This window comes from Vulpes vulpes, chromosome 3 (assembly GCF_048418805.1).
Source record: "Vulpes vulpes isolate BD-2025 chromosome 3, VulVul3, whole genome shotgun sequence".
Lineage (NCBI taxonomy): Eukaryota > Metazoa > Chordata > Mammalia > Carnivora > Canidae > Vulpes > Vulpes vulpes.
In genome coordinates, this window is record NC_132782.1 from 129,845,341 (window position 1) to 129,950,452 (window position 105,112).

The 105,112-nt window shown below is 37.4% G+C and overlaps 1 protein-coding gene across 4 annotated transcripts; it reads left to right on the top strand.

Annotated features, from left to right (window-relative positions):
- Positions 1–8,645: 8,645 nt before the first annotated feature.
- Positions 8,646–73,970, top strand: ARHGAP29 (Rho GTPase activating protein 29). 4 transcript variants are annotated; one of them, XM_072754573.1, is made up of 24 exons: positions 8,753–8,791; positions 14,012–14,248; positions 28,106–28,240; positions 29,858–29,982; positions 37,535–37,631; positions 37,992–38,064; positions 40,605–40,653; positions 41,160–41,297; positions 42,170–42,234; positions 42,864–42,974; positions 43,077–43,157; positions 43,345–43,533; positions 44,263–44,400; positions 56,696–56,853; positions 57,383–57,522; positions 57,799–57,903; positions 60,321–60,419; positions 61,463–61,602; positions 61,877–62,065; positions 62,324–62,461; positions 67,065–67,297; positions 68,742–69,072; positions 69,170–69,278; positions 71,546–73,970. In XM_072754573.1, the coding sequence occupies exons 6-24, from the start codon at positions 38,008–38,010 to the stop codon at positions 72,433–72,435; spliced, it is 3,360 nt and encodes a 1,119-aa protein (XP_072610674.1). In that variant the 5' UTR covers positions 8,753–8,791; positions 14,012–14,248; positions 28,106–28,240; positions 29,858–29,982; positions 37,535–37,631; positions 37,992–38,007; the 3' UTR covers positions 72,436–73,970. The 4 variants fall into 4 exon arrangements, with proteins under 4 accessions (XP_072610672.1, XP_072610673.1, XP_072610674.1 ...); XM_072754571.1 differs by lacking the exon at positions 29,858–29,982 and having other exon boundaries at positions 8,646–8,791; XM_025996529.2 differs by lacking the exons at positions 8,753–8,791; positions 29,858–29,982 and adding an exon at positions 9,233–9,590.
- The last annotated feature ends 31,142 nt before the right edge of the window (positions 73,971–105,112 follow it).

Sequence of the window (105,112 nt, forward strand, 5' to 3'; positions counted from 1 at the left end):
TGTGTCTTCTTTTGCAAAGTTTCTGTTGAAATATTTTATTCGTTAATTTACTGGGTTTGTTTTTTACTGAGTTGTAACAGTTCTTGATCTAATTTGGATACAATTCCTTTGTCAAATATTTTCTCCCAATTTGTGGCTAACCTTTTTTTTTTCTTTTTTTCTCTTCTTTTTCTTTCTTTCTTTCTTTCTTTCTTTCTTTCTTTCTCTCTCTCTCTCTCTCTCTCTCTCTCTCTTTCTTTCTTTCTTTAAGATTTTATTTATTCATGAGAGACACAGAGAGAGGCAGAGAAAGAAGCAGGCTCCCTGCAATGAGCCTGATGTGGGACTCTATCCCAGGACCCTGGGATCACAACCTGAGCCAAAGGCAGATAGATGCTCAACCACTGAGCCACCCAAGCATCCCTTGTCTTTCATTTCAAGTTGTTTTTCAAAGAGCAGGAGGTTTTTTTTTTTTGAGCAGGAGTTTTAAATTTTGATGAAGTCCAGTTTACCAATGTTTTCTTTTGTGGTTCTTGCTTTTTGTGTCTGTTTGAGAAATTGCTGCCTAGATTTTCTCCCATGTTTTCTTTAAAAGAGGAATTCTCAAACATTTTCCTAAAGGACTAGATTATAAATATTTTAGGCTTAAAGACGATGGCACCTCAACTATTCAGTTCTGCTGTTACAGCTTAAAAGCTGTTATTGACAATACATAAAGAATTAGGAATGGCTGTGTTCTTCCAACACTTTTATTTATAAAAACAGGCAGCTGCCCCCTCTGAATCCTGAATTTAAGAGGCTGATAGATTTAGGTTTTATGTTTAGGTCTGTGATACATACTGCGTTTAATTTAAGTTATGCTATGAAGTAAGGGTCCAGGAGCATTTGTTTCTCATATGGATATCAAGTTATTTCAGCAACATTTATTGAAAAGACTATCTTTTCCCCCATTGAATTACTTTGACACCCACCTCTTGAAAATCAATTAACTGTGTTATATGGTTTTGTTTCTGGACTCTTAATGTTGATGTGTGTCTCTATATCAATATCATGCTATTTTGATGACTGTAGCTCTGTAGTTAAGTCTTGAAATCAGGTAGTGTAAGTCCTCAAACTGGGTTCTTTTTCAAAATTGTTTTGGCTGTTCCAGTTCCTTTATGTATTCATATACATTTTAGACTCAATTTCTGCAAAAAAGCCAAGAGGTGTATTATTTAGGATTGCTTCAAACTATAGATCAATTTGAGAGAAATAAAAGTCTTATCTACTTTGAGTCTTCCAATCCATGAACTTGGTAGACTAGTTGATTTATTCAGTTCTTTAGTCTCTTGCATTAATGTTTTATAGTTTTAAATTTAGGATCTTGTATGTGTTTTATTAAAAAATCTTGTCTTTTGATGTTATTGTAAATGGTATTAGTCTAAAATTTTACTATCCAATTGTTTCTAGTATGTAGAAATAAAATTGAAGTATATTGACTTTATGTTCTGTGACCTTATAATACTCATTTATTTGTTATAGTAGCTTATTAGTAGGTTCCTTAGGATTTTCTAGGTACACAAACATGTCAACTTGGAATAAAAAGTATTTTACTTTTTCCTTTTTGATCTGAATGTGTTTTGTTTCTTTGTTTTGTTCTGTTGTACTGGCAGAGACCTTCAGTAACAATATTAATCCTTATCCTTTTTTTTTTAAAGATTTTATTTATTTATTCATGAGACACAGAGCGAGAGAGAGAGCGCGGCAGAGACACAAGCAGAGGGAGAAGCAGGCTCCATGCAGAGAGCCCATCATGGGACTCCATCCCTGGTCTCCAGGATCACGCTCTGGGCTGAAGGTGGCGCTAAACCGCTGAGCCACCCCGACTGCCCTATTAATCCTTATCTTAAGAGGAAAACATGGTCCTTCATCATGATATTAGCTATAGATTTTTTGTAGATGACTTTTAGCAGGTTGAAATTATTTTCTGGGCAGCCCGGGTGGCTCAGCGGTTTAGCGCCGCTTTCAGCCCAGGGCGTGATCCTGGAGACCCGAGATCGAGTCCCACATGGGCTCCCTGCATGGAACCTGCTTCTCCCTCTGCTTGTCTCTCTCTCTCTCTCTCTCTCTCTCTCTCTCTCACTTTCTCTCTGTCTCTCATGAATAAATAAAAAAATGAAATTATTTTCTATGCAGACTGCTTTAATCATGAATAGATTTTGAATTTTAGCAAATGGCTTTCCACTATTGAATATTAAAATAAACTTTCTTTCTTGGGACAAGTCCTTCTTGGTCATAGTGTATTATCCCTTTTTATATAATGTTGGATTTGACTTACTAATACTGTTAAGAAATTTGGCCTGAAGTTTTCTTATAATGTCTTTGATTTTGTTATCAGGGTAATGTTGAACTCATAGGATGAGTTGGGAAGTGTTCCTGTCTCCTGTATTTTCTGAGAGTTCTTGTAGGATTACTTTATCTGGTTCAATAGATTTCATCATTAAGTCCATCTGGGCCTGCAGTTTTCTTTGTAGACATTTTAAATTATGAGTTTAGTTTCTTTAATACATAGAAGACTATTTAGATTTTCTATTTCTTGTGTTAGGTTTAGTCATTTGTGTCTTTCTGGGAATTTTCCCATTTCACCTGAGTTGTTGAACTGGCAAAATTTTTGTAACTTTCCCATTACTCTTTTAATATCTGTAGAGTCTGTACTGATATTTCTCCTTTCATTCGTGATATTAGTAATTTGCATTTTTTCCCTTTACTTTTTAATCAGTCTAGCTATTTATCTTTTTAATTGCTCTTTTTAAAAAAATCAGCTTTTAGTTACACTGATTCTTCTCTGTTGTCTGTTTTCCATATCAATTTCTACTCTTACCATTAGTTCCTTCCCTTTACTGTGTGTTTGATTTCTGGCCACTTAAATTGAAAGCTTAGATCATTGATTTTCGAACTTTATAAAAGCATCTAAAACTGCATATTTATCTAACTACGGCTTTTGATGTGTAAGTCACACATTTTGAAATGCTGTGTTTTCATTTTTATTCAGTTCAAAATATTATTTAAAAGTATATTTTATAATTTCCAAATATTTGAGGATTTTCCAATTATTTTACTATTATTAATTCCAAATTTAAATTTGTTTGGGTCAGAGAACATACCCTATATGATTTCAACCCCCTCACATTTATTGGGACTTTTTGTATGGTCCATTTATATGGTCTTAGTAAATATTTTATGGGCATTTGAATATAATGTGTACTCTGCTATTGTTGGGTGGAGTTATCGTAAATGTCTATTAGGTCAAGTTGGTTGATAGTATCATTCAAATTTTCTATATTCTTACAGATTTTCTGTTATTTGTTCCATCAATTAATGAAAGAGGATGGTTGAAGTCTTAACTGTCATTGGGATTTGTCTATTTTTCCTCACATTTCTGTCCATTCCTGCCTCATATATTCTGGAGCTCTTTTTAGGTACAAACATTAGTTAGGATTATATCTTTATGAAGAATGACTCATTTACCATCATGATACTCTAGCCCTGGGAAAACTCCTTTTCTGATATAATAGAGTTACTTCTGCTTTCTTTTGATTTGTATGTGGATGATGGATCTTTTTCTGTTGTTTTGCTTTCAATCTATCTCAGTCTTTAGATTTCAAATCTATTTCTGATAGGCAGTATGTAGTTGAGTTTTATTTTCATATTCAATTTGATAATCTCTGCCTTTTTATAGGGGTGTTAGAGTATTTATAGTTAGTGTAATAATTGCTCTGATTGGGTTTAGGTCTATCATCTTGTTGTTTGTTTCTAATTTTTCTCATCTGTTTGGTTTTTTCTTCTTTTTATTCTTGTCCTGCTTTCTTTGGATTAACTCCTTAAAATTCCATTTTTGTCCTCTATTGGCTTCCTAAATGTATCTATGAAGATTTTAATATACATTTTAGCTTTCTTTTATTATTTTCTTCTTATTATTATACACCTTCAAATAATATTATGTTACTTTACAGATAATCTAAGGATCTTATTGTATAGTTTTATTTTCCTCCTTATTTGTGCTATTATCATACATTTTACTTCTGTATATGCTGTTAATGCCATGACACATTGTTGTTACTTTTGTTTTAAAAATGAATTTAAGGGATCCCTGGGTGGCGCAGCGGTTTAGCGCCTGCCTTTGGCCCAGGGCGCGATCCTGGAGACCCGGGATCGAATCCCACATCGGGCTCCCCGTGCATGGAGCCTGCCTCTCCCTCTGCCTACGTCTCTGCCTCTCTCTCTCTCTCTCTGTGTGTGTGTGACTATCATAAATAAAAATAAAAATTAAAAATAAATAAATAAAAATAAAAATGAATTTAAAAAAATGAATTTTTTAGGGCGCCTGGGTAGTTCAGTTGGTTAAGCATCAGCCTTTGCCTCAGGTCATGAGCCCCAGGTCCTGGGATTGAGCCACATCAGCTCCCTGCTCAGTGGAAAACCTGCTTCTCCTTCTCCTACTCCCTCTTCTTGTGGTCTTCTCTCACTCTTTCTGTGACAAAGAAATAAAATCTTTAAAAAACATAAATACGAATTTTTTAAATTTACAGAATGAGGCTTGTTTTAAAGTTTGGGGGGTGAATCTATACTATTAACACATGCCGTTTTGGGATCTCTTCTTCAGTGTTCATCAGGTCTTTCAACTCTGGCTGATGAAAACTCAGAAGTCTTCAAGCCCTGTGGGAACCCTGAGAACTGTTTAGTTACAGCTCCCTAGAAATTTTTTGTCCGTACTTGTGGGGTTTCACTCACACATGTGCAGCATTTAGCAAGAGAATAAAGAAATTGTCTGTGCAGGGCAGCCCGGGTGGCTCAGCCATTTAGTGCCACCTTCAGCTGAGGGCCTGATCCTGGAGACCCAGGATCGAGTCCCACATCAGGCTCCCTGCATGTAGCCTGTTTCTCCCTCTGCCTGTGTCTCTGCCTCTCTCTCTCTCTCTCTCTCTCTCTCTCTAGACACAGTCTTTTTTGAGTAAATAAATAAAATCTTAAAAAAAAAAGAAAAGACAAAAACAGAAATTGTCTGTGCAAATTACTGGAGCTCGTTTGCCTACCTCCTTCTTCTTTGGTACCCTGTGCTACAGATTCTAGCTGCCCCAGTCTGCTCTGCTTGTCTATTTCCTGTGCCATGGTCAAGAATATGCCTCCAGGCAGAGAGCTGGGGCTGTTGAGGGCCTACCTCATTTGTTTGCAATCCCATATCTTACGGATCATAGTTCTATGCTGTCCGTAGTCCAGTTCTGAAAAGAATATAGTAGGAGGGCAAGTCTGGTCTCATTTATTCCTCCTGTATTTGATGTATCTAAAAATTTAATCCTTTTTTGATCTAGAGATTTCTTTCCATCTTTTTCCTTGCAATTTATTTAAGAAATTGTGTTATTTGCTCTATTAAAAAACCCACAGTCTAGATTTTGCTGGGTGCGTCCTGTGATATAATCTAGCATGTTCCTCTGTTTTCTCTATTGCTTATAAATTACTATTTAGGCCTAGAGCAGAGTTTGTCAACCTTGACATTATTTCTCAAACTTGACACTATTTGGTCCTGATAATTCTGTTAGGAGTAGAGGTATAAGGGTTGGGGGGGGGGCGGTGGGTGCTCTCCTGTGCAAGTAAGATGTTTTAGAGGCATCCCTGTCCTCTACCCACTAGATGTCAGTACAACCCCCTCCCCAGTTGTGATAACCAAAAATGTCTCCAGACATTGTAAAATGTTTTTAGACTCATGTTCTGTTATGAAAAGTAGGCTACCTAAACTACAGAAACAATGTCAGGAATATGAAAACACCTACCTAGCAAAAATGATAATACTGACTAGTTAACACTGCAGAGAACACATGTAAAAGATCTTAACAATAGGCAAGTAGAGGCTTTATAGACTAGCTGACCCAAGAGCAACATTATAGAGAATGTGAGTTTCTGTTTCAGAAAGAAAAAATGATAGACATAATAATAATGTAAATTGGTAAAAACACAAGTAGCTTATTTTAAATTATATGTTGCTTTCATAAATGTTATTTTTTTCCTGCAATTCATCGAACATTTTAAGATGTTGGACTTCTACAATAGATATACAGATGGGTTTACTTTTTTTTTTTGTAGCACTTTAAAATTTAATTATAAGCCAAGAATTTTGAACTTATAGAAAGATATTATTTGTGTCATATAAGATTACTTAAAATGCAAGTTGGGAGAATTAATAAAATAAGCCTTTTAATTTTAAGGTGAACTGCCATTTTGGCAAATGTTTCCAAATATTATTATCCTCCTTACTAAGGAACGAGGGTGGAGAAGATGACAGATAATTGATCTATTTTTTTAAAGATGTAAAGGATTGGGATTGGGAGACTTCTCAAAATTTCCCTCCTAACCTTACTATTAACTGTCTAATATTCATTGAAGACCCACTGTCTGTCAGATTCTATGCACAGTCGTTACATTTTGAGATGATGTAGAGGTAGATCTGGTGGGAAGGGTCTTGAGGTTAAGCCAGAGCAGAGCTGAGGGGCAGACTTTCCTCCCGTGAGCTCCTTAGGGGTTGCCCTGCCCCTACCATCATTGGCCTCCAGAACCCTGTCCTCTTTCCCTGTTGGTCTCCTTCGGTTTAGTCATGAGCACTTTCCATGGTGAGTGTCCATGGTGTATCATTCTCCTCCAGTGGAGTTTGAAGATGTTAGGTGTCTTCAGCATTTCTAGTGCTTTTGAAATTGGTATGGTTATATTTAAGGTTGAATGGATATGTTTTTTAAAAATCAGGCCTACAAAAATAATGGTAGAGCCCAGTAATCAGGGAGCCTGGAGTTCTTGTATTTATCTTTTTCACATAACAACATAGGGGCCTGATTAGCTTCACTTCCTTAGAACTGTGAGTCGTGTCCCTCTTCTCTTTCTCTGTCACTGGGTAGTCTCTAGGTCTCTTTCTCTCTATCCTCCTCTTCTCTCTCTTCTCTTTATTCTGTCTCCATCTTTCTTTCTTTGCCTGCCCTTGTCTCTGCATCTTTGTCTTTTCTTCTCTGCCTTTCTCTCTTCTCCACAATTGTTTCTCACCTGCTCACACTTTTTTCTCTCTCCCTCTCCACTTTTTCTCTTCCTCCCTCCTGTGTGCTCCTTACTGTTTCTGTCACACCATTGCCTCCTCTCCACATATCCTTGCTCCCTAACTGGACCTTATTCAAGACATTGTCGGTGGCATCATGAGGAGGCACACAGTCCTCCGTATTAAGGGTCATGGTGGATAAGATAGCACGAAGCGAGTCATATCATTTAAGATAGACATAAGGGGATGTTTGAGGTTGCACGAGTACCTCGGATTGCTTCCCCACAGTCTTAGGATTTAGTCAGGGTTGCACTGCCCCAGTCCCCTTTTGGCCCGGAGGACTCCTGACCGCTCCTCTTACTAGTTTGTTTCCATGCAAGGCACCATCAGTTTCCGCGATGAGAATCCATGCTGCATTTTTCTTTTTAAGTACGCTTAGAAGGACAGTTTGGTTTTGATGTTTCCTGAGTATCTGCGACATGTCCTTAGTACGGTTGTATTTGGGGTTTGAAGGGGTAAATTTGTATGGATTGAATCTGAAAAATCCAGTGTGCAGCTAAAGGAACCAAGGAGCTGAGCGTTTCCATATTTATCTTTTCCAAGTAGCATCTGAGGGGCCACATTTGCTTTATGTAGCTAAGATTGTCTTTCCTGTAAAGGTTCAGAGATGTTCCCCTTCTCTTTGTCAATGGGTATTTTCTCCTTTTCTCACAACCAGTTGGTTCTATTATGCTTACTTTTTTTTTTTTTACATCGAAGTAGGTAGTCTCTCCCTCCTCTCTTTTATTTCTCATTCCCGTTTCCTCTGTCATCACCTTTTTCTGCATTCTTTGAGGTTTTACCTCCTCCTATGTCTGCACCCTCATTTTCTTTCTACTTTTCCTCCTCACACTCTCCCGTGTCTTTTTCTGCTTTCTCCCGTGGTGATAATTTTTCCGTCTCCACCACTACCCACAGTCACCTGCCCCATGTGCCCTCTGTTTCTCCATCAATTTTCTCCTGAATGTTCCAACACCGAGACAAAGGACACTGCCTGTTCCAGTGTGTTGTGATATAGAAGCTTTCGTGCTTTGGGCCCCTGATGCCTTCCTCAGTTATTCCATCTTTCTCCGACATCTTTCTCATTCTCAGTGAGTCCTGAGAGTGCAGTTTAAGGAAGTAATTTAGGCCTAAGTGGAAACTATTACCCTCTGCAGCGGGGAGTTGAGCCAGGCCTGTGTTACACTTTACCTGTGTGAGGTCTTGTTTTCGTCTTAAAGGCGTTGGAGAGGGAGGGACAGGTGGTCAAAGAGGTAACTTAAATGTACGTTGCTCATCCGAGAAACTCCTGCTAGCCAGATCTAGTCATCAGGTGACCTGTGCCTCAGGTGCGCTCCGCCTGTCGCGCCGCAAGCCGCACGGGGTGGCCCGCGCGTCCTGCAGGGCCGGGACCGCCCGCCCGCTGGGTGCCCTGACACCCCGCGCTCCGCGTGCCGGGGCCGGCCCCGCCCCCAGCCGAGGCGGGGCGCCGGAGCCCCGCCCCCAGGGCGCGCGGGCCAATGGGCTGGGCCGCGGGGGGCGGGGCGCGGCCGGGGGCGGGGCGAGCGGGCGGCGCGGCGGCGGCCGGAGCTGCTGGGGCGGCGGCGGCGGCGGCGGCGGCTCGGCCGGGCGTCCGCGGGCCGTGGGGGATGGGGGCGGCGCGCTGCAGCCCTCGGCGGGGGCGGCGGCGGCCGTGACTGCTGGGCGGGCGGCGGCGTCCGGGCGGCGGGATGGAGCGCGGCGGTGAGTGCGGGGCTCGGGGCGCGGGGCGCGGCCGGACGGTCGCGGTGCGGGGTGCGGGTGGCCCACGCGGCGGCCCCGAGCGGGGTCCTCGGGGCTGCGGGTCCTCCGGGAGCGGCGCGGCGCGGCGGGGGCGGCCCGGAGTAGACGCTGATTACATTTAAGGCCCAGGCGTAAGCGACCCTCCCTCCCTCCGCGCCTGCCCTAGGTCTGCCCGCATTGTAACTTCTTTCGCCCTCGCGGCAGCTCCTTGATCCTTCGACTTCCTTTTACGCGGGGCAAAGGGGTGACCCGCGGAGCAGGCAGCGGTGCCCGCGCGGGGGGACGCCGGCGGCTTGGTGCCCGCGCCTGCTCGTGGCCCCGACCCCGCGGCCACCTGTGCGCACGGCGGCCGGCCCCGGCGGGGCGGGGCTCCATCCCGGGACGACGAGCATTTGCCGCTGCACCGTTCGTGTCGCCTCCGGGTGCCGGCCTGAGCGCTCCGGAGTGCAGGTGCGCGCCTCGGCCTCGGCCTCGGCCGCGGAGGCGGACCCGATCCGTCGTGCAGGCGTTCGGGGCTGGACCCGCTTCATTTCCTCCCGACGGCGAGCTCGGGAGCGCCGGTGACCGCCGAGCCTCGGGTCTCCTCCACGTTAACCTTTCTCTGCCCATTCTCACGGAGGACTTGGAAGGGCAGGGCTGTCGCCCCGAAGGCGGGAGCGGAGCCGGTGCTTTCTCCAGCCGCGTCGGTGGCGGTGCCTGCGGCGGTCGCTGTCCCCGCGGCTGCTCTCGTCGGTCGCCGCGTTCGCCCCTGGGGACCCCGGTACGCGGACGCGGAGCGTGCTCTTGGGCGCTGGGTACTTTGGGCTGGTCCAGGAGAGCCCTGCCTGCCAGGAATGCTCGACATTCTGGAGGCGTGGGAGGTTGGGCAGCTTCCTCTTTTTTAAACGTGCTAGGCTCTAACTGCACAGGAATGAAGTGTATGTGCACTGCATGCCTTTCTTTAGAAATTAAAGTTATTTGCATATTGCTGATAAAACCTTTTGACATGCCCCTATGCTTTTTGTTTTTGTTTTTGTTTTGTTTTGTTTTGTTTGTAGGGAGAGCTTTACAAAAACGTGATCGAAAACCTTCAGGATGATTTTTCTTTTCTGATTTTTTAAAAGCATCTTTAAATAGATTCTGACCGAATCAGAAATTGTGCTGAAATAGCAGATTTCTGAAATATCTGACAATGTTTCCTGAGGTAGGAATAGTAAGAGGGGAACTATTAAGTAAATATTTGGGGGCACTTTCACACTCAATTAACCTGCTGCCTAAAATGAAAATACTTACACAGTGACTTGTTTTGGGGAGGATGAATGGGGCATGGGACATTTGATTAACACAGGCTACTCGGGTCTTGGAAAAGTCACGTTGCAGTGTACTAGGTTAGTGTTCACATTTCAAATGTGCGTATTATTTAGAATTTACAAGGTACAGAGAAAGTAGTGTTGCACAGTTATCTGTCCGCTACAAAGTTTTTTGCTAAGTGAATAAAACATGTTTTTAATGTTGGTGGTTTTGAGTTGGAAGAGATGCATGAGATTTAGGAGCGTTTCACAAATATTTTGCTCAATAGTCTGTTTGCACGGTTCAAACTTCACTTGGAAGCCATTTAGTAGGTTTCCACAGAGTCGGTTAAAGCTTCTGGAATTGTTTCCAGTGCTATATTTCTTCTCAAAATCTACAGGTATATTACGGTGAAGCCACATCTTGTTCATTACTTAAGTATATTAAAAAAATAATCTCCTACAATAAAGCACTGCCAGTAATAATGACAAACAGTTATTGAGTCTTCATGATGAACCAGGTACAGTGTTAAGTGCTTTCCATATTATTACCTCATTTAATTAAATTGCCGGTTGCAGTATGTTTAGTAACTACATTTTATTGAGGATATTCATTTTAGGACATGGGAAGTTAGTGTGGATGATCTTGGAAAGTGTACATCCTCCAAATTTTTTCACTGTCATGTTTAGTTTTATGAAAACTTGGATTCACTTTGCTATTTAAAATTTTTTTCAACTGTCAGATTTCCTTTTTTTAGTTTCCAATATGAAAAATAGTAAAGTACATATAACAAAATTAGTACGTTACTCACCATAATGCTGACAAGAGGCAGAGTATAACCCTTTTTAGCTCCTCCCTCCCCTCCCCCGTTTTGTTTGCTTATAGATTTTCTTAGTCTTGAGTAAAAAATGTTTAAGCATCTTTGAAACACTGTTTACAACTTTGGGTTACTAATTTGACATAAAGGAAGATGGTGAAGTAGGTGAATTGCTTAGGTGACTTATTTTATTTGAAACTTACAATATGTATCTTTAATAACCATCTTTTTACCAGTGACAGTGACTGATTATCTAATTTACGAAACTAAAAGCTGTCAAAATTAATCAGAGTGGCTTAAGTAAGCCACCAAAATGTTAAGGTAGGAATAGTTTTCTTAATTAGTGATTTGTTAAAGAGCTGCCCAAACATGGTACTTGAGTATTTTGTTTTTATTGTTGATGGGGAAACTTATTTATATACTAAAAAAAAAAAATTGTCCTGGGCTCATTTTGAAATTATCTACACATTTAAGGATTAATGTTAGACCGATTTGATACTACCTTAAATATAGAAATTATGTTCTCAGAAATGATATTAACAAGAGTATTGAATAAAGAAGCATTACAAGCTATTAAAGAGGTAGAGAAATCTTATAGTCAGAAATAGAGAAACAAGAATAGAAATCCAACTTTGATTCCAGTTTTATGTAATCCTGCCTTTATCAGGTGTATATGCGTGGTTTTTCTTTTTTGAAAGACACTGTTTTATAGACAGATTTTTTGAATAACTGTATATATTTTCCATTTAAAACACAGCAACAATCCAAAGTTGACCTTTTTTGTTTCTGTAAAAATTAATCACCACTTTACACATTTATAAACCTGGTGTTCATTCTGCAAATTCATTTATTCTGCAAATAGTTTCAAGTAGTTCTTCCCCCTGTACCAAGCACTGTGCTTGAGCAGAAAACACATGGTTAGCAGACTGACATGGCCTTGATTTCCTTGAGATGGTAATCTAGATAGGAAAACATGAATCATTGATTGAACTTTGGTAAGTGATGAAAAGTATAAGATGCTATGATGCATCTAACTGAAGATTCTCTTCTGGTTTGGTGATGGTAGTTAAAGAGGCAGAGGTGGTCCAGGAAGACTTCTATGAGGAAGTGATCTTTGAGCTGAGGTGAGAATAAGCAAAGAAAGGGGAAGGAGTAGTCCAGGCAAATGGAACTGTGTATAGACAGGACCCTGAGTCAAATAGTTATTTTCAAGTTGTAGGGCCATGGACCCATTATGAATATGAAACTCAATTTGATGGGCTGCAGCCAGAATTTTAAAAAATGGAATGGGATAGGATAGAAAACATCTGAGCACATCACCTGGTTCCCAAGCCGGAATCTGTTTTATGTTTTATACATTCCAACAAACACACCACACACAAACATAACATACTTAATGTGTGTACTGGCTCAGGATGCTAAATTATTTTCTACTGTGGGTCATGGTAAACAAATACTGTTGGAAAATGAGAAGGGAATGTGTGTGGCAGGAATGTTGAGAGTGTCAAGTAGTATTTATGACTCCAGATGACATTGCAGAAGTAGGTAGGAGCCAGATCTCATGTGCCTTATAGGTCGCAGTAGATTCTCACTTGTCCTTTGGAAGAGTTTTGAGCAGAGAAATGACATGCTAGAATTCATGTTTTGAATAGTGTACTCACTACATTTGGACTGGGACAAGAATGGATGTGAAGAGATCATTAGGAAACTAGTAACAATAGCTCAAACAAGAAATGATGATAATTCACTTGCCTGTGATATTACTGATAGAAGTAGATAGGCTAAAGATACTGCAGATTCTATAGAATTGGGTGAGGTATAGGAAAGAATAAATGATAAACTATCTTACACATGATCTAAAAGTGAATATTACATAAAACTTCCTACTGTAAATTTCACAGTTCTTAGTAATTCTACCTTTTTTGAAAGTATCAAAATGTTGAAGACAAAATATATTTGAAAAATGTTTTAACGATAATGCTTGAGCTAACTTAATTCTTCCAGTAATTTCCTTTCTGATTCAAAAACTGCAAACAGAATTAGGACTTCTCAATTCTGGGGAGGTAAAATGTGAAGATGAAACAGAAACTTAAGATTTTCTTGAGTTTCAACTATGTGTCAGGATTAAGTGTTTTACATGTGAGGTCTTTCAATGTTGTGTCCCCTTTTAATTCTCACACAGCCTGTAAGCAAAATTGTACAGGTTACGCATTTAGAAAATACTGAGCCAGAAGTCATGTATAAATCTTTCTCATTTCAAAAGATTGTGGTTTTACTATACCATCTCAAAATTATCAAAAATATTGCTCCGATATTCAGACGTTTATTTGTTCAACTAATCAGGATGTATCAGATTGGTGGGTACCCTTAGAACTTGTTTTCGAAAAAGAAATACTCTTGCTGAAACTTGATAATCTAGAATATATGTGTGTGTGTATGTATTATTATTGAGAACTAACTGTAATTGAACTTCTTTTATGTGTTCGACACTTCCATACTGTTGTCACTTTTAATGCTTTCAATAATCTCACGAGGTAGGTATTCCCGTTTTATAAGTGAGCATACCAAAATAAAGAGATGATTAACAGCTTGTCAGGACAGACATAGTAAATGATGGAGGGGATTTTGAAAACAGGTCTTTTCTTTTGTTACAGCTCATATTGCATCTTTATTTTTGAAGCTGATGTCATGGAAGTAGAGTGTGTTCTTCCGCCAAGTGACTTCAGAACAACTTTTACAATTAAAAAAATTCCGTACCCTAGGAGTTAAGAAGCTATTAAGAGAATGGATTTTGGCAACAAGGCAGATCTGGGTTTTAAGTACCAGTTCATCATTTTTTAGCTGAGAGTTTGGCAAATGATTTAACCTCCAAAGCTCAGGTTGTTTATTTGTGAAATGAAGGGAATAGTAATTTAGATATAAGAGTTGTCAAGATTACTAGCACTTAATAAATAAATTCGTAGTACAGTGTTTGTTGTTGTCCTTAATAGAATACTGAGGTGGGCTATGGGCTGTTTGTGGAAACCTCCTATAATGTTTCCCCGGTTGATGTGGTATTTGCGTTTCTCTCTTGTTTTTTCTCCCTTCCACTTAAGGATTTCCGTTTTTCTGACTGTTCTATGGAAGGATGATTGCTCACAAACAGAAAAAGACAAAGAAAAAACGCGTTTTGTCATCAGGCCAACTCTCTACTGATGTTACAACTCCTGAAATGGGGCTCAAGTCTATAAGTTCCAATTCCATTTTTGATCCGGATTACATCAAGGAGTTGGTGAATGATATCAGGAAGTTCTCACATATGTTACTATATTTGAAAGAAGCTATTCTTTCAGGTTTGTCAACTATTTTCTCTTAGCATTCTTATTAGATAGTTTACAAAATTTTAAATGCCAGCCTAGCTACAGATAAATGCATACACAGTGGTTGGAACAGGGTATACTGCTTTAGTTATTTTGTGACTTTCCCCCTCAAATGTTTGGTGTTATGGTGTAAACTATTTTATTATCAGTGATAGTGCAATACTTAATAGAAACGGTAAGTGTGAGGGAACAAGAATACAAAAAACAGAACTCAGTCTTTGGTTCTTTTAGGCCCATTTGACATGGGAGAATTTTAGATCGTTGGGATTTCAACCTTCTCATTAATGGTAACACAGTGCCTTGATTAGCCTTTAATAAGCAGACTAATGTTTATCATTTAACATTAATGGAATTTGGAAACTTCTGCCTCAATTCAGTTTTCCATATTGTTCTTAAAACCTAATCTAGAATCACTGCATTTGAGTGAATTTTTTTTTCTCAAAAATCATACTTAATTCGTTTTGCTGTGCTATAACCTATTCTTCAATTAAGGGATAATCTCTGTCTAGTTAGAAATGGATAATGGAGCACAAGACTCGATTCTTCTAAAGAGCTGCATACATCTTGATTCCCCAACTTGATCTTAGTCCCTGAGTCTTTTTTTTTTTTTTTTTAGATTTTATTTATTCATGAGAGAGACATAGAGAGAGAGAGAGGCAGAGACACAGGCAGAGGGAGAAGCAGGCTCCATGCAGGGAACCTGACACGGGACTCGATCCCAGAACTCCAGGATCATGCCCTGGGCCAAAGGCAGTGCTAAACCGCTGAGCCACCCAGGCTGCCCAGTCCCTGAGTCTTTTAACTTTTAATTTATATTAAATGTTTTATATTCAAATTTGATGGCAATGATAATAAAGATACAGCCCCCATTCTTTGTGATAAATAATTCATTCCTATATTCATAATGGTAGGTTTGGATGTAGAAAATGAATATTCCTATGACCTCCTTGGGCATCATAGACATAAGAGTTCAATCTTTATTTTCTATGTATATTAGATACATATTCATTTTCTGATCTGTCTTCTAGTAAAAAGACTAAAATCACATCTTGTACTGAATGCTGCTTTCAAGTGTTTATGTCTAACCTAGTTTTCAATTTGAAATGCTCAGAATAACTGGACTTGAATTGTAGCCTCAAATTTTTAGTATTTGAATTTTCCTTAAAGCAATCCTGATTTGTAACTATATATAATATTACTTTAAAAATAAGTTGCCTGTATTCCTGTTTATTTTAATAGCTTAATTTTAAAGTCTAATTATGGTTGATTAAACGGTAATAAAGTTTTCTTTTTATTGTGGAAAGGTATTCTAAATATATTAAGCATTCTACTGGGAATAAACTTCTTATCAAAATAACACCATCTGCTGTTTATTTTTAAAGAAGTCTAGTTTTAAATAAAGACTGTTCTTAACTGGGTTAATTGTTTTAAATTTATTTTTAAATTTACATATAGTAAACGTCATCCTTTTTGATATAAGTTCATTAACTGGGCTAATTTTGAAAGTGAAATTTAAAATGATACCTTGATTGAACAAATCATTTACCTCAATTTAGGGTAAAATCTGATTTTCTTTAATGTATCAATTTAAGTGCTCATTAATATAAATAAGATTTTTAGTTAGGATTTTTATTTGTTTTTATTTGTTTTCCTCAGGAGATTTATGTCATTTACAAATCCTGATCTTGCATATTTATCCTTTGTCTCACAGATTTAAAATGATAATAATTTAAAACAAGTTGGACACCTCTTTATCTTCAGTTTTTTCATGTGAATTTCAGTTTGTGAATAGATAATTCAGAGACTAGGAAAGAAGAGGATTGAAAGCTGATCCTAAGTGAGAAAAGAAAAAATATAAATAAGATGACAAAAGGAGACTACCCCTTGAGATAAAAGTATGCATTTGGAAATATAGTTTTTATGGAAATTTAATATTAAAAATTTATAAAGATATGCCCCTTTAAAAACATTTATTCATTTGAGAATAAGAGAACACACACCCGAGGTGGAGGGGGTAGGGGGTCAGAGGGAGTGGGTGAGAGAGTCTTAAGCTGACTCCCTGCTGAGCACAGAGCCCCATGCAGGGCTTGATCTCATGACCCTGGGATCATAACCTGAACCAAAATCAAGAATTAGACTCTTAACCAACTGAGCCACCCAGGTGCTTCAAGATATTCTTTTTATAAGAAAACCAGTGCTTCAAAACTTATATATTGCTAATAATAAAAAAGTTTGCCATTTATGGCTGGTAAATTCATTTTAAAAATGTAAAAACCATCTTTTGGATAACCAACTCTCATTCGTAAGCCATGACCAGAGAATTTTCATTATTTACCCTTGGATTGATTTTAATGTTTGGTTCTTCAGTCGGAGGTAAAAGTATATATATGTATGATATCTCAAATCTTGGATATTTTTTAAACTATTTTTTTAATTCTTTTTTTTCTTTTTAAGATTTTATTTATTTATTCATGAGAGACACACAGAGAGGCAGAGACATAGGCAGAGGGAGAAGCAGGCTCCATGCAGGGAGCCTGACGTGGGACTCGATTTCGGGTCTCCAGGATCACGTCCTGGGCCAAAGGCAGCGCTAAACTACTGAGCCACCCAGGCTGCCCACATATCTTGGATTTAACAATAATTTGTTTTCTGTCTTTGGATCATTATTATTAAAATCTGGAGGGTGGCTCCAGTGGCGCAGCAGCCCCGGGTGTGATCCTGGAGTCCCGGGATCAAGTCCCACGTTGGGCTTCCTGAAGGGAGCCTGCTTCTTCCTCTGCCTGTGTCTCTGCCTCTCTCTCTTTCTCTATGTCTCTATGAATAAATAAATAAAATCTTTAAAAAAATAAAAAATAAAATCTGGAAATATACTAATTTTGCACTGATAGAACCTTTTTTATTTGTTTTTCTTTAACAAGGGAATATGTATAAACATATAAATTAACCTCAATATAAGTAATAAGAATACTATATAATAATATGCTTGGGTTTAATTTTGATCATGAATTTCAGCTTGTTAGAGTATCAGACTATTCCTTAATAAAATTATAAGAATCACACAAGATAGAATCTTCAGGAAACCAGGTAAAAGGTTTAAAATTCTGTAATTATTTGAGATAGTATTGTTGTTATATGTTTCTATCAATTAGATGTAGGCTATACTTTTGTCTTCTGGGTTTTGAGAACTTTCCCTGCACATCTGGTATTCTTTACTCTTACCCTGGTCATAAACTGACCAGACAGAAAAGAGCTATTTCACTGTTTTTCTTTTGGAGTGAGGAAGCCTTGGCAGTGGCCTTGCCAGTATTGTATCTTTTGCTTCATTGAAAGGAAGGATGCCAGATTTTTGACATTGTTTAGTACCCTTTAATTCATGTCAGTTGGCTGTTATAAAGTGAAAAACTTAGCTTTTAGGAATTTAGAATGTAGGTATACAGTTAAATCACTTTTGGTATAATCTGAATACCTTTTTCTTTATATATGTTACCTGTCATGAGGCAGTGATGTGCAAAATCACTTAAATATTGCTTTAGTTTCAATCATACTTTTGAGGCTAGGTTTAGATAAATAGCTTAGTGATTGGTTTATAGCCACATTTTCATTTTCTTGAACTAGTTATAGAAATGATAGTTATATATGGTGCTTTGCATTTCACAGAGTACTTTTACATACAAATAGCATTTAATCACAGAGTTCCCACAAAGGTAACTTTTAGCTCCATTTCACAGATGAGTTGTATATATAACCTAGATTGTGTGATTTCATGAGCCCCTTATTGCTATATAGTGGTTTCATACGGAATCCAGAGGTTATAAATGCAGAATGATGTGTTCTTTACATGCTATCTCAACTGCTTCACATGGCAGGTACTTTAAAAAAATACTGCTCAGTGTTCATTATTTCATCAGCCAATTCCCTTTTTGATGGGGATTATCTAGACCTGCATTATTCAGTATGCTAATATCGAAATATGTGGCTATTTAAATTTAATTAAAATAAAAGTTCAGCTCTTCAGTTGTAGTACCCACATTTCAAGTGCTTATTAGCCATATGTGGCTAGTGGCTACCATTTTGGATAGTGAAGGTATAAATATTTACATCATTGCAGAAATTTCTGTTGGACAGAGCATTAAAAGAAACCTAGAAAAAGTTGTAACTGGAGCAAATTTAAGAAAATTTTACTTAGAAATAGGAACTTTGGGGTCTGCATGGAATCCCCTTAAATTGCCTTTAGAGTACAGAGCTTTCATGCCATTTTTTTATTTGAACCAGCAGATCAGTTTCCAGCCAGGTTATACAAATTGATAAAATCAGTAGTAATGGAGGCAGAAAGAGCTCTGAAAAGAAATCACATTATCTAGGTTCTAGGCCTTATTCTGCTACTGACTGGTTTTGGAATATGGCTTAAATCAGTTAATGATTTAAGAATGAGGCGTTATACCAGATACTACCAGTTTTATAATTCTGTGCTTCAAAATTCAATTGGAGTTGGAGATTCTACATTGTTCTGAATATCGAGAGTTCAGAGCTGGAGAAGACAGCCAAGTATTTGTTTTCCAACTATATATAATGCATTTTATTTTTTTTTTAAAGATTTATTTATTTTAGAATGAGAGAGAGAGAGCATGCATGTGACCAGGTGGGGGGTGCAGGGAGAGGACGAGAGAAAGAGACAATCTTAAGCAGACTCCTTGCTAAGTGCAGAGCCCCACAGGGGTTCAGTCATGACCTGAGCCAAAGTCCAGAGATGGACACTCAACTGACTGAGCCACCCAGGTGCCCCTTATATAATGCATTTTAGAGGACATCTGCATTCTACTAGTCTATAGGATTTTTTAAATGTAAGTTTTATGATAACTTTCTAAAACGTAGTATTTGTGAAAATTTTCCAAGTGAGTCTAATGTAAAGTTTATATTGCCATAGCTGTTGAGGAACTGATTAGAGAAAATAAGTGTCTACTAAAGAGCTCTGTGGTAACAGGTAAAGTAGGTATGTTTGTGTGGGCTCTTATTTACAAATAAAATGGAGAGTTTAATGTGGGACATTAGATGACTGAAAACTCATGCTTTGATAGCATAACTGATAGAGCTTGTTGATTCCCTGTCCACTTTTTATTTCCAAGAGGAGGTTACCCTGTAGTCTTGTATTAAGTAGCACATATGGAATTTGAAGTTTTAGATTTCTATCCAGTGTCATTAAGATGCATTAGGAATAATTACAGAGCCAAATTTTACATTTTATTTTAAAATGCTGAAGGCATTCTCTTATGGATATATATCTATGTTTAAATATAACACTAGCAGATTAACATATGTGCTATATGAATACCACCTCAGGTTTCTGGTTGTCTCCCTGAGGAATAAGATGTTCTTAATTCCAAAGAACAAATTCATAAGTATTCTTATAGTTCACACAATAATCTTAAATTCTGCAACATATCTCCTCACTTCAGGTAGAACACCATTCAAGGAGGCTTAACACTTGGGAATTTGAAAGGTTTGAGGCTTTTTAATTGGGCTAGAAAGAATAGAATAGTGCAAATTACTTAAGTTTTCTGGTCCTCAATGCTTGGAAGTATCCATTGCTGGTGTAAAATATATTTTAAGGAAAATTGGTAGTTTATCTAATACACTATTCTAAAACTGGATTTTAATAAAAGTCTACTGTTGTGACAGTAGTGCCTTGTTTTTGTTTTGTTCATTAAATAGGCTAGCAAGAAAGATAAAACTTTAGTATCAGTTTCAGATAAAGTTCTCTAATTTAAAAAAAAGCTTTCTGGGGCAGCCCGGGTGGCTCAGCGGTTTAGCGCCGCCTTCGGCCCAGGGCCTGATCCTGGAGACCCAGGATCAAGTCCCACATTGGGCTCTCTTCATGGGGCCTCCTTCTCCCTCTTTCCGTGTCTCTGCCTGTGTCTCTGCGCCTCTCTCCCTCCCCCCCCTCCTCTGTCTCTCATGAATAAATAAAAATCTTTAAAAAAAAAAAGTTTTCTGATTTGAGTGTATCCCTTTTATTTTGTGAAAACATAACTGAATTTTATAAGTGATAGCTTCTGATGAATTTGTCTAGGTTCTAAATTTGGCAGAACTATAGTCAGAAGAGGTATGTTAACTTTGTAAAGCACTTTTTGTTGAGTAGAAGAAGTTAAATAAAAAGTTTAATGCCATTAAATAGTATGTTCTATTGTGAGAGGGAAGTTCTGCATAAATCTTCAGTCTTAATTGAAATCCTGTCTTGTTGATTAACTCCGTTTTCCCCAGGTGAATATATAGGAGGATGTGCAAATTTATTTCAGACAAATTTCATTAGAGTTAATTTTACCATTGATGAATATTAATTAACTTTCATCCTCTATATTGTGCCAAAAATTTTGTGAAATATTAGAAACATTACGTTGCTAGTCTCAGATAGTCCTCCTGCTGTGTTCTTTTAGAAGTAAACCTCTCCAGAAGTGATTTCTAATGGATATCACTTAGGAGAAGTTCAGGTAAATGTTGATAGGTTATGACTTAGAAATGAATCTTTGAGGAATGAAGTATGAAATACAGGTAGCTCATTTATGACATGTATGCTAGTTCCTAGGAGACTGCTTTGTTCTTTTTACTTGTCTAGAATGGTTTACATAATTTAACACCATTTATAATAGTAATTGGCATATTTGATTAGAAGTTAAAGCCTGTTAAATCACAGACTGCACAGTACCTGTCATTAAGCTGTATCTTCTTTAATCATGTTAACATATAGTGATTAAAAGCACAAATTCTAGAGTGAGAACACCTAAGGTGGAATCCTCATTCTGGCACTTGCTAGGTTGTATATAGCCTTGAACAAGTTACTTATCTTTTCAGGGCCTCAGTTTCTACATCTGTTGGAAGGAGATAATACCTACATCCCTGGGATGTTGTGAAGATTAGAGTACATATATGTAAAGCTCTTAGAATAAGTGTTTTTAAAATGTCAGCTATTGTTATTTTTACAGTCCCCAAGTGGCTGGATAAAGAAAGCTGCGGTTCAGACTTTGCTCTTATCCTATAAATTCAGAAATCATTACAGCAAAAAAAAAAAAAAAAAAGGAGTTTCCTAGTGATAAGTTCTGAAACTTATTTTCCTCCTTGTTTTTGTTGCTTTCCCAAAGGGGTTAAGTTAAATTAACAAAACTCGTTTTAAAAATTATTGTCAGTTTTTTAAAATCAAGGAAAACACCATGGTTTTTTCATTTATTTACTTAAGCATTTCCATGAAGTGTTTTCATTATAAACACTGTGGTATTGTGTTAATGCATGAGAACCAAAAAGTGGAGCTGACTAATCTGTTTTCACTTGATAAGCTGAATGAAACAAAATAAATGGCACAAATGAGTGAAACAATAAATTAAAATTCAGATTACCATATTACAGGAATAGTAGATAAACAAACAAACATTGGGATACAGTAGTTTTACTCTTCTAGATAACAGTATTAAGCTTTTGGCTGAACATTATAATTGCATATGTAATACCTTTGTGGTATAAATTTCATTGCATTTACAATATGGACACTATAAAACTTAAAAATGATATTGTATTTAGTTATATGACTACTATAACTTGGTAAGTATAAAAATATCTTTATTAAATATATCCTTTATTAAAACTTTATTTCCAATTAATTTACTAATTTAGATTTTATGTATAAAATGAAATGGAAACTTAACTTTAATATCTCTTTTTCATTAGCCAAAATATTGTGGGACTTTGCTGTATGTGTACTTGTTGTTGAGTGTAATTCTGTGTAAGACAAATCTATTACCAAAAGTATTTAGTTTGGCTTACAGATTTACTAGAAATAATAGCTGTTTATATATAATAAGTCTGTAAAGCAGTTTTGCTAATTTATTTGATAATCACAACTACACAAAGTAGAGCAGGTGTTCTTACTAACTGTTCTACAAATGATAAATCTGAGATAAGAGAAACTAAGAGTTGTATATTTCAAGATCATTTCAAGGAAGTGGAGGATAAGCATTGGTACCCAAATTTCTTAATCTAAATCTATTCTTTTCTCTCTCTCTTTTTTAAGATTTTGTTTATTTGAGGGGCACCTGGGTGGCTCAGTGGTTGAGCATCTGCCTTTGACTTGGGCTGTGATCCCGGGATCCTGAGATCGAATCCTGCATCAGGCTCCCCATGAGGAGCCTGCTTCTCCCTCTGTGTCTCTGCCTCTCTGTGTCTCTCATGAATAAATAAATAAAATATTTTTTAAAAAGATTTATTTATTTGAGAGAGAGAGCACAAGGAGGAGGGAGGAGCAGGCTAGGCTCCCCACTAGCAGGGAGCCCGACATGGGGCTTCATCCCAGGAGCCTGGGATCATGACCTCAGCTGAAGGCAGATGCTTAACTGAGCTACGCTGACACCCCTTTTTTCTTTTCTTCTTCCTCTTTTTTTTTTTTTTTAGTAGGCTCCATGCCCAGTGGGGGGCTTGAACTCAGAACTCTGAAATCAAGAGTCACATGCTCTACCCAGTGAGCCAGCCAGGTGCTCCTAGATCTGTTTTCTATCACACCAGTCAGCCACTTACAGCTTTCTTCTGTATTAAGGAAGAACAGTTACTAACTCATTTGATTGCTGATTGCTGCTATTGTTCGGTAGAGTGGAGTGGGAAGATTATTTAGTATTGGTTAGAGAGCTGCTTAAACTCCTTTAACCTTTTTAAAAAGTTTAAGAGGCTTTCGCTTCATAAAAATAATTTGAAGTAGCTTCAGCCTATTATATTGGAAAAGAACATTTGGTAAACACGGAACATTTTCTTACCACTTATAAAACATAATTAAGGGCTTGCTAATTTATAAAGTACCATTTGAAGCAGTATCAGGATATACTGATGTTCTAGTAGTTGACTCATCTAACTCAGGAAAGTTTATGAATCTGTAATTAACATTTTTAAATTGGGAATTGGAATTATTAATAGGGTAATTTGATATACTTCTGAAATTCATTATTAAATAATTCAGTTACTGTTTTTTTACTATTTTTACTTGAGACAACTTCAATATCTGTTTATAAAGGCTTCTGTATAGGAAAAAAAGAATTTCCAGTTGATAAAACATTTATATTAACAGTTACTGGAATGTTTTGCAGTGTTTGTTTTTCTAAGAAGATTTTATTTATTGGAGAGTTGTTTTTTTTTTTAAAGATTTTATTTATTTGAGAGAGACCATGCACAAGTGGTGTGGGGGGGGGGGGCGTCAGAGGGAGAGGAAGAAGCAGGCTCCCCTCAGAGCAGAGAGCCCAGGCATGAGGCTCCATCTCAGGACCCCAAGATCATGATCTGAGTGGAAAGCAGACACTCAATTTACTAAGCCACCCAGGCACACTTTTCAGTGATTTTTAAGAATCCCATAGCAAGGAATCTCAAGACCTTTTACACTGTTAAAAATTATCAAGGATCTTGAAGGTTTTTGTTTATATGGGCTGTATCTGTTTACTATTTACTGTGTTAGAAATTAAAACTAAGAAAATTGAAAAACATATAGTTTTGAAATATATTTAACTGCACATATTTAATTTTCTTGAAAAGGCCAGAATTTATTACCTTGGTTTATTTAGGCACTTAAGCCATTAGTATTTTGTAGTCCCATCTTAATGCCCAGTACAGATTTTGAATATTGATGGTTGTTGGGCACTCAAAAAATCAAGCTCTTTCGACCTGAGACTTTAAAATAAGGCAAAGTGGCAGCCCAGGTGGCTCAGCGGTTTAGCGCAGCCTTCAGTCCAGGGCGTGATCCTGGGGACCCGGGATCGAGTCCACGTCAAGCACCCTGCATGGAGCCTGTTTCTCCCTCTGCCTGTGTCTCTGCCCCTCTCTCTCTCTCTCTCTGTCTCCCATGAATAAATAAATAAAATCTTAAAAAATAAAATAAGGCAAAGTATTATAGTATTCCCCAAGTGTATTAATATTTGTAGATTTTATTGTGAAACATCAGAATACAGAATAGAGATAACGGACTTTCTCTTTTTTAAGACTAATATAAGTTAGGTTTTAAAAATAGCATAAGTACAATTCTATGATATTAAGTAATCAGTCAACCTTGGTTTTATAAGTAGGCCAAAGGATTACCATTACCATTAACATTACCATTATTTTGTTTTATAAATATATATACACACACATGTATATATTAAACAATAGACTTTGTTTATGTTACTTTTTTACAGCTATTCAAGCTATATTAATTTCCAGAACTTCTTTTTTATTTCAAAGCTACTAGGTTCCATTTCAGACTTAACCTTTGTTATTAAACTATTTCTGCTAATGCATTAACTAAAATAGCTGTAAACATTTGTGAAGGGCTTACTATGTTTTGGCCACTGTTCCAATTGCATTTTATGTTTTAACTCATTGAATTTGACAATCCTATGAAGTAACTACTATTATCTTCCTTTTATAGGTAAGGAAATAGAGGCACACAGAGGTTAAGTAACTCACCCAAGGTTTATGAATCATGGAACTTAAATTCAAATTTAGGCAGTTTGATTTTAGAGATAATGCTTTAACCAACCACCAAGCTATATTGTCTCAACTAAGTAAACCTGAGCAAACTAACATCGACAATTCTAAAATAGATGATCTAGATAGTGATCATTTGAGATAATTCTTTAAACTCCATAGCACATTTTCTCTATGAATTAAAAAAATTATAAATGAATTTTTAAATTATAAAAGTAATACATATTTATGGACAAATTCCAAAAGTACATAAAATTTCTAATATCTCTTACCCATTTGTATTTCATTTTTTTATTTTTTTATTTTTATTTTATTTTTAAAGATTGTACTTATTTATTCATGGGAGACATAGAGAGAGAGGCAGAGACACAGGCAGAGGGAGAAGCAGGCTCCACGCAAAGAGCCCGATGTGGGACTTGAACCTGGGACTCTAGGATCACGCCCCGGCCTGAAGGCAGGTGCTAAACCACTGAGCCACCCAGGGATCCCCTAGACTTTATTTTTAGAACAGGTTTTGATTTACAGAGAAATTGAGAAGGTATTACAGAGAGTTCCCAATATTCTTATATACATTTTTAAGTTTTATTAACATCTTAAGATTACTATGGTACATGTGTTAATGAACCAATATTTGATAATAATGATACATTATTACTGATTAAAGCCCATAGTTTTTATATTTCCATAAATTGTTCCTAATGTCCCTTTTCTAGGATCCTATCATATTATATTTAATTCTCATGTCTCCTCGGGCCCTCTTTGCTTGTGATCATTTCTCAGACTTAGCTCATTTTTGATGACCCTGACAGTTTAAGGAGTACTGGTTAAGAATTTTGTAGGATGAATCTTGATTAGAATTTGTTTGATGTTTTTCTCATGATTAGATTGGGATATTGGGAGGAAAATAACAGATGTAAATGCCATTTTCATCATGAGTCCTATCAAGAATAATACTAGAAACATGATATGTCACTATTAATGTCGACCTTGATCACCTGTCTTAATAAAGTATACTTTAAAGTTACTCATTTTGTCCCCCTTTCTCTACTATACTCTTTGGAAGAAAGTCATTATATGTATGCTCCACCTCCTTGAGGACAGTATATCTCTGTAAATTATTTGGCATTCTTCTATACAAGAGATTTGTCTCTTTTCCTCCACTTACTAACTTATTCAGTCATTTATTTGTGTCAGTATGTAGTCATGCATATTTTCTTTATACTTTGAATTTTAATCTAGTACTACTTTATTTGTTCAAATTGTTCTAGCTTTAGCCATTTAGAGCTATTTAAGCTGGCTCCTGTGTACCCTTGACATACCTTATTCAGTACAAGGGTTAGTTTTTTCTTAGCTCTTACTTTCTGGCTCTTCTAGATGTGCCTAACTCATCCTGTATGTTTTCTGCCCCAGTCCTAGAATCATCCATTTCCCTGAGGGGCCTTGGTTCCTTTACTAGAGAATGATAGAAGAAACCAAACTCAGAGTGGTTACATGTGCTTGTTGCTACTGTGTGTCATTTCTTTTAGGCCCTTTCAGCAGATAGAGCAAAGAGATATATGTGTGTATACTAACCTGTGTAAATACAACATATCTGTAAATATTTCTATACGTAACCACCTGTGTCTGTATTAAGCTAAACATGAATTCTTACTGAAGTGTCCAACTGTAACCTACCACAATTATGAATCATTATAGCCTCCCCCTCCTGTTTATTTGTAAATTTCTACTCTAACAGTGAGATCCCTGGCTCCCACCATCCACCATCCATTTACAGTTTTCAATTCCAGTGAATACGTTCTAGCAACATCAGAATTGTTAACCTGAACCCTCATTGAAAACATTTTATCAACTAGAGTATAGTACTTTCATATAGCATTTCCTTTGCTTTTTAGTTTTATAGACTTCTCATTTCCAAGGTTGCTTCAGCCAGCATCTACTCTCCTATATTTCTGTTGTTAAAATTCTTTGGATGAATGAGTCACATTTTCTTCTGAAAGCACTTATATTCTCTCTGCTTCCATCACCCTCTAAACTGTTCTTTGCCTCTTCCTGGAGTACTCTTTGCCCTAATATACTCAGCTCCCCACCTTGCCTACACCTTTTTTTCCCCCACCTCTGGATAGTATGGTTAATGAACAGCATATTTGACAGATAATGGTAGAATTTTTCATCTTTGTCTTTTTATGCTAAAGACTTTTTCTTTCTAATGGTTATCTTTTCAACATTTCTGAAAAAAAATTAATTGTATAATTATAAGCTGACACTCTATTAAAAATTTTTTTAAAGATTTATTTATCTATTCATGAGACAGAGACTGAGAGAAAGAGAGGCAGAGACACACAGAGAGAGAAGCAGGCTCCCTGCAGGGAGCCCAATGCAGGACTCGATCCTGGATCCCAGGATCACGACCTGAGCCAAAGGCAGGTGCCCAACCACTGAGCCATCCAGAGGTCCCAAAAAAATGGTTTTTGTTTGTTTTTCAATCTATTGTGAGGGAGGCAGTGTAACATTAAGAGCATGGTTTCTAGAAATATATTCCCTTGAGTTCGAATTCTGGCCCCATAGTTTAGTAACTTGGTGAACTTAGGTGTGCCTCAATTTTCTCATCTGTATAATGGATATTTTAAATTTACCTCTCTAATAAGATTGATGTGAAAGTTAATAGAATATTATCTTTTAAGTGCTTTTAACAGTGCCTACCACATAGGAAGCATTTAACAAATGTTAACTATTATGAAACACTAATGCTATATGTAAGGTTACAGAAAGAAAAATAACATCAGAGTGTTGTATTTAAGGTAGTTGTCTTTTCGAGGACTACTAGTGGAGTTTTAAAGTCAAGGTGTTTATACTTTTTTATTTACCTAGGATGGTGATCCAGGAATATGCCTGTTGTGCTGGCAGGAGGAGTAGCACTCCTCTTTTCACTTGCTGCTTAGAGCTTTTTGGTTTGGATGATAAAGTATATAGCCACCTTATTTCCAGAGTTATAAAATCCCATATACTGGTATCTGACTAAAGTCGGTATAAATGAGTGGAGCAGCCTGGGAGTAGACAGGGAGGGACTGGAAAGGAAGGCACAATCTTGAAAGCATATTTAAACTGGGAAAACTGAAAAATATAGGGCTCAATTGACCGTAACTGTGAAATCCTTGCTGACTTTAAAATTATTATAGATTTTTTGAAGGCCGTATAAATAATTGCAATGGTGAAAATACAAGTGGACATATAGTAGGCAAAAATTGTGAGTCTACTGCTTCTTGAAGTGTGCTTCAAAATGGACTTACATAGTTTGCATTCCTGAAACTTAGTTGAGGAAACAAATACATTTTTTTTTCCTTTAAGACTGTTTTAAAGAAGTCATTCATATACGTCTGGACGAACTTCTTCGTGTTTTAAAATCTGTAATGAATAAACATCAGAACCTCAATTCTGTTGATCTTCATAATGCTGCAGAAATGCTTACTGCAAAAGTAAAAGGTAAGAAAGATGTATAAAAGTGGGTTGGTGTGGGGGAAAAGCATCTAAGTAATACTTGTTCTATAATGACTATCGTCCCACCTCCCCATATGGCATTGGTATATATCAATAGGAATTATGTATACTTTGATATGTTGATATTCCCACTAGATCACACCTGAAACTCTCTTCTTTTCAAAAATTAAAACTTCATCTGGCAGGACACAGTTTAAAAATAGTAACTGAAATAAACTAAACTGGCATTTAAAATTTTTGAGTTTTTTGAAAGAGTACACGCTCTTTTGAAGTAGGTTTTTAGTGTAAAAAATGTCTTTGTTTTGTGAGGACAGTTGGTGCTGGAAAATTGTCATTTGTAGTGACTCTGCTTAAAGAAGGGAGCCAAATAGAGAAAAAGACTTAAATCGAACTTTTTTTAATGTGAAAAAAAATGAAACTAAAATTACATATGGATATACACACATATATGTATATTACATGTACTAAAGTATCAAGAATTGGGAGTTGTCCTCTAATGAAGTAACTTGCCATCCAAAAGTATTTTATTAGAATCTGTTATTCCAGACTGCAGTGTATAAGGAGGATTGAGGGTGAAGGGAGTATTTGAGAAGAATGAGACAGGGAGTTCAGCCAGAGATCATTAGAAATAAGGGGCTGGGTGTGGGGTGACAGTCTGATCTAAGAAGCTGGAATGTGGTAGAGGTGGAACATAGTTGTTATAGAAGAGGGGTTGAATGTTGGTTTGATGAAACCTAGGACAGGTTAAATGTTGAGGATTAATGTGAAGTTTGGAGTTGAAGATGAGAACTTGAGAGCTGTTGGTATATATGTGGTAAGGAACAAGATGGCACCAACTCAGAGTATGCAGAGTAAATGTAGGTGGAGTATGAGATCCCAGGAACAGAGGAAAAATAGAGGAGACTGGGAAACACCTAAGAAATAGATGGTTTGAAGAAGATGTCATGAAATTTTAAAAGCTCAAGGTTCTAAGTTGTGATCGCCAATGTTAAATGTCGCTGATAAGTAATCGGAATTCAAGCACTGTAACTATAGAAGGTGACTCTCACACCATGGGTTGAATAAGGAAAGGAAAGGATTCTTTGGGGAGGGGAATTACCTATTCTGAGTCTCAAAGGTCAGGTGGGCATTTCCTGGTTTAGGGTAGGTTGGGGATTGTGATGCAGAGCACTTGTGTAAGAAATCTGGATGTGAAGAACATGATGGAATTGGAAAAAACTCCTATCTAGAGAAGGCAAAGGGCAAGTGTCAAGCGATGAGGCAGGGGGAGAAAATAGAGTTGTTAATAAAATAATGGTCCATACACCTGAGAACCACTTCCTCTGCTTTTTGACATAGACTTATTGTGTTTGTGTGGTTCTCTCTCTCTCTTTTTTTCCCCTGTATGTCAAATACTGAAAAACATGTAGATGGCTTTAAGTGGGAAAAATGGATAGTTCTGTTGTGATTTTTTAGAATGTGCTTAGTAACCAAATTTGTTTTTAAATAGACTGTTTATAAGTGCCATTTAACTTAACTTAGATAGGGAAATTTGCGTCTATAGATAGTAAAATTTCCATGCTTGGAAATAGCGACCACAGTTCATTCAATTGTTGTCAGTAGCTATTGTGTGCAGTCAGGATGTCCTGGGGAAGGAGTGTGCCTGTGTATAGTTGGTGTCCACATTCCAGAAACAGACTTGAAGAAAGTGGCCTCACAGCTGCCTTGGAGATCTTTTCTCCTTTGAGGTAAAGCTATCTTTTGAATATTATCTCCCACTGTGGCTGTCTTTACCTTTGGGATTACTGTTACGATTTTACTTTTGTGTTGGGTGAAACTTAAAAGATTACTTTGTTGTTCCTAAACTTACTCTGTTTCTGTGAAATTCCATGAAACTAGAAAATTTAAGAAATTTTCTTTTCCTTGGTGTAAGTTTATGTTTTTAAATAAAACCTTTCTTCCTTACTCTTAATGTCAAGGACATCTAAGTGAAGGGAGTTTAATAATAAAAAATATTCAGTGATCTGAAAAATTGAGGTCAAATTAGAGCTTATTTAGTTTTTTCTTCTAATGATAACTTAATTTTCAAACCCTGGAAAAGCAAGGTAGAGGTAGAAACCATTTTTGAATCTCTATTCTATGGCAATCTAGATGTTCACATAGGCTGTCTCTCTTAATATTTTCAGAAAACCTGTAAAAGTGCATTTTTATTTGTATTTTAAAGAGGGAAACTAAAGGAAAAAAGCTGTTATACTTTAGGATCAGAAAGCTGTCGGGAGTATGGAGATCATTTTGTGTCTTAAAGCCCTGTTTACATGTTAAAAAAAATGACATGACTTGCTTTGGACATCTTAACTGCTGATGCATTTGGCAAATATACCACAACATATAAAAAAAAAAAAACATATACAGAATGACTTTAGAGTCAGGGAGGTATAATCTTGTTTGTGCTACTACAGGTATGAATGCATAATGTCTGTCTACTTCCTATGCATAATAAATGCATTGGAATAAAATTGAAATCTTTGACTCTTCTAATTTTTACCTTGGAATTTACCTTTTGATAACTTTAAAAGAAAATTTGAAAGCTTTAAATTAAATTAAGAACTCTAAAAGAAAAAGCTTTTCCCCATTCATTCTAGTAGTGATTTGTATTTCCTGTGTCTCCTCCTGTTTCCACGCAGGAAGTTCAGTCTGACAAAATATTTGCAATATGGTAAGAGAGATACAGCTTACTTTTGAAGTAGATAAAAGACATCTTCAGCACTCAGTAATTTATTATGTACTTAAGTATTTGTGTTTTCACTATTTACAATTATTTTGGTCAATCTTATTTGTAATTTAATACAACCATTTATTGAGGCTTTTCATGATCTGTATTTTAACCTATATTTAAAAATTGACAAGAAAAACAAGCTTTAATTATGCATCTAAAATTGTAGAAGCCAAAAAAATAAATAAAATAAAATTGTAGAAGCCTCATGATGTCTTTCTGTTTTAAAGACTTAATTTTTTAATAGGCAATAGTTTGAAATGGTTTAGGATGCAAATGGCATAAAAGTGAAGTGTCTTTCCTAGCTCAGATGCTTTGTTACCCTTTACCTAGATAAGCAGCAACTATTACTGGTTTTTTGTGTATCTTTCTAGAGACATATTATGCATATATAAGCAACATATGTTCTTTTCTTTTTTTTACTCTCCTCTTTACACAAATTGGTAGCATTCTGCTCCTTGCTCATTGTTCTAACTTATGTTCTATACATAAAGGGTTCCTTAATTCTTTTGTTGTGAGTTCTATTTTTTTTCAAAGCTGCAAGGTTATCTGTTATGCTCATGTGCTATAATTTATTTAACCAGTTCACTAATGGATATTTGGATTATTTGTGTTTTTCTTTCTGTTACAAATAATGCTTCGTTGAATAGCCATGTTCATTTGTATTTATATCTTTTATATTGCTAAATACCCTCTGCAGTGGTTCTGTGGTTCTGATAGCAGCACTGAAAACGCTGATTTTACTGTATCTTTGCCAACAGAACTGGTTACCAAGCTTTGTTACCCAGTCTGATAGTAAAAATTGGCATCTCAGTGTAGATTGATTTGCATTTCCCTCATTTTGAGTGCAGTTGAGTATCTTTTCATATGTTTTAGAGACATTTGTACATTCTTTTATGTGAATTGTCCCTTTACACACTTTGTTTTTGATGGTCAGTCTTTTTTTTCTAGTACTGATTTGTAGAAACTCTGTGTAAGTGAAATTAACTCTTAATCTTCGATACAAGTTGTAAATTTTCTTTATCTTTTGATTTGCTTATGACATTTTATTTTTACATTTAAATTTATCAGTCTTTTGTATACTTCTTGGATTTTAGGTATTAAGAAGGACTTTCCCATTCTGAGATTAGAATGGAAATTAAAAAACATTCCATATTTATTAAAATTTCCATAGAATGGAAATTAGAAAACATTCTCTCCAGTGTGTTTTCATTTAATGTTTTTATGATGTCATTTATTAACTTTAAGTCCTTGATACGTTCTGGAATGTCTACATGTCTAACTTATTTATCAAATAATTCATCTTTTCCTCACTGATCTAAAATGCCATTTTTATCATAAATATGTTAAAATGTCATTTATATCTATTTTGGACCTTATTCTGTTCCATTGATTTGTTTAGTCATGTGCCAATACTACACTATCTTTATTGTAGTCGTATAGTATGTTTTAGTATCTGGTAGGGGTAGCTCTTTCTGTTACTCTTTTTGTTTAAGATTTTATTTTTCCCTCAGGACTTTTGAATTGGCTTATCTAGTTCCAAAAAAGTATCTATTGGTGTTTTGAGGATGATGAGTAAAATTTGTAAACTTAAATTTATAAATTAAAGAGAAGTTACATATTTAGCATTTCTGAGAATATAGTATGCATTTCATTTCCTCAGTTATTTTTGTGTTTCTTAGAAGCAACTTAAAGTTTTCATTTTGTAAGTCTTACTGCTTTTTGTTTGTTTTTTCCCCAAGGCCTGTAGTGAAAATTTGCCTACATTATATCTTTTAACTCTAGTTTGCAAACTGTGGGCCCTGATTTATGACATTACACTAGTAGATTGTGGAGAATAGAAAAGAAAAAACAGAATGCAACATTCTGATCTAAGGATGCCTTGAAACTTCATAGGTCTTAAATAACTAATAACTGTTATGTATATGGTATATTTGGTCATGATATATGTATTTCTTACTGAAGGTTGTGGTCAAAAAAGTTCGAAACTCACTAATAGATGGTATGTATGAAAGCTATTTGTGTGATTTCTTAAAGAGATACTAAAAGTGTGTTAGCGCTTATTGTTGTGACTTAATAGAGAGCCCAAGGGAGGTAATTCTTTAAACCTTGAGCAAAATTTTGATGCAATTTTGAAGAATGGCTAATAGGGAGAAGAGAGTGGAGACAGAGACACCAATTAGCAGGTTGATAAATAATCCAGACTACGGATAAAATGTGGCCTTTTGAACGAAATGGCAGTGGGAATAGAAAGGAAGAAAAAATATTTTAGAGGCATTTTGAAAGGAAAGATAATGAGCTAAGGAATGTATAGAAAAGAGTAAGTTTGCAGAACAGAGTAGAAGGGAGGGCGTGGGTTCAATTAGGACATTTTGAGGTTGTAATGAATAGATCGTGGGTGGGGAAGGAATATATCAAACAGACCGTTGGAAATGTGGATCTCTAGCTCAGAGGTTAGGACTGGACAGGTAGTTCAAGGATTCATTTCCTTCAAAGGCATGAAAGTGGGTAAGGTTCTGTGGGGTAATGTATAGAGAAGAAAGCCAAAGAGAACCCTAGGCTGGGTGGGAACAACTGCATAAAGTAAAATTGTCGATAGATACACAGCACATGAGCATGCATTCATGTCACTACCTATCAAGCACTGTACTCTAGGTGCCTTACATTTGTTTCCTCAATCGTTTCTTTCAATAATACGCCATTTTACAGATAAAGAAATTGCAGTGAGGTGATACTTCCAGAATAATACAGGAAGTGGTAGGAGGTTAGATTCGAACTCAGGTCTGAAACTCTGAAGCCCTACTTCTTCTAGTTACTGTAACTCATTGCTTCTAAGAGTGCAAAATACTTCAAGATGGAAGAAAGTGGTGAATATTTGTAGTGATAATATCAGACATTATTAAGCAAGTATTTACTGTATGCCAGACACTATTAAACTCTACATGGATTATCCCATTAATCCTCACAGCAAATTTTTCAGGTTAGTAACTATTATTCTGTCAACTTCTATTTTGCACTAAGGAAGCTGGTACATAGAGAGGTTTGTCCAAGGCTGCATATATATATTAAGTGGTAGAGCTGGAGTTGTAGAGTGCACAAGTAGGATGCAAACTTAGAAGAAAAAAGGCCTCCAAGTTTGACTAATAGGTTTTTGTTGGCAGTGTTGTTCGGTGGTTTTGAGTGAAAATAATAACTAACATTCATTGAGCATTTTCTTTGTAACAGGCTCTGTTCTAAGTTCATTCAGTTTTTATAACAGTTCTCAAAATACATATTATTGTCCCCACTTTATAAATGAGGAGACTGAGGCACAGAGCAGTTACATTAAGTTCCTAATAGGAGACAGAGTTAGGATTTAACCTAGACAGACTGGCTTTGGAACCCATCTGCTTAACCAGGCTAAGCAAACTATTTCTGGTGGGCCAAATCTGGCCTGCTGCCTATTTTTGTAAATAAAGTTTTATCAGAGCACAGCCAGTCTTATTCTTTATGTATCACCGTGTCATTCATTATGTATGGTTCCTTTTCGGCAGAGTTGAATAGTTGCAACATACCATGTGGTCTGAAAAGTCTAAAATATTTGCTATCTTACCCTTTTCACAAAGTTTTTCAACCTCTGATAACCATTAGACTGGATGAAATGCCAAATCCTGGTGAATTTAGTCATAACCTATTTGTAGAGGTTTGGCAATAAAAAAACAAAAACAAAAAAACTGTTAAATTGGATGATACCTTTAAGAAGAAATATGGTAAAATGAAAGTTTTTTTCACAAAGGAAAGATTTAAGTATATTAGCATAAGAAAAAATGTCAATTGAGTGGGAAATAATAAATCTATGGAGGGAAGTGGCATAGAGTTTGGAGAATGCAGGAGTGCGGGAAGAATTATTACTGGAAGGAAGCCAGAGACTTTTCTTTGAAACACTGAGCAGAAGCAAAAAAGAGAAAAGGTATTAGGAATATAGGGCTGTTTTGAATTGGGGGCAAGGGCAATAATAGTAATTTTCATTCGATGACTGTAACCTCATTTAAGTAAGGATGAAGAAGAAAGATGATTCAAATAATTGGTTTTTTGCTATCCCAATGACTACTTTTTAAATCTCCCAGTCATGTGTAGTGCTACGAAAGAAATATTTATAGGTAGAAAGAGTAAATAATTATAGAATTTGGGGTAGTGTGATAAGGTTTTTTTTTTTTTCTTTTAAAGTCTAACAGGTTAAGGTTAGAAAATATAAGTAGGCTTTACATTTTTTGCTGGTTATAAGTTGTTTTAACTAGACATTATAAATTACTATTTAAACTTTAGTTCCCAGTGAGATTTTTAAAACAGCTTTGTCGAGGTATAATTGGTGTACAATAAAGTACATCTATTTAAATGATACAGTTTCATCAATTTTGACATAAAAACCCTTGTGAAACTATTCCAATCCAGACAACCTGTGCTTCTTGGTACTCTCTCCTTTCTGCACCTGCCTGTGGCCCCCTTTCACCAATTTGGTATGTGGTGTTTTCATTTTCATTGTGTTCAAAAACACTTTCTAATTTCCCTTTTACTTCTTTAAACCATGGGTTATTTAGAAGTGTGTTATTTAGTTTCCTAGTATCTGGGGATTTTCCAGAGATCTTTCCATGATTTCTAATTTCATTCTCTCTAGTCACAAAACATATTTTGCCTGATTTGAATCCTTTTAAAATCAATTTGACTTGTTTTATAATATGGTCTATCTTGGCAAATATTCAGTGTATACTTGAAAAGACATGAGTCCTGCTATTACTGGATGGAGTGTTCTACAAATGTCCATCTGGTAGAGGAGGCTGATAGTATTGTTGAAGTCTTCCGTAATCTTACTGATTTCCTATCTACATGTTCTGTCAATTATTGAGAGAGGGTTATTGAAACTCTCATTGTGGTTCTATTAGGTTTTGCTTCGTGCATTTTGAAGTTGTTTATTAGGTGCATAAACGTATAGAATTGTTAGGTCCTCTTAATAAATTGACTCCATTCTTATAAAATGATTTTTATCTGTAGTAGTTTCTTTTGCTGGGAAATCTGCTCTGTGTGATGTTAGACAGTAAGCTGGGGTTGTTGTAGAACTTACCATGTTCATTTCTTACCTGTCAAGATTCTTGTCTTTTCTTGCCTTATAGCCAATGTCTTGAAATTTTTGTTAGATGTGTTTGTATGAGTTTCTTTTGGTTGTCTCAGGCAGAAGTGTAAACCTATTTTTCCATCTTGGCCAGAGCAGAAGTCCAAAAATAGTTTTAAAATTATTTATGGCGATTCTTAAAAGTTTTTCTTTTTGTTTATATCAGGGATACTTAGAAGAATTTGATGAAAGATGTTGCCCTTAGCCCCTCATATCTACAAAGACTTACCCATATAAAAGCTGGATTGTAATTTCATGAGGGTGGTTAGAGGCTTGAGGTTTCATTCCTCCTTGCTTAGGAATTCTTGATTTCCAGCAAGCATTTTCAACCCTAGATATACACTAAAATCACCTGGGAGAGCTTTTAAACAAATACATGTGCTCTCTGGACCTGTGAAATCTTCAATTTTTGGTGGTAGGATCCAGATTTTTGTTGTTAAAACTCCTTAGATAATTCTGCTGTGCACCCAAACTTCAAAACAGCTTGTTTTAAAGCAAAGAATGGCTTGCTCTTCACTTGGTCTCTCTACCTTAGATTCCTAGGGAGGATGGGATACAAGGAGCCATTTGTTCCTAAAACTCACTTTGTGGGTAGAAAGGGTTACTTGAAAAAAATGGCCAATTCCACCTTCAGATTTTGTCTTGGTAAATTGTATCTGGGCTTTTCACAAAGGCACATAGAGAAGAAGTCACAATAAAAAAACTTTTTCAGTTATGCTTCACAATTTGCTTTAGCAAAATGCAAAATGTTAGAATATCTCTACGGCAAACGAGAGACCACAATATAAATCAATCAACATGGACCTCAGAGCCCAAAAGCCTGTAAGAAATAAGGCTATAAATAAATAGGAATTTAAATGTTCTAAGGCATTGGGTGTTTATGTGATATGCTTTGTATATAGGATTTTGCTATGTCAAATGTATGTATGACTTCAGTTATTGGTAATGCATAGTGAAAAATATAGCTCATTTGACTAAAGTGAGCCACAGTGCATTCAACTATTTTAGCAAATGCTATAAAGCAATAAGCAAGAAAAAATTGCACAGAGTGCTCTTAATGAGAGGTCTGATGTAACATGGACTCTGTGACTCTGAGGCGGATTGATTTCACATTGCGTCACTTTTTAGATGTGTCAAGTTATGTAATGCATGGAGTAGTAAGTTTGGAATGCCGGCCACTTTATGCAAGCTGATTCTTTTGTATGATTTCTTTAATAAAGAACTTGAACATCTTTTTCATTTTGCGTATTAGGCTTTTCAATTGCTTAATCCTCTAATGCTTCTATAAGTAAGGGTGAAGTTTTAAGAGATTAAATGACTTCGTATAAACCTAGTTTAAAATATTTTCTTCTCATTTATTGTAACCAACTTTTCCCTGTAGCTGTGAACTTCACAGAAGTTAATGAAGAAAACAAAAACGATCTCTTCAGAGAAGTGTTTTCTTCCATTGAGACCTTGGCCTTTACCTTTGGAAATATGTAAGTAGAGGACTGTCATTTAAAGAAATTTGGGCCTGGGTATCTCAGACCATGTCACATAATTCAGTAGATACTTTCTATAGAAAGTAAAGTACTAATCAATATAAAATATCATAACACTGGAAAAAATATGTTCATTATTGTTAGTAAATTTAGTAGCATTTGTATAGCTGTTCCGAAGCAACATCCATTTGCAGGTGACTATGTGGTTTATGTGAACAGATTCCTAGGAATTTATTTCTAAGGTTCTTCTTTTTAAGAATTTATTCTAGATGACATATTGAATGTCAAGCCTGTGACAGAGCAATGTAATGACTTGTCTTTTTATTTATTTCTTTTTTTTTAAACTTCCCTGGATAGCCTGACAAACTTCCTTATGGGAGATGTAGGCAATGATTCATTATTGCGATTGCCTGTTTCTCGGGAAAGTAAGGTAGGCCAAGTTTGTGTGAAAGTAGATACTTTAATATTTTTAACATTTCAATAATTTCCTGATCTTAATCTCAGATCTTTGATAGATTTTGAGTTGAGTGAGAAAAATAGATCAGTTCATTTTAAGTATAATTTATGGTCAATTTCTGGAGCTAAAATTTAATTATACTAAGTGGAGCATTCATTTTAAAACAATATATCTGATAGTTTTATGGTGTCTTATGTAATGAATCTATATGTCATATGGTCCAAAATTTTAGTAAGTAATTCTTAACAATTTCTCTCTCCTGATATTGTCACAGTTCTTAAAAACTGGTAGAAACTTAGAAAAATAACTCAAGAAGTAAAGAAGGAAGGTGTTAATCTTTTCACACATCCTATAGTTTGTTACCATGAAACACATATTAATAGACTGTGGGTCTTAATTCTCCCTAAGAACAGTATGTCAGAGGATTGCAGTTCCAATTCCCAATGTACTATTTTTTTTAAGATTTTATTTATTTATTTAAGAGAGCACCAGCGGTAGGCAGAGAGGGGCAGAGGGAGGAGAAGCAGACTCCCCACTGAGCAGGGAGCCCAACCAAACAGATCTCTATCCCAGGACCCTGGGATTATGACCTGAGCCGATGGTGGTTGCTTAACCGATTGAGCCACACAGATACCGCCCCCCCCCCCCCCCGCAATTCCCAATTTAAAGAAAAATTGCTATGAAATAATAGAACATGAAGAATATTTGTAGATATTGTTTTAGAGATTTATAGTAGTAATATTTTTAGACTAAAAATTTTTCACAAAATGCAAGGTATTTTTAAAAATTGCAATGGGGACCTATGTCAGTTATTTCTTTTTAAGGATATTCAGATCCAGAGGGACTTCAGCAAATACTTGGAAATATGCCAAGTGTTTGTGTTATTTCAAAATAATATAAAAACTGCAGGTCTTTCTTAAAGTGATACAAAATATGAATGACTAATTGAGGCCTTTGTTTTATGTACTATAATATTAAGACAATTGACTCTTTCTAAAGTCATCCATCAATGAATCAAGGATAGTATATAAACCATATCAGAATAATGAAGAATTTTAAGATCCTTAAATATTTTGCTATCATTTATATTTATCCAATTTTATCTTTCAAACATATTACTAATTCAGAAGCTATAACATTATGTCTGTGTGACAAGGCTCTGAAGAATTAAAATTTTAGGTGTGAATCATATTTCCTGTTCCTGTTGGCTCTATTATGTACACGTATTACACTAGGTCTTTTTTTTGCCTTTTTTTTTTTTTTAAGATTTTATTTATTTGAGAGAGAGACATGACAAGAGAGAGGACAAGCAGTGGGAAGAAGGAGAAGCAGGCTCCCTGCTGCACAGGGATCCTGACTTGGGGCTTGATCTCAGGACTCTGGGATCATGACCTGAGCCGAAGGCAGACACTTAATTGATTAGCCACCCAGGTGTCCCTTCTCTAATTCTTAATAGGAAAATACTTTTTCCTTTTTCTCTTTTGCACCTTATTTTCCTTTTTGCAGTTTTTAATTAACCATAGAGATTGAGCTTTAAAAGTCCATGATGATATAATACTAAAAATAAAATTACTTGGATGAAGAATTTTGAAAAATACTTTAAATAATAGTTGCCATTTGTTTAATAGTGTTTGTTATATACCATGCCCTGCACTAAGTCTATATCATTTCCTTAAAATAGCCTTGTCAAAGTGTTCTTATCCCCATTTTACAGAAGGGCAAACCAAAGTTAAGTAAGTGTAAATATATAGCCTAGTGTCATACAGCTGCTGAGTGATAGAGCTGGACTTCAAACCCAGGTCTCTTTGATCCTTTTGCATTGAATCCCTGCATAGTCTGTATTGCCCAACCAAATAGATCAAATTTGTTTAAGATCTCATAATTTTGGTAAATATGTTTTCCTGCACTATCCAGTAAGGTAGCCATTTGCCACATGTAGCTCTTTAAATTTAAATTAATTAAAATAAATAAAATTGAAAATATACTTCTCATTTACATGAGCCACTTTTCATATGCTCATATAGCCACATGTAACCTTACTGGACAGTGATACAGAACATTTCCATCATCATAGAGAGTTCTGCACTAAGTTGTCCGCTAGACCTTCAGAGAAATGCTTGTCATATAAAATGATGAAAGATGGCTTGGAGAAACAGATCCTTGTCTTCAGTTTAAGTGATAACCTATTTAGATTGTTTCTATAACTTCCTGACTAATATTTTCGAAATCTGCAGAATTTAAAGTTTTGAATGGATTTATTAATGTTAACTAATGCTGTTAGTAAACAATGAGGTTATTTATTCTTGGATCTTGAGAACTGTAGTTGTAAAAAGATATGTAATTTTTATAAGATGTAGCATCTAAACAGATTTCTTAGGCCCTTTGAGTTCTAAATACTTGAAATTCTTTAACAGGAATTATGTCACAGTAACAAATTAGAGTGAAAAATTTCTGAAGTAAAGCTCTGTTATCTTCTGCTCTAATCTAAAATTTGTTTTCTTCCATGTTGTAAGTCTTTTGAAAATGTTTCTGTGGAATCAGTGGACTCATCCAATGAAAAAGGTAATGTTGAGGTACTTTCAATCTTACTCAAATTTTTTTAGTTCTTTTTCTTTCTTTCTTTCTCCCCTTCCTTCCTTCCTTCCTTCTTTCCTTCCTTCCTTCCTTCCTACCACTGTCCAATCCCCTGCGGTTACTTTCAATACATGTTTTGGATTATTTAATCTCTTCTTGTTCAGTAACCTAAAGTATTCATTTTTAACACAAAATGATGCATAAAATTTTACATGAAAACTTAAGGAAGAAAACCTGCTAAAGTAGATAGATAATATAGAGACTGATCAACAGTTATATAGAATTTGTAACTTGATGAATAATAGAAGTACATATTAAGGTAAAAAATATAATTTGAAACCATTTTAAGTTTAAACTCTGACCTTTAATTCTAAATTTGTCACTTGTATTTTTTTAAAAACAGTTTTCACTGAAGAACATCTTAGGATTTAAATGCTTCTTTGTTCAGAGTTACGTGCTGATACTTAATATATACTTGATATTTTTATTTTCAGGAAATTTTTCTCCTATAGAACTAGACAGTGTGCTATTGAAGAACACTGATTCTGTAGAATTGGCTTTGTCTTATGCTAAAACATGGTCAAAATATACCAAGAACATAGTTTCATGGGTTGAAAAGAAGCTTAACTTGGGTGAGTTGCCCTTTGGTGCATCTGATTAACTTTGGAGTGTAAGAACTAAATTGTTTGCAATTCATTTTCTGCAGACGCTAACTAATATGATTCCAGATTAGTAGCTGCTTCATTAGTAGTGAATAAAATAATTGTCCGTATTCTCTTTTTGAAAGACTCATCTTGCAGTACATGTATTTATTGAACATTACTGTGGGCCAACCACTTGATCTGGGAACATAAAGACAAGTAGTACACTGTCTTTGCCTTTAAGGAAGTCATACTCCAGTGAGCGAAAAGAAATGCAATCAGATAATATAGTTAAAAGAAATACAAGCAACAATAGGTATATGAGCACAGGCATGGAAACATCATAATAGCTAGTGTTTTCCCAGTGTTTTACAGTTGACAGAATACTTTCACATCTTATACTTTATTTAATCCTTACCAAAACACTGGTAGGAGGCAAGAAAAGAATTATTCCCATTTTACAGCTCAGGCAAACAAGACAGGTGGTTTGCTTAAGGTCAGATGGCAGTTTTGCCTAGGATTATATAGCACTAATTGGAAGAGTATAGGATTTACCCAAAGCCTGTGCTCTTTCTACCATATTTGCCTTTAATAGGGAATGCCCATCAGAATCCCTGAATAGCCTTGTAAGAGGGCAATACACAGGCGGAGGTCCCATCTCCAAGAGAAGTGAGACCAAGCAAGTGTATTTTGAAAGTTTCCTAGTTGGTTTTGATGAGCACTTCTGGTTAAGAATCACGGTATCATATGATGCAGACTAGTATACGTGCTCACTCTTTCATTTGGGAATTACAAATAAGTTTAGGTTATAGAGAAGTAAAAGAAGTAAATTTATCTTCTAATGCTTTCTTTGATCTTTTCAGAATTGGAGTCCACTAGAAACATTGTCAAATTGGCAGAGGCAACTAGAAGTAACATTGGAATGCAGGTAAGTGTTCAGTGACCTCCTAGGGTATTGGACCAAGAGGTTACCCGGATGAACTCCTGATAGTGCCTTGCAAAGTCAGAAATTTGTATAATTAGGGCAGCCCCAGTGGTACAGCGGTTTAGCACCGCCTGCAGCCCGGGGTGTGATCCTGGAGACCAGGGATCCTGTCCCACATCGGGCTCCCTGCATGGAGTCTGCTTCTCCCTCTGTCTGTGGCTTTGCCTCTGTCTCTCTCTCTCTTTGTGTCTCTATGAATAAATAAATAAAAATCTTTAAAAAAAAAGAAAGAAATTTGTATAATTAATATAGGAAGGAAGTGAAATGCGAAACTGTTGGCTCAGCAAAGTAAAAGCCTTTTAAACTCACATGTAGACCCATTATGAAAAAAAAAACTAGGAAATCACAGTTTGATACAAATGTTGATTGTTTTGTTAGCCACTAGTTTCGCTACCTAGTTTTATAATTAATATTCTTCAGGTTTTTCTTATATAGTCATATTTATGACTAGTCATTTTTCTGCAGAAAATATCTAAACTTAAAATTTCTCCTTCTGAAGAATAGTTGGGGGTTATCTAGAACTCTTAGTGCTATTTCTATTGGAAGGTTTACCTTTCAATTTTAAATTCTAGGAGTTTATGCCATTGCAGTCTCTATTTACCAATGCTCTTCTTAATGATATAAAGAACAGTCACCTTTTACAACAAACAATTGCAGCTCTCCAAGCCAACAAATTTGTGCAGGTAAAAATTTATATGTATAATACACTTCTTTTTAACATAGCATACCTTTATAAAACAGCTTTTTTTATTCCTTTCTTTCTTGTTTTAAAATGCCTTTGACAGCCTCTACTTGGGAGGAAAAATGAAATGGAAAAGCAAAGGAAAGAAATAAAAGAACTTTGGAAACAGGAACAAAATAAAATGGTTAGTATTACAATGGAGTTTCTTCTATCTACTCAAGAACATCTGCAGTATATAAGCATCTACCCTGGAAGATGCATACCTTACTCTGTAATTTTTCTAAAATTCTGTCTTAACTGTCTTATTGAATATACTAAAGATACTTGCACAGTAGGGTTTGTTTCTTATTCTGTATTTTTGTCTTGTATAGCTTGAAACAGAGACTGCTCTCAAAAAGGCAAAATTGTTATGCATGCAACGTCAAGATGAGTATGAAAAAGCAAAATCTTCCATGTTTCGTGCAGAAGAGGAGCATCTGTGCTCAAGTGGTGGATTAGTAAAAAATCTCAACAAGCAGCTAGAGAAAAAGAGAAGGTTGGAAGAGGAGGCTCTTCAAAAAGTAATCATCTTTGTTGTTATTTGCAAGTTGAATTAGCAATAATCTGCTAAGGCTTCAGTTCTCAAATGTTAGCATGGGTCAGGATTGCCTGGAAGACTTCTTAAAACAGAAAGAGTGTCTGATTCAGTGGCTCTAGGATTGGCCCCAAAACTTGCATTTCTAACAGGTTTCCAGGTAATGCTGCTGCTGTAGGTGGTGGGGAGCCACACTTTGAGAACCAGTATGATTTTTGCTTATCTTTTAAATCTTTGGGTTTGTCTCTGAAAAAGTATCTTAGAGAAGGCAGTAGTTCAGTATTTTTTACTTCATTGTTCAGTAAGTACACCTTTTAAGCAACTGTGTGTGTATGTGTACTGATTCTGGTACCTGATAGCAAAGCTAGGCTGGAGCTTTATGTTGCTTATGAAACATAATTTGATAAACTTTGTAAGATTATATAGAAAATGGTAAACATAAATCAAAAAGCCTCTTAAATAGAAGTAGATACTTATTTTGGAGACAGTATCCTAATTATAAGTCCTCCTTGACTATCCATTAAAGTCAAGTGCCCTTGGTTCCTGACCAGAACAGGTTGTTATCTTTAGAAATATCCTATTTAAAAGAGACTTATTTCAGAATTTTTATGCAAAACGACTCTTCAGTTATTTATATTGAGTTTTATAATAAGTATTGTTTTAAAATATAAATTCTAGTGATCAGTGTTATTTTTTTTCTGGGGTATCCTTAAAGGTAGAAGAAGCAAATGAACTCTACAAAGTTTGTGTGACAAATGTTGAAGAGAGACGCAATGATCTAGAAAATACGAAAAGAGAAATTTTAACACAACTCCAGAAACTCGTTTTTCAGTGTGATCTTACCCTTAAAGCTGTAAGTATTTTTTTCAGTATTTTGATGGCCAGAGGCAAAAAAGTGTCTAAATGTCTGCAGAAGGGAGAGGGATGTTTGATGAATCATGATTTTTAAAGGATTTAATTTCTGAGATTAATGAAACATTTAGAGATAGAAAATTAACTTTCAGCTTTTAATAGTGGTAAATGGTTTGAGTTAACATTTTTAATCTGGTTCACCACCCCGTGGATTGGTGATTTGTCCAATTAAAATTGAAGCACAAGAGTTTGAAACTAACTGCCTCTAAGCCACTGTATTTCTTGGCTTGGTTGACAAAATGAATTTGACATTGAAATTTCTATCAGCACTATGACATCTGTTCTTCAAATTTTGAGTAAGCTAAATATTAAAATTGAACCCAGTGATTTATTTGGAAAAAAAAAGCATCCTGGCTTCAAGTATTTTCATACACCTCTTTAAAATGACTTTTATGAAAAGCTTATATATAAAATGCCTTTATTTGGTGTACATTTCACAAGTTTTAACACATGTATAAGTATGTTACCGCCACCATTGCAGTGGGGATTCAGAAGAATGCTGGCACTCCAGAAAATTTTGCTTATGCTGCCCCTTTGTAGTCAGACTCTCTGTCCACCCTTGTCCCCTGGCAAGTATTGATATGTTATCCAACTTTACAGCTTGGTCTTTCCCAGAGTGTCATATAAGTTGGATCCTATAGTATATAACTTGGAGACTGGATTCTTCTACTCAGCCTAATGTCTTTGATGTTTATCAGTGTTATGCCTGTATCAGTAGTTCTTTGCTTTTTATTGCTGAATAGTATTCCATCATGTGGAGGTACCACAGTGTTTATCCATTCATCAGTTGGATATTTCTGTTGTTTCCAGTTTAGGGTGATTGTGAATATAGAGCTGCTATGAATATTTGTCTGTAGGTTTTTGTGTGAACATGTTTTCATATTTCTAGGGTAAGCACTTAGTGAGATTACTGGATATTATGGTAACGTCTATTTAACTTCATGAGAAATTGCTGAATTGTTTTCCAGAATAGCTATAACATTTTCATTCTAACCAGTAGTGTATGAGAGTTCCAATTGTTCTGCATCTTTGACAATACTTGTCAGTTGTAGTTTTTATATTTTAACTGTCCTAATATGTGTGTAGTGGTAGTTGTTTTGGGTTTTTGGAATAACTAATGATATTGAGCACCTTTTCAAGAACTTATTTGCAGTCTCTATTTTGCCGATTTTTAAAAATTGAGTTGTTTGTTTTCTTATTATTGAGCTTGCATATTTTGTCTTCCAGTCTGGAACTTATCTTTATTCTTTTCACAGTTTGTTTCAGGGAACAAGAAGTTATAATTTTAATAGAGTCTCATAGTTTCTTCTTTATGTGCCATGCTTTTCACATTATATCTAAGAAAGTTTCGGGGTCACAGAGACTTCTCTCCTATTTCTACTAAAAATTTTGTAGTTTGACATTGATATATGATCTATTTTGGCTTAATTTTTATATAAAGTGTGAAGTATAGGTTGAGGTTCATTTTTTTTGCATATAGATATTGTATTAAAATTATGCCCATGGGATTTTAATTTATGGAAGTGACTGAATGCTGACATGGAGAGGTCAGTGTTATTGAAAGATGAATTTCTTCCTTACATTTCCCAAGAGAGAGGGACATGCTATGCCACAAAGGACCACAGAAATACCAGGTTTGGTGAAGCAGAGGCAGGAGTGAGGGGAAAGCTGAGTACAGAGCCTTTATTGGGGCTTCCTAAGGAAAGGCAAGTTATGTCAGGATAAATGGTATAGGATTGGCTAGTTTGAATAATTCCTGTAGGTTTTGGGGTATAGGGATGGTTTCTAGTTGCTTGGTACCTGGCCTGGGATGATTCAGAGCAGGAGAGAATTAATGAGAGAATTAATTATTGAGGTTGTTTGGGTTGCATAAGAAAGACATTCCCCCAACCCCCCAACCCCACCCCCCTCCCCTGGGCTAAGATTGGTTAGCCATGGGAGGAGCAGACTCTCCCCAGCCAGCAAGCTTTTTAAGATGTCAAAACATTATAAAATATGGAAAATAAAACACATTAACTTAAGTGTCCACTTGTTCCAGTACCATTTGTTGAAAACATTGTGCCATCTTCATTTATTTGTCTTTGCATCATTGTTAAAAATCAATTGACCATATTTTTATAGGTCAATTTCTAGATTCTCTATTTTGTTCCATGGATATATGTGCCTGTCATTTGGCCCAAACTCTACTATGTTCATTACTATTATTTTATAGCAAGTCTTAAAATCAGGTAGTGTGAATCTTCATTCTTTTTCAGAATTGTTTTGAGTATTTAAGATCCTTCGCCCATAAAAACATTGGAATCAGCTTGTCTGTATCTACAAACAAATCCTGCTAACATTTTATTTGGAATTGGGTTAAATGCTAGCTCAGATGGGAAGAATAGACTACATGTGTAGCATCTTAACCATATAGAAAGAGTTGTTCAATCCATGAAGATAGTCTCTCCATTTATTTAGTACATGATATTTTTTTAATCAGCATTTTTAACACTTTCACTTGTTTTATTAGATTTAAACCTATATATGTATGTATTTGGGTGGCTACTGTAAATGTAACTGATAAATCAATAGATAAATAGATACCACATATAATTTATGTGTAAATATCTAGGCACACACATTTCTTTAATTTCAAATTTCAGTTATTCATTGTTAATATTCAGAAATGCAAGTAATTTTTGTATGTCGATCTTGTATCTTGCAAACTTGCTAAAGCTAAATAGTTATAGATTTTTTTTTATAGAATCATTGGGGTTTTCTACATAGAAAATCATGTTATCTACAAATAGGGATGGTTTTATTTCTTCTTTTCCAATCTGTATTCCATTTATTTCTTTTTCTTTCTGCATTGGCTAGGGCTTCCAGTTGATCATTGAATAGGATTGGGTGAAAGAAGATATCCTCATCCTATTCTGGACTTTAAGGGCAAAGCACTTAGTCTTTCTACATTAAGTATGATGGTAACTATAGGTTTTTTGATGATGATGACCTTTGTCGGATAAGGACTTTCCCCTTTTTCTAGTTTGCTGAGAGTTTTATGATGAAGATGTTGGATTTTTTTTTTCACTGCTGAAAATTTTAGGGTTGTTTGCTATTGCAGCATAACCCAGCAAAACTGTCTGCTATAGTATATATTGAATATATATGTGTATATATTCTATATTCCTTTATATGTACCTTTACATACTATATACTATATCATGTACACCTAAATATGATACAGGAACATTTTAGGACAAATAATATATAAGTACAATTTATAGGACTTAAGATGTAATTTTTGTTAATTAAATTGTTATAAGCATTTATAATTGTGTCTTTGCTTTTAAAAAGATGTTAGATTTTATCAGATGATTTTTTTGCATCATTTGCTGCAATAATATAGTTTTTCTTTTGTAGTCTTTAGTAGTCTATTAATATGATGGATTACATTGATATTTGAGTGCTGATCTAGTCTTACATTCCTGGATAGGCTGCTTTTGGTTGGGATGCATTGTTCCTTTTATATATTGCTGGATTCAATTTGCTAATATTTTGTTGAGTATTTTTTTCTTCTCTTTTAATGAAAGACATTGGTGTGTTATATTTTTTTTTTCTTATGCTGCCTTTATCTAGTTTAGTATCGGTAATTCTGGCCTTATAAAATGAGTAGAGAAGTGTTCCTTCCTATCAGTTTTCTGGAAGAGATTGTGTAAAATTGGTATTATTTCTTCATTTTGGTGGCATTCCCTGGTGAAAGTATCTGGATTTGGAATTTTCATTTTTGGAAGATTTTTTACTGTGTATTTAATTTCCTTTGATAATAGGCCTATTTAAGTTAATTATTTCTTTTTGGGTGAATTTTGGTAGTTAGTGGCTTTCGTGAAATCAGTCCCTTTCATCTCAGTTGCCTTATTTATGTGCACAGCATTGTTCATAGTACTTCTTTATTCTTTCAGTGCTTCAGTAGCCTGAGTGATATCCTCTCTTTGATTCCTGTTCCTGGTAATTTTTACCTTCTCTCTTTCTCTGGTCTGGCTAGGGGGTTTATCAATTTTTTTCACCTTTTCAAAACACTAGCTTTTACTTTCCTTGGTATCTCTATTTTTTTAAAAAAATTATTTATTTATGCTTCCTTTGGGTTTATTTTGCTTTTCTTTTTAGTTGCTTAGATTGTTCATTGAGACCTCCCTGCTTTTTACATATAAATATTTAATTATTTAGTTTTCTCTGTAAGCACTGCTTATCTACATCCCACAAATGTTGAATTTTATAATTTTTGTGTGTGTGCAATACAAAATATTTCCTAATTTTCCTTGGAACTTCATCTTTGATCTATGGATAATGTAGAAGCTGATTGTCTAATTTCAAAGTATTTGAGGATTTTCTGGATATATTCCTTATACTGATTTCTAGTTTAACTCTGTTATGATGTGAGAAATATTTTGTATCATTTCAATTTTCTCAAACTTGTTATGGTTTATTTTAAGGTCCATGCATATATTTCTAAAAATGTGTATTCTGCTATTGTTGGCTCGAGTATTTTGCAAATGTCAGTTGGTTATTGTTGGTTTATGGTCCTGTTTATTTCTTTGATATCCTTGATGATTTACTTTTTACCTCTATCAATTACAGAGAAAGGAGGATTTTTTAAAGTTTTTATTTAAATTCCAGTTAGTTAACATACAGTGTAGTAGTAGTTTCAGGTGTACAATATAGTGACTCAACACTTCCATACATCACCCAGTGCTCATTCCAAGTGCATTCCTTAATCCCATTCACCTATTTAACCCACCCCCCTACCTACCTCCTCTCTGGTAACCATCAGTTTATTCAGAGAAAGGAATTTTGAAGTCTTTAACATATTGTATATTTTGAGGTCTCTCAGTTTTTGCTTTATAAATTTTGAAACTCAGCTGCTTATGCATTAATGATTATTACATATTCTTAGTGAATTAATCCTTTTATCTTTATGAAAGTGTCTCTTTTTATCCTTGTAATTATTATTACTTTTTAGTCTTTATTTAATACTGATATAGTTATTTCAGTTTTCTTTTGATTATTTTTACCATGGTATGGTATAATCTTTTTCCATTCTTCTTTGAGCTTTATCACTGTATTTAAAGTGAATTTCTGATATAGCATGTAGTTCAGTCTTGATTTAAAAAAAAAAAGTCTGTTATGATAATCCCTATCTTTTAAGTGAAATATTTAGACAGTTTATATTTCATGCAAATATATGTTCAGATTTAGGCCTTCTTTTCTTTTTTTTCTGTTTGTACCTTTTGTTTTCCTTCATTTGTTTCCCTTTTGCTCTCCTTTATTGGATTAGTTGGTAATTTTTTAGAATTACAACTAATTTATATTACAGATTTAATAAAATCTACTTTTATTTATGTGTTAGAGTTATATTTTAATTTATCTAAAATACTTATTTGCATTTTATTATATACATTTTAATTTATTGGATTCTTGACTATATCTCTTTACAGTTGTGTGTTTTGTTTTATTTTTGATGGTTGCACTAGGGCTATATTTATAAGAACTTTTCACTGTTCTACGTAGAACTAGTATTTAACCACCTCAAATGGAATGTAGAAACCACATCGTCCCACCATATAAGTTCCTTTTACTTGCTTTGGGTTGTAGTTGATATGTGTGTGTTACATCTATATACTTTGAAAACCTCACCAGACATTATTAAAATTTTTGCTTTCCAAAGTCATGTATTTTAGAGAAGGGAAGTCATCTTTTTTATTTACCCAAATATTTACCATTTCTGTTAGTACTTTTTCATTCCATGAGGTTCTTTCCCTTTGGTATCATTTCTCTCTATTCTAAAGACCTTCCTTTAGCATTTCTGTGATAGTGGGTCTTCTGGTGATGAATTCTGTCTTTCATCTGGGAATGTCTTTATTTCATCTTCATTCCTGAAGGACATTTTCATTGGATATAGAATTTAGTTCTTTCCTTTCAACACTTTAAAAATGTCCTTCCACTGCTTCTGGTCTCTGTGTTTCTAATAAGCAGTCCATAGTCACTTGAATTATTTCTTCCTCTATGTGAAATGTGTTGGGAGCTTTTTGTTTTGTTTTTTGCTTGCAAGGTTTTTTTCTTTCTCATTGATTTTCAACATTTTGGTTACAGTTTATTTTGGGTGTGAATTTTGTTGAATGTATTTTGTTTGGGGTTTCCTAAGCTGCTTGAAACTGCAGGTTTGACACTTAATATTTGGGAAGTTATCAGCTATTGTTTCTTCAAAAATTTTTTTAAAGATTCTATTTATTTATTCATGAGAGACACCGAGAGAGAGGCAGAGACATAGGCCGAGGGAGAAGCAGGTTCCATACAGGGAGCATGATATGGGACTCAATCCCAGGACTCTGGGATCACATCCTGAACCAAAGGCAGACGCTCAACCACTGAGCCACCCAGGCATCCCCTTCGAATTTTTTTTTTTTTTATAGAACCCTCTCCTGTTCCTCTAAGACTCCAGTGACTCAAATTTTAGACCTTTGTTATTATCCTACAGATCTGGGGATAGTCTTTTTTTTTCCCCTAATCTCTTCTCTTAATTGTTGTTCTATTTATCTGTCTTCAAGTTCACTGACTCTCTCTTTTGTTAACCTCTATTTTCCTATACAGTCAAAAAAGTAAAAATTTTTATTTCGGATATTATATTTTTCAAAGTAGTAAATTTTTCTTTTGTTTCTTTTTAATATCTTCCATTTCTCTGCTGAGACTCAGTCTTCCCATGTTTTAAGATTATTTGCCCCTGTGTATTTAAACCAGCTTAATAGCTACTTTACAGTCTATCTGATTATCCAAATAGGTAAGTCATTTTAAGATTAGTGTCTGTTTATTGTCTTTTCTCTTGCAAGTTGATGAAATTTCTTGGTTCTTTATGTAACAAGTAATTTTGGGTGATATTCTGGACTTTTCAGTATTACCTTATGTAACTCAGGATCTTCTTTCTAACTGATATTGAATGCTGATTTTTAAAATTTTTAGCAGGCATTTATTTGTTCTAGTTAGTATCACTCTATAGGTCACATCTTCTAGCTCTGAAAATTAGTCAAACTACTCTGCTGCTATCGTGGGCCAACTAGAGAACAAATAAAGACAAAAAACAACAGGGATTTCAGACACCTCTCTCCTCAAATCACAGTTTATCTGTCATAGGGAAAAATTCCCCTCAAAGTCTTAGATGTCTATTCACCTGCTACTGCCATCAGTGCCACAGCTGCCATGTCTTAGTTCATTGGGGTACAAGAGAAAACAAACATACAAAAGAACCAGAGGGTTTCCCCCCGACTCTTTCAGTCAAATGTCTTTGAATAGGAGTTCAGTGTTGGCTGGGAAACAGAATAGTAAAAGAAATAACAGGAAGCATACTACTGGATTGCCATACCTTGATTTGTTGTTTCTTTCCACAATCGGCCTGCTACCATTTACCTTTCAGAGTTCTCAGATAATTGAGAATTCAGTGGGAAACTGAGAGGAGTGAGCCTATTCCATTGGAATCAGAAACTCTCTCCATAAAACGTTCCTGAATATTTAAAATTGAATCTCATTCATTTACCAAATTCTGATTAATATGTGATTAATTTGTAGAGTCAATTTTAGTAGAAGGACTTAAATTAATAATTTATTATTGGGGAATTATAAAACCCCAAGATTCAGAATTACATTATGAGTCACTTAGGCCAACTTTTATATCTGACAAGTCCTTTTCACCTCAGGCAATAGGTAATGATAGCTAAGATTGAGTATGTACCTGCTGGTGTGTTAAGTTCTTTGCCTACATTAACTCATCTAATTCTCACACAGTCCCATTAGATAAATATAACTTTTTAGCTCCATCTTACTGTTAAAGAAACCAAAGTTTAGAAAACCTTTCTTCTCAAAATGTGGTCCTTGGGTCAGTCACATTCTCATTACATTGGGAGCCTATGAGGAATGCAGAATCATGGTTTTCAACTCAGACTTTTGGAATCGGAATCTGCATTTTGAACAAAAATTCCCCACAAGATTCATTTGCACATTAACTTTTTTTGAAGCATTTGCTTAGAGAAGTTACAAATAACTTGATCAGTGTCATCCAGCATGGTAAAGCTAGGATTGAACTCAGTTGAATGACTTTAGAACCTGTGCTCTTAAATACTATGCTGTCTTGCTGAATGATTATTTAGCCGAGGTATGACAACTCCAAAATTAATATAATTTTTATATTGAGCTAAGAAAAATTTGTTTTCTTATGGACCTTTCAAGTTATACCTTACTCATATAATCCCCTTTATACAAAATAACACTTTAAATACTTAAAGATTATTGTTATCTGCCTTTCCTGGATTTTTTTTCCAGACTAAACATTTCTAAATTTGATTCTTTTTTTAAATAACGTGGTTTTAAGCTCTCTTACAAGGTATAATCTTGTTTGTTTACATATCTCTTAAAAAATGCTGCTGTTTGGTGATCCAATAATTATGATTTCCTTTAGTATGATGTGATATAAATAAGAATTACTTAATTTTGTATACAATATATAAGAATTTATTAATGTCCACTTTGTAAATAAAAGAAATGTAAGACAGATACCTGCTCTCAAGGAGTTTAGCATATATTTAAGAAGAGAGAATTAGCACATCTGAAAAATTGGAGAGCAATACTTACCAGTGTATGAAGTAGATTTTGAGGTTAAAGTCCCTCAAACTTGGACAAACCCCTAAACTTAGGAAAATCTCTACAGCATGTAATGTATAGAGACAATTAATAGAGGTGTTCTGTGTATATATTTGTGAATAAACTTATTAGCTAGAGTTCTTTTGAACCAATTAATCAATTTTAATTGTTCTGTCTAGCATTTATTCACATGCAAATCCAAGCAGATACCAAATCCAGTGCTCAGTTATTGAATATGGATAGTATTTTCTAGGTAAAAACCATGACTTTCTCAGATAAATGCTGTTTGGTGATCCAGTAATTATGATTTCCTTTAGTATGATGTGATATAAATAAGAATTACTTAATTTTGTATATAATATATAAGTATTTATTAATGCCCACTTTGTAAATAAAAGAAATGTAAGACAGATATCTGCTCTCAAGGAGATTTTTTTTTTTTTAAGATTTTATTTATTTATTTGAGAGAGACGGTTAACCACGAGCAATGGGGAGGGGCAGAGAGAGAGGGAGAAGCAGACTTCCCACTGAGAAGGGAACGTAATGTAGGGCTTGATGCAGGGCTTGATCCAAGACCCTGGGATCATGACCTGAGCCAAAGGCAAATGCTTAACTCACTGAGCCACCCAGGTGCCCCTCTTTATGTTTTCATCTCCTTCAAAGCAGAACTTGGGTTTTTGGAACTTATTTTTAAACACCATCTCAAATTCTTTTTTAAAAAATTTTATTTTCACTCTAGGACATATCACATATGTGATTGCAGAGAAAAAATTATTTGAGATAGATTCTAGACACTCAGGGTCGCTCATTATCTTAGGAAAGATACACAAATCACATTTATGTCCTAGCAAAATTGTAAGTTATATCATGGACATCAAAGATTACTTCTGAATATCTAAAATTGTCTTGAATTATGAAGCATTAAAGAGTATGGGATAAAGATCATAATTACATTACCAAGAGGAAGAAGAAATGACCAGACCAGTCACTAAAGACCTAACCAAATCAATGGGGCTTTGAAGAATAGGAAGAATTAGAGCAAGAGTTTTGTTTTGTTTTAAAATATATTCAAGAAAAATTTATCTTTAAAAAAATACAGGATAGAGGGGCACCTGGGTGGCTTAATCAGTTAAGCATCTGCCTTGGCTCAGGACATGATCCGAGGGTCCTGGGATCCAGCCCCACATTAGATTCCCTGCTCAGTGGGGAGTCTGCTTCTCCCTCTCCCCTTGCCTGCCACTCCCCCTGCTTCTGCTCTCTCTTCTCTGTCAAATAAGTAAAGTCTTAAAAAAAAAAAAAAGGATAGAGAATTACACTGAACAAAATTTATTTTACATTATTGCTAATTTATATGAAAGGAATTTTTCCCATTATTTGAAATTAAGGAAAATTCTATTGAACAGCTGTCATAAATATTTGCACTAATCCATGTGCCCGTGGAGTAACTAAAAATTTGCTGTACGTGCTGAAAGCCGGGCATAGAGTTGGAAGTCCTGTGTGCTTGCATGAGCAGTTGCAGAAAATGAACAGAATTACAGTATGACCTTGGCTAATCACATTTCTGTTACTGTTCATTTGGTCATTTCCCCTTTACAAGGCACCTAGGTCACTGTGCTAAATAGAGGACCTAAAAGAAAAGTCTAATTTTCCAACTCCGGGAGCAGATTCAAGCACAAAAAAAATCTAGAAGTGTGATGATTTTTGAGATACCTGTGAACCACCCCAGTTAAGATGCTCAGCAAGTCCTGCATAATCTACCCCCATGGGGGGCTCACTCATTAGCATTTCTGTTAGATAAGTGAGAAGGCTGAGTAATTTAGGGAAAACAGATTTTAAAATTGGACTATCCATATATATTATTGTTTAAGTCTTTATTATTAATAAATGCAGAAACATTCAGCAGATGAATTGATTATGCTAGTATATTCATTTGGCTTCTTAAATTATTGGTGTTTTTAAGTAGATACATAGAGCTTTATTAAAAGGTATAAAAATGTACAGTTACCTTTTAGGATAATGAGAGTAAGTTCAGTTTACCATTAGCTGGTGAATTTTCTCATCATAACCAGTTGCAGGACTTAAACTTTACCATCCACAGTTTGAACTTCCTTTGTTCCTTGAGAGAGTTAGACCACAAGCTATTCTACTATGTGCACTTTTCAATACTATTTATGCTGAGTTTTAGTTATCCTTGGGGAATGCCTGTCTACTTGGAAAGGATTTAGAGGCTAATCAGAAGTTCAGCATTATCATCTGGTATTCCAAGAGAGATCAAGAGGAAACATGGCAGTTTTGAAATAATATTAAGCCAATTGAAATTTGGCATTTAATCACATTCCTCACCTCACAAGCCAGAGTGACATTTAAAAAAACAAATCAGATTATGTGATAGCTCTTAACACCATTTAAAACCCTCTGCTGGCTTCCCATTGTACTTAAATCCAGACTTCTTACAGACTCCTCACGGTAGTTTAGTTGACTGTTTCTTTCTGGCATCCTCTCAAACTAAAGTTTCATCTCTTCAGATGTGCTTCAGCTGTATTGACCTTTCAAGCGTCTCTTGAGCATGGCAAGCTTTCTCCCTCACTTTTGCTCTGAGGTCTCTGCACTGCCTCTCCCTTTTGCCTGGATTGCACTTCTCTCTGAAACTTCGCATTGGCTCTTTCTTCTGTCAGGGCTGAGTTCAGATGGTGTCACCTTAGGGAGGCTTCACTGACCTACCATATCAAAAGTGCAAATGTATACCAGGTCACAGTCCAGAACTTGACATAAATAAATATTATAGTATTTACAGAAGTTTTCAATACCAGAAATTATCTTATTTACAAAATTTATTTTCCCTCTCTCTGACACCACCTTCAGCAGAACATAAACTCTATGAGGACCTAGGATACCCAAAGCCTAGGTCTTTAGGAACACTAAATTAGTTCATTCATATGTGGCTCTCAGATTGGGTTTGGCATGTTGAAGGTACTTGTCAGCTGCTATTGTTATTGTTACTACCAGTAGTAGGAATAATAGTATATCTAGGCATTTGTAGAAACTCAGTGGGATAATATATTTTGGATAGATTCAAGATAATGCCTAATTATCAAAGTTGAGTACCATAGGATACATTATAAAGCATTTTTACTTCCATAGGATTGAAAAAAATAAAAGTCAAAATAATTGTGCTCTATTTGAAGCTTTTTCCTTTATGTTTTTCCCTTAGGAGTTTAGACCATTGTGGTCAGACCATCAGAGTACAGAGGTGGGGATCCTCAAAAACACATCTGTCTCCTAAAATGATGAACCAGTAGGGACATGGGGATGTATTTTTGAACTTTTCAGTTTAAAGCCAGTTTGGCTGGCAATAATTACTCCTAGATATTGGATTATAACTGTTTTGGGGTTTTTTTGCTTCCTGCTTCACACCATGAGCAGAGTCAGGCAATGTAGTATGCTCTCAATGACATTCAGTGTTACATGCTTCACAGTATGGCCTTTTCCCTGGTGCTAGTACTTGAAATAAATGTATATTTATATAGCATTCCATATAGCATAAGTTATTTTACGTTTTGTTTCTGTGATCATAGGTAACGGTTAACCTCTTCCAGATGCAACACCTACAGGCAGCCTCCCTTGCAGACAATTTACAATCTCTCTGTGATAGCGCTAAACTCTATGACCCAGGCCAAGAGTACAGTGAGTTTGTCAAGGCCACAAATTCAACAGAAGAAGAAAAAGTTGATGGGTAAGAATTAATGAAATTATTTCAAAAGATAAAACCTTTATTGCTAAGTTCCTATTTGGGATTAGGTGGTATCTTTTCTAACATTGGCAGAATTTACTTTAAAACTTTCTAAATTTTTTTTATATTCAGATGTAACTCACTTAAGAGTAAAGCTTTTCATCTCGACACAGAGCTCAGTTCTTTGAGATTTAAAAATCCTTTGAGAATGGCAAATCACGGTCATATCTGTTTTGAGTGACCACAGATTTAACGTGCATTTACCATAGTGGTTATATTGGAAAAATTTAATCATGACATGACTTATTGGCCACGCTTTTGCTACTCTTTTCCATGTTTCGGCTATAATAAGTTCAAATGATTAATAAATTTGTTCGCATCTCCTTTAAGAACTTGAACAATATAATAAAGTTTATTCTTAATATTTAATTACTCTGCTCATTAAAGTAACAGATTTTTCTGTAAAATCGAGTAAATAGGCTGATTATCAGTCATTCTTCTAAATGATGAGTTTTATTTGGGTTTTTCTTAGGAATGTAAATAAACAATTAACAAATAGTCCCCACACTTCTGGATACAGACCTACCGACTCGTTAGAGGACGTAGTGCGCCTTCCTGACAGTTCTAGTAAGATTGAAGAGGACAGATGCTCCAATAGTGCTGATGTAACAGGTAGATTTTCACCCTAAAGAGAGCACTAATTCATGAAAGATCAAATTGTTTAAATGTGATTATTAAATGAGTTGCTGCTCTGGAATTTAAAAATCAGGCCTTGAAGTCTAACCTCATGAGGCCTTATTCACAGTTGTAACCACTATGCCTATCTTAAAATCGATTGTTGATCACTGTTCAAGAAATTTGACTTGTCTCATTCCATGTAATGTCAGTACTTCGCCTCATGAAATCCGTCTGTAGCCAAGTTTGACTTTAAATATTCTTTTCTTAAAGGTCCTTCTTTTATAAGGTCATGGACATTTGGGATGTTTAGTGACTCTGAGAGCACTGGAGGAAGCAGTGAATCTAGATCTCTGGATTCTGAATCTATAAGTCCAGGTACATAAGCATTTAAGTCTAGCAGAGAACATTCAATGAAATATTCCTTTTTGGGGATATATTTTAACTACCTTATTTTTTTTTAGTGAACTGTCTCCTAGAGAGGAGTATGTACATATACACATGCAGTTTAAAGAAAAATAATAAGATAAACCCTCAAATATTTACCACCCAGCCTATAAGAAGTAAATATTATCAGTATATTCAAAGACCCTGTGACCCCCTTGAAAGCCTTGCCCTGCTGCCCACCAGAACAAAGCCATCATCCTGAATTTTGTTAGTCATTCTCTAGCTATTTGAAATGTTTTACTACCTATATCTACTTGAGCTTTGCCCTCTTTGGAATGTTACGCAGATGGAATCATACTATTAACTTTTTTTTTAGATCCATAGTGATGTGAACAGCTGTCTTTATATGTCTGTATTTTATACTATATTCTATATAGTATTCCATTCTGTAAACATAAGTATATGTTTGAGATTGTTTCATTGTTAATTGCTGTGGTGAACAAAACAGTTAATACCAACTTTGTGCCTGTGATTACTTAGTTTTCACAAATGTACCGTAAAAGGTATTTTGATAAAGAGAGTCCCATGCTCCTTAGAGAGGCAGGATAGATGTGTTGAACTTTCCCTTAGTGGCTTCAAAAAGGATAACTTGCTGTAGGTAATACAGCTAGCAGGAAGAGAAGGTAGCATTTGAACCCAACATTACTACCTAAAACCCATGGGATTCTTCCTTAGAGATTCCTTCCCCCTCATTCTTCTACCAAAGACTGTTTCAGTCTTGTTCTTCCTGGCCCTTTTTCTAGGATCCTTGGCACTGTGGATATACGTTATAAGATTAAACTTACCTCAAAAGTCCAAGGCATTTTTTAGTAATGTTCTACATATTATAGAAATTTTATTTGTATAAAGTTTTTTGAGATTTAAAGTTAGAAATAACTTCAATGCAGCATTAGGATTTATAGGTTTATTTTGTGTCCTCCTTTAAAACTAGCTCTGTGCAAGCAACACCCTGAAGATGTGAACCTAAATACTTAACCATTTGTAAAAACAAGATGGTTATAACTGTCCCCAGAAATTAAGATCCATTCTAGAGCAAGGCCTAAATTATTTGGAATCCCATAAAACTTCATGTGATAAAGACAAAAATTTGAAGACTATTCACATGATAAATGGTGAAGACTTAGCCTGGGAACGAGGACATTTGGGGACGTGACAGTCATCCTCACATACTGGACTGGGGCGGGATCAAAGTGCCAGTGCTCATCTGCTCCTTCAGGGAGAAGTGTGACCAAAGGCTGGGATTCCTAGGCAGCCAGGTTGCTGCTCAGAAATACAAGGAAGCCATTTTACAGTCAGAATAGTTCTTTTTTTTTTTTTTAATTTTTAATTTTATTTATTTATGATAGTCATACAGAGAGAAAGAGAGAGAGGCAGAGACACAGGCAGAGGGAGAAGCAGGCTCCATGCGCCGGGAGCCTGATGTGGGATTCGATCCCGGGTCTCCAGGATCGCGCCCTGGGCCAAAGGCAGGCGCCAAACCGCTGCGCCACCCAGGGATCCCTAGTCAGAATAGTTCTAAATGGAACATGGGACTCCATGATTTCTCAGTCACTGAGAACACGTCCAAAGCAAAAACTAGATGACCACCTGCCTCTTCAGCATATTTTGAAGAGGAATCTTTTTTGGGGGGAAAGAGATCAGTTTAAATCATCTGTGAAAACCTTTTCTAGCTCTTTGCCCTCAGCTCATTAAGGCCTTGAGGTAAGTGAAATCTTCCACCTAGATAGGTATGGCCCTGTTTGTACTATCAGCAGGGAGCCAATAAACCTAGTCTGACCTCTCTGATGCCCACCCAGCGTCCTTTGCTGACAGAGCTTGTGTCCTGTGTGCTCAGCTCCCTGCCAGAGATCTTTATTCTCGGTTCCCATTCTCCCATCTTCCTGGTAACGTGAATGTGTTGTTGCTATTGCTGTCTTCATAGATTTTTGTATATTATTTTTGTATACATTTCTTTGTGACTCAATTCAGCAGGCATTTAATGACAATACCATTGTGCCAGTCACTTTGTTAGATATTAGATATAAGACATGAATAGAAAATACTCCCTGTTCTTATACAGCATATAAATCTCTAACACTACTATCAGAAGTTGGCAGTGAGGTCTCATTGGAATGTATGATTCTTCAGTTTTAAATTTATTTGGAAAAGTCAGGTTTAGTTATATTCTCTTTTGTTCCTAATAATAAGTATCAGAATTCCCTATATCCAAAGTCTGAGCATGGAAGTGGCTTTTTGTATCATAGCCAACAAAACAATATGACTTGTGTTACTCAAAAAACATTGTCATTATCCATTTCTTAAATTCTACACTAAGTGGTCAGGTGATGGTATTCACAATTTTCTTTTAGGAGACTTTCATCGAAAACTTCCACGAACTCCATCCAGTGGAACCATGTCTTCTGCAGATGATCTAGATGAAAGAGAACCACCTTCCCCTTCAGAAGCTGGTATTGCTCTCATCTGATTCAAGTTCCCACTACACCCTTTCAGTCAGCAACACCGCATGACATTAGAAAAATAATATAAAGAATTACTTTGCTGTGTATTAAAGAAAAGACATGATAATGACTTTAATATATACCAAAAAATCATGTACAAGTATGGGTTGACAAGACAATAGTGAAATGTTACAAATAAAAATGAAAGAATAAGTAGCAGAACTACACTACTTTACTGTATTTTATATATTAGCATGGTGCAAAAATAGGCTAGTTATTTTGATCTTTTATAAACCTAGTACAGTGACTTATCTGTTAAAAGGGTTGTAATGCATGAGAAACTGAAGAAGTCTCTTTAAAAGAAATAGTATAAGAATTTAGGCAAGAAAAGTAAATAAATATGTTCTTGAAGACAAGGAAAGTTACAGATGTTGACAGATATAAAAGAGAAATCAAGTTACCTTAATGACTTGAGTTAGACTCATATAAATTAGTTTCGTACATTTAAGAACTCCTTATGCCTGTTTGGGTGTTATGTATTAGAATAATCTGGAACATGTGACCTCTGGTAGAATATTGATATAGAACTAGCCAGTATTATCTATAATTTTGTAATGAATTCAGAAAATAAGAGTAGCTTTATCTTTAATGCAAATAATAGTGACACACTGGTCTCATACAGCTAGTGTCCTTTGAAGCTTTTGTAAGGGCACTCTCTAAAAATGTAATGCCACCTTTGTAACACTCAGGCACTATAAAGAATATATTAATAACAGTGTAGATTTGCTGAGATCAAAAACATTATACCATGCTATTTTAGAAGTATCTTACTGGTTTGATGGTGATTTTTACTCCATAGCTCAAATGTTTGATAAATGTGTACTTTGTAAAAGATCTATAAATTGGATGCCTATTTTGATGTTACAGACTCTAATAGCTTTCTGTAACATATTAGTGATTACAAAGTCTAAAGATTTTTCAGAATTTAGCGTCATGTGTTATAATTGTTATGTCATCTTAAAATTCTTATACTAATTTATTTCTGTTGCAAGGACCCAATTCCCTTGGAACATTTAAGAAAACATTGATGTCAAAAGCAGCTCTCACTCACAAGTTTCGAAAATTGAGGTCTCCGACAAAATGTAGGGATTGTGAAGGCATTGTAGTATTCCAAGGTGTCGAATGTGAAGAGGTAAGACCTTTCTGGAATTACATTAACTCCTTCATGCTTTTTGCTTTATATTTTTTATTACTAATTTTATTGATTAGGCTCTCTTACAAATATATTTTTAATAAACTGAACCACAGTGTAATTTTATATTTCATTTCTCTATTGAGTGTATTTCAGACACAAGTAATACCCTTTTAAAACCACTTTTGTTCTGTTACCAGTCTACCTATAGTTTGCTCAGTTGTTCATAGTTTTAAAGTGAGTAAACCATTTTTTAACTGTCATTTTTTTATAGTGTCTCCTTGTTTGTCACCGAAAGTGTTTGGAAAATTTAGTCATCATTTGTGGTCATCAGAAACTTCCGGGGAAAATACACTTATTTGGAGCAGAATTCACACAAGTTGCGAAAAAGGAACCAGATGGCATCCCGTTTATACTCAAAATATGTGCCTCAGAGATTGAAAATAGAGCTTTGTGTCTACAGGTACATTTTAACTCTTAAAATTAAGTTTAAAAATACAAATGCCTGTGTGATTTGTTCTAATGATGAGACAATGCTCTAAGTTTTTAATAAGTAACTGAATTTATTCAGATTTTTTAAAATATTACCTCATTTGGCCCTAGTTTTTTCCTAAATTATTAACAAAAATTGAAGTAGATACATCAGGTATATGTAGATGTCTGCGTTTAGCCATTTGTACTAAAGGAGAATTTTGCCAAATTTTTCCATTTTCTTCTCAAGGGAATTTATCGTGTATGTGGAAACAAAATAAAAACTGAAAAGCTGTGTCAAGCCTTGGAAAACGGAATGCACTTGGTAGACATTTCAGAATTTAGTTCACATGACATCTGTGATGTCTTGAAATTATACCTTCGACAGGTAAAGTTTTTACCCTTGTTACATACCATTAAATAGAAAAGAGCAAAAAATACGATCTGTATTTTGCTGATAACATTTGCTACAGATATATTTTCATTGACATAGACCACATCAGTATATCTCTAATTGTTTTTGCAGATCAAAGAGTATATGAAATACGTGTACAGTTTAAATAGCAATAATAATAAAAACACTCATTTCCCACACATAGCTTAAGAAAGTAGAACATTCCATTACTTTATTGTAGGCTCCCATGTGCCCTTCTCCAATTAGAGCTCTCAACTCCACCCCAGTGATCTTTTTTTTTTTTTTTAAGATTTTATTTATTCATGAGAGACACACACACAGAGAGAGGCAGAGACACAGGCAGAGGGAGAAGCAGGCTCCATGCAGGGAGCCTGAGGTGGGACTCGATCCCAGATCTCCAGGATCATGCCCTGGGCCAAAGGCGGCACTAAACCGCTGAGCCACCTAGGCTGTCCCCGGTGATCTTTTCTAACCATGTTGATACCTCCTTCTCTTTTCTTAATAGTTTTAATACCTGTTGTATGTTCCTAAACAATGTATCGTTAAGTTTTAGGTGAGAGGAAAGCATCAATCTAGCTATGTACGAAAAGGCCATTATTCACACCATTAGTGAAGGATTCAGTAAATTGAACAGCGTCTGAGTCATAGTCCAGTTTTACCTTCAGTGATATTCAAATACAGCTATTGTGGGAGGTCAGTGGGTAAGATCATGGTAAGATCATGAATGCATCCTGGGATCATGAATTTTGGGGCATCCTACAAGGCTTTTGTGTAAGCTGGGTACTGGAAATTCAGCGGAATATGATCAGGAGTGGGCTGCTCTGTATTTTCTCTTTCTGTATGTGCTGTTGTACCTGGGACTTTAAAGGAGTAGATCCAAAAAAACCCACTGCTGTGGGGTGAAGCAGTAATCAGCCCTAGTGGTTTCAGGCAACAGCTCCTGGGTGGGTTGCAGGAACAGTCAGAACATTGCCCTGCTGAACCAAATACAGAAAATATCTGGGTCAAACCCAGCTGCATTCTGTCTTTGGGTTAAAATGAAGAGACAGTCACAGAGAGCAGAGCATTAATGATCCTCAACATGTCCATCTCTGGAGTTCTGTTCAGCATCTGGATCCTTTTTAATATTGTGAATAGCTGTCATCCTGGGCTCTCCCTTCCCCACTGTCTTTTTTCTTCTGAGGAAACACCTGTCTTCTGTGTCATGTCTTCCCATCTGTGGTTTATGTTCCTGTTTTGGTTGTGACCATCCTTGAGCAAGGTGGAGTAAGAGTAAATTTATTTATCTGTAAATGTCTTTATTCTACTCTTCAATGGGATGGAGGAGTGTGGCTACTGTGGAAGGTTATGGTATTGTAGGCTGGAAATTATTTATCTTGAGAATTTTGAAGGCATTTTTTTACTATTCTCTTTGAAGTGTGAATTCTTTCCCATTTCTGACTCTTTGTGTGATGATGCCTATTGTTTGCTCTCTGAAAGCTTAAAGAATCTTTTTTTTCTCAAGAACCCCATTGTTTTAAAATTTCACAGTGTATGTGTTGATGTGGGTGTATTCTCATCTGTCATTTCAGGTACTCCACAAGCACTGTCCTCCTTGGCCTTCTGTTAGAGCTTTTATTTTGTTGCTCATTTCCTCCTCTCTACTTTCTCTGTATTTTCTTTCTGGAAATGTGTGTACTGGGGAGCTTGTACTGGTTCTCTAGTTCCCTCATCTTTTGTCTATTACTCATTTTGTTTTGTTTTCTTTTAATGGTTTTCTAAGAGATTTCCTCAGTTGGTGTTGTTTTATTTTGTTTTTGTAAGTAGGCTCCATGCCCAGCATGGGGCTCAACATGGGATTCAAACCCCACATCTGCAAGATCATGACCTAAGCTGAAACCAAGAGTCGGACACTTAACTGACCGAGCCACCCAGGCGCCCTGAGATTTCCTTAGTTTTATCTTCTGCATGTACCGTAATCTATTTCCATTTCTGAGATATTTCAATTTCCAAGAATTTGGTTCTCTGTTCCTATTACAGCATCCTTTTTTAATGAATGTAATATCCTATATATCTGAGATATTCATCACTTTTTTCTAAGCAAAGAATCCTTTTAGCTTCTTACACTTTTCAATAGGAATATGTGAGCCCTATATATAATGTTAAATTCTCCAGGAGCCACATAAAAAGAAACAGGTGACATTAATATTTAACATACTGAAATATCATCTGAATATCTAGTCTATATTTTTAAATTATTAGTGGGATATTTTTGTTTTTGTGTTTTGGTTTTGTTTGAAAGGAGGTTTTGAAATCTGGTGTGTATTTTTCATTTAGAGCACATGTCAGTTTGAAATGGCCACATTTCAAGTGCTCAGTAGCCATATGTGACCAGTGACTTACCATATTGTCAGCACAGCTCTAGACTTTCAATTGGTTTTGTTTCCATTTATTTTTATTTCAGTGTTTCATGGTTGTCTGCATAAAATGAAAGAGTTGGGAATTGAAATCTCTTTGGAAGCTTTTGAATACATGAAGGTTTTAAAGATTTTGAGCTTTAGTGTGATCTCAGAGGGCTATTTGGGAAACACCTGCTGTCTGTATCTCTAGGTCTCTGCTCTGAGGCTTGGCAGATACCCAGAGAATGATCTTTCCCTGCCTATAGGTGTGATGCCAGAACTCTGTGAGCCACATTGGGTAAGAAGGCTCCAGGATCTGTGACTAAGCATGCATACAGTGACTAAATTCCTATTTTTTAGGTAGTTGCCCACCTGTTTGTGTTTGACATTACCCATCCAGAGGCCCTCTCTCTTACATGGTGCAGAGAAGAAATCCCCACACTTCTAGGGAAGAAGTTGCTCAGAAGCATGAAATGGAGATGGGGTCTGGAGATCTAATACTTTTTTTTTTTTTTAATTTATAATAGTCACACACAGAGAGAGAGAGAGAGAGGCAGAGACACAGGCAGAGGGAGAAGCAGGCTCCATGCACCGGGAGCCCGATGTGGGACTCGATCCCGGGTCTCCAGGATCACGCCCTGGGCCAAAGGCAGGCGTCAAACCCTGCGCCACCCAGGGATCCCAATCTAATACTTCTTAAATAGCCCCCAGTCCTCCAGGATCAGAGTACCTAGTGCTAACAGTCCCTGGGTCTCCTATAGATTGTGTTGGTTCTCATCTTGGAATTTCAGCTTTCTCTGAACTACTAAATTGTTATTTATTTATCTGCTCTTCAGCAGTAAAATGTTGCTTTTATCACCATTCCTACTCTCCTAGTCTGGTAGGCTTAACTGTGTGTTTCAGTGTGGTTGCCAAAGGGAAGAGACTAGGTACAAATGTTGGATCCTCCATGTTAGCCCAGGAAACTTGTTTCTTTACAGGATTTTCACATTTTGCAGAATTCTTAGCTGAGAAATGGAGACAAAGTACCTCTGAATGTTAATCTCACAGTGAATCATTCTTTGTCTCTTCTAGGCAGTCAGGGAGAGGAAATAAATGGGGTCCAATACTATTCCATCTCAAGAATACTAGGAGACAGGGCAGCCTGGGGTGGCTCAGCAGTTTAACGCCACCTCTGGCCCAGGGCGTGATCCTGGAGACCCGGGATCGAATCCCATGTCAGGCTTCTGGGATGGAGCCTGCTTCTTCCTCTGCCTGTGTCTCTGCCTCTCTCTCTCTCTCTCTCTCTGTGTCTCAGGAATAAATAAATAAAATCTGTAATAAAAAAAATACAGGAGACAAACACTTTAGTGTGGGGAGCCATGCTCAGTTCTTATAGTACTAGAGAGTGGCCTTCATTTTACTCATATATGGGAAATCTGAAGCCTCAAGAGGTTGGGTGAACTCCTTCAGATCCCAGAGTTAGTAGAGGCAGAAATTAATCTCAAGGCTTCCCTTCTCTGAAACTGGAGAAGTGGGCGCCTACCTCACTATAGATAATACAGGATACCAGCTAGCCAGGGTTCCGCTGTTTCCATTCAGAGTGGAAACATTGAAATCACTGAAGGCAGTAGAGAGATCAAGGTGGCATTGCCCTTGGTAAGAGAGGAACTTTTTCTTTAACATACTTATGGCAATTCGAGTTGTATTTAAAAATTAGATAAGTGTTGACAGTGTCTCTCTTATAAGTTATATTGTCTTATGCTAATCTTTACTCTGGCCAAAGTAAAACACAGGCACCCTATAGTATTTTGTTCTCTGCCTACCCCATACCAGTAAAATTCAGAATAGAAGTTTTTTCTGATTAATATGACTGGGCTTGTTTTAATAAAACAGTTGAAGATCATACTAACTTTGTGGCAGTCATGAATGTAATTGGTATAGGATATAGGGCAGGGTTTTAAAATCCCATCATGCAGTCTTAAATTTTAAAACATTTTATCATTTACCTAATTTTTAATATAGATATAATTTGGTGATGATGTCAGATTCACTTTATAGATCACATCAGTATCAAATATATGTACATTTCTAAATGTGGATTGACCTTAAGTCTTGTTAATCTGAAGAGACATGGTAAATCCATCAGCTATGCATTAAATTATTAACAGGGGAAAAATGGACAGATTGATATTCCTAATGTGATTTTATTTCTTTAGCTTCCAGAGCCATTCATTTTATTCCGCTTGTACAAGGAATTTATAGACCTTGCAAAAGAGATCCAACATGTAAATGAAGAACAGGAGTCAAAAAAGGATAACCCTGAGGACAAAAAATGGCCGAGTACATGTATAGAAATAAACAGAATTCTTATAAAAAGCAAAGACCTTCTAAGACAACTGCCAGTATCAAATTTTAATAGTCTTCATTACCTCATAGTTCATCTTAAGCGGTAAGAATTTTAAATAAGCATTCATTAGTGGATGGATAATTGTTTTTTTTGTTTTGCTTTTTTGATGTTTTTAAATTGTGATAAAATACACATAATATAAATTTATCATCTTACCCATTTTTTAAATTATTTTTTAAAGATTTATTTAAAGAGTGGGTGGGGGAGGAGCAGAGGGAGAGAGAATTCCCAAGCAGACTCCGTGCTGAGCATGGGGCCCGATACGGAGTTTAGTCCCACAACCCTGAGATCATGACAGAGCCAAAACCAAGAGTTGGATACTTAACCAACTGCACCTCCCAGGCGCTCCCATTTAACCACTTTTAAGTGTACAGTTCAGTAGTATTAAGTACATTGATATTGTCATATTTTAAAATGAATGTTTTATTTCTAATATGTGTTAGGGAAAAGGAGACCTTGAATATTATACTCTCGCAGCTAACATCTTCCCTTCAGATGCCTCTTCTGTGCCATGCTCTGGCTGGGGAAATAAGGATGCAAATGTAAGGTTTTGGTCACCTATGGTGCTTGTCAGCTTGAGGGTGGACCTGCAGACAAGTGCAGTGCAGCATCGTACCTCTTCTACCAGAGCCAGCCTGACATGCAGAGGAAGATGAGGGGTTGGAGGGATCATGAATCAGGGAAGGTAGCCTGAGCCAGATCCGGAGAACTAGCTGGTGGCTTGGTGACAATGTGCAAAAGAGCATTCCAGGTAGAGGGTAACAGACACAGAGACATGAGATAATTTTGCTTTGGGGAAGTATAGGTAGTTTGGGTAGGCTAGGACATAGCAAGCAGTAGCTTGAAGTGAGCTCAGCAGAAGTTTGATAAGGAAGGTCATACATACCTGCCAGAGGAGTTGACTGTCTTCCTTCTGTACCCACTAAAGAATTTTGAGCCAGGAATTTAACATGTTTAGATTTGCTTGTTACATCTTTCTGGCAGCAATATGGAGAATGGGTTGGAGGGGCTCCTTTACTGCAATTCAGAACTTCTTAGGTAGTCATAGAAATAAAAGGGGTGGAGAGCTTGAAATAAGGCCAGAGCATTGGGAGTGGCAATCGAGCAGAAAGATCTTTAGGAGGCAGAATCAGCTTGACTTGAAGACTAGCTGTGGCAATGAGAGAGAAATCGACAATGATGTTTCAGTTTCCAGCATAAGTACCTGGAAGGATGTGCTATATGTACTAAGATAGGAGCAGCTCCTTGTTTTTTGCTTCTGTTTTTCTGCTGATGAAACTTTAGTAGTTCCTTCTATTTACTTAAATTGTATCCTAATACTGTGAAACCCAATTCATTATGTGGTCAATATCTAATCAAACAAATATATCCTTTCTCTAGACTTCTACAACCCATTTTTCCTCCACCCTTCCCAACCCATAGTAAACTACCACCAAGGAAATCTGATAGGCAAATCTCATATGGCTTTATGTTTTCTACTTTCCAGAGTTGTAGATCACGCAGAAGAAAACAAAATGAACTCCAAAAACTTGGGGGTGATATTTGGACCAAGTCTCATTAGGCCAAGGCCCACAACAGCTCCTGTCACCATCTCCTCTCTTGCTGAATACTCAAACCAAGCACGGTTGGTAGAGTTCCTCATCACTTACTCACAGAAGATCTTCGATGGGTCCCTGCAGCCACAAGATGTAGTCGTGTGTAGTACAGGTGGTGTGGCACCTCACGTTGATCAGGGGTGTCTTCCAAAGCCCCTATTATCACCAGAAGAAAGAGACCCAGAACATCCTACAAAGTCACTATTTTTCTCTTCAAAAGAAGTGAGTTTTGACCTTTGTAATGTTTGTTAGTGAGCTAAAAATCTTCAAATTGAGGTGTTTTACTTCTTCAAACTTAAAAATTCTCCTCTATCAACAGGATATGCATACTGTGGATAGTGAAACCAAAATTTTTGAGCCAGCTACATCATTTGAGGAATCAGAACGAAAGCAAAATATATTAGAAAAATGTGATACATGTCTCATTGGTAAGTGGCCATGTAAAATACATGTTTGCTGACTTAAAACTGTGCCGGTAAACCTTACCTAAAAGTTAAAATGAGTGAAGTTGAGAGAAACCAGAGAGAGAAGCTTCATTAGTAAATGGATGTTTACTGGCCATTAAAAACTTGCTGTTTACTGTACCTTACATTTATGAATGTCATTCTTTACAATAATTTTTCTTATAAAAAGACACCTTGGAATTCATAGGTATTTTTGTTGTCTTTCTGAAAAAAACTCTTTTTCATTTTTGCCATCAATTAAAGTCAAGGCAAAAATGTGTTCAGCAGTATGAATTATCATACAGTCTGTTACTATGAATCATTGTATTGACCTAACTGCTCATAACAAGTCAACTAGGCTCCTAAAATTAAAAAAATTTAGACTCCTAAAACTCCTAACACTTTTTTTCAGATGCTTTTTACCTGTCACCTTTCACACATTAAGCACAAATATGTCTGTTTTAGCTTCTTGACTGTATTTTATTCACTGTATGATAATTTTAGTTGAAATGATTAGTAGCTATCATGCTGGCAAAAAGGTTTCCATTTGTTACTAATGCTACATATCATTAGAGCTAAATTCCAATTTTTAAAAATGTCATGATATATATTAAGTTTGATGTGTAGTCCTATATCAGTGGTCATAACCTGACAGGATCTAAAAAGTAAGGGAGCCAGCATTCATGTAACCATCTACTTGCTCAGTGCTAAGCACTGTGTTTTTTTTTTTCATTTATCTGATTTGATCTTCATAAGAGTTCTGTGCTATAACGTCAGTAGTATCAGCCCCATTCTACTCATAGCTGAATACTCTTGACAGCAGTCAAATAATGTCAAACGCCATTCCCCTAATACATTGTTCAGTCAGTATTTGAAGTTATAGTTGTGCTCATTTCACTATCTCATGATCTAGGTAAGGCTTCCAATTGGGAAGAGTAATTATAATAAGTGTCATTTTTTTGAGAGCCTCTTATATACCAGATAATTGTGAGCACTTTCCATGGTTAGACCATTTAGGCCACACATCATCCAGAAACAGCTGGGATGTTTTTTGACAGATGCACAGTGACATTGCCTCACCCAGTGCAAAAGTGGTAGAACTGAGCTACACCCAGCGATCGGGCTTCCGATCTGCACTCTTGCCCATTCCACTAGGAGTGTGACCCTCGGAACCTTAGGGATGTGCTTTGGTTGGGGGCTGTCGCCCGACCACAACTAGTCAGTTCCATAGAGTGGTCCACATGTGCAGGGGACAGACCTGGGAAAGCTAACCCAGAGAGCGTCGCCCTGGAAGCCCAGGGGAGAGAGGCCCATGGGGTCAGGTGAGGAAGAAATTCAGAGGAAATGAAGACTGACAGGTGGTTCTGATGGCCTCCTATCTGCAGACCTCTGCCCAAAGCTGTGGGACAGGGACCCGGCAACAGGGAGAAGGACTGCATACTGTGCTCAGGGCAGCTCAAGTTCCAAACCAGGATGGGGCTGAGGCACACACATGTTGGATGTTTTCCAGCAGGAGAGGGGAGCCTGAGCAGAGAGCTAGCATTTTCCAGAAACGAGATTTTTTTTAGGGGAGACACTGCGCAAAGGGACAAGGTTTGAAGGAGCTCAGGGTTCTAGCTTCAGAAAGCCTGGACCATGGGTCCAGGCTTGAGAGGAAAGAGAAGAAAGGAAGCCTGGGAGTCGACAATCCATGGGGAGAATGGTGTTCTTTACTGAAAACAGAACCATTCATCCTGGATTGGACAGGATGAACGTTACAGCATGTTTATTAGTTGATCAGATAAGAAGGCATCTAAGGCATTTAATAGGATATGTTCTCACTGTGGGTTGAACGTAACTGAAAATAGCAGATGGACTGAGTTGGCAAGAGCTTTGGGACTGAGGGCATACCTGCATTTGGTTGGTGTGTAAATTGGTGTAGCTTTTCTGAGGTTGATTTACCAATACCTACTGAAATTGTGACACTCCTTTCACCTCACACATACTTGTTTACACGCAGCACATTTTTTTTTTGAAAAGTTATTTCAGCAAATTTTTTCTTACCAACCTGCAGTGGATTTTGTAGCTGTTTATTATATTGATTTAAATAAATATAAAATTCTAACATTTTTATTTCAAGTGCACCTTTAGTACTTTATGAGCATTTAACTTCTCTGCATAGATAACTGAGAATAACTTGGAAGAATATATAAGACTCTTGTTAGCCACATGCTATGAAGTTGGATTTTTAAATAAATCTTTTCCTTTTTTAGACAGCAAAGTGGGTTTGCTTGCAGACCAAGAACCTGAATCAGTATCACAAAAGATGGAAGATGTCTATAAAACTTCTAAGCTACTCACTCTGAAATCAGATAGGGAAACAAACAGTGTTGAGAGGCACGTTCCAAGGACCAAGGTTAGGCCTGCAAGTTTGCCTGTAGATAGACTACTACTTCTCGCAAGCCCTCCAAATGAGAGAAATGTCAGAAATATGGGAAACGTAAATTCAGACAAGTTTTGCAGGAATCCTGCCTTTGAAGGAGTTAATAGGAAAGATACTCCTACTATTGTCTATTCTAAATTGGATGCCTTTGACCAGCAAACTCTACAAAAACCGCGGGAGAAACAGTTTGAACAAAACGGCCTCAGTGCAAAGACCATAGTAACTGGGCCCAACGCACTCCAGGAAAGAGGAGGAACCACGAGCATCAGGATTGGTGGGGACCACCCAGCCAGTTTCCCGCAGCCCAGTAAGCCATACTCAGAACCAGCCAGGGCAGCGAGACAGGTGTCCGAGAGACGGTCCTCTGACTCCTGCCCTCCCGCTCCTGTCAGAGCACCCAGAACACTGCAGCCCCAGCACTGGACAACATTTTACAAACCGCGTGCTCCCGCGGGGGGTGTGCGAGGGGATGAGGAGAAGCCCACAGCGCCCTCCCCAGCACCACCCCCTGGCCCAGCCCCCGCCCCCCAGGGACACCTGCTAAAAACAGGTCCTGACTCTGAAACTGCGCCCGCTGCCTCCACGCAGCCCACCGGGAAGCCGAAAGAGCACGCTGAGCAGCGGGACTTGCCCGACGTGCCTCCGGCGTGTCAGAGACCAAGGCTAAAACGAATGCAACAGTTTGAAGACCTTGAAGATGAAATCCCACAGTTTGTGTAGGGTTGTCAGAATCCAGCTTTTCTTCGTTGTTGCTTTGTTTCATGGTGTTGTGTTTGTTTCGTGAAAGAAACTTCTGACAGGGCCCCTTCTGTATAGTATTGCCACATCATGGGTTTTGCTTTTTGTCGTCGTATCATGTTCTACTGTGTTGGTTATATTGAATGGTAGAGTGTTTTGCTAGGGCCCCATCTGTGCCTCACTGGAATTCTCTGTATTTTTAAAGTTGTGAATAAATAGGTGGACTCATGTTTTTTAAAGTTTAGTTGATTTTTCCCATAAAGTGGTCCATTTAAATGCATCCCTAATATATGATATAGTTCTCAACTAGTAGGTGCAGTTGGGGAAAATCAGCTTTATTTTTTGAAGTGAAACTACATTGCTTATTTATAAAAGGACTATTTCTGAATGCAAGTGCCTGAAAGATCTTTGTCTGGTATGATTGATTGTTTTGTTCACACAATTTTACAGTGCGTCTTTCACCATTTCTATGGTATATATGTAACCTTTTATTTTTCAGTTGGCAGTTTTAATACTTACATAATGACCAAAAGGCTTGCAAGTCTCTATTTAATTTCATTTTAATTAATTGCCAGATTTTCTATGTGGTAGTCCATTAAGACTTGTACAAAGAAAGTGCACTTAAACTTTTCTAAATTACATAGTTTATGTCGTATTTGGCTCTAGATGGTTTTATAACACATTCAATATTTTTTTCACCTCTTGGCTTTGTTCTACATAAACTACTGTTGTTCAACAGTTCTGAACCTTTGGGTATTTTATATAATGATCCAAAAATGTTTTAAGATTCAAGTGCATTTCCTCTTCATATTGTCTGGGTTTTTTTTTTTTTAAACCACTCCTTTGGTATGAAATGTTTTCACTTTTAAGTAATTTTATGTACTTTTTCTACCTGGATTTTTAACCATTGACAATGTATGTTTCATCCAAATCATGCAAAGATTTATTTAAGTTGATTCTAAGGGTATAGTTCGATAAGCATCATTGTTTGGAATTTGAGAGAAGATGTAGATGATTGGATGGATATATTTCATTTATAAAAGTCCCAGTTTTTAGAACTAGTGCAGTTCTGTGATTTTCTGGGTTTCATCATTTTGCCTAAAATAGGATATAAAAGGGACAGAAAAATTAAAATAGCCTCTTTTTCTATGTGTGAATTCTATTTGTAGTAAATACTTTTATATGACCATGTTATACTTGATAAAAATATATATTATATATATAATAACCTGTTAAATTATTTCAAGTTCTTGTGGCTTCTCTGAGATTATTGCCTCTTAGAGTATGAGACTTTGAGACTGGCTAGTGGTAACACTTGGGCTCATACATCCCTTGACTATAACATGGAATGCATTTTGTGGGAAGTTGCTATATAGCTGTATATGACATTAGGACTGGGGAGAAAAGAGTAACTCCTTTGTGCTAGAGCTTTAAGTCTTTATTGTACTGAATATAAAAGGATTGTATTACTATGAAAACCTAAAAGGAAAATAAGACCCAACATTTCTTGAACCCTCTCTTGGTGCCATGAACTCTGCTAAATTCCTACATAAATGATTTCATTTCAAGTTCACAGCAGCCTGTAATACGTAGGTAAGTATTTTACTATTCCTGTGTTACAGATAAGGAAACCAAGGCTTAGTTATGATGTGGTTTGCTTCCACAGGTTTAACAGTTGGAGTCAAGTCTCAAACACAGGGCTTTTGGATTTCAATGAGTAGTATTCTTAATGCCTGTGTTATTACTAGGTAATATCAGGTAATTAACAATAGAAAATTCACCTTTAAATATCTTATTGTGGCAAAATATGTGTAACATAAAATTTACCATTTTAACCATTCTTAGGTGTCCAGTAGCATTAAGTACACTCTCAAATTGTTCTGCAACCATGACCAGAACTTTGTCATCATCCCATACTGAAACTTTGAAAATGTACTTTTAAACTCCTTCAATTTTCTTTTAATGTATTGAGAAAACTGAGGCGAATCTATCATATGATCAGTTGGCTCTCTGTTTCCCCTCACTGTTAAACCTCACAAATGAGAATTCCACTTGGTCCTTTCTGTCTTTAGGGCTCTCAGGCATCTCATCCAGCTTAATCCATCAGTCTGTAGGTGCTTTCTAGTTCCCAGGGGGCATTGATCAAGTAACTCCTGGGCAGATGTTGCTATTTCTGGAGTACCCATGGCATACACTGTGCCCTGCTCTATCTACTTAGTAACATGGTGGCAATTCTTCCTAGGAAATTGTTTTATGACACATGGAAAGAATATGAGTTAAGGGAAAGGGCAGTAGTGGGGAGCACTCTTAGAGCTGCCAGAAAGGTTTGTGGGAAGCATCTTGTTCAAGTTAGCAAGAAGTCATTTGTGAAGAGTTGATCATGACTTTCTTTGATAGGCTTGTTTGACATGCTGAGGACTTAATCTATGAATATTTAGAATTACTTTTAGTGCACTTCAGGCAATGCATTTCTTTTGATATAGAGATGAAGAAGAGACGATCCCTGTGAAGGACTTGTCCAGAGATTTCAGAAGCTAATGAAGTCATACCTCCCTTCCTTGGGTGATTTAATTTAAAGATGATACTATAGTTACATTAGGCCCAGCTAACCTTGTATTATTACTTACAGTATTTGTACAACTATAAAAATCTCTTTAAATGGCAACCATGTATATTTTTATGGCAAGTTATTGTCAATATAATTCTCTGGGTTTTTCTTTCCTAGAGGCAGGAAATTGTTTTGATGTGATTATATATGTAGACAATTCAGTAATATCTGGAGCTTAGGAAAGTTGCCACATTCACAATATGCAAAAGTTGTATTCCTATATATCATCATTGATGATATATAGGAAAATAAAAGTTTTTAGAAAGATCTCAATATTAGACTATCAATATTAGGCAATTTTAGACTATATCAAGAAGTATTTAAGGAGATTTTGGAAAAAAATGAATGTTCTATGAAAAGTATGGATTGGAAGGCTCAATATTGTAAAGATCTTCATTTACCTTCCATTTTTTTTTTCAATTTAGTGTAGTCTTATCCAATATTGAACCAGTTTTGAACCATTTGAAAGTAAATTGCAGACATGATTCCCTGTTACCCCTAAAAATACTTTAATGATATTTCCTTAAAACAAAGAACCACTCCTACATAACCACAGTCGTCACAGTGTGACGATAAAAACCAGGAGATTAGCATTGACGTGGGACATCTAATCCACAGAGAGCATTCAGATTTGCTGATTGCCCCAGTACTTTTCTCTGCTCCAGCATCACTATGCAAGATCAAAAGTTTTCTTCTTTGATCTGGAACACTTTTTCAGTCTTTTCTTTCATGACCTTGATTTTTTTAAGACTGTAGGGCAGGTACTTGTAGCATGTCCCTCAGGGTTTATCTAATGATTAAATAAAATGATTAGAGTTCCTTCTGATTAGTTTCAGGATATATATTTTTGTCAGGAATGATGTTCTATTCTCACTGTATCATACCTAGAGATACACAATGTCACATTGTCCCATTCCTGGTGATATTAACATTGATCACTTGGTTAGGATAGTATCAGTTTTCACTATTTTAAAATTAATAAAAACTTTGTGAGGAGAGTCTTTGAGACTATATAAATGTTGTATTTCTCATCAAATTGTCACCATTTAACTTTGAGTCCATTGACACCTGTTACCTGAATCAGTTATCACTATTCTGGTTGCCAAATGGTGAGTTCATCATTGCTAATGCTTTGGTTGATACTCTGTGAAGAAGAGCAGTCCCTTCATTCATTTGTTGATTCATTTATGTCAGTGTGGACTAATGGATTCCTACTATATTCAGTAAGTTGTAAAATATGTCTGTCATGTATTTTGATATTGAACTTTTCCCACATTTGGTCTATGGGAGTCTCTATTCAAGCTTGCTTCTATGTCCTTTTGATATTTTGAGCTCTTCCTTATTTTTTGGCATAACGTATCCCAAACTTACCTTGTACTTTTCCCAAGGATCCTTAGCTCCTTTAAATGGAAAATAGTATATGGAAACCAACATGAGAAGTGCTCATTGCTACTGAAAAGTCATTGATTGACTTGAATAAGTCATTGAATAAAGCCTTATTGGTGGGCAGATCAAAGAAATACATGTCTGGGGACACCTGGGTGGCTCAGATGGTTAAGCATCTGTCTTTAGCTCAGGTCATGATCCCAGGGTCCTGGGATCAACCCCCACATCAGACTCACTGCTCCATGGGGAGTCTGCTTCTCCCTCTGCCCCTCCTTGTTCAAGCTTGCTCTCTGATCCCTACCTCTCTCTCTCAAATAAAATCTTTAAAAATATATATATATGTGGGCAGCCCGGTGGCTCAGCGGTTTGGCGCCACCTTCGACCCAGGGTGTGATCTCGGAGACACAGGATAGAGTCCCGTGTCGGGCTCCCTGCAAGGACCCTGCTTCTCCCTCTGCCAGTATCTCTGCCTCTATGTCTCTCATGCATAAATCAATAAAATCTTTAAAAAAAATACATATGTGTACACACACATACATACAGCTATATGTATTTCTGTATATACATATGTGTTGGAAACTTTGGGTTCATATTGATACCTTCAATCTTAATTTAATACTTCAGGGTTTAATTTAGTATTTCCCTTTACATATTTGTAATTCCTTTCTCTCATAGTGAGAAATCTGGCTCCCATAACTCTAAATATATTATTTGCTTACTCTCTCTATATTCCAACTTCCTGATAATGCCAGCAGCTGCATTGGCCCACCTAGCTCCAAATATGTCAAATAAGTCCACCACTGCACTGCGCTGACAACACTACTCCCTAATATGCCAGTTGAAACCCTAGCCTCAGCCACAACAAGGACCAGGCCAGCTGCACTTTGACCCTAGTGATGTCAGTCCTGACCCCACCATTCGATCCTGGGCCCTGGTCATCTGACTGAATCCTCCAACCCAACCAGAAAGGAGGGAAGGGACATTCATGATCTTTCGATAATGAGCAACTATTAAATATTTGTTTATTAAATTCACTAGGAAAAGTTTGCAAATGAATGGTAATACATATTTGTCAGAAATGTTTAAACATAAATGAATATATTTATTAAACTTGTAGAAAGTTGTAAATTATTTTAATGTCTCGTTTTTGTCTCAGCTCTAATACAAGTAATTTTTAGACATTAATGCTTCCTGTAATAACTAAACCATATTACATGTTTTTTTTAATGTCTTTACAATCAGTTTAATTACCCTAACATACTTCTCAGAGAACAGAGTGGACGAGATTGTTTTGTCCATGTTTTTGAGTTACAAATGTGAATAGACCAGGGGGCCTTTTCATTGTCTAGGGAGTGCTGACCAGTAAGTGAATGTGGCCCTGGGATAAAACTCAGGACGTGGGTCAAGTATGGTAAGATCTTATTTACATTAGAAGCGCAGAGCCTGGCGTATTGTAATTGCTTCCTGCTAAATTAATGATCTGTATCTCATTTCATTTTACACCAGAAATTTGCTTTTTTGAGATCCACTTCCAATGAATGAAAAACTTCTCTGCATCCAGCTATTTTCTTCAAAGTTCTAAGAGTTCATCTATTGAGTTGCCAGTGAAATCAGACTGCGCTGTGATCCAGTACAGGACAAAGCAGTGAACCTATGAATCTCCACCTACGAGTGCAGATACATATTTAACTCAGATTCACTGGCAGTTTTAATGATTTTTTTGTTTTAAATTGGATCATAGGGGCCCTGGGATGGTTAAGTATCTACCTTTGGCTCAGGTCGTGATCTCAGGGTCTTGGGATCGAGCCTGCTTCTCCCTCTCTGCTGCTCCCACTGTTCATGCTTTCTCTCTGATAAAATCTAAAATAAATAGGATCATAAATGGAGAAGTGTTCAAATATATGTGTATTATTTAAAGGATGACTATAAAATGAACTCTCGTTAACCCCTAACCCATCACAGAATGTTAAGGAGCCACCAGAGCACACCTCTCTAATCACATGACTGCCTCTCCCCCTTCTCCAACACACACACCCTGGTGTAATCTCTGTCTTGAATTTTTTTTCTTTTAAGGTTTTCTTTTCAAGTATTTTATTTATTTATTAGCAAGCACAAGCAGGGAAAGGGGCAGAGGGACAAGCAGACTCCTAGCTGAGCAGGGAGCCCAAGAGAGGGCTTAATCCCTGGTCCCCAAGATCATGACCTGGGAGGAAGTCTCGTGTTTTACTGAATGAGCCCCCCAGGCACCGCTCTCTTGAATTGTATATTCATCATTTCCTGGCTCTTAAAAAATTTGCTGTCTGTATTATTTAATTTTGACTGTCTCTTTAACCTTTTATAAGTGGCATCGTTGATTCCTTTGTGGCTTGCTTCTTACATTCATCATCTTTTTAAGATTAATCCATGTAAATGTAGCTGCAAACATATTTTTCCTTTTTTTTAACTACTATAAAATATCCCTGCAATAAATTGCCAAGATGAGTATTCCTAACTGCCTTTTTCAGATAAGCAAATAGACTTCAAAGAGATTAAATGACTTACTGTATGTTACAGAGCTAATAAGAAAGGGTGCTAAGACTTGAACCCAGGTATTTTTATTATAAGTTCTGTCATTTCTAAATTATTTTATTTTCATTTTTTAGGCCAGAGGCTGTGATAAATAATATATTTTCAGGCTATAGTTTTTCTTACTAGTTGCTAGGATACTGAAGTTCTGGGTTATATTCCAACTCTAAGGTCATTCTTAGTGTATGTGTGCATTAAACTTTATTCATTTCATTAAAACCATTGCGACTAACATTGCTAAGGTTTTTCTGGGTTGCAGTGAGTTTTGTAGTTTAAACTTTGCTGATAATGAGAGCATAATAGAGCAGTTGATGGAATAAACAATTCTACCCCCCCCCCCCCCCCCCACACACACACACACACACTCAATTCCAAAAGAATAGCTTGGAAAACCGTGCTGTAATGGAGAACTATTGAGGAATCTAAGCATATGTAGACTATGGTTTGCGTGAGATCTCCCAGCTTGGTAATCAGGGAGAGTCAGCAATCCAGGTGAGAAATAGGCCCTAAATCAAGCCGCTGACCTAATTCTGATTTATTTTTAGGCACATAATTGACAGGGATTAGTGACCCATTGTGATGTGGAGTTGGTGAAGGTTGAGGGTGGAGTTGGCAGGGTAGAGAAAGTGATGCTTCACCTGGAAGCCAGGGACATAATAGTTCTTTTCAGATAGAAGTGAAAACAAAGGGTTGAAGTTAAAAACATTTTACTTGCTCTGTTAGGCAGAATGAGGTCCCATGACTGAGAGTAAAACAAGCAGATTTTGTTTCAGTACTCTCTAAGGAAACCATTTATGATTAAAACTGTTTATAAATGGAATGCATGATCTTGTGATTCGGTGAATTCCTCAAACTGGGAAAGTGTTTAAAGCAGAAACTAGCCTCCTACAAGGATTGTTATTATTAAGGGAGAAAGTTGGGCTAGATGGTCTGTAAAGTCTTCAAGCTCTGATCATAATTCTATGACCTTGAATTTAAAGTGAAGGAGATGTTTCTGGGTGCTGCAAATCCTGAAATCACTGCATTAAGCAATTCTAGTATTTTCATTTTGCCACTGTTACCAATGTAAGCAAGGAAACATTTCCTCATTAGAGACATCATTAAAGACCTCTTTAAAGTTCCGGTGGTGGGGGGGAGGTCAACCCAAAGTTCTATGTAGAGTAAAAATACCCTCTTATAAATATAAATTAAAAATGGAGGTAGTTTTGACAAAAACAGAATCAGTTACTAGTAGGACTGCATTAATCGAACTTCTGTAGAGAGGTCTTTAGTCAGAAGGAAAGAGATCCCAAATAGAAACAAATGGAAAGAATGAAGACCTTTACAAAAAGTGAATATAAATCAATATTGATTGTCACAAAACAATACTAGTAATGTGAAGTTTAAAATTTATGCAGAGGGGCACCTGGCTGGCTCAGTTGGTTAAGCGGCTGCTTTGGCTCAGGTCACATCCCAAGAGCTCCCTCTCGGCCGGGAGTCTGCTTCTCCCTCTGCTCCCCCCACCCCCACTTGTGTTCTCTCTCTCTCTCTCTCTCTCTCGTAAAATCTTAAAAAGAAAAAATTCATGTAGCATTAGAATACATGATAACAATAGTGGAAAAGGTGAAAAATACGGAATTACAAAGTTCTAGTATTATCAAGGAAGGGGTAAATACAATAATTTGTATTAAATGTAACCCAGATATGTGTTGTAATATCAAAAAGAGTAAAAGGAGAACAAAATGAAAGAGTTGGGTAATCCAAAAGAAGATAGGATAGAATTAAAAGAGGTAAATGAGACAATGGGTCAAATAGAAAACAAGTGGTAGGATGGTAGATACCAAATCACCGAAGTCAGTGACTACATTAAATGAAAATGGATCAACTGCTTCAAGTAATAAGCTAACGTCCGACTGGGAAAGCGAACAAAGCCCATGTACACCTGATCTGCAAGAAGCACATCCGAAGTACAGGTGCACAGAAAGTAAAAGGATGGCAAAAGATAAAACAGGCAACTGCTAATGAAAAAACTGGCATAGCTAGACTAATGTCAGGTGAAACCAACCGAAGTCAGGAAGCATTACTGAAGATGAAGGGTATTCTGAGATGGCAAGTCACTTTACAAAGATTTCACAATTATGATAACATTGTCTCAAATGTATGAGGTAAAACTAGACAAAAGGGAAAAGGACAATCCACAGTCCTTAAGGGTTGCTTTAACATACCTCTGAACAGACGAAAGTAGTAAAAATATGGATCTGTGGGATACAGTTAACAAATTCGACCTAGCTGATATGAATACCATCAACAATGACAATTCATATTTCACGTGAGCCCGTATTTAAAATTTACCAAAACTGACAATAAGCAGACCATAAAGAAGGCCCCAAAACATTTCAGAGGATGGAAATAATTCAAAATATGCACTGACTTCAGAGAAATCATGCTAGAAATCAGTAACAACAGATCACTAGAAAAATCCTCAAATGCCTTCAAATTAAACAGAGCACACTTCTAAACAATCCATGGTTGAAGAAGAAATAGGCATTGGAAAACATTGTGCCATATTAGAAATGGGCTGACGCAATGCTCAAAGGGAAATGTACAGCCCTGACTACATTTACTATAGGAGTTGAAAGGTTGAAATCATTTACACTTCATTTCGAGAAGCAAGAAGAGTAAAACAATGTAGAAAGAAGGAAACAATGAAGTTTAGAAATCAGAGAAATAGAAAACGAAGCTAAAGAAAAACAATAAAGCTAAATGCTGGTTCTCTGAAAAGTTTAAGAAAATTGACTTACCTCCAGTAAGACAGCAATAAAAAAAGTAACACCAGGAATGAAAAATATAGTATCATTGGAGACTCTACAAATAGTGAAAAGATGTGAGGATAAACACTTAACATCAATTCGAAAATTTGAATAAGGACAAATTCCTCAAAAAATTAAACTGACAAAATAAATGGAAAATCTGAAGAGTTACTTCTGTGAGTAGAAGTTGAATCAATTGCTAAAAGCCCTTCCACAAAGAAAATATAGAACTTTCCAGTAAATTCTTTCAAACAGTTAAGGAAGAAATTACCTCAATTTTACACAAATGCTTCCAGTAAATTAAAAAATAAAATACTGCTAAACTAAGTCCACCCTAACCTTGATACCAAAAACCTGACAAGAACATCACAATATATAGGAAGGGGATTTTCAATATATACAAAAGATAACGCATCACTACAAAGTGAGGCTAATTCTCCATTTATGCAAATATGATTTGACATTTGAGAAATCAATGTAATTTGCCATGTTAATTTTTATAAAAGGATAAAAATAGTTATCTCAATAGATGCACATTGGAAAAAATTTGAGGAATGCCTGGGTGACTCGGTTGGTTGAGTGTCCGACTCTTATTTTCGGCTCAGGTCATAATCTCAGAGTTGTGAGATCGAGCCCCACGCGGGGCTCCGCACTGGGCTGTAGCCTGCTTAGGATTTTCCCTCTGCTCCCCCCCCACCCCGTTCTCTTTTTCTCATCAATCAATCCATCCATCCCTTGAATTTAAACTTAGAAAAATCTTAATATGCAGCACTGGGTTTATAGGCTGATTGTCAGCAACTGCTTTGAGTTCTGTTGTAAACCTAGTGCTGCTTGAGGTCTTTTTTTTTTTTTTTTTTTTTGGACTATCACAATTGATGATTATCAATGTGGGCTGAGACAAGCTGAGGGGGTGAGTGGGGACAAGGTTGGGAAATTCTTCTGGATTTTCTCTCTGGAATCGTGGGCCTAAATATTTAACTGAATATTTATAATTAGCTTCGTAAAAAACAAAATGGCTCTAGCTATCACCAGAAATTAGGGCCCATTCTAGAGTAAGCCCTAAATTATTTAGGATTCTGCAAAGACTTCATGTGATAGAGACAAAAATCTAGCCTGAGGAGTTGTGTGGGTTGTGTTAGTTGCAAATTCTTTTGGTTACTCGTTGAATAAGTCCTTTCTTTCCTCACTACTTCCCTTTGTTTAAGCTAAATTTAATTTCAAAGGGAATTTTTTAAAGCCTATAATCTTTTTTAGGGTAAGCTATTATCTGAAAAGGCTAAATAATGTGCACAGAGCTGTTCAGGGTTTCCCCAATGTTAGCCATTGAAGTCATCACTGCCCAGATAATACCAGAAGTATGGTATGTAATAATTAAATGTATAGTTTTAAAACATTTCAGACCTAACACCTCTTGGCAGTGGGGGTGGAACACTTGGGATGCACTAGAAGATCTGGGGAGGCCTGGCCTGGGAACGAGAAAACTTGGAGACGTGACAGTCATCCTCACATACTGGACTCGGGCGGGATCAAAGTGCCAGTGCTCATCTGCTCCTTCAGGGACAAGTGTGACCAAAGGCTGGGATTCCTAGGCAGCCAGGTTGCTGCTCAGAAATACAAGGAAGCCACTTTACAGTCAGAATAGTTCTAAATGGAACAATGGAACATGGGACCCCATGATTTCTCAGTCACTGAGAACATGTCCAAAGCAAAAACTAGATGACCACCTGCCTCTTCAGCATATTTTGAAGAGGAATCTTTTTTGGGGAAAGATATCATTTTTTTAATTATTATTATTTTTAGAGATTTTATTTATGTCATGAGAGACACACACAGAGAGAGAGGCAGAGACCCAGGCAGAGGGAGAAGCAGGCTCCATGCGGGGAGCCCGGCGTGGGACTCAATCCAGGGTCTCCAGGATCACACCCTGGGCCAAAGGCAGGCACTAAACCGCTCAGCCACATCCCAGAAAGATGTCATTTTAAATCATCTGTAAAAGGATGCCTGGGAGCTCAGTGGTTGATCATCTGCCTTTGGCTCAGGTCATGATCCCGGGGTCCCACATCAGGTTTCCCACAGGGAGTGTGCTTTTCCCTCTGTCTGTGTCTCTGCCTCATTCTGTGTGTCTCTCATGAATGAATAAGTAAAATATTTTTTTAAAAAATAAATCATCTGTGAAAACCTTTTCTAAGTCTCAGCCCTCAGCTCATTAAGGCCTTGAGGTAAGTGGAATCTTCCACCTAGATAGGTTTGGCTCTGCTTGTACTACCAGCAGGGAGCCAATAAACCTCATTCCCTAGTCTGGCCTCTCTGATGCCCACCCAGCGTCCTTTGCCCACAGAGCTTGTGTCCTGTGCGCTCAGCTCCCTGCCAGAGATCTTTATTCCCGGTTCCCGTTCTCCCATCTTCTTGGTAACGTGAATGTGATGTTGCTGTTGCTGTCTTCATAGATTTTTGTATATTTTACTTTATTTTTAGAATTTCATAATGTACATCAGGTATCTCTGTAAAAGGTATTCCACTTTTCAAAGGAGTTTCCTCTTGCCCTTGTCTTTTTATTTTCCTCAGAGCAATAAACAGTAATTACTACTCTCATAAGTAAGCTTCTACATTGTATTGGACAGTAATTAAATCTTTATGTCTCAAGGCTTATCATCTCCCCAAAACCCACTTTCCTTTCACTGCAGTTTCACTGCACTGCTTCACAGTAACATTGTACTCTGCCCAAATTCAGAGTCTGAACAAAAGCTAGAGGCCCAAGGATTTGGGGGTACTGATTTAATAGCAGCGTCTACTGGCATAAACCTTTTTTTTTTAATTCATAACTGCAATAATAGAAATGAAAGCTACTTTAACGAAAAAGGAACTCAGGAATGAGATCATTAAATATAACTAAACACATTTTAGATATAAATATCATGTACTTCCTGATTAGTACCAGGTACATAGCTATCTACCCCAAACTCTGGTCTCAGAAAAAAGGTCAGAGACCATTACAACCAAGGTGCTTCATGTTATCAGGTCCATTTTTAGAACAGTGAGACCCTTTTGAACAATCACTTGAGTTTTTTTTTTTAAGATTTTATTTATTTATGAGAGACACAGAGAGAGGCAGAGACACAGGCAGAGGGAGAAGCAGGCTCCCTGTGGGGACCCTGATGAAGGACTTGATCCCAGGACCCTGGAATCATGCCCTGAGCCAAAGGCAGACGCTCAACCACTGAGCCACCCAGGTGCCCCTCACTTGAGTCTCTTACCAGAGATTTCTCTGTTGGTCCTTTTGTCGGTAATCCATTTATATCGGCACCCCCATAGTCTACTTTGCCTTTGTTTTTATCATGGGATTTTTGAAGAGCTTTTCTAGGCCACATACGACTAACAAAGGGGAAGATCAGAGGCCGTAAGTACCACTCCAGGAATATTTCCTAGATCAAGAGCAGAATTGGAATGACAAAGCAAGAAATGTACACCATCCTCCCATGCTTGAGTTCCTGAACCACACCCAGGTGGAAATGTCCACACTTCTGGAGGGAAGGTGGTTTTTGTCTATTTTAGACAACTTTAGGTTCCATTGTATACACTTCTTTGTAACTCAATTCAACAATTTACCATGTGCCATCCTCTATGCCAGATAATACAGACAAAACAGAAGTTAAAAAATACTTCCTGTCCTTGTGGAGCTTACAACCTAATACCATCAGAAGCCGGCTGGCCCTCAGGGAGTTCTATTTTTACATTTGGAAAAGCGAAATCTAATTAAATACCATTTCCCTGCCCCCCAGGAATGATAGAGGAATTTTCCCGTATACAAAGTTTGAGAATAGAAGCAAATGTTTATCTTGAAACTAAAATAGTATGACTTGTATTTTTCCAAAAAGCAGATAATTTGAACAATAGCCAGTTTGTTGAATGTATACAAAAGGCATCATAATTACTTAACTACAGCCCAATGGTGTGGACAAATATGGGTTAACAGTCTATTAATCAATTGTTACAAGTATTAGAATGGCCAGTAATACTAATTTATCTAATATGTACTGGCACAGCACGAAAATAACAGACTGGAAATTGTGCCATGAATCAACGCCAACTCACGTATGTGTTGTGTAAAGTGAAAATTCTTAAGATCTTCTGGTTCCATAGTTAAGTACATTGGTCTAACTGCTCAAAATGGGTCAAACTAGACTTCTGAAATTTATAGGGTTTTTTTTTTCCCCTAAATGTTTTTGGCCGTGGTCTGTCTAGCTCATTATGTACACACACATATATTTTTCTATTTCTTTTAAATGTACCATGTTATTCACTCTTCTTCTCTGTATGATAATTTTTTTTAGTTGCAGGAATTCATAGATACGATGGAAATGTCTCCACTGTTAACCGCAGTTTTATACAGTAGTACAGTAGTAAAGCTAAATTCTAATATATATTTGAAAGTAGAACCCTATATGTTAAGTTTGATCTGCTTATTTTCTACTGATAGTATCAATAATCACAGAGGCTAGAAAGGATGACAAAAAACAGCAACTTTCCACTTGCTTTATCCTGGGCATTGCATTAGGCACTTAATTCTGTTTATTTTAGTTCATATAACAACTCTGTGATATGAAAAAGATGGAATTAGCTTCATTAAGCACACAATCCAGCAGGCCAAGATCCGAATCATAATATGCCCCATATCATGCCCCTAGTAAATTGTTCAGTCAAGATTTGAACCCCACTGCTTCCTATATCTGTGCTTATTTCACTGTCCTATTATTTGCGCCTTCCAATCATGTATAGTAATTTTTTTTTCTTAGAAAACAGATATTTATTTCTCCTTTGTGACCGGCAAATCCAAGATCAAGGGTCAGCAGATTTGATGCCTAGTGAGAATCCTCTTCCTGGTTTCCAATCGGATGTTTTATTGATGTACTTTCACACGATGGAAAGAGAAATGTCATTTTTTGAGAGCCTCTTATATACCAGATAACTGTGAGCACTTTCCATGGTTAGACCATTTAGGCCACACATCATCCAGAAACAGCTGGGATGTTTTTTGACAGATGCACAGTGACATTGCCTCACCCAGTGCAAAAGTGGTAGAACTGAGCTACACCCAGCGATCGGGCTTCCGATCTGCACTCTTGCCCATTCCACTAGGAGTGTGACCCTCGGAACCTTAGGGATGTGCTTTGGTTGGGGGCTGTCGCCCGACCACAACTAGTCAGTTCCATAGAGTGGTCCACATGTGCAGGGGACAGACCTGGGAAAGCTAACCCAGAGAGCGTTGCCCTGGAAGCCCAGGGGAGAGAGGCCCATGGGGTCAGGTGAGGAAGAAGTTCAGAGGAAATGAAGACTGACAGGTGGTTCTGATGGCCTCCTGTCTGCAGACCTCTGCCCAAAGCTGTGGGACAGGGACCCGGCAACAGGGAGAAGGACTGCATGCTGTGCTCAGGGCAGCTCAAGTTCCAAGCCAGGACAGGGCCAGGCACAGGCATGTTGGATGTTTTCCAGCAGGAGAGGGGAGCCTGAGCAGAGGGCTAGCATTTTCCAGGAACCAGATTTTTTTTAGGGGAGACACTGCGCAAAGGGACAAGGTTAGAAGGAGCTCAGGATTCTAGTTTGAGAGGAAAGAGAAGAAAGAAGCCCAGGAGTCGACAATCCATGGGGAGAATGGTGTTTTTTACTTAAAACAGAACCATTCATCCTGGATTGGACAGGATGAACGTTACAGCACGTTTATTGGTTGATCAGATAAGAAGGCATCTAAGGCATTTAATAGGATATGTTCTCACTGTGGGTTGAACGTAACTGAAAATAGCAGGTGGAGTGAGTTGGCGAGAGCCTTGGGACTGAGGGCATACCTGCATTTGGTTGGTGTGTAAATTGGTGTAGCTTTTCTGAGGTTCATTTATCAATATCTGCCTATTGAAATCATGACAGCTCTTTGACTCAACAATTTCACTCCTGTGAATTTTATCTTATGGAAATACTTGCTGAAATTTTCATAAAAGTAATTTCACAGAAATAGGTTTTTTAAAAAAAAAAAAACTAAATGTGTTTTTAAAAAAGAACCAAAACAAAAATTAGTGTGTTTTGTAGTTGTTTATATTATTTTATATTCACTCATATTATAACTTTACCATTTCATTCAAAGTGTACTTTTAATCTTTTAATACAGTTTTAGGGATAGGTATTTCTGTTGCGTAGGTAACAGTTTTTAACTAAAGCACAAAAGAGTATTCACTAATTCCTTAGACTGAGAATAACTTGTTTTTAAAAATTATATAGTTTCTCCATTGTTCTGAGAGTGACTCCATCTGTCAACTCGGGGTTTTTTTCTTCGTCCAGGGCTACCCAATTTTGGTTTTAATATTTAGGGGAAACTTTGTCTTTTCTTTTCTTTTCTTTTCTTCTTTTCTTTTCTTTTCTTTTCTTCTTTCTTTTTTTCTTTTCTTTATGACATTATATACTTTTTCTTTTCTTTATGACATTATATACGTGCTTGCAGATCAGGAATTCAAAACATCATTCCTCCCTCAAGATGAAAAATGTCTGAGAAACTCCTGATCAACTTCTTCTCAAATCTAATTAGTCCTGTACTTCTGCCTGTAGATAGAGTACTTCTCGCAAGGCCTTTTTAATGAAAAAATGGCAGAAACCAGAAATGTAAATTAAGACCAGTTTTGCAAGTGTTCTTCTAAAGAATCTGGAATATCACCATTTTGCCCACAGTGAAACCATCTGAGGGAGCATAAGTAATTTCATTTTATCCATTTTATCACAATGTGAACTCAGGCCAGTCTGACTTTTAAGGCTGTCATAGTTCCGCTCTCGCATAATATAGTGTACACTACAATAAATGTTGACCATAATGAATAGCTAAAATAAATTGAGAATTTATTAGGTCAGGAACTATTCTATAGTACTTTGCCTCTACCTCACAACAAGCTTTAGTGAGCTCTCAGTTGATTTATGAGGTTATACACCTCTGAACTCTGTCAAATGTGGCTATTAATTAAATGCTCTTCAAGTTGGGTTTGTAAAAAATTAATTGACATTCATTCCTTTTTTTCAGAAAACAGGGGATCCCTGGGTGGTGAGGATCCCTGGGTGGCTCAGTGGTTTAGTGCCTGCCTTTGTCCCAGGGAGTGGTCCTGGAGACCCGGGATCGAGTCCCACATCGAGTCCCACATCGGGCTCCCTGCATGGAGCCTGCTTCTCCCTCTGCCTGTGTCTCTGCCTCTCTCTCTCTCTCTCTCTCTCTCTTATGAATAAATAAATAAAATCTTAAAAAAAAAGAAAAGAAAACAGTTTTCTGGCCTTGGACCAAGATGTTCTGTAAAAAAAAAAAATCAGTAAACATCTAATCTTGCTCAACTTCAAATTCTTGAATTGCTTTCAGAGCACTGAGAACATTGCAGTCAAAACATGCAATGACATTCTATATGCCTCTTGAGTGACATCATTACATTTTTTGTTTTGAAACTTATAAATACAACATGCTGATTTAAAATCTTTTTAATTCCATTGATTATTTTGCTGCCATAAAATTCTCTCTCTCTCTTTTTTAAAGATTTTATTTATTTGATAGAAAGACAGCTACATAGAGAGTGAGAGAGAGCATGAGTGAGGAGGAGAGGGAGAAGCAGACTCACCACTGAGCAATTTTTTAATCTATTTTAATCTGCTCTCTTTTAATCCATTTTCAATACAGTACAGCTGTCAAATTGATAAGTACAATCAGTAAGAAGCAGTTTTACATTCTAGAGTATAACTAAGTGCATATTTATATAAATAATGTTTCTGACTACAGTGGTTTAAAAAAAAATCCCCAATATAAATTATGTACTTGTAAAAAGAGATGACAGGATTTTTTTTAACAATTGTTCCCTGTTGAACATAAGCTTCTATCCTCCAAATGACAGTTGACAGCTTCACTTTCAAATATTTTCTGTAATAGCTAGCAACTGTATTTATATATTTTTATACCAGAATTATAATACTTACCAATGTCGGTCATCTAGATTGAATAAAGAAGATGGACCTAAGCCTGTTTCTGAATCATGTGGTTTAGTTATTATCATTAGTTGGATTTTAAATATGTTAGTAGTTTGTCTTTTGGCACTTGGTCTTTGGCATATGTAAATTTTAAATTTCCAATCAAATTCATTGCTCACAACTTAAATATTTTACATAATGGTGAAAAAAGTTCAGAACTGATTAAAAAACCAAACTGCACATATGACAAAGCAAAAATATTGGGAGAGGAATGAACTCCTAATGTTTTCAAGCCATCAAATCTTATTCTGAGTAGTGTGACTTCTTTGAACCTCACAATTCAAAGACCAGATTAACTGTATTTTTTTTTATTGTCAAGGGACAAAAGCTGTCAACAACTGAAATATGGGCATAAAAACAATTACAATACAGTGTTAAGCTTTTTCACAATTATATAAAACATTTAGAACTTTTTATATCAATTGTATATAGTATATATAATTATCTATCTTCATATGTGAACAGCATGTGTTCACAGCAATGTGACAACACATTGTGTTGTCACACAATGTGTAACAGCACACAAATTGTTAACTAGTACAGAGATCAGATTAAGCTTGCTTCTGAATAGTTGAGAAAGTCATGTTATTTAGATATGATATATGGTTTACAGCAGGGCAGCAAGCTATGGCCCACAGACCATATCTGGTCTGCCACCTGTTTTTATAAATAAGACTTTATTAGAACACAGTCATGCCATTCAGTTACATAGTGTCTGTGGCTGCAATGTCAGAGTTGAGTAGTTAGGACAGAGACCTTATAGCCTGCAAAGCCTAAAATACTTCCTATCTGTCCCTTTACAGAAAACAGTTTGCTGACCCCTGAATGTGATGAATGAGTCAGACTGTGAGTTGAATATTTCAGTTGCTATTCCTGAAAGTGTCATTTTTACCTATAGGTATTGTCTCTTCTGGCTTTTGACTAATATGTCTATAAGATAACCAAGACAGCCTAAATGTCCACATTTGTCCTTTCATATCATATTTATCTGTAGTAAATATTTTTATGACCTTGTTATAGCCATACACATGTATATTAATTATATATAGATATATAACTTTTGCAACCTATTCCAAGGAGTTGCAGCTCCTCTGAAATCATGGTCTCTTAGGTTTTTTTCAAGTCCATGAGCCATATAGTTGGTTTTCATCATTTCAAATCACCCTTCCTTTGGCTGTGAGATTAAATGAATTTCATATTACAGTTCTAAATGGCATTAAGAACTAAAGGGAGATGAATAGCCCACCCTCTGCTCTGGAGTTTTTATTTTAGTCCTCACTGTGTGAAAAATATGTCATATAACTTAAATCTAAATAGAAAAATCACAGTAGCTAATGTGTACTGAGCCTCCATTATGTGCTCTATACATTCTCTCATTTTATCCATATATGCATAAGAAACGGGTTGGCGTGCTAGCCCTGTTTTACAAAAGAGGAAACTAAGGCTTAGTTAAGACACTTGCCCAAGATCACACAACCAATAATTGACATGTCAGGACTCACACATAGAATTGTCAGATTACAAAGTTGGGGCTCTTAATCTCACTATTAAATAATAGGTGTGAGTATTTTTGTTCTTTCATATACCTTCACATCTTTTAACCTGTTAATATAACCACGCCAGAGAATATAATGGAATTACCCAGTAAATTGACAACTTTGCTTCCTCTCACTGGCAAAAGTAAATGGGAAATCATTCCTTGCCGTCATTCCTTCCTTCTTGCCTGGTCTCCCTGTCCATTCCCAACTCTATAATCTGAGACAAGTAGGGAAGTCCTGACTTCGGGGTCCCTAGCATCTCCTCCTATTTGTGATCTTCAGCCTGTTGACACTCGCCAGCTTCTGAAGGCCAATGAACAAAAAGAGATGCTGCTTTTTCCATTGTGGGGCTCACTAGCTGGAAGGCAACTTCTTACAACTGGGCAGGGAGATCTGTGTGATGGAAGAGGCCCTAGGGCTGAACGTAAAGGCCGCTGACCACCAGCAGTCCTTGTGGCTAGTGGACCACGCAGGGGCATGAAAGCCAGTACCTGCATGGTTGGGGAGTTCGAGGTAAGCTGACTTCAGGACTTGAAGACTCTATTACAAGTGGGAGGGGCTTTTTTTAAAATTTTTTTTAAAATTTATTTATGATAGTCATACAGAGAGAGAGAGAGAGGCAGAGACACAGGCAGAGGGAGAAGCAGGCTCCATGCACCGGGAGCCCGACGTGGGATTCGATCCTGGGTCTCCAGGATCACGCCCTGGGCCAAAGGCAGGCGCCAAACCGCTGCGCCACCCAGGGATCCTGGGAGGGGCTTTAAAGAGATTCCTTATAGTGCACATTTGGATAATGAAAATTAAAAAAAAAGAAAAAGAAAATTTAGAGATACCGAGATGGATGTAGAGTGTTACCTGTAATGAATTTTCAATCTAGAGACCTCCAAGGCAGACAGAATAAGACCTTCTCTTCCTTAGCTCATCCACTTGAAAAATGGTACTATGGCTTCCTTAGACCCAGCCGGTAGACTGCCTCTTAGGTTTGTGAACACTGGAGTTTATTTCAGGAAGGTTTAGATGGGCCTGTAATATAAAATCTATTCACATAATTGTATTTGGGGATGGAGTGGGGTGGCAACCTAAATGTCTGCATCGTACTTAATGGACAAACACCGCCAAAGGTATCCCGATATAAACATAATGAGAATACCTGTCACTATTACTATTTACCATGGAACATTGTACTAGAAATATTGGCTAATACAATTAAGCAAGAGAAAGAGGTAAAAAATACAGCAAGGATGAGATAAAACGATCACTATTTGTAGATGAAAGATGACTGTAAATCTAAAACCTCAAAGAGAATCACCAACAAAGTACAAAGAATAAGTGAATCCAGTAAGACGATCAAGTATAGGGAAAGGACCTAAGTTAACTAGTAGCACCTAACTGTCTTGAAATAGTGTCACTGACCCACCTACTGATAATTGTCTCTGGTAAGGGGTAGCCACACAGTGGATTGTTTTGTTTAGATTTTCTGATTTGAAAACAAAAGGTTTATCCTCCCAACTCTGAAAATTCTCTTCAAATCCAGGTCCTCAACTCACCCAACAGAATCTTCCTGAACCAATACAGAGAATAAGGTAAGCTAATTAAACATTTTTCCTACGCAGCTGAATAAAAAACAAAACAAAACAACCTGAATGGAACTTTTGGCATGTTTATCATCTGACAGCCACCTCTGTTCCTAACCCTAGAATAGTGGTGGTCCCACCGGAGACTTGTCCACTTATGTGAATTGGGTCTTTTGAGCATTTTCGAAGAAACTTTCCAGGCAAAGTTGTGTAGCTATTTCAGTACTCATTGTGCATATGTCTCCTGTAATAATACTTAAAATCAGATGACGCTGACCCAGTTAGAGCTAAGGATTAAAGAAATCTGCTTAGAATTGAATTGAGTCCACTAGAGCAAGTGCCAAGAGAAATGCATTCCGCAGGATGCCCTTCAGAGAACCTCTCGCTAGCCAGGCTGCAAGGCTTTGATTTCTCTTCACTTGCTATACGACTGCCTGGATTTCATTTAAACATGGATGTAATATGTGTTTATCCATGTTCATAGCATATTTGTTTTAGTCTTTTGTTTTTTCCTGGACAACATACTTAGTCTTGTGCAGAACTCAGTTATTTGTAGCTCTACCTTACAATAAAAATTAAAGGCCACGAAAATTATGTTTTAAAATTTTATTTATTCATGAGAGACACACAGAGAGAGGCAGAGACACAGACAGAGGGAGAAGCAGGCTCCCTGTGGGGAACCTGATGTGGAACTCGATCCCAAGACCCTGGGATCACAACCTCAACCAAAGGCAGATGCTCAACCCCTGAGCCACCCAGGTGTCCCTTAATACAAATTGTACATACTCTAGAAACTTCCTTTGTGTGATTTTTATTTTTTTTATTTTAAATATTTTATTTATTTATTCATGAGAGACAGAGAGTGAGGCAGAGACATAGGCAGAGGGAGAAGCAGGCTCCCTGTGGGGAGCCTGATGTTGGGATTTGATCCTAGGACCCCAGGATCATGACTTGAGCTGAAGTCAGATCCATTGAGCCACCAGGCATCCCTGTGTGATTTTATATAATTTCCAAAAGATAAGAACTTTGAACAAGTTAAAGCATTGCCTTTTAAACTAGAACCAGTGTTTTATTATAAGCATTTAATTTGAAGTTCCAAAAAAACCAACAGCAGGGTCTGTTGCTCTTCCCATCAACCAGATGCAATAGAATCTGCCCAGAAATATGTCTGTACTTTCCCTAACTCTGCCAATTTTGCATTTATCTTTCTATCTACACATTTGTTTCTCTGTTGGATTTGATGGTATCTGTCCACTATTATGTTTTGTCTATAACATGTTCTTAATACATGTCCCCGCCAGATATATTTATATCAGTATCATCTATTGTAGATTAAAAATTCTCCAAAGGTAGAATTTTTAGCACCATTGTCTTGAGCCCTGGCTCTGCATTAAATGCACCCGGGGCGCTCTGTGCATTCAAACGTGGATGTTGCCCCGAAGGTTCTGATTCAATAGATGTGGGGTGGGCCCATTCCGCAATATTCTGAAGAGGCTTTACCAGTAATTCTGATGCACCGTTGAGAGGCCCTCTTTTTAATATATCTAATTCTACCCAAAGTAGCCAGCATACAGGCCTGGCACATAGGCAGCCCTCGAAAACTGGTTCTGTAATTGGCAAACCGGTTTGAGATGGAGCCTCACTTGAGGGGTCATTGGCAGTCCCTGCTCAAGTCCAGCGCTTCAAAGGAAATAGAATGCTGACAAAGCCACAGCTGCACTTGCTTCACCTGTGTCACCTGAGCCCACCAGATTATTGATTTAACCCGGAGAGGCACAACCTCTTTTGTAATTAAAAAATTTTTGGGGGGTGCCTGGCTGGGTCTGTCCATGGAGCATGTGATCTCAGGGTTGTGAGTTTGAGTCCTGCGTTGGGTGTAGAGATTACTTAAAAAAATCTTAAAAAAATTTTGGGGGGTGTAGCTCAGTCGGTTAAGCGACTGCCTTCAGCTCATGTCATGATCCCAGGATCCTGGGATTGAGCCTACCTTGTGCTCCCCACTCAGTGGGGAGTCTGCTTCTCCCTCTCCCTCTGCTGCTCCCCCTGCTTGTGTTCTCTCTCTCTCTGTCAAATAAATAAATAAAATCTTAAAAAAAAATTTTTTTTTAACTAAAAGATTCTGGCTGCCAACAATCTAAGATTACAGAAAGAATAGGCCTCTGTTGCCATAAAACAATCTTTATATTTATGAATTCTTTTCCTTGACTTAAAATGGATAAATAACCATCCATTCCAATAAGAAGTTCACATATAAGATTCCAGATTTGAGTTATATGATTCAGTAAATTAAACTTCCCAGGGATTGGGGCACCTGGATGGCACCATTGCTTAAGTGTCTGACTCTTGATTTTGGCTCAGGTTGTGATCTCAGGGTCATGAGATGAGAGGCCTGTCTGGCTCTGTGTTCAGTTGGCTTCAGAGTGTCTCTCCCTCTGCCCCTCCCCCCAACTCATATGCTCATTCTCTCTCTCTCTATTCTCTCTCCCTCCCTCTCTCTCTCTCTCTCTCTCCTTCTGTCTCTCCAATAAATGATCTTTTTAAAAAGTCCCCAAAGATTTACTGGTGATGTAATGGAAGTCGGTGTTATATTTTCTTGGTATAAATCAGTCCCACCCTTGGTGGCTCCTACAAGGGCAATTCGTTTGTAGCAATCCTAGAGCTATGAGAATTACCTGGATTTAGACGACAGGGCCCAAGGGCCAACCCTGGTCCCCCAGTGGAAGAATGGGCTGTCTTTCTGATCTCCGTGGTGCTTCACAAATGCTAGGTGCATCAGAATCACCTGGGAAGCTTGTTAAACCCACAGACTTCTAGACCTCTCTGTGAAATTTTCATCCAGTGGCTCAGCCACAAAGCCTGGGAATCTGCATGCTTCACAGCCACTCCACATTGATTCTGATCCAGGGGATGTGACACCTACAGGAAGATCATGCTGGGGGTTGTGCTTTGTTTTCGTGTTTTTTGTTTTTTTTTCACTTCCAGTATCTGAAGGAAACTTCTGGAAGGGCTTAACCTAGGCTAGCATGGGAGATTTCCCATGTTAGGCATGTATTAAACTGTTTTTCTAACCTGTTTTCTAACAAGTGTATCTATACACCAAAAAAACAGTGTATTTATACACCAAAAAAACCTCATGTACCCGTTGGAGACATTTATTCCTGGTTGAAATTCAGTCTCAGAGCCAATGTTTTCAAACCCAATGAATTAAACTGTCTTACCAGAGCTCTTGGGAGTGTTTTCACGAGCTCTACCCTTTAATCTGAATGAAAATAAAATATAGACTCCATAAAAACAACTTCAAATAGAACTCATAATCTAATCAAGACAGAATACTGCAAAATCTTTTTTTTTTTTTTTTCCAAAATCATTTGACCACATACCAGTTCTCTGTAGTGGCAGCAAGTTGGTAAACCATGTTGCAAAACTGCTCAATGAACGGTGGTTCAGGCTGTGAGGTCTTTGCGGGAGAAGAGGAGAGAGATGGACCTTTGCGTTGGCTTCTGTATCACTGAGATCTTCCCTCCTCTGGGCTGAGGTACTGTGTCAAGGCCTTGACGTTAAGTCCCTTCCCCCATCTGCTCTTTTCCTGCCATTTACTTCTCTCCCTCACTCTTCCATCTTGGTTTCCCTTACCTTTTCTTGGAGATGCCATGAAGTCTGGGACCCAGAGCCCTTTGAAGGGGGCCACTTGACCTTTGAAAAAGATGGCAGTGATACATTCACCCACAGAATCTCAGTCAGAGACCTCATCTTCACAGTCGAAAGGGACAGCAGTTTGTAAAACCAACCCATCTTTTCCTCCTTTTGGATGCTCACAGTGGTAGAATCTATCGTGACGCTTTCTGAAATGGGGAGGAAATAGGAAATTAGTATCCTGAAACTGAATTGGAACCTTGGACAAGCTGCCAATGCGCAGATGAGTCACCAAAAGGTCTGGGAGCTATTTGCCATCTCTCAACGCAGAAGGAGGTCAGAATGGAAATCAGCAAAAAACAAATGACTCAGTTTTCCTTTTCAGAAAAATGCTCACTTCCAGCGGCCTGAATTGCCTGTTTAAATAAAAGGCATAAAACTGCAACTGGCCAATGGCAGTCCAGGTGGGAGAGTTAAGGACAGCTTCCTGCATTGGTGTCAGTCGAAGAGGGGATGCTTTCCGCTCCCCGGTGCACTGGGGTAACTTTTTGCAGAAGCTTATGACATTGTGTACCAGGAAAAGGAGATGTAAGTCAAAGGAAGATTCAATCCTGTATTTATTTCCTGCTTTATCAGAGGCTCATGTGGTTGGAAAGAATGAGAAGGCCTGTGTTTCCGTCCCAACTTTTCTATTTACACGCTATATGACCTTGGCAGGTCATGCAACCTCTCTGAGAGTGTTTTCTCATCCGTGAAATGAGAATCGTGTCTGCATCACAGGGCAGCTATGAAGGGTAAGCGAGTTAGTGTACCTGAGTCAGTGCACATTTTTGAGCCCTGTAAAAATATAAAGTATCTTTGTGGCCATGAAAGTATTTGGAAGGATGGCAGTGGCCACTGGGCCACAGAAATGGAGCAAGGATGTGAGAGTAACTATGATGGCTTTGAGGGGAAATGGTAAATGTTTGAATGTACATCCCCATTATCACAGGTATTTTTCCCTATGCATGCAGATAGGCCTCCATAAAATCAATTATGTCCATCATTGATTTCAAAATGTTAGGTAGCAAGAGTGTCAACAGTAGACATTTCTGATTAAAGTAATAATGGCCACCACTTAATGCTCCCTTTACACCCAACACAGTGATAAGGTCTTTTTTTTTTTTTTTCAGATTATCTCATTAAATCACAACTCTGTGAGGTAGGGGTTCTCACCAGCAACTATCAGTGACAACCCCATGCATCGAGTAGTATTATTCCCTCTTTATGGATGATGAAACTCATCAAAATTAAACTTTCACAAACTTTCCCAGGGTCATACACTATCAGGCAGTGGAAAAGAGTTTCAAACCTAAGTGCGTGTGACTCAGAAGCATGTGTCTTTAACCACCAAAATCTTGAAGAGAATGGAAGCCACACTGTTTTCCACTGAATTAGAACAGAAGTCCTGTCTCTGTGACAAGCTAGCCTTAAGTTCCTGTCTTTGCCATTAGTGCATGATGATGAGAGTACACAAACACACACACACACACACCCTCACACTTGGCCCCCACCCACCATCATTCGCCTAAGTAGATATAACTGACTGATAGTCAGCTTGGCTCTTCCTCTTACTCCTGCCCTAGTACTGACTAGCTATGTGTCTGTGAGTAAAGAATTTAAACTCTGAGCCTTGATTTTTTCCACAAGCAGAATTCCTAATGTTTATCCAGCCCACCTCACCGGGTGTTGTGAGGCTCAAGTGAGATATAACATGAAACTGTTTATAGGTACTAAAGAAAAGGAGGGGGGGCTTTATTAAGAAACTCTTCAACCAGAAAGAACTTGGGAAGAGGTTTGGTAAGTAATACAGAAAAAGAAAAATACCCATTAACCCCCTGCCTGTAAGAGTCACTCCTCTCACAGTGTATTTGCTCATCTAAAGAAGCGTCTTTCAAAGCACGGTGTACCTACTGGTGGGACACCAGATTATTTTCAGAGGTATGTGAAAATGCATTTTAATAGTTCTATGCTCTAATATACTCTAGAAAAATATACAAAACCTGTGGTTTCCCTGATTGTTACTGAGGGTTCAGCGAAGCATGGAAAGTGAGTCAATTTAAAATCAACTAAGTCTCATCAAGTACAGGTGTCACGGGGATTTGGCAAACCTGGTAAAAGTAGAAAGCAAGTGCCCTTAGGAAGCACTGACAAATGTTTGCTGCATTTGGAAAGAGACCTCTCTTGGGGGAGTTTGTCCGGTTCTCTCCACTTGATCTCTACCGACCCCTCTTCGTGCAGTCGTTGCACCAGTGATGAGGCCTGTGAACATACTCCCCAGAGTCACCAGGCGCCCACCTCCCCTGCTCCGGTTGAATGCACTCCACACGGAAGGGAATGTGGGCCCAAGGGCTGCTGTATTCCTTCTCCAAGAAACACACATTTTGCCCTGAATTACTGAGAGGATCCAAACCCAGATGCACCTTCTACACAGAGCATGAGTCTAGTTAAAAAACGTACCTTTGATATCTTAAAAGTCCCATCCAACATCTTTCCTAGTGAAAGCCTAAGTGCTCTGGAAAAAGGTTTACAACAGCCCTGATGGGATTAATTCCTCAGTTTACGCCCTGAGTGTTGGCCATTCTCTCCCTCAACTGCTGGAGGTTGAAAGCCGGTGACAACTATTTTACTGCAAGGTTTGCTTTGTCATTGATGACAGGACTTTCACTTAAGGTGGCTTCTCCAGGCCTTGTTGAGAAACCAATTTTGACCTGATATGGCCTCTTAAAAAAAACAAACAAACAGGGTTTTCTGTATTAAAGGACTTCAGTGGACCGTGTCCCATCTTTCTCCAAATATAATCTATTTAAACAGTGACTGAGAGAAAAATAAAGAAACATCATTTATTAAGAAGAAACCTTCATGCATTTTTCTCCAGGAGCTCCTGGCTTAATGCAGACATTTTTCTCTCATCATTTTAATAGCAACATCCGGATTTTTAGAACAGAAAGAGTTTTAGGGATTCAGCAGCAGCCCAAGGCCAAGGGGCAGATCTGAGATCTGAGCCCAGTTCTCTCTAGTCGCAAAGACCAGGACTTTGCACCGTATCACAGTACTCACCCTCAGCCCTTTATTAAGTGATATCAAGGAATAGTGCTTTTTAAATGATTTCATTAAGGAGTAACGAGAATCAGAATTTAATTAAGCTACGGGGGCAGAAGCCACGGTGACACCGTTCATGGGGGTTTCAGGGATGGTCACCGAGGGGGGACGCTTGGACCCCAGCCCTGCCCTGGCTCCCTGGGCTCACTGAAGCGCTGGAGCAGCATTTCCCCCTGGGGCCGGGCCAGAGAGGAGTCCAGGGCAGGAACAAAGGCTTACACACCTCTTCCCCGTTCCTCCCTACCTGCCCACAGGTGTAGAGAGAGCAAGAAGCAAAGGGCTGGGGGGGTGGGGGGGTGGGTATGAATCATTAAGGAGGGGAGCCATGCAGCCCTGTCTGAAGCAAGGTTCCCTCACCCAAGAGAGGTTTTTTTTTTTTTTTTTTTCCCTTTGACAAATTTAGCCAAAGGAATCCGACAACAAACCACAAGATTTCTTTGTTGGGCTGAGAAGGCAAGATCCATGGGAAGTATTTTCCCACGCTGCTGCTTCTCCCTCCCAGAATACGGCCTCAGGAATTTCCACTTTCCTTCTGCTTCCACCATGCTCGGGGTCAAGCGGTGACTGCAAGATTACATGGCTTTGGGTCATGATGTGGTCTTGCCACTTAGCGCGTGAATGGACGTGAGCCCCCCAGATCACTGGCCTGGGTGCCGCGAGGTTGCCACCTCCTGAGCAGATGCCCCAGGCGGGCGCCAGCTCCTCCTTAGCAGCGCAGGGAGGCGCACACCTTCTGCACAGGTCCCAGCCTATGGCCATCACTTATCTTATTGAATGGATCGCCACAAAGGACTTGCTCTGAATTAGCCCGGGTCCCTGATTTCAAAATTTATTTTTGGCCCCCAAATGGCTCTCTTCCTCTGTTCTTTTTTTTTTTTTTCCCCCTCTGTTCTTTAAGTTTTTCATTTGGTTGTGTTGCTTGCCTCCAGCCAGAGCCCTTCGGAAAGCCTGGCGCTTGAAGCTGAGCTCACGCTGGCCCGAGACTGGCAGGCCTGGCCCCGGAGTGAGGCTCCTCAGGTGTGACCAGACGCTGTGCACCGCCCGCAGCCCGAAGCCCCGCTGTAGCTCATGTGATAACGGCCCAGACTAATGGTCTGCCACGAAACACTCCCCGGCAGCCGCCCCCAGACCCTGTTATCTGGTTAGTATTTTGCACTTAATACCCAGAAAATGTCAAATCTCTGGGCTCTGGTGGGTTTTCTGAATACCAAGTCAGCAAAACTCTAAGCAGCTTTGGAAGCAAGCATATAAAATGTGCTCGGAGTAGCAATTTGCCTCCTCACTTTTGGTAACAGTTTGGCTTCGTTTTCTGCTAGAGCAAGGTTCCTCGCACCGGAGTATGTGCACTGCTCCCCTCTCCTACCTCCCAAAGTCCACAAAGACCTTCCAAAGGCACCAGGCAAGACAGTTTACACAAACACGTTTCTAGATCTTTTTTTAAAATTTATTTATTCATGAGAGACACACACGGAGAGAGAGAGTGAGAGAGGCAGAGACACAGGCAGAGGGAGAAGCAAGCTCCATGCAGGGAGCTGGACGTGGGACTCGATCTCGGGTCTCCAGTATCCCACCCTGGGCTGAAGGCGGCGCTAAACCGCTGAGCCACCCGGGCTGCCCTGTTTTTAGATTTTTCATTTCCATACGAACACTTTCCCCAAAAGTCACCTGCCTTTGGAGGTGGGGGTGCCAGTAGACGCTTCATGCAGTCTAAAGGAGGGAATGAGTGGAACGGACTCCAGCGATCTGAGCTGGGCTGGGTGTCCTCGAAAGGCAGACATACGGGGAAGCCTCAGGGGGTCTTGTGGGGTGCAGCAGAGGTAGAGGTGGAGGATGAGATCCAGGAACGAGGACCCTGTCTTCCTTTGAAAACCACAGACCTTTGAACGGACCCGTTCTGCCAGAGCAGAATTAACTGTAACTGGGGAAAGAATCTCCAGAAAACATTTCTGTTGGTGCTGATTATTGGTTTAAACTGTTAAGCCGAACCGAATAACAAGATTCTACCTGTAATTTGCCAACTAATTAGATAAATATAATAGCAGGTGTGGGGGGGATGTTTCTGGGGGGAGGGGGATCCCCCACAACTAATTTGGCTCGTCAGATCTCTACACATTGTCTACATGACTACACATGACTCTCCCATTATACACCCAGCCTGTACCTTTGCGTGTTTGTTACGATTTATAATTCACAAAGTATTTTCGCATTATCTCACCTAATCCTTCTTCTCCCTGGGCTGCACTGGAGACTGGAGCGCCTGGGGTGGGTTCCCTCCTCCCAGCGTCAGGGTCCGAGTCAGTCTGCACCTGCACCTCCCTGGCCTCCTTCCCTGCCGTGTCCATGGAATGCAGAGTGCCCCTTCCCCTGCCCAAGGCTAATTCCACCCCCGCCCATTCCCGGGGACCCCATCAATCATCCCCCACTAACTTTAGCATCTTTCTTTCAACTGGCTCCTTCCCACACTAATGTGGTCAAATCTCTCCTGTCTTCGGGGAAACGAAACCTGGCTGCCCTGATGTTCCCTCCGGCTGCTGTTTCCAGCATCTGCCCACAGCGTCCAGCTACGTGACGGCCGCTGCGCTCTCCCACCTCACTCTTCAGCTCTCTGCCTCCGGCTCCTGCCTCCTTAAAGCCATTCTCACAGAGGCCAGTCATCAGAGGGTCTTTATGCTCCCCACTGTCCTCCGGCCACAGGGTCCTGCGGAACAGTTCCTCCTTCCCCGTGGTTTCCAGGACACACCTCTTTCCAGACTTCTCCCCATCATCTCCAACTCATCTAGCTCAGGCTCCTTCACTGAGTTCTGGTCCGTCACCTGCCCTTTTAAGAAACTATGTTTATGGGGATCCCTGGGTGGCTCGGTGGTTTAGCACCGGCCTTCGACATAGGGCATGAGCCTGGAGACCGGGGATTGAGTCCTGCCTTGGGTTCCCTGCATGGAGCCTGCTTCTCCCTCTGCCTGTGTCTCTGCCTCTCTGTCTCTCATGAATAAATAAATAATACTAAAAAAAAAGAAACTATGTTTATTAAAATATGACATACATACAGAGAAGTGTATGAATCCTGAATTTACAGACTGATTTTTGCCAGCTGAACACACCCAAGTAATTGGCACTCAGATCAAAAGAAAAACTGTTTCCATTTCCAGCACCTTATACTCACTTTATATAAATGTGGACTATGAATGCTATGTGTCAGTCTTTTTTTTTTTTTTTTTTGGTGTTCAGCATTGTGGGTGGGAGAATTACCCATATTTTGCAGGTACAGTTTGTCCAAAGTTCTGTAGGAGCTTTGACGGAAATAATACCCTACAATTCATGTATCTATTCTGTGATGGGCATTTGGTGGGTTTCCACGTTTTGCTGTTAGAAGGTGCGCTGTGATAAAACACTCATGTGCCTGCTTTGTAAATGGTGAGCTCCCTCAATTTCCATTCTAGACCTTTCTATAATGGTCCCTCGGAGTAGATCTGGAATATTTTGGAGGCAAAGATTGCTTAGACATGAGAGCAGCATCTCTTCTCACTAAGCAAGAAAGAAGCCTGTGGAAATATTTCAGGTGAATATATTTTCAAATAGTGCTATTGTTATACACTCGAATTTAATATCTGCACACCAGCTGAACAATAATAACAACCTGAAGTCCAAAATCCTTACAGGAAAGATTAAACTAGTGCCAGCTATGTGTTCAAGAATCTCATCAGAAAGATTAAATTCGTAAAATATAATTTATTTCTCAGTGTATGAACCAAAGATTCCATAATACCAGAATTCCATAAGTTCTATTAGTTTGGTCTTAATTTCTACTCCACGATAATTAGTGATGGGACCTGGATCTCCTTTATGACACTGTATAAGTGTTCTAGCAAGGCAAAGCAGAAAATGGGCATGCCATTCTTTTTTTTTTTTTTTTAAGATTTTATTTATTTATTCACAAGATACACAGAGAGAGGCAGAGACACAGGCAGAGGGAGAAGCAGGCTCCATGCAGGGAGCCCGATGCAGGACTCAATCCCTGGACCCTGGGATCACGACCTGAGCCGAAGGCAGATGCTCAACCACTGAGCCACCCAAGCACCCCTGGGCATGCCATTCTTGCTGTCGTCAGCGGCCACGTCAAAGTGACATGCAATAGCTCCTACAGCCAAGCTCCAAGCCCCGAGACTCACTAATGAGACTATGTCAAATGAGTCAAGATTGATTAATATATGAAATCAAACTGTAGACATTTTAGGTAAAAGCAAAGTTCTGGGATTACGTGCACCTCAAGTGTGTAAAGAAATTTTTTATGTATTTTGCTATGCTTAATAATTCAGAAACTTTTTATTTTGATATAATTATTCTCAGAAAAAAATGTAAATTTAAATCTAGCAATTAGTACTTCATAGTAATAGATATTAAATTTACACTCTCCTGAAGAGGTAGAGAAACATGTACCACCTCAATTCTCATGATTTTGAATTTTTTTTCCTCCAAAGATATTTTTAAATATGGGACTTTTAGAGATTATTTTTCTAGAGAAATTCCTCTACTCCGTGCCAAATGATTTTGAAATATTCGTCATTTCTCTTTGATGATAAACTATGTAGAGTTGCTTCTGCTTTTAAAAACAAAAGAAAAATGTGTTTACAGTTTCACTTTGAGGCTCTTTAGAAAGAATTCTTGTAACAGTGAATGGTAAATAAATTTTGAACAAAAAGTTGGTTCAAAACTGGAAACAAGTATCAATATCCCACTTGACTCATTGGCCACCAAGGTATTTGGTACAAGGTATTTGGCGAATCAGTGGGTAAAATTGTCGATGTCTGGATCAATTATGGAAGTGGGTTAGTCCCAGCTAATAGTGTAGAATGATGATGTGTTTTAAACCTGCCACATATTTTCCTACTTGTTATGCCTTGACAAGGCTTCACGTTTTAAAGCATTGTCAACATTTTCCTAATAGATACAGGAACTAACAATATTGACTATTTTGGAGCTCTTTCACTTTTTTTTTTTTTAAGATTTTATTTATTCATGATAGAAAGAGAGAGACAGGGTCAGAGACACAGGCGGAGGAAGAAGCAGGCTCCACGCCAGGAGCCTGACGCAGGACTCGATCCTGGGCTCCAGGATCACGCCCTGGGCCAAAGGCAGGCGCCAAACTGCTGAGCCATCCAGGGATCCCCACCCTTTTACTTCTTTAAAAGATATGACAGTGTAGTTCTTCTCTTTTAAACTTTGCTGCAACTCTTTTGAGTTCTCTACTTGTACTAATATCACAAGTATGTACCCACCCAGGAACCGTATGCAGATACATTCCAATAGTCTGCAAATAATTTTGGCCCAAAGTCAGTTGGTCCAGGTCACCGATCCTCTCCTTGATTAAGATATCTCACAATAGGCAGGAAT

What these genes read in the sequence shown, in the direction of transcription:
- ARHGAP29 (XM_072754571.1), top strand. Translation starts at nt 14,044, where the DNA reads ATGATTGCTCACAAACAGAAAAAGACAAAGAAAAAACGCGTTTTGTCA. An exon ending in CTGTTTCTCGGGAAAGTAAG is followed by an intron (nt 38,065 to 40,604) that starts GTAGGCCAAGTT and finishes CCATGTTGTAAG; the next exon opens with TCTTTTGAAAATGTTTCTGT. An exon ending in CTCATAGTTCATCTTAAGCG is followed by an intron (nt 67,298 to 68,741) that starts GTAAGAATTTTA and finishes TCTACTTTCCAG; the next exon opens with AGTTGTAGATCACGCAGAAG.